This window comes from Bufo bufo, chromosome 4, assembly GCF_905171765.1.
Source record: "Bufo bufo chromosome 4, aBufBuf1.1, whole genome shotgun sequence".
NCBI classification, from domain to species: domain Eukaryota; kingdom Metazoa; phylum Chordata; class Amphibia; order Anura; family Bufonidae; genus Bufo; species Bufo bufo.
This window is the reverse complement of record NC_053392.1, coordinates 27,770,538-27,914,716: the sequence shown is the minus strand read 5'-3', so window position 1 is coordinate 27,914,716 and position 144,179 is coordinate 27,770,538. Positions and strand designations below refer to the sequence as shown.

The 144,179-nt window shown below is 43.3% G+C and overlaps 1 protein-coding gene across 1 annotated transcript; it reads left to right on the top strand.

Annotated features, from left to right (window-relative positions):
* The first annotated feature begins 31,895 nt into the window (after positions 1-31,895).
* LOC120998924 (vomeronasal type-2 receptor 26-like) lies at positions 31,896-138,706 on the top strand. Its single transcript, XM_040429803.1, has 5 exons — positions 31,896-32,387; positions 40,036-40,260; positions 64,107-64,230; positions 129,459-130,319; positions 138,615-138,706. The coding sequence occupies exons 1-5, from the start codon at positions 31,896-31,898 to the stop codon at positions 138,704-138,706; spliced, it is 1,794 nt and encodes a 597-aa protein (XP_040285737.1).
* Positions 138,707-144,179: the final 5,473 nt, after the last annotated feature.

Sequence of the window (144,179 nt, the reverse complement as noted above, 5' to 3'; positions counted from 1 at the left end):
CCTGAGTAAAACTCGCCTTAAGAGTTTCAAAGGCAGACACAGCCTCAGGACCCCAGTGGAGAACATCAGCCCCCTTCCTGGTCAAATCCGTCAACGGTTTGGCAATGACCGAAAAATTTGTAATAAATTTCCAATAATTAGCAAAGCCCAGGAACCCTTGAAGGGCTTTAAGCGAAGTCAGCCTGGCCCAAAATGGCACACACCTTACCGGGGCCATACAAAATTTTTGTGGAGAAATAATGTAGCCAAGGAAAGAGACTTCTCTAACTCCAAACTCGCATTTACTCAACTTAGTGAACAAATTATAGTCCCTAAGCTTTTAAAGTACCTTCCTCACATAAAGTACATGAGACGACCAATCAGGGGAGAATACCAGTATGTCATCTAAATACACCACCACAAGCTGGAAGAGAAACTCCCGATGGTACTTAACTCCTGTTGTGTGATAAACCCCTGAAACAATCACGGATTCCACTTGTAGTTAAGTACCATCCATGGACCTAGAGATTGAGAGGGATAGTAAATAAACACTGGCATGTGGTATCAAAATCTTATCCTCAAGTCGTAGAATTTCAACAACCACCCATGATGTGTTTTAAAAGGGCAAACAATATACGTGACAGGATAGTGCGGGCAGATATTGGCAGTAATAAAACTGGACCCATACAAAGAGTATTGGCTACCCCCATAATGGGAACTTTCCCTTGTTTAAATTGTGTACATTGTTCCAGTGTAATTAGGGGTACACATTTCACACACCCACAATCGGGTGAACGCATACCAATTAGAGGCCTTTTCACATGTGATAGCCAGTTTGTTGTCTATATTTTGAAGTGCACTTGTGGTTTATTGTACGTGGGAGAAACCTCTACAAGCATGAAAGATAGATTGAGTAATCACAAATCCACTATTAGAAAACAAAATTTATTATTTCCCGTACCATTTCATTTCCACGAGCACAGACACACAACTACGTTATCAAATCATTGAGAGTGTACCCCTACCTCGGCGAGGTGGTGATAGAAATAAATTATTACTTAAAAAGGAGGCTTATTGGATACACCGATTACAAACTATTGAGCCCCGCGGACTCAATCGTGAATATAATGTACAGAGCTTCCTATGATAGATTACCCTAATTAACATATTTGTGCTAAAGATTAAAATTGATTTTAAAAAAAATTATTTTTGAAAATATTTATTTTCTCTTATTTTTTTCATAGCGGAATTAAAGAAAAAGTAGAACACAATAAGGAAGGAAAATGAATAATGTTTTATTTATTGAACTTAAAAAGAATGCCGCAGCAAGGCTTGATTTTGTATTGTTTATATGTTTCGATTTATCACTGATTGGTGGGAGGGGTTATCTGTGTGATGTCATTTCCCTGTGTTTTGGCGGTCTATTTAAACATGCTTTATTCTTGTATGACAATAAGTCTGATGAAGGTGCAGTAGCACCGAAACGTGTCACTTATTTACTGTATATGTGACAAATAAAAGCAGCAAGATTTCACCTACAGCGAGTGCCGGTCTTTTCTGCAGTGTTTTATTGGGAACGCCATCCCACAGACACATGCACCGCGACTTCAGAAAGCAGTGCCGACCTGTGAACATTATATATGATTATACAGTATATACAGTATGTGACAATACAATGCAACAAGGGTACAGCACAAAACCACAAAATTTGTATCTACTCTCTTTATATTCTTAAAGTCATTGTACTTTCACACAATTTCATAAAATTTATTAGAGAATGGTGTAAATAGCAAATTTCTAAAGATGGCTCACAGGAAATTGTGGCATGTCAGAGCTAGCTAAGATCATGAGCTTGATAAAAGAAGTGCTGCTACACTGCTTCTGAACATCACAGGAAACTCCTATGTGTCTGTAAGGCCTCATGCACACGACCATATTTTTTCACGGTCCGCAAAACGGGGTTCCGTTGGTCCGTGATCCGTGACCGTTTTTTCGTCCGTGGGTCTTCCTTGATTTTTGGAGGATCCACGGACATGAAAAAAAAGTAGTTTTGGTGTCCGCCTGGCCGTGCGGAGCCAAACGGATCCGTCCTGAATTACAATGCAAGTCAATGGGGACGGATCCGTTTGACGTTGACACAATATGGTGCAATTTCAAACGGATCCGTCCCCCATTGACTTTCAATGTAAAGTCAGGAGTTAATATACCATAGGATCGGAGTTTTCTCTAATCCGATGGTATATTTTAACTTGAAGCGTCCCCATCACCATGGGAATGCCTCTATGTTAGAATATACTGTCAGATATGAGTTACATCGTGAAACTCATATCCCACAGTATATTCTAACACAGAGGCGTTCCCATAGTGATGGGGACGCTTCTAGTTAGAATATACTACAAACTGTGTACATGACTGCCCCCTGCTGCCTGGCAGCACCCGATCTTTTACAGGGGGCTGTGATCAGCACAATTAACCCCTCAGGTGCCGCACCTGAAGGGGTTAATTGTGCGTATCATAGCCCCCTGTAAGAGATCAGGGGCGGCCAGGCAGCAGGGGGCAGACCCCCCTCCCTCCCCAGTTTGAATATCATTGGTGGCCAGTGTGCACCCCCCCCCCCCCCCCCCCTCTATTGTAATATCATTGGTGGCCAGTGTGTGGCCCCCCGCCCCCCTCTATTGTAATTTCAGTAGTGGCCAGTGTGCGGCCTCCGTCGGCCCCCCTCCCCCCCTCTATTGTAATTTCATTGGTGGCCAGTGTGCGGCCTCCCTCGGCCCCCCTCCCCCCTCTATTGTAATTTCATTGGTGGCCAGTGTGCGGCCTCTGTCGGCCCCCCCCTCCCTGTATTGTATTATCATTGGTGGCCAGTGTGCGCCCCCCCCCCCCGCTCCCCATCTATTGTATTAATATCATTGGTGGCCAGTGTGCGGCCTCCCCTCTCTCCCCCCAATCATTGGTGGCAGCGGAGATTCCGATCGGAGTCCCAGTTTAATCGCTCTGGGGCTCCGATCGGTAACCATGGCAACCAGGACGCTACTGCATGCCTGGTTGCCATGGTTACTTAGCAATATTACAATATTAGAAGCATCATACTTACCTGCTGGCTGCTGCGCTGTCTGTGTCCGGCCGGGAGCTCCTCCTACTGGTAAGTGACAGATCATTAAGCAATGCGCCGCACAGACCTGTCACTTACCAGTAGGAGGAGCTCCCGGCCGGACACAGACAGCGCAGCAGCCAGCAGGTAAGTATGATGCTTCTAATATTGTAATATTTACAATATATTGTAATAAACTGCAGTAGCGTCCTGGTTGCCATGGTTACCGACCGGAGCCCCAGAGCGATTAAACTGGGACTCCGATCGGAATCTCCGCTGACACCAATGATCGGGGTGGGGGGGGGGGGAGGCCGCACACTGGCCACCAATGATATTAATACAATAGAGGGGGGCCGGGGGGGGCGGGGGGGCCGCACACTGGCCACCAATGATATTAATACAATAGAGGGGGGGGGCCGGGGGGGCCGCACACTGGCCACCAATGATATTACAATAGAGGGAGGGGGGGCGGAGGAGGCCGCACACTGGCCACCAATGATATTACAATAGGGGGGGGCGGGGGGGCGCACACTGGCCACCAATGATATTACAATAGAGGGAGGGGGGGGACCGGGGGAGGCCGCACACTGGCCACCAATGATATTACAATGGGGGGGGGCGCCGCACACTGGCCACCAATGATATTCAAACTGGGGAGGGAGGGGGGTCTGCCCCCTCCTGCCTGGCAGCCCCTGATCTCTTATAGGGTGCTATAATATGCACAATTAACCCCTCAGGTGCAGCACCTGAGGGGTCAATTGTGCTGATCACAGCCCCCTGTAAGAGATCGGGTGCTGCCAGGCAGCAGGGGGCAGTCATGTACACAGTTCTCAGTATATTCTAACTAGAAGCGTCCCCATCACTATGGGAACGCCTCTGTGTTAGAATATACTGTCGGATTTGAGTTTTCACGAAGTGAAAACTCATCTCTGAAAAAGCTTTTATGCAGACGGATCTTCGGATCCGTCTGCATGAAAGTAACCTACGGCCACGGATCACGGACGCGGATGCCAATCTTGTGTGCATCCGTGTTCTTTCACGGACCCATTGACTTGAATGGGTCCGTGAACCGTTGTCTGTCAAAAAAATAGGACAGGTCATATTTTTTTGACGGACAGGAAACACGGATCATGGATGCGGCTGCAAAACGGTGCATTTTCCGATTTTTCCACGGACCCATTGAAAGTCAATGGGTCCGCGAAAAAAAACGGAAAACGGCACAACGGCCACAGATGCACACAACGGTCGTGTGCATGAGGCCTAAGTGTGATATATTCCTCCTTATCTGTTCTATGAGCTTTAATGCGGAAAACAAACAGAGTGGAAAGTAAGAGAAAGGACGTCACAGCAGTATAGTACTGGCAGAAGAGAGATGCCCCTGCTTCTGGGAGTAATGCATCAAGCTGTGCCACTGAAGAAGGGAATAATATGGCTGTAGAGGAAAGTCAGGTGGGCGTATATATAGATATATATATGTATCTGCCCCTTCATTGATATGTGTATATATGTATATATGGGCCCCATTATATGGCCAATAGGGATACATATTCCCTGTATGGCCGTGTATATATTGGCCCTGTATGGCAAGTGGGGACATATATACAGGGAGTGCAGAATTATTAGGCAAGTTGTATTTTTGAGGATTAATTTTATTATTGAACAACAACCATGTTCTCAATGAACCCAAAAAACTCATTAATATCAAAGCTGAATATTTTTGGAAGTAGTTTTTAGTTTGTTTTTAGTTTTAGCTATTTTAGGGGGATATCTGTGTGTGCAGGTGACTATTACTGTGCATAATTATTAGGTAACTTAACAAAAAACAAATATATACCCATTTCAATTATTTATTTTTACCAGTGAAACCAATATAACATCTCAACATTCACAAATATACATTTCTGACATTCAAAAACAAAACAAAAACAAATCAGTGACCAATATAGCCACCTTTCTTTGCATGGACACTCAAAAGCCTGCCATCCATGGATTCTGTCAGTGTTTTGATCTGTTCACCATCAACATTGCGTGCAGCAGCAACCACAGCCTCCCAGACACTGTTCAGAGAGGTGTACTGTTTTCCCTCCTTGTAAATCTCACATTTGATGATGGACCACAGGTTCTCAATGGGGTTCAGAGCAGGTGAACAAGGAGGCCATGTCATTAGATTTTCTTCTTTTATACCCTTTCTTGCCAGCCACGCTGGGGAGTACTTGGAGGCGTCCTGCATGGAGCATTGTCCTGCATGAAAATCATGTTTTTCTTGAAGGATGCAGACTTCTTCCTGTACCACTGCTTGAAGAAGGTGTCTTCCAGAAACTGGCAGTAGGACTGGGAGTTGAGCTTGACTCCATCCTCAACCCGAAAAGGCCCCACAAGCTCATCTTTGATGATACCAGCCCAAACCAGTACTCCACCTCCACCTTGCTGGCGTCTGAGTCGGACTGGAGCTTTCTGCCCTTTACCAATCCAGCCACGGGCCCATCCATCTGGCCCATCAAGAATCACTCTCATTTCATCAGTCCATAAAACCTTAGAAAAATCAGTCTTGAGATATTTCTTGGCCCAGTCTTGACGTTTCAGCTTGTGTGTCTTGTTCAGTGGTGGTCGTCTTTCAGCCTTTCTTACCTTGGCCATGTCTCTGAGTATTGCACACCTTGTGCTTTTGGGCACTCCAGTGATGTTGCAGCTCTGAAATATGGCCAAACTGGTGGCAAGTGACATCTTGGCAGCTGCACGCTTGACTTTTCTCAGTTCATGGGCAGTTATTTTGCGCCTTGGTTTTTCCACACGCTTCTTGTGACCCTGTTGATTATTTTGAATGAAACGCTTGATTGTTCGATGATCACGCTTCAGAAGCTTTGCAATTTTAAGAGTGCTGCATCCCTCTGCAAGATATCTCACTATTTTTGACTTTTCTGAGCCTGTCAAGTCCTTCTTTTGACCCATTTTGCCAAAGGAAAGGAAGTTGCCTAATAATTATGCACACCTAATATAGGGTGTTGATGTCATTAGACCACACCCCTTCTCATTACAGAGATGCACATCACCTAATATGCTTAATTGGTAGTAGGCTTTCGAGCCTATACAGCTTGGAGTAAGACAACATGCATAAAGAGGATGATGTGGTCAAAATACTCATTTGCCTAATAATTCTGCACGCAGTGTATGTCCCCTGTATGTGATGCCGCAGATTTCTGTGAGTATGTATATTTAGCTGTGTGTATGCCCATGTATTTGCACACATGTCTATATATACACTTATGTTATGTGAGCTTATTGCTGCCCATTTGTGCCCCAGGTTTGTAATATACAGTCGTGGCCAAAAGTTTTGAGAATTACATAAATATTGGAAATTGGAAAAGTTGCAGCTTAAGTTTTATAATAGCAATTTGCATATACTCCAGAATGTTATGAAGAGTGATCAGATGAATTGCATAGTCCTTCTTTTTCATGAAAATTAACTTAATCCCAAAAAAAACTTTCCACTGCATTTCATTGCTGTCATTAAAGGACCTGCTGAGATCATTTCAGTAATCGTCTTGTTAACTCAGGTGAGAATGTTGACGAGCACAAGGCTGGAGATCATTATGTCAGGCTGATTGGGTTAAAATGGCAGACTTGACATGTTAAAAGGAGGGTGATGCTTGAAATCATTGTTCTTCCATTGTTAACCATGGTGACCTGCAAAGAAACGCGTGCAGCCATCATTGCGTTGCATAAAAATGGCTTCACAGGCAAGGATATTGTGGCTACTAAGATTGCACCTCAATCAACAATTTATAGGATCATCAAGAACTTCAAGGAAAGAGGTTCAATTCTTGTTAAGAAGGCTTCAGGGCGTCCAAGAAAGTCCAGCAAGTGCCAGGATCATCTCCTAAAGAGGATTCAGCTGCGGGATCGGAGTGCCACCAGTGCAGAGCTTTCTCAGGAATGGCAGCAGGCAGGTGTGAGCGCATCTGCACGCACAGTGAGGCGAAGACTTTTGGAAGATGGCCTGGTGTCAAGAAGGGCAGCAAAGAAGCCACTTCTCTCCAAAAAAACCATCATCAGGGACAGATTGATCTTCTGCAGAAAGTATGGTGAATGGACTGCTGAGGACTGGGGCAAAGTCATATTCTCCGATGAAGCCTCTTTCCGATTGTTTGGGGCATCTGGAAAAAGGCTTGTCCGGAGAAGAAAAGGTGAGCGCTACCATCAGTCCTGTGTCATGCCAACAGTAAAGCATCCTGAGACCATTCATGTGTGGGGTTGCTTCTCATCCAAGGGAGTGGGCTCACTCACAATTTTGCCCAAAAACACAGCCATGAATAAAGAATGGTACCAAAACACCCTCCAACAGCAACTTCTTCCAACAATCCAACAACAGTTTGGTGAAGAACAATGCATTTTCCAGCACGATGGAGCACCGTGCCATAAGGCAAAAGTGATAACTAAGTGGCTCGGGGACCAAAACGTTGACATTTTGGGTCCATGGCCTGGAAACTCCCCAGATCTTAATCCCATTGAGAACTTGTGGTCAATCCTCAAGAGGCGGGTGGACAAACAAAAACCCACTAATTCTGACAAACTCCAAGAAGTGATTATAAAAGAATGGGTTGCTATCAGTCAGGAATTGGCCCAGAAGTTGATTGAGAGCATGCCCAGTCGAATTGCAGAGGTCCTAAAAAAGAAGGGCCAACACTGCAAATACTGACTCTTTGCATAAATGTCATGTAATTGTCGATAAAAGCCTTTGAAACGTATGAAGTGCGTGTAATTATATTTCACTACATCACAGAAACAACTGAAACAAAGATCTAAAAGTTTAGCAGCAAACTTTGTGAAAACTAATATTTTTGTCATTCTCAAAACTTTTGGCCACGACTGTATATATGTATATATATATATATATATATTGTGGTAAGGTGAACAGAAAAGTGTATGGTAAAGTCCTGGAACGGGTGTATATCCCACCCAGCTTCCTCAACTGGGTGAGGTAAATAAAATCCAGAAGGTTAAAATGGTCTCAGCAATGTGTAGTTTGCTGAGACAGTTTTGTTAAGTTTATGGGCTGGATTTTATTGGACTGGGAGAAGTTAGGCTTGGTAGAGGGACCTCCCCAGTCCACCCCATTCCGGGGCAGGTTTTCCCCTAACCTGAGGGATCCCCAGCTGAAGCCAGCTGGGATCGTTAAGGGGAAATAAAGCACAGTCCAGGCTGTCAGTCTAGGGAGAGTAATGCCTGGAGAAAGTCTGGGAAGATGGCTGCGCTGCTGGCTAGAGAAGCCGAATTCTCTGTGTTCAATAGGTGAGCTAGGATCTTCACTGTATTAGCCAGAGCCCAGACGGGCAGGTGTTTATTTTGGTTTGGTTTATGTTTTGTGATGCTGGACCTTCACCTTACCCAGTGAGCTATAACTGGGGTGCCTGTATTGCCGGAGTGTTATAAAAGAATAAAGCAACGTTTGGACTTTAACCCTGTCGTCTGCATGAGAATCTGTCATCGCTGCCCTGCTTGAGAGTGTAACCCCTTATAATTGGTGGAGGATGCGGGCAATAGCAAGTTGCTAAGGGCAACTACGTGACAGTTGATGATTTAATGTCCTGGATGAAAGCTGCTTCAGCATTACAAAGTTAATTAGATACCATGGAGGAAATCATGATGTTTTTGAAGGCCAGTCTGGAGGATAGAAAGAGACACGAAAAAGTCTTATGTGTCCAACAACAGGCCATGGCACAGCAGCAGGAAACAAATTGTTTACTGCTAGAGCAGATTGCTGTATTGAGGGAGAAACTGTTGTAGCTCCAACCCTGCGTGTGGAGGTAAGCCCCCCAGAGACGTTGAATGTGAGGAGGGCTGTGCAGCGGGCCTTGCAAAAACTGACACCCGATGATGATATCGAGGCCTACTTGACTGTATTTTAGAAGGTGGCAGAGAGAGAAAGGCTGCCAGTAGCAGAGTGGGCAGAGGTCCTTGCGCCCTTTTTGTCCGGCGAACCACAAAAGGCCTATCATGACCTAGGATGTCCAGGACTATGCCAAATTAAAAATGGAGATCCTGGCTCATTTGGGTGTCACACCATCTGTTTGTGACCGGAGGGTCCACACATGGAGCGATACCATGGACAAGCCGGCCCGATCCCAGATGTTTGACTACCTCCATCTTGTACGGAAGTGGATGGAACCTGCGTCTTCTACACCGGACCAGATCGTGTAGAAAGTAGTGGTGGATCATTACTTCAGAGCCCTCCCGGCGGAGTTGCAATGGTGGGTCGGACATGGAGACTCCAAAACTGCGGATCAGCTCATAAACCTGGTGGAAAGGTTCCTGGTGACTGAGGACTACCTCCGTGATGTCCCTGCCGCACCAACACCTACCCGGAGTACCCGATCCGTGTCATCCGTGGGTAAGATAATTCTGGCTGTTGCGGTGTGTGGAAGGGTGCAAGAGGGAGTAATGCTCTAGAGGTTGGGCTTGGGCATAAGTCTGAGTCTGGGCAGTTTGGACCTGGAGAGGTCTTCTCACCTAGGAGACCCGGGGCGCCCCAATGCTGAAAGTGCCATGAGTGGGTACACATTGCTGCCTATTGCCCTCTGACCTCAGAGCCCATGGAGTGTGCAGGTAGCCGGAGACAGTCGCTGTATATGATGCCAGTGTGTGCGGCCTAGAGGACTAGAGACTAGAGACTGAGCCGCAGATATGTACCCTGGTGATAAATGACTGCTCAGTCAGGGCTCTGTTGGACTCCGGTAGTCTGGTCACCTTAGTGCAGTGCTTCTCAATTATTTTCTGTCATGCCCCCCCTAGGAAGAAGAAAACATTTCACGCCCCCCGCGCGACTGTAAATAGTATCATTTGTCTATAAAATTGTTATAAGTACACTTCTGCATAACACTGTATCCTTATTAACGTATAAGAGAATAAAAAAAGAAAGAAATGTGAATCGGACACACACTTATGGGGGGATCTGTGGATGACAGACACTTATGGGGGGATCTGTGGATGACGGACACTTATTGGGGGATCTGTGGATGACGGACACTTATGGGGGGGGATCTGTGGCTGGCACTGTTACAGGGGGATCTGCAGCACGCCAGACCTGCAGGGAATTGCGAAGTGAGGTCACGGTTATGGGCAATCGAGGGTTACTCACTATTTAGAGGAGAACCCTGGGCAGGCATGCGGCAGTGAAGGAGAGGTAGACACAAGTTCCTCTGGGGCACACTCTGTATGTAGAGACCTGGCCTGATGTTGTGTGAGGTGCCCTGGATGTTGCAGGTGTTTAGAGTGCCTGAAGCAAGGTCCCTTTTTCGTGACTCCAGTGCCTGTAACGGTGGCACACCGATTTGTAGGAGTAGTAACTGAGCACACAGTTGGTAAAATAAAACGTTGCTTTACTTGGTGAAAACGGTCCAACTTTGTACATGCAGTTACAATTGTTAATGATTATAATGCAGTCCCTTGAACAATACTTTACAAGCATGTTGACTGTCAATAGTGGCAGGTATTAATTATGCAAGATACTTGGAGGGCAAACAGTTAATGCTTTGCAGTGCAATGCTGCTCTATCCCCTTCAGCTATTCTAGCTGGCTGGATCCCAAGGCCCGGATGCCTAATTGCTGGCTTAAATCCTTGGTATATATAATCTTCCTCCAGTATTGGCGCTTGCTTTACTTTATAGAACCTCTGCCCATCAGGTTACTTATCTGACCTGGTATTATCCTTGCTTGGTAGGGAAGCTGCAGGTTTCTCCCAGGAGGTCCATTCCTACTACTGGGGTATCTTCTGAGCTAACTAAGGCTCACTTGACCTTCAGGCAGGCTAGAGTTCTTCACTAGCCTCCTGGTTGTAGCTAGCAGCCAGGGCTATCAAGCTGCATGTCAGGAGGAGGCCCTCAGCATATCTCTGGCTGGTGCCTTCTCACTTCTGTCTCCACAGACTCCTGACTATGAACCAACCCCTCCCTGTCTGGGCCTGGACATTTATACTAGGGGCTCCCTATCTCCCTCTAGTGTCTAGGATGTCTAACTACACCCTAATAGGCCTGCTATACATAATGCAGGGGAAACATTGCATGTAAAAACACATAGAAAATACATTAAAGTGCACAGTTAAATATAAGATCACTGTCCCTTGTGAGTAGAAGTTACACGCAAACCAATTGACCCTTATGTAGTGCCCACGCCTACCTAGTGGGACACTACAGATCTGTGGCTGGCACTGTTATATATGTGCCATCCACAGTGCCCCCCCCAGCCCATAACAGTGCCATCCACAGACCCCCACCCCTTAACTGTGCCATCCACAGATTCCGTGTCCCCGCCGCCGCTGTTTAAAGTTATTAAACATACCCCCCTCACTCCTAATAGTACCGTATATCCGAATTTCTTCTGTATAATGCCGGCAGGCAGGCCGGGCGGCCGGCGCGTCCCTCAGTGACGTCACTTGTCTGCGCCGCCTGCTTCATTCATAAAGCAGGCGGCGCAGGCACGTGACATCACTGAGGGACGCGCCGGCCGCCCGGCCTGCCTGCCGGCATTATACAGAAGAAATTCGGATATACGGTACTATTAGGAGTGAGGGGGGGCATGTTTAATAACTTTTAATTCAATAATACATTTTATATTAGTATACCGGAGGGAGCGGTGGGGCGGGGCTATAGTACAGTGACCGCACCGCCCCCCCCGCTATTGCCGGCCCCCAGCTCCTCATCCCAGTCCCTCCCCCGGCCCCCGCTCCGTTCATCGCGTCCAGCGCCTGCGCCGGCCTCTGATCAGACGGGAGATGAGCGCTTCCACAATGGAAGCGCTCATCTCCCTGCCGCATATTACACTGCGAGCTGTTGGCCGCCCGGCGCCCCTGTTGCTATGGCGCCCTGTGCGGCCGCACAGCCCGCACACCCCAAAGGCCGGCCCTGAACGAGCCCCCCTTTACGGAGCCTGGCGCCCCCCTGGGGGGCGCGCCCCACTATTTGAGAAGCACTGCCTTAGTGCATGCCAGCTTTGTGGCTGGAAATTATGTGCCGGACAAAAGGGTAAATGTGCTGTTAATCCATTTTGTTAAGCTGGAGACTCCGGCTGGGACCGTATCCTATGAAGTCGGGGTCGTAAAAAGACTTATGGATGATATGATATTGGGCCGGGACTTCCCCTTGTTTTGGAAATTGTGGGAGAATAAAAACACTCCTGCAGAATCTGTGCCTTCTCCTTTAAATAATCATTGCTATGAGTGGCCCATTGAATCCAATGGTTTAAAGGAAGAAACCATTGAAAACAATGGTGCCGATAAGGTGCAAAATGAAGATGTCATGTTAACTAAAATGTCTGGTAAAAATATGGGGTTATGTGATGTACCTGATAATGACAATTTTCCATTGCAGGTGTTAGCTGGCGAAGATGAAGCTTCCCCAACTGGGGATAATGTGTTGGACTTAGGGGTGTCTCAGGGTAACTTTGGTACAGAGCAATTGAGAGACCCCACTCTCATGAGTGCTCACTGAATTGTTACCGTGAGAGATGGTGTACCACAGGTACCAGAAGCTGACCAGAAATTTCCGCATTTTGCCATGAATGGAAACCTGTTGCATCAAGTTAACAAATGCAACACTGAAATTGTGGAGCAGCTTCTGGTGCCAAAACCCTATAGACGTATGGTACTAGATCTCACACATAACCACGTACTTGGGGGTCATTTGGGTGTTAGCAAAACACAGGAGAGGGTATTACAAAGATTTTTCTGGCCTGGAGTGTACAAGGAAGTGGAATTATACTGCGAATCCTGCCCCACCTGCCAGATAAGTGCCCCAACCTCACATTTCCGGAGTTCTTGGTGCCTCTTCCCATCATTAAGGTACCATTTGAAAGAATTGCCATGGACTTGGTGGGTCCCATTGTTAAGTCAGCTTCGGTACACCAGTATATCTTGGTTGTGTTGGACTATGCCACACGATACCTGGAAGCGGTACCCTTACGAAACATGGCGTCCAAGAATATTGCCCGGGAATTAATTTTCATGTTCTCCTGCACGGGCATCCCTACAAAAATTCTCATGGACCAGGGTACCCCTGTTATGTCGAAGGTCATGAAAGAGTTGTGCAAGTTGTTCAAAATCACCCAGATACGTACCTTGGTGTATCACCCACAGACAGATGGGTTGGTCGAGAGGTTTAACAAGACCCTGAAACAGATGTTTAAAAAAGTGGTAGAAAAGGATGGTCAGGATTGGGACTGCCTCCTACCATACCTTATGTTCTCTATTAGGAAGGTGCCTCAGGCTTCTACAGGGTTCTCACAATTTGAGTTACTATATGGCCGTCACCCGAGTGGTTTACTCGATGTAGCTAAAGAAACCTGGAAGGCTGAGGCTACTCCCTATAAGAGCGTCATCGAACATGTGGCTGACATGCAAGACAGGATAGCAACCGTGATGCCCATTGTTAAAGAACATCTGCAAAGAGCTCAGGTGGCTCAAAGCAGAATTTATAACAGGTCTGCCAAGGTAAGGGACTTTAATCCTGGGGACAGGGTCCTGATTCTAGTTCCCACTGTAGAAAGTAAGTTTCTGGCAAAGTGGCAGGGTCCATACGAGGTTGTGGAAAAAGTGGGCGAGGTGAACTATAAGGTGCACCAACCAGGAAGGAGAAGACCCTTCCAGGGGTTTATGTTTTGTGGTTCTGGACCTTCAACTTACCCAGTGAGTTATAACTGGGGTGCCTGTATTGCCGGAGAATAAGAATAAAGAATAAAGAATAAAGCAACGTTTGGACTTTAACCCTGTCATCTGCAAGAGAATCTGTCATTGCCGCCCTGCCTCAGAGTGTAACCCCTTACAATATATATATATATACAGTCTTGATCAAAAGTTTAAGACCACTTGAAAAATGGCAAAAAAATCATATTTAGCATGGCTGGATCTTAACCACTTAAGGACCACAGGTTTATACCCCCCTAAAGACCAGGCCCTTTTTTACAAATCGGCACTACACTACTTTCACCGTTTATTGCTCGGTCATGCAACTTACCACCCAAATGAATTTTACCTCCTTTTCTTCTCACTAATAGAGCTTTCATTTGGTGGTATTTCATTGCTGCTGACATTTTTACTTTTTTTGTTATTAATCGAAATTTAACGATTTTTTTGCAAAAAAATGACATTTTTCACTTTCACTTGTAAAATTTTGCAAAAAAAAACGACATCCATATATAAATTTTGCTCTAAATTTATTGTTCTACATGTCTTTGATAAAAAAAAAATGTTTGGGTAAAAAAAAAATGGTTTGGGTAAAAGTTATAGCGTTTACAAACTATGGTACAAAAATGTGAATTTCCGCTTTTTGAAGCAGCTCTGACTTTCTGAGCACCTGTCATGTTTCCTGAGGTTCTACAATGGCCAGACAGTACAAACACCCCACAAATGACCCCATTTCGGAAAGTACACACCCTAAGGTATTCGCTGATGGGCATAGTGAGTTCATAGAACTTTTTATTTTTTGTCACAAGTTAGCGGAAAATGATGATTTTATTTTTATTTATTTTTCTTACAAAGTCTCATATTCCACTAACTTGACAAAAAATAAAAACTTCTATGAACTCACTATGCCCATCACGAAATACCTTGGGGTCTCTTCTTTCCAAAATGGGGTCACTTGTGGGGTAGTTATACTGCCCTGGCATTCTAGGGGCCCAAATGTGTGGTAAGGAGTTTGAAATCAAATTCTGTAAAAAATGACCTGTGAAATCCGAAAGGTGCTCTTTGGAATATGGGCCCCTTTGCCCACCTAGGCTGCAAAAAAGTGTCACACATCTGGTATCTCTGTATTCAGGAGAAGTTGAGGAATGTGTTTTGGGGTGTCTTTTCACATATACCCATGCTGGGTGAGATAAATATCTTGGTCAAATGCCAACTTTGTATAAAAAAATGGGAAAAGTTGTCTTTTGCCAAGATATTTCTCTCACCCAGCAGGGGTATATGTAAAATGACACCCCAAAACACATTCCCCACCTTCTCCTGAGTACGGAGATACCAGATGTGTGACACTTTTTTGCAGCCTAGATGCGCAAAGGGGCCCAAATTCCTTTTAGGAGGGCATTTTTAGACATTTGGATACCAGACTTCTTCTCACGCTTTGGGGCCCCTAGAATGCCAGGGCAGTATAAATACCCCACATGTGACCCCATTTTGGAAAGAAGAGACCCCAAGGTATTCGCTGATGGGCATAGTGAGTTCATGGAAGTTTTTATTTTTTGTCACAAGTTAGTGGAATATGAGACTTTGTATGAAAAAAAAATAAAAATAATAAATCAGCATTTTCCACTAACTTGTGACAAAAAATAAAAAATTCTAGGAACTCGCCATGCCCCTCACGGAATACCTTGGGGTGTCTTCTTTCCAAAATGGGGTCACTTGTGGGGTAGTTAAACTGCCCTGGCATTTTCCAGGGGCCCTAATGTGTGGTAAGTAGGTAAATGACCTGTGAAATCCTAAAGGTGCTCTTTGGAATATGGGCCCCTTTGCCCACCTAGGCTGCAAAAAAGTGTCACACATGTGGTATCGCCGTATTCAGGAGAAGTTGGGGAATGTGTTTTGGGGTGTCATTTTACATATACCCTTGCTGGGTGAGAGAAATATCTTGGCAAAAGACAACTTTTCCCATTTTTTTATACAAAGTTGGCATTTGACCAAGATATTTCTCTCACCCAGCATGGGTATATGTAAAATGACACCCCAAAACACATTCCCCAACTTCTCCTGAGTACGGCGATACCAGATGTGTGCCACTTTTTTGCAGCCTAGATGCGCAAAGGGGCCCAAATTCCTTTTAGGAGGGCATTTTTAGACATTTGGATACCAGACTTCTTCTCACGCTTTGGGGCCCCTAGAATGCCAGGGCAGTATAAATACCCCACATGTGACCCCATTTTGGAAAGAAGACACCCCAAGGTATTCAATGAGGGGCATGGCGAGTTCTTAGAATTTTTTTTTTTTTGGCACAAGTTAGCGGAAATTGATATTTTTAATTTTTTTCTCACAAAGTCTCCCGTTCCGCTAACTTGGGACAAAAATTTCAATCTTTCATGGACTCAATATGCCGCTCACGGAATACCTAGGGGTGTCTTCTTTCCGAAATGGGGTCACATGTGGGGTATTTATACTGCCCTGGCATTCTAGGGGCCCTAAAGCGTGAGAAGAAGTCTGGAATATAAATGTCTAAAAAATTTTACGCATTTGGTTTCCGTGAGGGGTATGGTGAGTTCATGTGAGATTTAATTTTTTGACACAAGTTAGTGGAATATGAGACTTTGTAAGAAAAAAAAATAATAATAATTCCGCTAACTTGGGCCAAAAAAATGTCTGAATGGAGCCTTACAGAGGGGTGATCAATGACAGGGGGGTGATCAATGACAGGGTGGTGATCAATGACAGGGGGGGTGATCAATGACAGGGGGGTGATCAATGACGGGGGGGTGATCAGGGAGTCTATATGGGGTGATAACCACAGTCATTGATCACGCCCCTGTAAGGCTTCATTCAGACGTCCGTATGCGTTTTGCGGATCCGATCCATCTATCAGTGGATCCGTAAAAATCATGCAGACGTCTGAATGGAGCTTTACAGGGGGGTAATCAATGACAGGGGGGTAATCAATGACAGGGGGGTGATCAGGGAGTCTATATGGGGTGATCACCACAGTCATTGATCATGCCCCTGTAAGGCTTCATTCAGACGTCCGTATGCGTTTTGCGGATCCGATCCATCTATCAGTGCATCCGTAAAAATCCTGCGGACGTCTGAATGGAGCTTTACAGGGGGTTGATCAATGACAGGGGGGTAATCAATGACAGGGGGGTGATCAGGGAGTCTATATGGGGTGATCACCACAGTCATTGATCACGCCCCTGTAAGGCTTCATTCAGACGTCCGGATGCGTTTTGCGGATCCGATCCATCTATCAGTGCATCCGTAAAAATCCTGCGGACATCTGAATGGAGCTTTACAGGGGGGTAATCAATGACAGGGGGGTGATCAGGGAGTCTATATGGGGTGATCACCACAGTCATTGATCATGCCCCTGTAAGGCTTCATTCAGACGTCCGGATGCGTTTTGCGGATCCGATCCATCTATCAGTGCATCCGTAAAAATCATGCGGACATCTGAATGGAGCTTTACAGGGGGGTAATCAATGACAGGGGGGTGATCAGGGAGTCTATATGGGGTGATCACCACAGTCATTGATCATGCCCCTGTAAGGCTTCATTCAGACGTCCGGATGCGTTTTGCAGATCCGATCCATCTATCAGTGGATCCGTAAAAATCATGCGGACGTCTGAATGGAGCTTTACAGGGGGTTGATCAATGACAGGGGGGTAATCAATGACAGGGGGGTGATCAGGGAGTCTATATGGGGTGATCACCACAGTCATTGATCATGCCCCTGTAAGGCTTCATTCAGACGTCCGGATGCGTTTTGCGGATCCGATCCATCTATCAGTGGATCCGTAAAAATCATGCGGACGTCTGAATGGAGCTTTACAGGGGGGTAATCAATGACAGGGGGGTAATCAATGACAGGGGGGTGATCAGGGAGTCTATATGGGGTGATCACCACAGTCATTGATCACGCCCCTGTAAGGCTTCATTCAGACGTCCGGATGCGTTTTGCGGATCCGATCCATCTATCAGTGCATCCGTAAAAATCATGCGGACATCTGAATGGAGCTTTACAGGGGGGTAATCAATGACAGGGGGGTGATCACCACAGTCATTGATCATGCCCCTGTAAGGCTTCATTCAGACGTCCGGATGCGTTTTGCGGATCCGATCCATCTATCAGTGCATCCGTAAAAATCCTGCGGACATCTGAATGGAGCTTTACAGGGGGGTAATCAATGACAGGGGGGTGATCAGGGAGTCTATATGGGGTGATCACCACAGTCATTGATCATGCCCCTGTAAGGCTTCATTCAGACGTCCGGATGCGTTTTGCGGATCCGATCCATCTATCAGTGCATCCGTAAAAATCATGCGGACATCTGAATGGAGCTTTACAGGGGGGTAATCAATGACAGGGGGGTGATCAGGGAGTCTATATGGGGTGATAACCACAGTCATTGATCATGCCCCTGTAAGGCTTCATTCAGACGTCCGGATGCGTTTTGCGGATCCGATCCATCTATCAGTGCATCCGTAAAAATCATGCGGACATCTGAATGGAGCTTTACAGGGGGGTAATCAATGACAGGGGGGTAATCAATGACAGGGGGGTGATCAGGGAGTCTATATGGGGTGATCACCACAGTCATTGATCATGCCCCTGTAAGGCTCCATTCAGACGTCCGTATGCGTTTTGCGGATCCGATCCATCTATCAGTGGATCCGTAAAAATCATGCGGACGTCTGAATGGAGCTTTACAGGGGGGTAATCAATGACAGGGGGGTAATCAATGACAGGGGGGTGATCAGGGAGTCTATATGGGGTGATCACCACAGTCATTGATCATGCCCCTGTAAGGCTTCATTCAGACGTCCGGATGCGTTTTGCGGATCCGATCCATCTATCAGTGGATCCGTAAAAATCATGCGGACGTCTGAATGGAGCTTTACAGGGGGGTGATCAATGACAGGGGGGTAATCAATGACAGGGGGGTGATCAGGGAGTCTATATGGGGTGATCAGGGGCTAATAAGGGGTTAATAAGTGACGGGGGGGGGGTGTAGTGTAGTGGTGCTTGGTGCTACTTTACTGAGCTACCTGTGTCCTCTGGTGGTCGATCCAAACAAAGGGGACCACCAGAGGACCAGGTAGCAGGTATATTAGACGCTGTTATCAAAACAGCGTCTAATATACCTGTTAGGGGTTAAAAAAACCACATCTCCAGCCTGCCAGCGAACTATCGCCGCTGGCAGGCTGGAGATCAACTCTCTTACCTTCCGTTCCTGTGAGCGCGCGCGCCTGTGTGCTCGCGTTCACAGGAAATCTCGGCTCACGCGAGATGACGCCTATTGGCGTTAGTGTGACCTGGGAGCGCCGCAGAAATGACGCCTTTCGGCGTTAGCGTGGCGGCAAGCGGTTAACAAGGTTCCAAGTAGAGCTTCAACGTGCAACAAGAAGAAATGGGAGTGAGACAAAACATTTTTTGAGCATTCAATTTAATGAAAACAACGAATAAACTGAAACAGGCTGTTTTTCAGCTGATCAAAAGTTTAGGACCAGATCTCCAAAAAAAAACTAAACCCCCCCAAAACAGAAATCAAACTTCCAAACATGAACTCAGTAATGAGTAGCTCCGCCGTTATTGTTGTTCACTTCAAAAATTTGTTTCGGCATGCTTGATGCAAGCGTTTCCATGAGGTGAGTGGGAACATTTCTCCAAGTGGTGAAAACGGCCGCATGAAGGCCATCTACTGTCTGGAACTGTTGTCAATTTTTGTAAACTTCCCTTGCCATCCATCCCCAAAGGTTCTCAATTGGATTTAGATCAGAGGAACACGCAGGATGGGCCAAAAGAGTGATGTTATTCTCCTGGAAGAAGTCCCTTGTCCTGCGGGCATTGTGTACTGCAGTGTTGTCCTGTTGAAAAACCCAGTCGTTACCACACAGACGAGGGGCCTCAGTCACGAGGAATACTCTCTGCCACATCTGGACATAGCCAGCGGCCGTTTGATGCCCCTGCACTTCCTGAAGCTCCATTGTTCCACTGAAGTAAAAAGCACCCCAGACCATTATGGCGCCCCCTCCACTGTGGCACGTAGAAAACATCTCAGGTGGGATCTGCTTGTCATGCCAGTAACGTTGGAAACCATCAGGACCATCAAGGTTAAATTTTTTCTCATCAGAGAATAAAACTTTCTTCCACCTTTGAATGTCCCATGTTTGGTGCTCTCTTGCAAAGTCCAAACGAGCAGTTCTGTGGCGTTCAAGGAGATGAGGTCTTTGAAGAAGTTTTTTGTTATTGAAGCCATTCAGTCTCAGATGCCGCCTGATGATTATGGGGCTGCAGTCAGCACCAGTAAAGGCCTTCATTTGGGTCGAGGATCGTACGGTGTCTTGACGGACAGCCAATTGGATCCTCCGGCTCAGTGCTGGTGACATTTTTTTGGGTCCTCCACTTGACTTTTTTGTCTTACTGCGTCCCACCTCAGCAGAGATGGCGCGCTGTGAGAGACCCTGCTTAGGCAGTTCAACAACCCGACCACGTTCAAAAAGGGAGAGTTTTTTTGCCTTTGCCATCACAACGTGTGACTACCTGACAGAAAATGACAATGAATCCACATCTTTGCACAGATTTGGCCTTTTAACGGCTTGTGGTCCTAAAATTTTGATCAGCTGAAAAACAGCCTGTTTCAGTTTAATCGTTATTTTCAATTAATTGAATGCCCAAAAAATGTTTTGTCTCACTCTTATTTCTTCTTGTTGCATGTTGAAGCTTTACTTGGAACCTTGTTAAGATCCAACAATGTAAAATAAGATTTTTTGCCATTTTTCAAGTGGTCTTAAACTTTTGATCAGGACTGTATATATGTGTGCCTCAAGCATCTATATGGATATATATATATATATACAGTACAGACCAAAAGTTTGGACACACCTTCTCATTCAAAGAGTTTTCTTTATTTTCATGACTATGAAGGCATCAAAACTATGAATTAACACATGTGGAATTATATACATAACAAACAAGTGTGAAACAACTGAAAATATGTAATATTCTAGGTTCTTCAAAGTAGCCACCTTTTGCTTTGATTACTGCTTTGCACACTCTTGGCATTCTCTTGATGAGCTTCAAGAGGTAGTCCCCTGAAATGGTCTTCCAACAGTCTTGAAGGAGTTCCCAGAGATGCTTAGCACTTGTTGGCCCTTTTGCCTTCACTCTGCGGTCCAGCTCACCCCAAACCATCTCGATTGGGTTCAGGTCCGGTGATTGTGGAGGCCAGGTCATCTGGCGCAGCACCCCATCACTCTCCTTCATGGTCAAATAGCCCTTACTTTCAAAGTTTTCCCAATTTTTTGGCTGACTGACTGACCTTCATTTCTTAAAGTAATGATGGCCACTTGTTTTTCTTTACTTAGCTGATTTTTTCTTGCCATAATACAAATTCTAACAGTCTATTCAGTAGGACTATCAGCTGTGTATCCACCTGACTTCTCCTCAACGCAACTGATGGTCCCAACCCCATTTATAAGGCAAGAAATCCCACTTATTAAACCTGAAAGGGCACACCTGTGAAGTGAAAACCATTTCAGGGGACTACCTCTTGAAGCTCATCAAGAGAATGCCAAGAGTGTGCAAAGCAGTAATCAAAGCAAAAGGTGGCTACTTTGAACAACCTAGAATGACATATTTTCAGTTGTTTCACACTTGTTTGTTATGTATATAATCCACATGTGTTAATTCATAGTTTTGATGCCTTCAGTGTGAATCTGCAATTTTCATAGTCATGAAAATAAAGAAAACTCTTTGAATGAGAAGGTGTGTCCAAACTTTTGGTCTGTACTATATATACTTATAAAGTGGCCAGCATATTCCCCCCAGTTCCGGGTGCCCCCCCAGCTGAGGAGAGGCCGACAACTGGACAATTATGTCCAGTTTCAGTCACTTCAAAGGACAGAGGATCAATAAAGATCCTCTGCCCTTTAAAAACATCTCCAGCAGCGTCGGAGATGTTATGCATAACAAGAATAGGAGAACAAAGAGCTTCCCTGCCCCTGTATGCCGCGTACCTCAGGCGCTGTAATTACAGCGCTGGAGGTATGCGATATCTCCACAGGCGGGAGGATCAAAGAATCCCCCCACCTGGGAGCACACGCCAGGATGCGCGGGCTGCTGTGGTGACGTCATGCCTGCAGCGCGGGAAACGGGAGCGAGCACCGCAGGGTTTAAATACCCCAGCGGCACTGCGCTCAATAGAGTCTACCCCCGCACCCCCTACAAGAGGAGACCGCAGGCAGCCATACACCGGGCTGCGCTGTGCTACAAGAGCTCATCTCCCCCCAGCAGCCCCAGTAGGAGAGTGCGGCCAGTGCTTAGAGGAGCAGAGCGTATGCAGCTCTCAAGGGAGAGAGGAGGGGACCCGATCGGTCAGGAGATAGCAGGCAGCGCTCAAGAGAAGAGAACGCCCCCCCCAATGGAAGGCATCCCCCAGGAGAACGAGCATTTGGCTGTGTATACCAACCCCCTGCTATACCACCAACACTTTCCCTGCATTAACCCCTGCTATTCCCTACAGTCATTAACCCCTGCAGCCCTGGATCCCACAGTCCTGCAATTCCCTGCTGCCCATACTCTCTGCCCTGCATTTCCCTGTCCCTGCAGAGCATTAACCCCTGATGTCCCAGAACCCTGGGTTAACCCTTGCATCGCTGTACTCCACTCAGGTGGTAACCCTTTCCTGGGTTAACCCTTCCCATGCCATTTTCTACATTCTACTACTCTAGCAGCGACCTCTTTACTGCTGCACTGTAGATTGTATTTTACCCCTTGTACCCCGTAGGGACAGTGAGTAGCCAGGTGGATGGGTTGCTGGTATTTATATGTGTGTGAGTGTAATGTATAGATAGTGTGTGGGGTGGAATTGGGAATTGAATTGTGTAGTGTAGTTAGGTTTGTATTGGGTGGTGTGTGTGTCTATATGTATATATATTTATATCCATTGATATATAAATATACAGTGGGATGCGAAAGTTTGGGCAACCTTGTTAATCGTCATGATTTTCCTGTATAAATCGTTAGTTGTTACGATAAAAAATGTCAGTTAAATATATCATATAGGAGACACACACAGTGATATTTGAGAAGTGAAATGAAGTTTATTGGATTTCCAGAAAGTGTGCTATAATTGTTTAAACAAAATTAGGCAGGTGCATAAATTTGGGCACTGTTGTCATTTTATTGATTCCAAAACCTTTAGAACTAATTATTGGAACTCAAATTGGCTTGGTAAGCTCAGTGACCCCTGACCTACATACACAGGTGAATCCAATTATGAGAGTATTTAAGGGGGTCAATTGGAAGTTTCCCTCCTCTTTTAATTTTCTCTGAAGAGTAGCAACATGGGGTCTCAAAACAACTCTCAAATGACCTGAAGACAAAGATTGTTCACCATCATGGTTTAGGGGAAGGATACAGAAAGCTGTCTCAGAGATTTCAGCTGTCTGTTTCCACAGTTAGGAACATATTGAGGAAATGGAAGACCACAGGCTCAGTTCAAGTTAAGGCTCGAAGTGGCAGACCAAGAAAAATCTCGGATAGACAGAAGCGACGAATGGTGAGAACAGTCAGAGTCAACCCACAGACCAGCACCAAAGACCTACAACATCATCTTGCTGCAGATGGAGTCACTGTGCATCGTTCAACCATTCGGCGCACTTTACACAAGGAGATGCTGTATGCGAGAGTGATGCAGAGGAAGCCTTTTCTCCGCTTGAGGTGGGCTAAAGCACATTTGGACAAGCCAGCTTCATTTTGGAATAAGGTGCTATGGACTGATGAAACTAAAATTGAGTTATTTGGCCATAACAAGGGGCGTTATGCATGGAGGAAAAAGAACACAGCAATCCAAGAAAAACACCTGCTACCTACAGTACAATATGGTGGTGGTTCCATCATGCTGTGGGGCTGTGTGGCCAGTGCAGGGACTGGGAATCCTGTCAAAGTTGAGGGACGCATAGATTCCACTCAGTATCAGCAGATTCTGGAGACCAATGTCCAGAAATCAGTGACAAAGCTGAAGCTACGCCGAGGCTGGATCTTTCAACAAGACAACGACCCTAAACACTGCTCAAAATCCACTAAGGCATTTATGCAGAGGAACAAGTACAACGTTCTGGAATGGCCATCTCAGTCCCCAGACCTGAATATAATTGAAAATCTGTGGTGTGACTTAAAGAGAGCTGTCCATGCTCGGAAGCCATCAAACCTGAATGAACTAAAGATGTTTTGTAAAGAGGAAAGGTCCAAAATACCTTCAACCAGAATCCAGACTCTCATTGGAACCTACAGGAAGCGTTTAGAGGCTGTAATTTCTGCAAAAGGAGGATCTACTAAATATTGATTTTGATTCTTTTTTGTGGTGCCCAAATTTATGCACCTGCCGAATTTAGTTTAAACAATTATAGCACACTTTCTGTAAATCTAATAAACTTCATTTCACTTCTCAAATATCACTGTTAGAGTTGAGCGAACACCTGGATGTTCGGGTTCGACGAGTTCGGCCGAACTTTCGAAAAATGTTCGGGTTCGGGATCCGAACTCGACCCGAACTTCATCCCGAACCCGAACCCCATAGAAGTCAATGGGGACCCGAACTTTTGGGCACTAAAAAGGCTGTAAAACACACCCGGAAAGGGCTAGAGGGCTGCAAAAGGCAGCAAAATGTAGTTAAATCCCCTGCAAACAAATGTAGATAGGGAAATGATGAGTTAACATAAAATAAATAAAAATTAAACAATATTAATTGGAGTGAGGTCCCATAGCACAGAATCAGGCTTCAAGTAACCCACCAATGGAGAAGGTCACTTACTATTATTTTGACCACAGCACCCAGACAAAGGAGAGAGGTCCCACAGCAGAGAACCAGGCATCATATCACCCACCACAGGAGTAGGCCACCATTTAGTTACTTTGACCCCTACACCCAGACGGAGGAGAGAGGTTACACAGCAGAGAATCAGGCATTTAGATCACCCACCACAGGAGTAGGCCCCCATTGAATCAGACCCTGGCAACCATGTCAGATGGCACAACCATCAGCTTTATATCAATCAGCACAGGAGAAGGCGACTTTGAAAGACTTTGACCCCTACACCCAGATGGAGGAGAGAGGTTTCACAGCAGAGAATCAGGCATCATATCAACCACCACAGGAGAAGCCACCATTTAGTTACTTTGACCCCTGCACCCAGGAAGAGGAGAGAGGCACCACAGCACATATTCTGGCATCATATCAGCCACCACAGGAGAAGCCACCATTGAGTTACTTTGACCCCCGCACCCAGGAAGAGGAGAGAGGCACCACAGCACATATTCTGGCATCATATCAGCCACCACAGGAGAAGCCACCATTGAGTTACTTTGACCCCTGCACCCAGGAAGAGGAGAGAGGCCCCACAGCACATATTCTGGCATCATATCAGCCTCCACAGGAGAAGCCACCATTTAGTTACTTTGACCCCTGCACCCAGGAAGAGGAGAGAGGCCCCACAGCACATATTCTGGCATCATACTAACCACCACAGGAGAAGCCACCATTGAGTTACTTTGACCCCTGCACCCAGGAAGAGGAGAGAGGCACCACAGCACATATTCTGGCATCATATCAGCCACCACAGGAGAAGCCACCATTTAGTTACTTTGACCCCTTCACCCAAACAGAGGAGAGAGGTTCCACATCAGAGAATCAGGCATCATATCAACCACCACAGGAGTAGGCCACAATTTAATGGGACCCCGGCAACCATGTCAGATGGCACAACCATCAGCTTCATATCAATCAGCACAGGAGAAGGCGACTTTGAAAGACTTTGACCCCTACACCCAGACGGAGGAGAGAGGTTTCACAGCAGAGAATCAGGCATTTAGATCACCCACCACAGGAGTAGGCCCCCATTGAATCAGACCCTGGCAACCATGTCAGATGGCACAACCATCAGCTTTATATCAATCAGCACAGGAGAAGCCACCATTGAGTTACTTTGACCCCTGCACCCAGGAAGAGGAGAGAGGCCCCACAGCACATATTCTGGCATCATACTAACCACCACAGGAGAAGCCACCATTGAGTTACTTTGACCCCTGCACCCAGGAAGAGGAGAGAGGCACCACAGCACATATTCTGGCATCATACTAACCACCACAGGAGAAGCCACCATTGAGTTACTTTGACCCCTGCACCCAGGAAGAGGAGAGAGGCACCACAGCACATATTCTGGCATCATATCAGCCACCACAGGAGAAGCCACCATTTAGTTACTTTGACCCCTGCACCCAGGAAGAGGAGAGAGGCACCACAGCACATATTCTGGCATCATATCAGCCACCACAGGAGAAGCCACCATTTAGTTACTTTGACCCCTGCACCCAGGAAGAGGAGAGAGGCCCCACAGCACATATTCTGGCATCATATCAGCCACCACAGGAGAAGCCACCATTTAGTTACTTTGACCCCTTCACCCAAACAGAGGAGAGAGGTTCCACATCAGAGAATCAGGCATCATATCAACCACCACAGGAGTAGGCCACAATTTAATGGGACCCCGGCAACCATGTCAGATGGCACAACCATCAGCTTCATATCAATCAGCACAGGAGAAGGCGACTTTGAAAGACTTTGACCCCTACACCCAGACGGAGGAGAGAGGTTTCACAGCAGAGAATCAGGCATTTAGATCACCCACCACAGGAGTAGGCCCCCATTGAATCAGACCCTGGCAACCATGTCAGATGGCACAACCATCAGCTTTATATCAATCAGCACAGGAGAAGCCACCATTGAGTTACTTTGACCCCCGCACCCAGGAAGAGGAGAGAGGCCCCACAGCACATATTCTGGCATCATATCAGCCACCACAGGAGAAGCCACCATTGAGTTTCTTTGACCCCCGCACCCAGGAAGAGGAGAGAGGCACCACAGCACATATTCTGGCATCATACTAACCACCACAGGAGAAGCCACCATTGAGTTACTTTGACCCCTGCACCCAGGAAGAGGAGAGAGGCCCCACAGCACATATTCTGGCATCATATCAGCCACCACAGGAGAAGCCACCATTGAGTTACTTTGACCCCTGCACCCAGGAAGAGGAGAGAGGCCCCACAGCACATATTCTGGCATCATATCAGCCACCACAGGAGAAGCCACCATTTAGTTACTTTGACCCCTTCACCCAAACAGAGGAGAGAGGTTCCACATCAGAGAATCAGGCATCATATCAACCACCACAGGAGTAGGCCACAATTTAATGGGACCCCGGCAACCATGTCAGATGGCACAACCATCAGCTTCATATCAATCAGCACAGGAGAAGGCGACTTTGAAAGACTTTGACCCCTACACCCAGACAGAGGAGAGAGGTTTCACAGCAGAGAATCAGGCATTTAGATCACCCACCACAGGAGTAGGCCCCCATTGAATCAGACCCTGGCAACCATGTCAGATGGCACAACCATCAGCTTTATATCAATCAGCACAGGAGAAGCCACCATTGAGTTACTTTGACCCCTGCACCCAGGAAGAGGAGAGAGGCCCCACAGCACATATTCTGGCATCATACTAACCACCACAGGAGAAGCCACCATTGAGTTACTTTGACCCCTGCACCCAGGAAGAGGAGAGAGGCACCACAGCACATATTCTGGCATCATACTAACCACCACAGGAGAAGCCACCATTGAGTTACTTTGACCCCTGCACCCAGGAAGAGGAGAGAGGCACCACAGCACATATTCTGGCATCATATCAGCCACCACAGGAGAAGCCACCATTTAGTTACTTTGACCCCTGCACCCAGGAAGAGGAGAGAGGCACCACAGCACATATTCTGGCATCATATCAGCCACCACAGGAGAAGCCACCATTTAGTTACTTTGACCCCTGCACCCAGGAAGAGGAGAGAGGCACCACAGCACATATTCTGGCATCATATCAGCCACCACAGGAGAAGCCACCATTTAGTTACTTTGACCCCTGCACCCAGGAAGAGGAGAGAGGCCCCACAGCACATATTCTGGCATCATATCAGCCACCACAGGAGAAGCCACCATTTAGTTACTTTGACCCCTTCACCCAAACAGAGGAGAGAGGTTCCACATCAGAGAATCAGGCATCATATCAACCACCACAGGAGTAGGCCACAATTTAGTTTATTTGACCCCTGCACCCAGGAAGAGGAGAGAGGCCCCACAGCACATATTCTGGCATCATATCACACACCACAGGAGAAGGCCTCTTTCAGTGATTTAGGCCTTTGGACCCAGACAGAGGAGAGAGGTCAGAGATTAGCTTCATATCCCCCAGCACAGCAGAAGACCGCTTTATTTGACTTAGGCCTCAGCACCCAGACAGAAGACAGAGGTAGCATGGCAGAGGTTATGGCTTCATGTCACCCGTTAGTTTAACCGGCCACTTTCATCTGGTTAGGCCCCGGCGCCCAGACAGAGAAGAGTTTCATTCAACTGTGGGTTTCATAAAATTTGTATGAAATAAAGAAGTGGCCCGTAGCACAACAAGACATGTTTTAGGCAGTTAATAAGGACTACTCTGCACAAGGGAGGGACAGGTCCTGTGGGATCCATGCCTGGTTCATCTTTATGAAGGTCAGCTTGTCCACGTTGGCTGTGGACAGGCGGCTGCGCTTGTCAGTAATGACGCCCCCTGCCGTGCTGAATACGCGTTCAGATAAAACGCTGGCCGCCGGGCAGGAAAGCACCTCCAAGGCATAACATGCTAACTCTGGCCACGTGGACAATTTCGAAACCCAGTAGTTGAATGGGGCCGAACCATCCGTCAGGATGTGGAGGGGTGTGCAGACATACTGTTCAACCATGTTAGTGAAATGCTGCCTCCTGCTAACACGTTCCGTATCAGGTGTCGGTGCAGATAGCTGTGGCGTGGAGACAAAACTTTTCCACATTTTTGCCATGCTAACCCTGCCCTCAGATGAGCTGGCCGTGACACAGCTGCGTTGGCGACCTCTTGCCACTCCTCTGCCTTCACCTTCCACCTGTTCCCCTGTGACATGTGGGAATGCTCTCAAGAGCGCCTCTATCAGCGTGCGCTTGTACTCGCGCATCTTACGGTCGCGCTCCAGTTCAGGAATTAAAGTGGGCACATTGTCTTTATACCGGGGATCCAGCAGGGTGGCCACCCAGTAGTCTGCACACGTTAAAACGTGGGCAACTCTGCTGTCGTTGCGCAGGCATTGGAGCATATATTCGCTCATGTGGGCCAGGCTACCCATGGGTAAGGACAAGCTGTCCTCTGTGGGAGGCGTATCGTCATCGTCCACCGTATCCCCCCAGCCACGCACCAGTGATGGGCCTGGGCTGCCACCCCGCTGTGAACTTGCGTCATCCTCGTCCCCCTCCACCTCCTCCTCCTCATCCTCCTCGTCCTCCAGTACAGTGCCTTGGCTGGCGACTTGTGAACCTGTCCTCTGCTGCTTAAACAAACCTCCCTCTGAGCCACTTCGAACAGACTGGCCCGAAAGTGTTAGAAACGAGCCCTCATCCTCCTCCTCCTCCTCCACCTGGGCCACCTCGTCTAACATCATTGCCCTAAGTGTTTTCTCAAGGAGACATAGAAGTGGTATTGTAACGCTGATAACAGTGTCATCGCCACTGGCCATGTTGGTGGAGTACTCGAAACAGCGCAGCAGGGCACACAGGTCTCGCATGGAGGCCCAATCATTGGTGGTGAAGTGGTGCTGTTCGGCAGTACGACTGACGCGAGCGTGCTGCAGCTGAAACTCCACTATGGCCTGCTGCTGCTCGCACAGTCTCTCCAGCATGTGCAAGGTGGAGTTCCACCGGGTGGGCACGTCGCATATGAGGCGGTGAGCGGGAAGGCCGAAGTTCCGCTGTAGCGCAGACAGGCGAGCAGCGGCAGGATGTGAATGGCGGAAGCGCGCACAGACGGCCCGCACTTTATGCAGCAGCTCTGACATGTTGGGGTAGTGGTGAATGAACCTCTGCACCACCAAGTTCAGCACATGCGCCAGGCAAGGGATGTGCGTCAAACCGGCTAGTCCCAGAGCTGCCACGAGATTTCGCCCATTATCGCATACCACCAGGCCTGGCTTGAGGCCCACCGGCAGAAACCACTCGTCGGTCTGTTGTTCAATACCCCGCCACAACTCCTGTGCGGTGTGGGGCCTGTCCCCCAAACATATGAGTTTCAGAATGGCCTGCTGACGTTTACCCCGGGCTGTGCTGAAGTTGGTGGTGAAGGTGTGTGGCTGACCGGATGAGCTGGTGGAAGCAGTGGAGGAGGAAGCCGAGTAGGAGGAGGAGGCTACAGGAGGCAGAGAATGATGCCCTGCGATCCTAGGGGGCGGAAGGACGTGCGCCAAGGAACTGTCAGCCGGGGGCCCAGCCGCCACTACATTCATCCAGTGTGCAGTTAGTGAGATATAGCGTCCCTGGCCGTGCTTACTGGTCCACGTATCTGTGGTTAGGTGGACCTTGCCACAAATGGCGTTGCGCAGTGCACACTTGATTTTATCGGACACTTGCATGTGCAGGGAAGGCACGGCTGTCTTGGAGAAGTAGTGGCGGCTGGGAACCACATACTGCGGGACAGCCATGGCCATCAGCTTTTTGAAGCTGTCTGTGTCCACCAGCCGGAATGACAGCATTTCAAAGGCCAGCAGTTTAGAAATGCTGGCGTTCAGGCCAAGGGCTCGAGGGTGACTCGGGGGGAATTTGCGCTTCCTCTCTAAGGTTTGAGATATTGAGAGCTGAACGCTGCTGTGTGATATAGTGGAGACGCTAGTTGACGGTGGCGGTGGTGGTGGTGTCGGTGGTACATCCTCTGTTTGCTGCTCGGCAGGTGGCAACATTCCTCTCGAGGCGGAAGCCGAGGCAGCAGCGGTAGAGGGAGCAGGGGGAGCCTCAGCGAGTGCCTGGTTTTTAAGGTGTGTACCCCACTGCAGTTCATGCTTTGCATGTAGATGCCTGGTTATGCAGGTTGTGCTGAGGTTCAGAACGTTAATGCCTCGCCTCAGGCTCTGATGGCAGAGCGTGCAAGTCACTCGGGTCTTGTCGGTAGGACATTGTTTAAAGAAGTTATATAGGATAAACCAGGCACTCAAGTATGGAGTATATTGATAAGGGTATTTATTCCCACAATAGAATATAACAATAAAATTCACCAATAAAATACTATAAAATATTAAAAAACACTTTAAACCATATTAGCAGCAATAATATACATATACACCAAAAGTCAATGCGTTAATTGGATAGCAGCGGCATCAGTACATAAATTAGCAGCAGCAATGGACATATGCACTAGTTAATAAATAGCGGCATTGCACATATGCGGTTTGGAGATGCTGAAGTCATTGGGTTCAGAAGACAAGGAAAACGCAGGAAAACCGCAGTTGATAGCAAAGTCTTATAAGCGCTTTTTCGGTTTTGGTAATATTGAATTGCACAGCGGTGGCGTCCCACCGATTTGAGCAACTGTGTTGCTTAGTTTTACCTGGCCAGTATGTCTTTGTCCTACAAGGGCGGTGCGATAGTAATCCTAAATACTGACGACTACAATAGAGAATGTCAGAGACAACTGTTGGATACAAATGTGTATACCAAATTAAGGGCCGATCCTACTAATGATTTTTATCCGCAATTGAGGCAATTATGTGAAAAAGGTATAAGGGGAAATATTTTATTAGAAAGTGAGGCCAATTTTATATTAAGCACACAGTGTAGACTTCCTGTATTTTATCATCTGCCGAAGATACACAAAAGCCTCACAAATCCCCCTGGCCGCCCTATAATTTCGGGGATTAATTCCCTCACGGCCAACCTCTCCCAATATGTGGATCACCAACTGCAACCGGTAGTTAAAAAAACAAAATTCTACCTAAAAGATACCACACAGGTAGTAAAAATATTGGAGGAATTAATGGTAGAAGAGAATTGGACATTGGGGACTCTCGATGTCCGATCCCTTTATACATCTATTAGGCATGATCAGGGACTTGCGGCATTGAGATCTCAACTTGACAAGAGCGGTCTTTTTAAAGTAGCACAAATAGAATATATTTTAGAAGCAGTGAATTTTATATTGAAGCACAACTATTTTGCTTTTAATACAGAATTCTTTTTACAGGAATCTGGTACCGCGATGGGCACCAGGTTCGCACCAAGTTACGCAAATCTTTTTATGGCGAATTGGGAGGATGAATATATTCAGCCAATACTGGGTGCGGATCTGGTGCTCTGGAAGCGGTACATAGATGACGTGATTTTTATCTGGAGAGGCACGGATTTGGCGTTGGGTTCCTTCCTGTCTAACATCAATCTAAATGATCAGAACCTTCAGTTTACAGCTAACCTAAGTAAAACAGGCATTGAATTTCTAGATCTAAAGATTGATGTTGATAGGGACAAACTCAGCTGCAGTACCTATTATAAACCTACAGCTAGGAACAATTTTATTTTACATTCAAGCTGCCACCTTCCCAGGTGGCTGCTGAATGTACCAACAAGCCAATTCAGACGCCTCAAGAGGAATTGTACGAAGAACGAGACATTTGAGAATGAGGCCGAAATACTGAGGCAGCAGTTCGTTGAAAAAGATTACCCTAATGACTGCATCGAAAAAGCCTTGAATAAAGTAAGAAATCTAGACCGACAGGATTTTTTTACAGAGAAACCAGTTGCATTAAATAGTGATGGTATGACATGTGGGGAGTTACAGGTGATCTTACCCTTTAACACTCAGTATAAAAAGATTGAAACCATCATTGTTAAACACTGGTCATTTCTGCAGAAAGATAAAATCATAGGACCATTGATGCCGATAAAACCAAAAATAATTTACACTCGTGCCAACAACTTAGGTTTAAAAATTGCACCCACGATAAAAACAACTAAAAATAACCCCCAAAAAAAGGACAATCAATGGCTATGCTTTGAAGGCTTCTTCAGATGCAGAACTTGTTCAAACTGCAAAATAACAAATTTTCAAAGAAAGACAGTCAAAGTTTCCTCAACCAGTAATGAATATGTGTATGAAATCAAAACCTTTCTGACATGTAACAGTAAAAATATAATATATCTGTTAACCTGTCCGTGCAGGAAGCAATATATTGGTCGCACAAAAAGGTGCCTTAAGACAAGGATTTCAGAACATATAGCAAATATTCGTAAAGGCTATGAAAATCATACTGTCTCAAGGCACTTTAAGCTATGTCATAATAGCGATCCAACAGGTCTCACCTATACAGCTTTAACGATGGTGACACCAGAGTGGAGGGGGGGAGATTTGATAAAAAAGATGTCAAGGGTGGAATCCAAGTTTATATTTGACTTTGGTTCCCTAGTCCCACAAGGACTGAATGCTGATTGGGAACTTTTTGGTTTCTTGTGATTCCATGACCCTTGAACTTTTTTCTCCCCCCTTCAAAACATTGTCTAATAAGAATAAAAATAAAGAGACTGATGTGGTTGTGTTTTATATATATATATATGCATTTTTATATATATATATATGCATATTTTTATATATTTATATATTTTTAAATATATTTTAAGTATTATATTGTAACTGAAATTATGTGGCATATGATCTACTCTGCATTTAAATAGCAGTGGAGCATAAAACGCAACTTACCTAAAAAACGCAGCGAAAATCAGAGCACAGGAATCGCATAAGGAAAAACGCATTTAATGAATATATTGGATAATTCCAGTCTTCCATGTTTTGGCACGATGAGATCCTGTCCGGATCTTGTTTCTTTCCAAGATTTTATATAAAAGGATGTGGGGAAGCACTTCAGGGTTACTACTGAGGAAGGGGTCATTCAGAGAACCCCGAAACGCGTATGGTTTAATACCCTGTACCGGCATGCTGGAAAAATAGCTCCCCTGGACTTCCAAGAATTGACTAGCTGTGACTGAGAGCGACGAACACCGGAGGAATCCTAACAAAGCCACAGACATTGCTTTCGTGAGCAGGATATCCAGGTGACACCGCGCCCACAGCAAATTTCTACAGATCCGGATGTAGGACAAAGACATACTGGCCAGGTAAAACTAAGCAACACAGTTGCTCAAATCGGTGGGACGCCACCGCTGTGCAATTCAATATTACCAAAACCGAAAAAGCGCTTATAAGACTTTGCTATCAACTGCGGTTTTCCTGCGTTTTCCTTGTCTTCTGAACCCAATGACTTCAGCATCTCCAAACCGCATATGTGCAATGCCGCTATTTATTAACTAGTGCATATGTCCATTGCTGCTGCTAATTTATGTACTGATGCCGCTGCTATCCAATTAACGCATTGACTTTTGGTGTATATGTATATTATTGCTGCTAATATGGTTTAAAGTGTTTTTTAATATTTTATAGTATTTTATTGGTGAATTTTATTGTTATATTCTATTGTGGGAATAAATACCCTTATCAATATACTCCATACTTGAGTGCCTGGTTTATCCTATATAACTTTGTATTTCTCTTTGTGACTGGGTGGGTCACATAAACCAAGAGCACCTTAAATCCATTACTCAGCTGTAGTGATCCACAGATACCGCACCTTGATTGTTTAAAGAAGTGCCATGCCAGGGAACTCTTTGAAGCTGCCTTTGTGGGGCTGGGTCCCTGTTGGCGATGTCCAGTAGCAGGCGAACTCTGGGGGCGGCGGCTCGTCTGCTTTGGCCCCCTGCTCCCTCTTTGGCTTCGCTGTTGTCTCGGTCTCACCACTACCTCTTCCTCTGAACTGTGAAAGTCATCGCCACGACCTTCAGTCCATGTGGGGTCTAAGACCTCATCGTCCTCTGCATCGTCTTCCACCCAGTCTCCCTCCCTGACCTCCTCCTGTTCAGTCTGCACACTGCAAAAAGACGCGGCAGTGGGCACCTGTGTTTCGTCATCATCAGAGAGTCGGTGACTCTGCTGTGGTGGTATTCCCATGTCCTCTTCATCTGGAGACATAAGTGGTTGTGCGTCAGTGCATGGTATGTCTTCCTCCACTGGGGAAGGGCTAGGTGGACGCCCCTGGGAAACCCTGGAAGCAGAGTCTTCAAACAGAAGAAGAGACTGCTGCATAACTTGTGGCTCAGACCGTTTCCCTGATATGCTTGGGGGTGATGTGACAGACTGATGGGCTTGGTTTTCAGGTTCACCTGTGCGCTTTCCGCAGAAGACTGGGTGGAAGACCATGTGGTGAACGTGCTGGAAGCACTGTCGGCCACCCAATCGATTAATGCCTGTACCTGCTCAGGCCTTACCATCCTAAGAGCGGCATTGTGCCCCACGAGATATTGCGGTACATTCTGCCGGCTAGTTGAGGGAGTTCGTTCCCTACTGTGTGCGCCTGGGGCCGAACGGCCACGTCCTCTACCAGCAACAGAGGCTCCACGGACACCACCACGACCGCGTCCTCGTCCCTTAATAGTATTTTTCTTCATTGTTGCGATTCAACTCGCACCACAATGAAATATATTATTTTTTATAAGCAAAATCCCCTCACTGGAATACTTTCAGTCTTTTGACTGTATGGATTACAGATGGAATGACTGTTATATGTGAGTACCGCTTTCTTTGACAGATTCTAGTATGGGTACATATATGTTTTCCCAACCCCAGCACATTAGTTTGCTAATTCCAGATGTATGAAACGCAGGCCTAACTGTATCTAGTATATTGAACGCCAGATAAACTAACTTGGCCTTTTTTAAATAAAAAAAATTCCCTCACTGGAATACTTTCAGTCTTTTGACTGTATGGATTACAGATGGAATGACTGTTATATGTGAGTACCGCTTTCTTTGACAGATTCTAGTATGGGTACATATATGTTTTCCCAACCCCAGCACATTAGTTTGCTAATTCCAGATGTATGAAACGCAGGCCTAACTGTATCTAGTATATTGAACGCCAGATAAACTAACTTGGCCTTTTTTAAATAAAAAAAATCCCCTCACTGGAATACTTTCAGTCTTTTGACTGTATGGATTACAGATGGAATGACTGTTATATGTGAGTACCGCTTTCTTTGACAGATTCTAGTATGGGTACATATATGTTTTCCCAACCCCAGCACATTAGTTTGCTAATTCCAGATGTATGAAACGCAGGCCTAACTGTATCTAGTATATTGAACGCCAGATAAACTAACTTGGCCTTTTTTAAATAAAATAAAAATTCCCTCACTGGAATACTTTCAGTCTTTTGACTGTATGGATTACAGATGGAATGACTGTTATATGTGAGTACCGCTTTCTTTGACAGATTCTAGTATGGGTACATATATGTTTTCCCAACCCCAGCAAATTAGTTTGCTAATTCCAGATGTATGAAACGCAGGCCTAACTGTATCTAGTATATTGAACGCCAGATAAACTAACTTGGCCTTTTTTAAATAAAAAAAATTCCCTCACTGGAATACTTTCAGTCTTTTGACTGTATGGATTACAGATGGAATGACTGTTATATGTGAGTACCGCTTTCTTTGACAGATTCTAGTATGGGTACATATATGTTTTCCCAACCCCAGCACATTAGTTTGCTAATTCCAGATGTATGAAACGCAGGCCTAACTGTATCTAGTATATTGAACGCCAGATAAACTAACTTGGCCTTTTTTAAATAAAAAAAATTCCCTCACTGGAATACTTTCAGTCTTTTGACTGTATGGATTACAGATGGAATGACTGTTATATGTGAGTACCGCTTTCTTTGACAGATTCTAGTATGGGTACATATATGTTTTCCCAACCCCAGCACATTAGTTTGCTAATTCCAGATGTATGAAACGCAGGCCTAACTGTATCTAGTATATTGAACGCCAGATAAACTAACTTGGCCTTTTTTAAATAAAAAAAATCCCCTCACTGGAATACTTTCAGTCTTTTGACTGTATGGATTACAGATGGAATGACTGTTATATGTGAGTACCGCTTTCTTTGACAGATTCTAGTATGGGTACATATATGTTTTCCCAACCCCAGCACATTAGTTTGCTAATTCCAGATGTATGAAACGCAGGCCTAACTGTATCTAGTATATTGAACGCCAGATAAACTAACTTGGCCTTTTTTAAATAAAAAAAAATTCCCTCACTGGAATACTTTATGGCTTTTCACTGTATGGATTACAGGTGGACTGGTATTAGTAGGGGTGACACAAGCACACCCAAGTCCCTGATGTAGGATTTCTATGGCACAGACCACTATTACAAGTGATTAATGGACGTTGGGAGAGATTGTGCTGCAGCACTAGTCCCAAGATGGCCGCCGCCTATCAGCCCAGTAACATGTGCCACAAAATGGTCTGCACAACCTTTAAAAAAAATAGCCTTGGACTGTGCTGCTAAATCGCTATTGGTCTGAATCCCAGGTGTAGATGTCTGACTTGTTTGGAACTTTGGAATGCACACTGTGGCAGCTTCTGCTGCAGCACTACAAGTCGCAAAATGGCGGCCGGCGGTCAGCCCAGGTACATGTGGATGGAAAAATCACTCTGGCCACTCTAAAAATAGCCAATCCCTATCAAAAAAGCAGCTCAGCTGCAGTTGTTCAGGTGAATCACAGGTGGAGGAGAGAAATTTGCTTCCAGTTATTCAATTATCCCTGCCTATTCTCGCCCTAGCATCAGCTGCGTCTATCCCTGTTCTATTCACATCGGGAGTGAGCACGTCCCGACGTGCGCACAAGCTTATAAGAGGCTGAGTCACATGCTGCACTTGGCCAATCACAGCCTTGCCAATAGTAGGCATGGCTGCGATGGCATCTTAGGGCAAGTAGTATGATGCATGTTGATTGGCTGCTTTGCAGCCTTTCAAAATGCGCCAAAATACATGCCGAATGACGAACCCGAACCCGAACTTTTACGAAAAAGTTCGGGTTCGGGTCCGTGTCACGAACACCCCAAAATTCGGTACGGACCCGAACTATGCTCGAACTGTTCGCTCAACACTAATCACTGTGTGTGTCTCCTATATGATATATTTAACTGACATTTTTTATCGTAACAACCAACGATTTATACAGGAAAATCATGACGATTAACAAGGTTGCCCAAACTTTCACATCCCACTGTATATAGATATAGTGTAATGTATTTGTATTGTGCAATAAATATTTATTTATTCATAACATGCAGTGTATAGTCTTTTGTTGTAGCCGCCATAATAGTAGTAGTGTGTCACAGGTAGTTCAGTAATAGAATAAGGCAACAGAGGTAGTTAGTTAGTTAGACAATTAGCTAATTAGAGAGTTAATTCCTTTTATATTATAAATAGGCAGAGTCATCACTAGATGACTCACGCTTATTTATGAATATTAATTATTGAGATTACCCTAAATTTCAATAATGAATATTTCCCTTAACATGGCTTAAACAATTAGTAAAGCCAAAACAAAACAGTTCCTTCACAATTATGATTTTATAAAGAAGCATAGCCATTATGCAATCTTCTTATTTTTTTTTATACTCAGATACATATTAAAGGGATTCTGTCACCTCGTTTTAGCCTATAGTGTTGTTGACATGCACGGCTAGATCGCTGCTAGTATGTCCGCAATATACCGGTCCTATAGGGCTGTGTGCTTTTAATTTGTTAATTTTTTTTTTTATATATATGTAAATGAGTCTTATAAAGTGCCCAAGGAGCTGTACGAACCTTCCTGGTGCCCAGCCATGCCCCCCTGTGAAGGAGCCTAGCACCGCCTATGTCCTCTAAATCTCCTTCTTTTCGACACAGTTAGATTGCCGTAATCTCGCGATGCGCGAGCTAGCGCATGCACAGTGCCAGTATAGTGTTCCTTCCCTGTGCTGGCATCAGCCTTAGCGAAGGAACTGCGCATGTGCGAGCTCGCGCATCGCGAGATTAAGGCAATCTGTGTCGAAAGGAAAATATTAGGAGGACGCAGGCGGTGGGTGCTGGGCTCCTTCACAGAGGGGCGTGGCTGGGCACCAGGAAGGTTAGTGCAGTCCCTTGGGCTCCTTACAAAGCTCATTTACATATCTCTAAAATCATTTTTTAAACAAAATAAAAGCACACAGCCCTATACCGGTATATTGCAGACATGCTAGCGGCGATCTAGCCGTGCATGTCTGCAGCTCTATAACCGAAAACGAGGTGACAGAATCCCTTTAAGTCATTGATTCTATGCATTTTAAATTTAGAAATCCAAAATATTAAAAAAGTAAGTCTATAAATATCCATGGGAGCAATCTTTTTCTTCCTCTAACACTTTCAGCTCATAACATATAGAGAACAGATAGTGGGGAAGGACAGAGGCTCCATTGTCTCTGCTGGGGGCAGCTTTCTTTAGTAAAAATACACTGTCTACAATGAAAACAAAGTTAAGGAGAGCTTATCTGAAATCTAAACATTTTACAGAATTTTATCCGAGATTATGATGGAGAGAAGCACAAATTAGAGACACATAATACTCTGTCTGTACATTTCCGATACCGGCAGAATGATAAAGAGCCAGGGTAAATATCAAGTGTCCTTTAAAGAACAAAACTTACAAAAGTAACGCCTGGATTGGTTTCTAAGGGTTGAAGCAGTTTTCTAATTGAAATTGAGATCAAGGGGCAGGAAAAGTTTCATAGTTAAAACTTAGGAACAACTGCCAACATTTAATAATATTATATGCCAACATTTGGTGCAAACTGGAACGGTTTGAGAAGAGAGTCTGACTTGATGGAAAAAGGGTATGGGTTAGTGGAGAAGGGCATGGCCTGAGGTGCAAAATTTTACACCAAAATTTTATCACAAAATCGTAAAAGTAAGGCCTCATGCACACGGCCGTTGTTTGGGTCCGCATCTGAGCCGCCGTTTTGGTGGCTCGGATGCGGACCCTTTCACTTCAATGGGGCCGGAAAAGAGGCATCCGTGGCTCCGTTCCGCGGCCCCGCTAAAAAAATATAACATGTCCTATTCTTGTCCGCGCTTTGCGGACAAGAATAGGCATTTATATTGCCGGCGCCCGTTCCGTTCTGCAAATTGCGGAAGGCAATACGGGCGGCTTCCATTTTTTGCGGATCAGCAGTTTGCGGACCGCAAAAAACAGAACGGTCGTGTGCATGAGGCCTAAGACAAATGTAAGCCAATCAATTGAAGTCTGACACGTTTGGCTAAGGCCCAGTTATACAGTATAATAAATTGTAACACAATGAGCTCTGATAAATCCACAAGCTCCTCAGGCTGCTTCTCTAAGTTTCCATTAGCAACTCTGGCCCAATATGTGCAAAACTAATTTCAACCATTGATTTCCTGTCAGTCCTCTTTACTTTTTCTTTCTAGCTCAATCAATATATAAGAAGAGTTCGCTTTACAACTTCTACTGGAGATTCCATTCACCTTGATGAGAAAGGAAACTTTCCGGCAAGATTTGATCTGGTGAATTATGATGTATATGCTAACAGTACTGTGGAGAGACAAACAGTGGGACATTTCCATGAAGACAATGGTCACTATCAGTTTCCTATAAATGACAGTTTCATCTTTTGGGATAAAAGATTTCCCCAGGTAATTGTAACAGATAATATATCTATAGAAACCTCAATAGATCATACACTACTCACAAAAAGTTAGGGATATTTGGATTGTGGGTGAAATTTTAGGATAACACTAAGATGCACTCTAACCTTTACAGGTGAACTTAATGTGACTTTCTTTAAACCTCTGAATGCACTTGTCCAACAGTTCAATGTTTTAGTACTTTTGGCACAACTTGCTGTTCTCTAACAAGGAGCTTAACAGCAAAATTCACAGATGTTTGATACAGGAATCACCCAATACATTTCCTGGTTCAATTAGAATTGGTATTTAAACAGTCCTCCTCATCATGCTGTTCACATATTGACATCATGAAACCAAGACGACACCTAACAATTGATCAACAGTACCTCGCCATTGCAAGGTTTTAAGCAGGATGTTCTCAGACGGAAGTGGCCACTGAGCTTAGAGTGTCACAGAGTGTCATCAGCATGTTGCAACAGCGATACAGAAAGACTGGAAGATTCAATGAAAGGCATAGAAGTGGACGTCCTTTGGTCACATCCCACACGGATGACCGCTACATTCTGAACAATGCCTTGCATAACTGGATGATGAACACCACAGAACTCCAGGCACATTTAACCCCTTATGGACCGGGTTCATTTTCACCTTAAGGACCAGGACATTTTTTTCAAATCTGACCAGTGTCACTGATAACTTTAAAACGCTTTGACTTTTTTGGAATCTGGTTTGTAAACTGTCAGATGAAATGCAGAATATAAAAGTAAATTCCCCATTAAAAGTGCCCTGTCTGACCCAGGAAGAAGTACAGTGGCGTCTTAAAAAGATTAAAATAGAAAAATCGCCAGGACCGAATGGCACACACCCCTGTATCCTAAGAGAATTAAGTAATGTCATAGCCAGACCCTTATTTCTGATATTTAACCCCTTAAGGACTCAGCCCTATTTCACCTTAAGGACTTGGCCATTTTTTGCAAATCTGACCAATGTCATTTTAAGTGCTGATAACTTTAAAACGATTTGACTTATCCAGGCCATTCTGAGATTGTTTTTTCGTCACATATTGTACTTCATGACACTGGTAAAATCAAGTCAAAAAAATTAATTTTTATTTATAAAAAAAATACGAAATTTACCCAAAAATTTTAAAAAATTGCAAATTTCCAAGTTTCAATTTCTCTACTTCTATAATACATAGTAATACCTCCAAAAATAGTTATTACTTTACATTCCCCATAAGTCTACTTCATGTTTGGATCATTTTGGGAATGATATTTTATTTTTTGGGGATGTTACAAGGCTTAGAAGTTTAGAAGTAAATCTTGACATTTTTCAGAAATTTTCAAAAACCCAATTTTTAGGGACCAGTTCAGGTCTGAAGTCACTTTGCGAGGCTTACATAATAGAAACCACCCAAAAATGACCCCATTCTAGAAACTACACCCCTCAAGGTATTCAAAACTGATTTTTACAAACGTTGTTAACCCTTTAGGTGTTCCACAAGAATTAATGGAAAATAGAGATACAATTTCAAAATTTCACTTTTTTGGCAGATTTTCCATTTTAATAATTTTTTTACGGTTACAAATCAAGGGTTAACAGCCAAACCAAACTCAATATTTATGGCCCTGATTCAGTAGTTTACAGAAACACCCCATATGTGGTCGTAAACCGCTGTACGGGCACACGGCAGGGCGCAGAAGGAAAGGAATGCCATACGGTTTTTGTAAGGCAGATTTTGCTGGACTGGTTTTTTGACACAATGTCCCATTTGAAGCCCCCCTGATGCACCCCTAGAGTAGAAACTCCAAAAAGTGGCCCCATTCTAGAAATTACACCCCTCAAGGTATTCAAAACTGATTTTACTAACTTTGCAAACCCTTTAGGTGTTCCACAAGAATTAATGGAAAATAGAGTAGAGAAGAAACTCAAAAAAAGTAATCCCATTTTAGAAACTACGGGATAAGGTGGCAGTTTGGTTGGTACTATTTTAGGGTACATACCGTATGATTTTTGGTTGCTCTATATTACACTTTTTGTGAGGCAAGGTAACAAGAAATAGCTGTTTTGGCACCGTTTTTATTTTTTGTTATTTACAACATTCATCTGACAGGTTAGATCATTGGGTATTTTTATAGACCAGGTTGTCACGGACACGGCAATACCTAATATGTTAACTTTTTTATTTTTATATAAGTTTTGAAACAAAAAAAATCATGTTTTAGTGTTTCCATAGTCTGAGAGCCATAATTTTTTCAGTTTTTGGGCGATTATCTTCGGTAGGGTATGACTTTTGTGGGATGAGATGACGGTTTGATTGGCACTATTTTGGGGTGCGTGTGACATTTTGATCGCTTGCTATTACACTTTTTGTAATGTAAGGTGACAAAAAATGGCTTTTTTTTACACCGATTTTATTTTTATTTTTTTACGGTATTCATCTGAGGGGTTAGGTCATGTGATATTTTTATAGATCAAGTTATCACGGACGCTGCAATACCTAATATGTATACTTTTTTTATGTAAGTTTTACACAATGATTTCATTTTTGAAGCAAAAAAAAATCATGTTTTAGTGTTTCCATAGTCTGAGAGCCATAATTTTTTCAGTTTTTGGGCGATTATCTTGGGTAGGGTATTATTTTTGCGGGATGAGATGACGGTTTGATTGGCACTATTTTGGGGTGCGTGTGACTTTTTGATCGCTTGCTATTACATTTTTTGTAATGTAAGGTGACAAAAAATGGTTTATTTAGCACAGTTTACCTCATGTGTCCTTAAGTACCGGGACAACATGCCGTACCGGTACGTCATGTGTCTGGAAGAGGTTAAAGGGCGGTGACAGGCACCCAAGTGTCAGGTCAGACCATTCAAAACCGATTCCATTAGCCTGGTCTGCGTGCTAGATGACTTGCAAGGGTACGTGATCACAAAACCAGGCACAGGCATCAATGTCTTGCATTGGCCAGGGAACATCTTCGCTGGATGAGTGCCAAGTGGGCCTCAGTGCTGTTATGAAAGTCAATTCATGCTGAGCAAAAATTTTGGCTGCCAATGATGTTGGAGACGTCAAGGAGAGTGCTATGCAGCAGCCACTGTTGTCACCAGACAAGTCTTTGGTGGTGGTGGTATTACATAGTGTTGAGCAAGCATGCTCGGCTGTACTGCTGTTCCGCTCGAGCATCGCTATGCTCGGCACATGGCGGTAATCGGCCGAGTACCTCATGTGCTCGAGCACCATGCTCGAGTCTCCCTCGCACACATTTCGCGGCTGCTATGCAGCCAATAAACGTGCAGGCAAGTACAAGTTGGCTACTGGCATTACAGTGATTGGCTGAACGAAACACTTCATTGGGTGCTATATAGCACCTGATGACGCATGTTCGGCTCATATGTAGTCAGGGAGAACTGCGCTTCGGAAGGGACAGATAGTGTAGGGAGTCTGATCGGAATCAATTCAGTAGAAAAACGTTTCAAAGACCAAAAAGTCCTTTTAAGGACTATTGTGTGTGGTGGCAGGCTGGCAGTATTTTATAGCTACAGTACCAATTTTCTTTCCCCAGCATTTTCAATACTTGACTGGTGACATCTGTATTATACCTTCTGTGTGTCAGGGCCAGAGATTGGAGAAATATAACTGAAAATCACTATATTTTTTCTATCATTTTCAATACTTTTTATATAGAGGGTGTCTGCAGTGACTTCTGACATCTGTCCAATAGCTTCTGTGTGTCAGGGCCAGAAATTGGAGAAATATAACTGAAAATTAATATATTTTTTCCATCATTTTCAGTACTTTTTATATAGAGGGTGTCTGCAGTGACTAGAGACATCTGTCCAATACCTTCTGTGTGTTAGGGCCAGAGATAGGAAAAATATAAGTGAAATCTATTTTTCTTTTGCCATACTTTTCCGTACTTTTTCCGTATACTGTGCTTGCTGTGAACTATGACATCTGTGCCACATCTTGTGTGTCAAGCGTGCATATAACATTTAATATGCGCAAGGCGAGCAGTAAGGAACGGGGAAGTGGCAGTGATGCTGATGGTTCATGCAGAGGCCATGGCCCTGGGCTTGTTGAAACTGTGCCAGCTGCCAGAGCACAAGAAAAACAATCATCCACGATACCTAGCTTCATGTCCCAGTTTGCAGGGCGTCGCAGGACAAAACCCTTGAAGTCAGACCAGTGCGACCAGGTGGTCAATTGGATTGCAGCAGATAATGCTTCCAGTCGGGTAAGGATACTTTCACACTTGCGGCATTGCGGCACAGTGATCCGGCAAGCAGTTCTGTTGCCGGAACTGCCTGCCAGATCCGTCAAAACGTATGCCAACTGATGACATTAGTAAGACTGATCAGGTACCTGATCAGTCTTAAAAATGCCTGATCAGTAAAAAAAATGTATTGAAATGCCGGATCCGTCTTTCCGGTGTCATCCGGCAAAACGGATCCGGCATTTACTTTTTTCACCTTTTTTTCGGTCTGCGCATGCGCAGACCAGAAGGACGGATCCGGCATTCCGGTATTTTGTATGCCGGATCCGGCACTAATACATTCCTATGGAAAAAATCTTTAGTTTTTTTCGCTGTAGATAAAACCGTAGCATGATACAGTTTTATCTTTTGCCTGATCAGTCAAAATTACTGAACTGAAGACATCCTGATGCATCCTGAACGGATTACTCTCCATTCAGAATGCATGGGGATATACCTGATCAGTAGGTTGAGCGAACCCGAACTGTAAACTTCGGGTTCGTACCGAACTTTAGGATTTTTGGACCCCGGACCCGAACCTTTCATTAAAAGTTCGGGTTCGGGGTTCTGCGATTTCTTGGCGCTTTTTGAAAGGCATGGCTGTGATTGGTCAGTGCAGCATGTGACCCAGCCTCTATATAAGCTGCAGTCACATAGCGCTGCACGTCACTCTGCTGTTACTAGTGTAGGGAGAGGATGCTGCTGCTGTGAGGGAGAGAATAGGACAGAATCTTTAATCAGAACTCCAATTGTACTCAGCGATCTACATAGATTTAGTTGTGTGGGTGCAGTGCACAATATTTTTACCCTGCCCTGAGCCCAGTGACAGAGAAAAATTACTTTTATCCGTCTGTTAGTTAGGTGGGCGCTGGTGGCGGCGGCCATTTTATGCAAGCTCAGTGCACCAGCACTGCATATGTGCTATTGTGACATTCAAATCCAAGCTTGAAATACTGCACTAATAATCTGGTTTTAAAAAAACACCCTTTTTTGGCAATATCCTACATCTGGTGCCTTTGCAGCATTAGTCAGTGTGCAATTTAAGCTAGAAATACAGCCATAATTTTCTGGGTTTTTAAAAACACCCTTTTTGGGCAAAATACACAAATTTACAGCCCTTGCTGCATCAGCACTTGTGAAATTCAAGCGTTATATACAGCTTTCATATTCTGTTAGTAAAAAAAAACACCCTTTTTGGGCAAAATACTTAATATTGCAGCCCTTGCTGCATCTGTTTTTGTTAAAAACAAGTTTGAAATACTTCAATAATTTTCTGGCTTTGAAAAAACACCCATTTTTGGCAATAACCTTCATTTTGGGCCTCTGCCGCATTAGTCAGTGTGCAATTTAAGCTAGAAATACAACTATAATTTTCTGGGTTTTAAAAAACACCCTTTTTGTGCAAAATACACAATTTTACAGCCCTTGCTGCATCTGCACGTGTGAAATTCAAGCGTTATATACTGCTGTCATATTCTGTTATTAAAAAAAAAAAAACATTTTGGACCAAAAACTTAATTTTGAAGCCCTTGCTGCATCTGTGATTGTTAAAATCAAAGTTTGAAATATTTGAAGAATTTTCTGGCTTTGAAAAAAACACCCATTTTGGGCAAAAAACTTAATTTTGCAGCCTTTGCTGCATATGTCATTGTGAGATACACCCTTTAGATATTGTGGTTCTATTCTGTTATTTGAAAAACAGCCATTTTGGACCAAAAACTTAATTTTGCAGCCTTTGCTGCATTTGTCATTGTGGGATATACCCTTTACATACTGTGGTTTTATTCTACTATTAATAAAACACCCTTTTTGGGCAAAAATCTTTAATTGCGGCCTAGTCTACATCTGTACGTGTGATATACACACTTTCGATACTGTGGTTCCATTCTGTTATTTCAAAAACAGCCTTTTTGGGCAAAAATCTTTAATTGCGGCCTAGTCTGGATCTGTACGTGTGAGATACACCCTTTAGATACTGTGGTTCTATTCTGCTATTAGAAAAACACTAATTTTAGGCAAAAATCTTTAATTGGGGCCTAGTTTGGATCTGTACGTTTGAGATACACCCTTTACATAATGTCGTTTTTTTCTGCTATTATTAAAACACCCATTTTGGGCTAAAATCTTTAATTGCGGCTTAGTCTGGATCTGTACATGTGAGATACATCCTTTACATACTGTGGTTCTAATCTGCTATTAGCAAAGCACCCATTTTGGGCAAAAATCTTTCATTGCGCCTAGTTTGCATCTGTATGTGTGAGATACACACTTTAGATACTGTGGTTCTATTATGTCATTTGAAAAACAGCCATTTTGGGCAAAAAACTTAAATTGCGGCCTAGTCTGGATCTGTACGTGTGAGATACAACTTTACATACTGTGGTTCTATTCTGCTATTAATAAAACACCCATTTTTGGCAAAAATCTTTAATTGCTGCCTAGTTTGCATCTGTATGTGTGAGATAACCCCTTTACATACTGTGGTTCTATTCTGCTATTAATAAAACAACCAATTTGGGCGAAAATCTTTAATTGCGGCCTAGTCTGGATCTGTGCATGTGAGATACACACTTTAGATACTGTGGTTCTATTCTACTATTAGAAAAACACTCATTTTGGGCAAAAATCTTACTTGTGGCAGAATAGAACCACATTCTGGCCTAGTCTACACCTGTACGTGTGAGATACACACTTTAGATACTGTGGTTCTATTCTGTTATTTGAAAAACAGCCATTTTGGGCAAAAATCTTTAATTGCGGCCTAGTCTGGATCTGTACGTGTGAGATACACCCTTTAGATACTGTGGTTCTATTCTGCTATTAGAAAAACACTAATTTTATGCAAAAATCTTTAATTTTGGGGCCTAGTCTGGATCTGTACGTGTGAGATACACCCTTTAAATAATGTCGTTTTTTTCTCCTATTAATAAAACACCCATTTTGGGCTAAAATCTTTAATTGCGGCCTAGTCTGGATCTGTACGTGTGAGATACATCCTTTACATACTGTGGTTCTATTCTGCTATTAGCAAAACACCCATTTTGAGCAAAAATCTTTCATTGCGGCCTAGACTGGATCTATACGTGTGAGATACACCCCTTACATACTGTGGTTATATTATGCTATTATTAAAGCACCCATTTTGGATAAAAATCTTTAATTGCGGCCTAGTCTGCATCTTTACGTGAGATACACCCTTTACATACTGTCGTTCTATTCTGCTAATAATAAAACACCCATTTAGGGCAAGATCCTAAATTTGAGAAATATGAGGAGAGAGTCAAATAAGGGACGTGGCCCAGGTCGTGGTGCTGCTGGTGTAGCTCCTGTTGCAGGGAGAGGACGTGGTCGATCTGTGCCAGCTACACGCACAAGTGAAACCCCTTCCTATTTGGTCGGGCCTAATGTGGCTCAACGAATGATGAGGCCAGAACAAGTACAGGAGATAGTAGATTGGGTTGCTGACAATGACTTCAATTCCTTCACATTGTCTCCCACCCAGTCTCCTGCTGAAAAATCAGAGTTGGCACCTGCAGCTGATGTCCATCAGTCTTTCACCTCACCCCCTTGCAAATCAGCCAAGCAGTCTGAGCCCCAAGTCATGCAGCAGTCTCTTCTGCTTTTTGATGACTCTGTTTGCAGGGTTTCCCAGGTCAATCCACCTAGCCCTGCCCCAGAAGTGGAAGAGATTGAGTGCACTGATGCCCAACCACTTATGTTTCAAGATGAGTACATGGGAGGACCATCGCAGCATGTCTCGGATGATGACGGAACACAGGTGCGAACTGCTGGGGCTTTTGAAAGTGTGCAGACTGACAAGGAGAGCAGAGTTGAAGACTGGGTGGAAGATGATGTGGAGGACGATGAGGTCCTCGCCCCCACATGGAATCAAGGTCATGCGAGTGACCTGTGTAGTTCGGAGGAAGTTGTGGGGGTCGCACAGAGCCACCAGCACAGCAGAAGAGGGAGCAGGGTGCAAAAGCGGAGCAGCCGTCCCCTAGACAGTACGCTACTGCCCACCGCAGCAAGGGACCGAGCACACCAAAGCCAGCTCCAAGGAGTTCCCTGGCGTGGCAGTTCTTCAGACAATGTGCTGACAACAAGACACGAGTGGTTTGCACTCTGTGCAATCAGAGCATGAAGCGAGGCATAGACGTTCTCAACCTGAGCACAACCTGCATGACCAGGCATCTAAGTGCAAAGCACAAGATGCAGTGGAGTAGACACCTCAAAAACCAAGAAATGTCTCTGGCTCCTCCTGCTTCCTCTTCTGCTGCAGTCTCGGCCTCTTCATCCACCTCTGGAGAGACAGTGCCACATGCCACTTCGCTAAAAGATGATCTGCCAGCAACACCACCACCTGGCTCACCATGCATCTCCACAATGTCCCACGGAAGCGTTCAGCTCTCCATCTCCCAAACACTGCAGCGGAAGAAGAAGTACCCCCCTACCCACCCGAGATCCCTGGCCCTGAATGCCAGCATTTTAAAATTACTGGCCTTTGAAATGCTGTCATTCCATCTGGTGGAGACAGAGAGTTTTAAAAGCCTTATGGCAGTGACTGTCCCACAGTACGTCGTGCCCATCCGCCACTATATTTCCAGGCGTGCCATCTCTTCCCTGCACAACCAAGTGGGGGACAAAATCAGGTGTGCACTCCGCAACGCCATCTGTGGCAAGGTGCACCTCACTACGGATACGTGAACCAGTAAGCACGGTCAGGGCCGTTATATGTCCATAACAGCCCACTGGGTGAATGCAGTGGCAGCTGGGCCTGAGGCGGATAGCAGTTTGGCGCATGTCCTTCCACCACCGAGGATTGCAGGGTGCTTCAGTTTTCCTCCTGTTTCTTTTTCCTCCTACTCCGCTTCCTCATCCTCTACCGCCTCCTCATCCAGTCAGCGTAACACCTTCACCACCAACTTCAGCACAGCCAGGGGTAAACGACAGCAGGCAGTTTTAAAACGTATCTGTTTGGGGGACAAACCCCAAACCGCGCAGTAGCTGTGGACGTGCCTTGAACAACAGACCGATGAGTGATTTGTGCCAGTGAGCCTCAAGCCCGGCCTGGTGGTGTGCGATAATGGGCAAAATCTCGTAGCAGCTTTGGGACTAGCCGGTTTGACGCACATCCCTGTCCTGGCACATGTGCTGAATTTGGTGGTGCAGAGATTCCTTAAAAATTACCCTGATATGTCAGAGCTGCTGCATAAAGTGCGGGCCGTCTGTGCGCGCTTTCGGCGTTCTCACCCTGCTGCTGCTCGCCTGTCAGCGCTGCAGCGTAACTTCGGCCTTCCCGCTCACCGCCTAATATGCGAAGTGCCCACAAGGTGGAACTCCACCTTGCACATGCTGGCCAGACTGTGCGAGTGCAGCAGGCGATAGTGGAGTTTCAGCTGCAGCACGCATGGGTGAGTCTCTCTGCGGAACAGCACCACTTCACCACCAATGACTGGGCCTCCATGCAAGACCTGTGTTCCTTGTTGCGCTGTTTCGAGTACTCCACCATCATGGCCAGTGCCGATAGCACAGTTCTCAGCGTTACAATCCCACTTCTATGCCTCATTGAAAAAATGCTGCTGGCGATGATGGAAGAAGATGTGGCACAGGAGGAGGAGGAGGAAGAGGGATCATTTTGTAGGGTTTCTGGCCAGTCATTCACAAGTGGCTCCGAGGGTGGGTTCCTGCACCCACAAACGCCAGGTACACAATTGTCCAGCCAGGGCACAGTTCTGGAGGATGACGAGGTGGAGGATGAGGAGGAGAAGATGAAGGATGAGGAACCTTGTTCACAGCAGCGTGGCACCCGGACCAGCTCATGGTCATTACTGGTGCGTGGCTGGGGCGATACAGAGGACACAGACGATACACCTCCCACAGAGGACAGCTTTTCATTGCCTCTGGGCAGCCTGGCACACATGAGCGATTACATGCTGCAGTGTCTCCGCAACAACCGCCGAGTTGCCCACATTCTAACTTGTGCTGATTACTGGGTGGCCACGCTGCTGGATCCCCATTACAAGGACAACGTACTGTCCTTAATTCTGTCACTGGAGCGTGATCGTAAGATGCGCGAGTACAAGCGCACGCTGGTAGATGGGCTGCTGGTGGCATTCCCACCTGACAGCGGGTTCACAGTGGAAGCACAAGGTGAAGGCAGAGGAAGAGGTCGCCAACGCAGCTGGGGCACCACCAGCACCTCAGAAGGCAGGGTTAGCATGGCCGAAATGTGGAAAAGTTTTGTCAGCACGCCACAACAACCAGCACCACCAGCTGATATGGAACGTCTTATCAGGAGGCAGCATTTCACCAACATGGTGGAGCAGTATGTGTGCACACGCCTACACGTACTGAATGACGGGTCTGCCCCCTTCAACTTCTGAGTCTCCAAATTGGGCACATGGCCTGAGCTTACCCTTTACACCTTGGAGGTGCTGGCCTGCCCTGCAGCCAGTGTATTATCTGAACGTGTGTTTAGCATGGCAGGGGGCGTTATCACAGACAAGCGCAGCCGCCTTTCCACAGCCAATGTGGACAAGCTCACGTTCATTAAAATGAACCAGGCATGGATCCTACAGGACTTGTCCGTACCTTGTGTAGAATAGACATGTATACCGGCCTTAAGCAGCCATTGTTATACTACAGAGCAATTGCTCATTCTTGTATTTTGGATATTTCACACTCTTTTGGAGTGTACCCTAATAAAAAAACAAAAAAAAACAGTGTTGTCTTCCTCGTCCTCCTCCACCGCTGCTTTCACCTACACTGCTACGTCCGCCGCCTCCTCAAACTCCTACTCCATATGGACCTCCACCTCATAAATCAATATTTTTTTTTTTTATTTGTACGTATTTTATTTTATGTCATTTCATTAATTTGTCAAATTTTCAGGTGACATTCACCCATTTTTGGGTGTGATATACCACTGCTCTACCTAGTAGATAGGTTAAAAAATCCAATCATTTGTCTGTTACATTTTCGGGTGAAATTCACCAATTTTTGGGTGTGATATACCACTGCTCTACCTAGTAGACAGGTTAAAAAAAATTCACAAATTTGTCTGTTACATTTTCGGGTGAAATTCACAAATTTTTGGGTGTGATATACCACTGCTATACCTAGTACTGCTCTACCTAGTAGACAGGTTAAAAAAAAAATCACTAATTTATCTGTTACATTTTCAGGTGAAATTAACCAATTTTTGGCTGTGATAGACCCCTGCTCTACCTATTAGACAGGTTAATAAATTTCACAAATTTTTCTGTTACATTCTTGGGTTGACATTTTACAATTTTTGACGTTAATAAACCCCTGTTCTGCATAGGTGACAGGGACCAAATTTTTTTAAAATAATCTGCTCCATTGGTGGGTGACACTAACCCATTTCTGGCGATGAAAAACCCCTACTCTGCATAGATGACAGGGTCTTAAATTTCTAAAATTCATCTTTAATTGGCCCTTTCCTTCGATACTTCTGCTTTAATAACTTTTCCCATATTTCCGCTAGATCAAAATTAAATTTCATCCATTTATCTCCCTTTGAACCCTGATTCGCCGATAACTGTGATTAACATGCTAGGCTCAGAAAAGAACATTGAAAGTTGATAGAGAAGATATCCAAATAGATGGTGGACATCACGTCTGTTACATTGTCAGGTGACATTTTACCAATTTTGCCGGATATAAACCCCTGCTCTGCATAGGTGACAGGGACTTAAATTTCTAAAATCCGTCTTTAATTGGCCCTTTCATTCGATCCTTCTGCTTTAATAATATGTCCCACATTTCCGCTTCATCCCATTGCAGCCATTGACCTCCCTCGGATGATGTCTCTCTTTCTCACGCTCCCTCTCTAGAGTGGAACCCTGATTCGCCGATAACTGTGATTAACATGGTAGGCTCAGAAAAGAACATCGAAAGTTGATAGAGAAGATATCCAAATGGATTGTGGACGTAACGGGGGCACCTCTGCATAGGTGACAGGAACATAAATTTCAAAAAATCGTCTGTTACATTGTCAGGTAACATTTTACACATTTTGCTGGATAGAAACCCCTGTTCTGCATAGGTGACAGGGAATTAAATTTCAGAAATTCTTCTTTAATTCATGCGCGCCACCTCCTTTCATTCAATGCTTAAACTTTAACAAGTTGTCCCACATTTCCGCTTCAATAGTTTGTCCCACATTTCCGCTTTATCATATTTAATTTGAAACAATTAACTTCCCTTAGATGTGGTCTCTCTTTTTCATGCTCCCTCTCCGGTGTGGAACCCTGATTCGCCGATAACCGTGATCAACATGGTAGGCTCAGAAAAGAACATGGAAAGTAGATAGAGAAGATATCCAAATGGATGGTGGACGTCACAAGTATATGCGATCAGGCAGAAGTTATCTAGAGTCAACAAAGCGGCAGCAGGGCCTCTCCTGTCTAACGTTTCCTAATCCAAAATACCGCAGTGACATTCCCTGTAATTTTTAATTAATCATTCAAATAACAGGGCATCTTAAGAGTCCTGTATTGTTATTTATCGTCACTACCTCCCCGAGTCGGGAGTGGGTAATTGCCACGCGCCCCCTCCTTTCCTTCAATTCTTCCGTTTTAATAGCTTCTCCCACAATAAAATTTCATACATTGATCTCCCTTGGATGTGGTCTCTCTTTCTCAAGCTCCCTCTCCGGGGTGGAACCCTGATTCGGCGCTAACCGTGATCAACATGGTAGGTGCAGAAAAGAACATCGAAAGTTGATAGAGCAGATATCCAATTGGATCGTGATCATCACAGGGATGTGCGACATGGTGGGGCAGTATGTTTGCACATGCCTACATGAACTGACTGATGGTTCTGCCCCCTGCAACTTCTGGGTCTCCAAATTGGGCACATGGCTGAGCTTGCCCTTTACGCCTTGGAGGTGCTGGCCTGCCCTGCAGCCAGTGTATTGTCTGAACATGTGTTTAGCACGACTGCAGGGGGTTATCACAGGTTATATTTCCCAATGTTTTGGGGTATACCCTAATTTAAAAAATAAAATAAAAATTTAAAACCAAAAACCAGTGTAGGCTACCTCCTCCTCATCCAACGTCGCTTCCACCTACACCGCCACATCCACCGCCTCCTCAACCTCCTACTCCATATGGACCTCGTCCTCCTAGATCAAGATTATTATTTTTTATTTTTACGTATTATAAGTCATTTCCCTATCCACTTTTGTATGCAGAGCACTTGCCATGCTCTTAACCACATTTTGCTGGCATTTGCAGCCCTCTAGCCCTTTTCATGACATTTTTACAGCCATTTTAGTGCTCAAAAGTTCAGGTCCCCATTGACTTTAATCGGATTCGGTTTCGGGGTCAAGTTCTGGTCAAGTTCGGGTTCCGAACTCAAACTTTTTTGTGAAGTTCGGCCGAACCTGTCGAACCTGAACATCCAGGTGTCCGCTCAACTCTACCTGTAACTTCTCTACTATTGACGTTGATGGGGTTACCTTAATCCTGCGAGACCTCTCATGCTACACCTTGGCCCAGAGGAGAGGCCTTAAACCCCTGTGAGATCTCCTCAGAGCAAACAACATCCCCTATACGTGGGGCTTTCCATTCCAGCTAGTAGTTACTAAGAAAGGTCAACGTATTGAGCTGTGAGGCCCAGACGATCTGTCAGCATTCATCGCAGCGTTGGATCTCCCTATGATTCAGCAACCACATTGGCATACCATACCTCCACTGCCTTCTCGATCCCTCATGCGGAGACCTAGGAGAAACCTTTAGCGACACAGTAGCGCTACCCAACCAACCTGAAACTGATGGAGGACTTCAGGAAAAGTATATTCTGGTTTTCCAGATGGCACAGAAAGTACTCTACTTATTAGGTAGAGACATTCGCCGTTTAACATTATGAGGGCTCCTAACCTTTCACAGCTAAGCTCCATATTTGATTTCTTTTTTGTCTTTTGGTGTATCCTTCACCTACAGTTCCCTGTGATACCATAGTAATGTATGTCTTTGCCTTATTGTCTTATTGCCACTTTGGTGGCTCTGGTTGTGAGGTGGCAACATCCTGCTTGTTAATGATCTGTTTTGTTATCCAGTTTCTCAGCCTCAGGGCGGCTCCTCTGCTGTGTCGTTGGAAGCCCGTCTCCTATTTAGGAACTTGTCTTTACCCAGTTAGAGATGGTAAACTCCTCTCCACAGAGGATTTTCTTTTTGTTTTTTGTTTTTTCTTGGCAGGTTAGATACTGCACAGTTCCAGTGATATGTCCTTGTCACTATATTTTGAGGTATCTTATCCAAATTGGACTCCTTTGCTGAAGGGGTCATAGTACTAGGGGGCGACTTTAACATGACCTAGAAAACTGGTAGACGTATGGTGCATCTTACATCCTAAGGAGAGAGATTACACTTATTTTTCCCCAGCTCATCAATCCTACAGTAGGTAAGATATGTTCCTGATTTCTCATCATGCCCTGACCTTCCATCCACAAACATCTATAGGGACTTCCATTTGGTCTGACTACTCCCCAGTATTCCTATCTTTAGAATTGCTGGGAATGGTGACTAGAGAATGGACTTGGCGCCTAAATGAGGCTCTTCTTTGTGATAGTGTATGTCTGCACTCTAAAGTCAACCATTAAGGGTTTTATAACTGATCACCCATTTGATCCTACGGCTCTTCCTCTGCAATGGGAAGCATTAAAATGCGTACTATGTAGGGTATTCATCCAACATGCGGAAGTTAGCTCCACAAATGGAGGAGGAATTTTCGGAAATGGAGATTAAAGAGGTATTGACCTCTCTGAAAGGTAGGAAGAGTGCTGGTCCAGATAGGTTTACTGCACCTTTTTTCCAGAAGTTTTGCAACCTCCTTATGCCTTTCCTCTTGAAGGTATTCAATAGTCTCTCCCCTTCCTGCTCTTTTCCAAAACAAGCCTTAGAAGCTCATATAGTCGTGATCCCGTAACCTAACAAAGATGTGACTACCTGCAATAATTATCGACCCATCTCGTTAATTAATTGTGACATCAAAATGTATTCTAAACTGTTAGCAAATCGACTCAGTAGAGTGCTCCTGGATGTTATCCACAGAGATCAAGTGGGCTTCATGCCAGGCAGAGAAGCTAGGGATAACACCATACGTACTATCAATCTTATTTCCGGGGTGCATTGTCATCAGGTCCCATGCTGAAAAAGCATTGAATAGGGTATATTGGAGAATTCATAATAGCCTCTCTGAAAAAAATAGGCTTAGGCCCTAGTTTTATAGCTAGGGTTTGTGCCCTGTACACCAACCCCACGGCCCGAGTCCAAGCTAATGATATACTAGCACTCTCTTTTAATATTAGAAACGGGACTCGACAAGGATGCCCCCTCTAGCCCCTTTTGTACGTTTTGGTTATAGAATATCTAGCCATTGCGCTGCAAAGGAATCCAGACATTTTTGAAATACAGGTTGGAGATTTTCCACACAAACTAGCACTTTATGCGGAAGATCTCCTCCTTTATGTCTCGAGGCCTCATACCTCCCTCCCATCTATTCTTAGCGAATTTAATCGGTTTGGTCATCTCAGAAATTTCAAGATAAATCTAACCAAAAGTGAAATGCTGAATATATCACTGCCCTCGACTGATGTGCTCCTTGTACAAAGCAACTTCTCTTTTCATTGGCAGACTCAGAGCCTTAACTACTTGGGGGTTACAGATCCCGACTCATTTACACCTCCTGTATCCGCTCAATTATTTACCATTGCAGAGGAAGACCCTATAAGATTTACAGAGATATTCTTTGATAGCTCTGTCATTGAGTGTAGTTCAAATGGATATTCTACCGAGATGTTTCTATCTCTTTCAAACAATACCCACTTGTAAACCAGGTGGCTTTTTCTCGACTTTACAAAAAGCAATCACACGCTTTGTATGGGGTACTAGCAAACCCAGACTTAATATGAAGGTATTAACCAAACCCAGAAGTAAGGGGGAGTTGGGCTACTTGATCTTAGGCTGTACAATACTTTGGAGATCCTAATTCGGATCTTAGACTGGTCTGATAAGTCATCTCTGAACTTTGGGACCAGTTAGAACAAGAACTCTCCCCAATGGATCTAATGGTTGCTCCATGGAAGATCCAGAACAAAAGACCACTATTAGAGGAGTGGCCCTTTCTAGTTCATCATGCTCTTACTCAATGGGATACCTGGGTATTCAAAGAGACTGGGTCCTATGATGCCTCTTTTAGGCAATCCTGCATTCGTCCCTGGACTAAGGGTGGACAAGTTTATAATATGGAATAAATATTCGTGCCCACTGGTCTGAGATGCAATGAGAAATGCAAAAGTAGTGCCTATTGAGTCCCTTAATATTGATGACAGTATTAGAGGTTCTTTATGGCTTACATACGCCCAGTTGAGATCCTTCCTAGATAGCTTACTCAGCCAGGGGCATTGTCATGACTTAACTGACTTCGACACTCTCTTTTTACATCCCAAAACTCACTTCAAATTGTTGTCACAGATGTACAGAATCCTGTTGGATCAGAGCAATGCAGACATAGCTCCTTATTTTTGAAAATGGAAAGCAGACCTGCAGCTCACTTTTAGACCACAGAGCATTCTTAAGATGTGTACGTTCTCTGATGGATTATCTCTGGAGGCCCACGCAAAAGAGAAAAACGATAAGATTCTCTCCAGGTGGTATTACAGTCCAACGACCCTCCACCACATGTTCCCTACTGTATCGAGCTTATGTCGGAGATGTGAACAAGAGGAGGGAACCGTGCTACATGTCTGGTGGTCTTGCCCTACCATAAGCAAATTTTGGGACTGGTGATTCAGGTTTAGAATAAATTCTCAGGGAAAAAAGTGCCCAATCTGCTCAAAGTGACTCTTCCTTCACTTGTACCAAGGACTTTAGCTCAAATGAAGAAAAATGCCAGAGGTTCCTTCTGACGAGTTATATACGAACATCGGCCGCGACGGTTCGCGAACGCGATCGAGCGAACGTAATCAAATGTTCGCGAACCGCAAGTTCACGGCGGGCCCCATTCACTTTAATTGCAAGCGAACCTGAAAAACCTTCAGCTCATATTTGCAGCCACCAAATACTTAGTAGAAGTGTAGAAATAGTCCCACAACATGGACAGTGACATACTAGAGGGGGATCAATGACAAAAATTCCACCAAAAAATATGTACCTTAATCAGGGGACATTTTTATGCATCTTAAAGGGAAATTCTCAGAAATGTGCCCTGTTGGAGCCTAGAAAATTTTTATTTTAGGCCACGGGAGTACGGGCCTTAAAAATTAGGCATTCACCTGACATAAAAGAAATTCTGATTATGTGGCTCGAGGTACATTATGCGGTCATTGGATAAAAATTTTACTGTAGGCCACTGGACTACAGACCCCAAACATTAGGCATTCACCGGACAGAAAAGGTCAATTGATTATGTGGCCGGAGGTATATTACACGGTCAATGGATATCAATTTTACTGCAGGCCAGTACAAATACAGGTCAAATACATATGTTTAAAAGAACTAAAAATATAAAATTGGGTTAAAAAAAATGGCTAACGAAATCCCCCCTCTTGAAAAAAACCCTAATGATAATAGTTGAAAATCGATAACATGTGGTCGTCACTGGTGTTGAAATCCACCGAGGCCGCAACAATTATGCATTCAGCGTACATAACAGAACAAGTAAGTATGTGGCTGGAGGTAGATTACACGGTCATTGGATATCAATTTTCCAGCAGGCCAGTGTACTACAGGCCCCAAGAATTATGCATTCAGCGTACATAAAAGAACAAGTAAGTATGTGCCTTGAGGTAGATTACACGGTCATTGGATATCAATTTTCCAGCAGGCCAGTGTACTACAGGCCCCAAAAATGATGCATTCAGCGTACATAAAAGAACAAGTAAGTATGTGGCTGGAGGTAGATTACCCGGTCATTGGATATCAATTTTCCAGCAGGCCAGTGTACTACAGGCCCCAAAAATGATGCATTCAGCATGCATAAAAGAACAAGTAAGTAGATTACAAAGTCATTGGATATCAATTTTCCAGCAGGCCAGTGTACTACAGGCCCCAAAAATTATGCATTCAGCGTACATAAAAGAATAAGTATGTGGCTGGACGTACAATACACGGTCATTGGATATAAATTTTCCAGCAGACCAGTGTACTACAGGCCACAAAATTTATGCATTCAGCGTACATAAAAGAACAAGTAAGTATGTGGCTGCAGGTCTATTAGACGTATAAATTTTACTAAAGGCCAGTACAAATAGAGGTCAAATACATATGTTTAAAAGAACTAAAAATATAAAATTGGAATAAAAACATAGCTAACAATATCCCCCCTCTTGAAAAAAAACCCTAATAATAATAGTTGAAACACGTGGCCGTCACAGGTGTTAAATTTCTCAGAGGCCCAAAACATTAGGCATTCAACGGACAGAAAAGGCCTTTTATGCCGCTGTATTTACCTAAGACAGTGACGGATATTTGTTCTGAGCGGTGGCGGATATTTGTGGGCTGGCATGAGGAAATTCAATTAAACGTGGTCATCACAGATGTTGAATTCCTCCGAGATCCATGCCTCATAATTTTTTAGAAATGTGAGGTAGTCCACACTGTCGTGAGCTAGGCGACTGCGCTTATTGGTCATGGTCCCCCCTGCTGCGCTGAACGTCCTTTCGGACAGGACACTGAACCAGTGGCAAGGCAACAGTTCCATGGCAAATTGTGCCAGCTCTGGCCACAGGTCAAGTCTGCACACCCAGTAGTCCAGGGGTTCCTTTCTTCTCAGAGCGTCCACATCGGCCGTTAACCTGATGTAGTCAGACATCTGTCCGTCTAGGCTTTCCCTGAGGCTGGATCCGGAGGGCGGCTGTGGATGGGTTGGCTGCAAGAATGATCTCATATCTCAAGTGACCAACACATCTTCAAACCGCCCTCTTCTTGCATGCACTGTTGAATTGGTACCCACAACTGTTTCTCTGTGAGTGGAAATTCCTCTGCCAGCGCCCGCAAAAGCAGAATGCAGCATTTCTTGAAGCAAGGCCTGGAAGTGCTGCATTCTGACAGCCCTCTGTGATGCTGGTAACATGTCTACTATTTTGTGTTTGTATTGGGGTCTAAGTACATTGCCACCCAGTACTGGTCCTTGCCCTTTATGCTTTTTATACGGGGGTCCCTCTTTAAACACTGGAGCATGAATGCCCCCATTTGCACTAAACTGGAAGTGGTGGAGTGGCCTGGCTCCTGCTCATCATCCAGGATAATGTCGTCCTCGGTCTCCTCCCCACCGCCACAGACAACACCAAGGATCACAGAAACGTTTAAAGCATGCTCTTCTTGCTCCTCCTCCGCCCCGGCACCATCCTCATCTGACTCCTCTTCAGACTCCTGTTGACTTGTCTCAGATTGAGTAGCCTCCCCTGGGAATTCATCCAGCATTGCGACTTCCTCATCTTCCTGCTCCTCGATGGCTTGATCAATGACACGATGCAATGCACGCTCCAGAAAGAAGGCATAAGGTATGATGTCACCGATGGTGACCTGGCTGCAACTGACCAGTTTGGTCATCTCATCAAATGGCTGCAGAAGTCTGCATGCATTGGGCATGAGCAGCCACTGTCGCAGTGAAAAAAAAACAAGGTTCCCCGAAACTTTCCTGCCACTGAGTTCGTACAGAAACATAGAAACATAGAATGTGTCGGCAGATAAGAAACATTTGGCCCATCTAGTCTGCCCAATATACTGAATACTATGAATAGCCCCCGGCCCTATCTTATATGAAGGATGGCCTTATGCCTATCCCATGCATGCTTAAACTCCTTCACTGTATTTGCAGCTACCACTTCTGCAGGAAGGCTATTCCATGCATCCACTACTCTCTCAGTAAAGTAATACTTCCTGATATTACTTTTAAACCTTTGGTCTCCAGTACTGCGCACAATACTCCAAATTAGGTCTCACTAGTGCTCTGTAGAGCGGCATGAGCACCTCCCTCTGTCTACTGGTAATGCCTCTCCATATACACCCAAGCATTCTGCTAGCATCTCCTGCTGCTCTATGACATTGTCTGCCTACCTTTAAAGGGAGTCTGTCACCAGCATTTCACTTTTTTAACCCTTCCCATAGCTCCCTAGCATGCTTACAGTTAATAAAAACGTTACCTCTGGCATCAATCCTGGACTTATAGAACCATCAAAAACGATATTTATAACTTATGCAAATGAGGGCTCGCAAGTGCCCAGGGGCGGCGTTACACTCGTAGGTGCCCTGCTTGCTCAGCCTTTTCATTGCGTCCCCCCTCCCCTTCCTAGCCTCCGCCCGCCCATCCTTTCCCTCTGACCGCCTTTCTACTAACTTGTTATTCCGTCGAGATCCCGCGCCTGTGCATCAGTCCGTCGGCCGGTGCATGCGCACTGCGATGCCCATTCCTTGTACGGCATCACAGTAACTATTGCGCATGCGCCGGCTAACGGCGCGAAGGTGGCGCATGCGCATTAATTACTGTGATGCCATACAAGGAATGGGCATCGCAGTGCGCATGCGCCGGCCGACGGACTGACTGCGCAGGCGCGGGATCTCGGCGGAATAACAAGTTAGTAGAAAGGCGGTCAGAGGGAAAGGATGGGCGGATGGGCGGGCGGAGGGTAGGAAGGGGCGGGGGGACGCAATGAAAAGGCTGAGCAAGCAGGACACCTACGAGTGTAACACAATCCTCTCCTTAAGTATGGTTTCCATTAATTTCCCCACTATTGATGTCAGTTTTACTGGCCTATAGTTGCCCGATTCCCCCGATTTGTTATATCAGAGATACATTCACTTGCCGCTGAACGTGGCCATATTGCTCTGGGACTCCCTTCTGGGAGAAATATTTCCTTCCGCGGACCTTCCATTGCGGTATGCCAATGGCCACAATTTTTCTAAAGGCCTCCGAGTCCACCAATTTATATGGCAGTAGTTGGCCGGCTAGCAGTTCTGACAAGCCAGCGGTCAGCTGTTGGGCAAGAGGGTTATCCAGCCTCATCATCTTTTTTAGCTCGAAGATTTGTGGCACGGAAGCCTGCCTTATGCCAGATGAACACGACGACGGCACTGTGGAAGGTGGAGTGGAGGACAAAAGGGAAGAGAGAGGAGAAGGAGAAGAGGCAGGACGTGGAGCACCAGGAGTGTGGCTTTGTGGGTTCTGACGGTGTTGCTCCTCCCATTGGGCTCGGTGATGGGAGGCAAGGTGCCTTCTTAAGGCAGTCGTCCCTAGGTGAGTGTTGGGCTTACCGTAACTTATGCGTTGACAGCACAGACTGCAAATGGCAACACTATTTTCAGCAGCGGACACGTTAAAAAAAGCCCACACTGCGGAGCCATGTGCCGGCGTCCTGGGAGCGCCAGTTGTGACCGTGCATGGTGGATGTCTTGTTTCATATACATTAGCAGTCTGCTTTTTGCCTCCAGTGAACTGTAAGTTCTGTCTGCTTCTCCTCCTTCTCCTCCCTATCTGCTGCTCCGTCTCTCCCTCTGAACCCCCTCCTCTTCCTCTCTTGTGGGCACCCACGTGACGTCCATAGACACGTCATCATCGTCCCCTTCACCGCCACTGACATTAGAGATCTCGGAGTAGGCAGCAACAGCGGGGACCACCCTCCTTGTGCTGATCTGGGTACTGTCGTCAGACCGCTGGGTGGCGGCCGTTGCTACCTCCTCTTCCTGATCCGATGCCAAGAATGGCTGCATATCAGTAAGGTCTTGTAATGGATGGGAAAATAATTCCTCTGACTCGAGCGGAGGGGATATGGTGGTGGTTGTGGTGTCTTTGGGGGTGCACACAGCAGAGAGTGAAGAGGGTGCAGATACAGAGGATGAGGAGGGTGCAGAAGCGGAAGGCTGAGTGAGCCACTCAACCAAGTCTGGTGCTTCCTTTGAAATAATCGCACGGACCTTCTGCAACTTACCACTTAGGCTCCGGTCTGGTGCACCTGCCCGACCCCTACTACCCCTGCGGAATGGCCTGCCTCTTCCTCTGCCTGTCATTTTCAAAATGACCCTGTGACAAAAGTCCCTATAGAAGAGCAGTATTTGTAGAAGACGGTATATCACATCCTATCACATGCTTCAATCAGTTTTTTGGGGGGGCAACTGGTATATGACACCAGTAGAAATTATTTGTTTCAATAGCGTTTGTCACTCTGTGTAGCTGCGGTAACACAGCAAAACTGCAAACAAATGCTACACTACCCAAATGCACTATATAGAAAGTATATAATTGATATATAACACCCCTGCTTCAATCAGTTTTTTGGGGGGTCAACTGGTATATTGCACCAGTAGAAATTATTTGTTCCAATAGCGTTTGTCCCTCTATGTAGCTGCAGTATCGCAGCAGAACCGCACACAACTGCTGCACAATACAATTGCACTATAATATACTTTCTATGTTAGAAAGTATATTATAAGTATATCACACCCCTCAGTAAGCCACACCTATAGATAGCACACCTATACCAGTCCTTAAAATGATTTTTGTGGCCCTATTAGCTAGCGTTTGGTGTCCCTAACAGTCTGTCCCTGATCCACACAGCAACCTCTCCATACATTGGCAAAAGATTGAATGTAAAATGGCGGCCAGATCAGGTTTATTTATAAGGTAGGGGGTGTGTCTATGTGCTGACACGTCTCAATTGGCTATCCTGTACCACCTGATGGATGTGTCATGGGTCAAAGTTCTTCACAATGTAAAAGAATATGGCACTGGCGGACATCGCCATATGAGCCCGTTGGGCGAACCGCGAACGAGCAAAGTTTGCCGTGAAACGACCGCTGGCGAACTGCAAGGCCATTTCTATTTCTCACAGTGGCACGATTGGTGATTCAGAGGCATTGGAAATCTAGGGTTCCACCCTCTCTCTGTGAATGGGCTGCTGAGCTCCGACACCTACTTAAAATGGATTGATGAATGAACTGATTGCACACTCCCATGACCAGGGAGACATGTTCTACCTTTGGTGGAGATCTGTTTCTCTGTTCCTATACTCTACAGAGTTCTCCAGCCTCATGGGAGAGCTCTCCAAGTGACGCCAAGCTGCTGAAACAGTGGCTTTATCATGTATTGCTGTGGTCGAGACAGGTCTAATCTCTATTCATCAGAACGAGGCGCTGGAACATGTGATGTGGCCCCTAACAACCCCCCCCCCCCCCCCCCCCCCCCCGGTTATTCCTTATTTCTATTCCTCTCTATACCCCCTGCATTCTTTTTGTTTTTCAGTTTTTTTTGTTTGTTTATCTTTCTTTTCTTATTTCTTATATGGTTGTTTTATTTTGCTTCAGATTTGATTATTGCTGATGGCATTCATAGGATTATGGAGTATATTTTCATTGCCTGAAATGCTTCTTCACAGGAAGACTGAGATCTAGCCAATGCCGTTGGCAACAGATTGTATTAGTCTGCTATCATAATGATGTCTGATTTGTTTTATTTGAACATGTGTCAGCTTATTTGACGCTATTGCAATTGGCTATTATCGTTATTCAATAAAATGAGAGTAAACCTAAAAAAATACCTAATAGTGACACCATGCCATGTATTTCTTCTTTTATCCTAGATACCGCGCTCCGCTTGTAGTGAGAGTTGTCTCCCCGGATACAGAAAGGTCCCACTGGAAGGAAAACAGAAATGCTGCTACTATTGCGTCTCCTGTGCAGAAGGCGAGGTCTCCCACCAGACTGGTGCGAGATGGATTATGTTCATATAAATCACATGTAAATTATACACTGCCTGTTCAAAAAAAAAGTCGCCGCCTGGATTTAACTAAGCAAATAGTTATCCTATTGGATAATTACTGCATGGGCGATTTTCTTTCCGCTAGCAATAAGTTATTTAACCCCAACTGGTGCAATGAGTTGCTTCTCATTTCTTAAACAACCATGTCGAAAGACACATCTCGTGGTCGTGGAAAAGATGTTAGTCTGTTTGAGAAGGGTCAAATTATTGGCATGCATCAAGCAGAGAAAACATCTAAGGAGATTGCAGAAACTACTAAAATTGGGTTGGAAGGATAATGGGGACCCATCGTATTCGAGGAGGAAATGTGGCGATCACTTAAACTTTTGGTGAAATCAAATTGAAGAAAAATAACAGTAAAACTCAGGGCTATGTTTAATAGTGAAAGTAAGAGCATTTCCACATGCACAATGCAAAGGGAACTCAAGGGATTGGGACTGAACAGATGTGTAGCCATAAGAAATCCACTAATCAGTGAGGCAAACCAGAAAAAAAGGCTTAAATTTTCTAGGGAGCATAAAGATTGGACTCTGGAGCAATGGAAGAAGGTCATGTGGTCTGATGGTTCAAGATTTACCCTGTTCCAGAGTGATTTCAGGGTAAGAAGAGGGGCAGATGAAGTGATGCACCCATCATGCCTAGTGCCTATTGTACAAGCCTGTGGGGGGCATTGCAATGATCTGAGGTTTCTGCAGTTAGTCAGGTCTAGGTTCAGCAACAGTATGTGCTCCAAAAATGACCACGTTATTCCATTAATGGATTTGTTCTTCCCTGATGGCACGGGCATATTCCAAGATGACAATGCCAGGATTCATCGGGTTCAAATTGTGAAAGAGTGGTTCAGGGAGCCTGAGACATCATTTTCACACATGGATTGGCCACCACAGAGTCCAGACCTTAACCCCATTGAGAATCTTTGGGATGTGCTGGAGAAGGCTTTGCGCTGCAGTCAGACTCTACCCTCATCAATGCAAGATCTTGATGAAAAATTAATGCAGCACTGGATGGAAATAAATCTTGTGACATTGCAGAAGCTTATCGAAACAATGCAACAGTGAATACGTGCCATAATCAAAGCTAAAGGCGGTCCAATGAAATATTTTTGGTGGCGACTTTTTTTTTGGACAGGCAGTGTATGAAACAAATAGCTTTCTAAAGGGTGTTAGTAATTAATTAGAGTAATTACTATCATACTTTCCATGAATTCCTCTGATGCCTGCTGGAACAAGGAGAGGAGTCAATATAGAGTAGGGTCCACTGCTATCTAAGAAAGAACACCTCGCTATAGTGGACTTACTCCAGGGGCCACAAATTCCAGTCTGTCACTGGATCTGGACTTTCTTGGAACACACAGACACCATCCAACATTTTTGTTTTGCTCATTAAGCTCACAGACAGCGTACTCATCATCCTAGGAGCAAGGCTAGTACCAATAGGTACAGAACCCATCTGGCTGACCCCCTACTAACCACATTAGTTTCACAAGATACTAGCAAGGCAACCTCATTCTCTGAGCTGTCATCAGTCACCATACACTTATTACATATAACACTCTTACTTTTATCAACTATGTCCTCTAGAGGTGCAATTGAGCACTTAACCATTTTGTCAGTTACTAATTTTACTACGTCATAGTTTTGTCAACAGTCAGAGTTTGCAGTCAGAGTTCTCCTGAACTGACTCTGTGTTATACCCAAAATGAATGACCTCAGGTTTTAGAAGGACCTCTTCTTCAGTTTATGCATCAATACCCTGCAATACAGGCATATTATATATATACACTCACCTAAAGAATTATTAGAAACACCATACTAATACGGTGTTGGACCCCCTTTTGCCTTCAGAACTGCCTTAATTCTACGTGGCATTGATTCCACAAGGTGCTGATAGCATTCTTTAGAAATGTTGGCCCATATTGATAGGATAGCATCTTGCAGTTGATGGAGATTTGAGGGATGCACATCCAGGGCACGAAGCTCCCGTTCCACCACATCCCAAAGATGCTCTATTGGGTTGAGATCTGGTGACTGTGGGGGCCATTTTAGTACAGTGAACTCATTGTCATGTTCAAGAAACCAATTTGAAATGATTCGAGCTTTGTGACATGGTGCATTATCCTGCTGGAAGTAGCCATCAGAGGATGGATACATGTTCTCATTCTGTTTACGCCAAATTCGGACTCTACCATTTGAATGTCTCAACAGAAATCGAGACTCATCAGACCAGGCAACATTTTTCCAGTCTTCAACAGTCCAATTTTGGTGAGCTCGTGCAAATTGTAGCCTCTTTTTCCTATTTGTAGTGGAGATGAGTGGTACCCGGTGGGGTCTTCTGCTGTTGTAGCCCATCCGCCTCAAGGTTGTGCGTGTTGTGGCTTCACAAATGCTTTGCTGCATACCTCGGTTGTAACGAGTGGTTATTTCAGTCAACGTTGCTCTTCTATCAGCTTGAATCAGTCGGCCCATTCTCCTCTGACCTCTTGCATCCACAAGGCATTTTTGCCCACAGGACTGCCGCATACTGGATGTTTTTCCCTTTTTACACCATTCTTTGTAAACCCTAGAAATGGTTGTGCGTGAAAATCCCAGTAACTGAGCAGATTGTGAAATACTCAGACCGGCCCGTCTGGCACCAACACCCATGCCACGCTCAAAATTGCTTAAATCACCTTTCTTTCCCATTATGACATTCAGTTTTGAGTTCAGGAGATTGTCTTGACCAGGACCACCCCCCTAAATGCATTGAAGCAACTGCCATATGATTGGTTGACTAGATAATTGCATTAATGAGAAATAGAACAGGTGTTCCTAATAATACTTGAGTGTACACTGACCACAAGAATCTGACATATCTACAGTCTGCACAGCGTCTAAATCCACGTCAGGCTCGATGGGCACTTTTCTTTGCGAGATTCAATATTCTTCTGCATTTCCGACCGGCTGATAAAAATGTAAAGGCTGATGCACTTTCCCGTTCTTTCGACCCAGCGGATCAGATTGAAGAACCTCAACATATTATAGAACCGTCTCGTCTGATTTCTGTGGCGCCAGTCACGTGTGAGAGATATTCCTCCGGGGAAGATCTTCGTTCCACAGGCCAAGAGGAGGAAAATTCTTTCTTGGGGACATTGCTCCAAGTATGCTGGTCACCCTGGGGTGCATAAGACCCTTGTTTGGCTCTCCAGTCACTATCGGTGGCCGACCCTACCCAAAGATGTCCAGGAGTTTGTGTCTGCCTGTACTTCCTGTATCCGCAACAAGGCTTCCCGAACCAAACCCATGGAATTGCTACTACCGTTACCCATTCCTGAAGTCCCCTGGTAGCACATCGCTATGGACTTTATCACAGACCTCCCGTCCTCTGCTGGCTGTTCCGTATTCTGGGTAGTGGTAGACAGATTTTCCAAGATGGCACATTTTATTCCGCTTCCTGGATTGCCTTCTGCTAATTGATTAGCCTGTCTGTTTATAGAACATATCTTTTGCCTTCATGGTCTACCTCTGCACATTGTGTCTGATCGCGGGGTACAATTCACTTCCAAATTCTGGTGAGCGCGCTGTGGGCTACTTGAGGTCAAGTTGGATTTCTCTTCTGGTTATCATCCTCAGTCTAATGGGCAAGTTGAACGAATTAACCAGATCTTGGAGAACTACCTACGTCACTTTGTCTCTGCTCAGCATGATGACAGGGTTCGGCTCCTGCCTTGGGCAGAATTCTCTTACAACAGCCATTCCGGAGAATCTACGGGCTCTTCTTCCTTCTATATAGTGTATAGACTTCATCCCCATGCTCCTTTACCCCTGTCTGCATCTTCTGAGGTAACAGCTGTTAATTCTTTGTTCAGAGACTTCCTCAGCATCCAGACGTAAACCACCTCCTCAATTCTCTCCTGGTGACAAAGTCTGGCTTTCCTCCCGGAACAGCTGCATGAAGGTACCCTGTTACAAATTTGCTCCCCGGTTTCTGGGCCTGTTTGAGATCCTAGAGCGCATCAACCCTGTTTCCTACAAACTCCGGTTGCCTCCTACCCTCCGGATTCCAAACTCCTTCCATGTATCTCTCTTGAAACCATTGGTCCTCAGCTCCTTTTCCAGAACCCCCTCCACCACTACTTCTGTTCCTACCGGTGAAGAATCAGAATTTAAAGTACATAACATCCTCAATTTCAAGGTAGTTGGTGGCAAGAGGTACTTCCTTGTAGACTGAAAGAATTATGGTCCTGAGGAAAGTTCCTGGGAGCCTGAGGAAAATGTACATGCTCCGAATATTCTCAAAAGATTTTTTCAGCACATCAGGACCAAGAAGAAGGGGCGTGAGAGGAGGGATACTGTAACAATGGCAGCTGGTAGCCGCCAGTGTGCAGCACATCCTGCTATGTACCTCAGTTGAACTGCACACAAGGCTTCTCTTCTCCGCTGCAGGCTCCGGACCAGCTTTTCTGCACTGTCGCGGGCGGCGACAGCTTCAGTTGCACCTGGTAAGAGCCGCATGCGTCCTGTTTCTTTAAGGGTTCATGCATGCCCCTGATTCCGCCTTCTCTCCAATCCCGGCCAGGAACCACCTTTATAAGGGTGCTTCCCCCTTCCTGTGATGCCTGAGCAATATTGTAGTTTTCTACAGCGAAGGTTCCAGCTTGTTGTTCCTGTGTTGATATCCTGCTTCCGAACTTAGCCTGTATCCTGACCTCATCTCTGCCTGATCTGATCCTCTTGTACCTCGCTGCTCTCAAGTGTATGATTCAGATTGTCGACTACTCCTCTGTCTGCTGTTCAGCTTGTTACACCTGCTGCACCTGAGCTATTCAGCTCTGCTATTCTAACAGCTCCAGCACTGCTAAATCACTAACTCAGCTCTGCTTCATCTGACTCTGCTGCTGCGCTCCTTCCATCCAGTGACAGCTCACTCCACCTACCTGTATCCCCAGTGCTTGCACTGGGGCGTTCTGGCCTGCTTGGCCAGCTGCCACTTAACCGGGACCACTCTTGCGGTAGAGACCTGGTATCTCCGCTGCAGCTAAGACTAGCTTCTGCATCTTGGAGCGGGATAAAGGGTGAAAACCAGGGGAACACTTAGATTCCGCTCCCAAGTTTGGCCCAAAGCCAAACAGGTAAGTGGCACAGCGGGTCCACACCCGTTGGAGCGTTACAACAAGTCTCCTTTAAGACAGACATTTGTTCCAGCAACCTTCAGATCACAGTATACTGCTCTTCAGAATAAGGTCAGAGCTTTCCTTTTATTACTTATCATTGCATATAGGCTTTGGCATAAAGAGACATTTTTTGTGTTCAGAAATAAGAGACTTTAAATAAAAACAAAGGACAGTTTGTATTACACGGACTCTATTGCATTTAAAGTGAAAGTCATTTATTGCCTGCATTTATCGCTGTTATATTTAACGTGAAAGTCATTTATTTCTGCATTTGTCAGTATTGCATTTAAAGTAAAATGTCTGAGCATAGTATTACCATGCCACTGTTAGAGGATGCAAAGATAGATAGAGTAGAAATTGAAGAGCAAGGGAACCTGTCTGAGGTAGTAGACTCTGATGCAGCATTAGTCTTGCCTCAAATAAATATAGCCCAAACAGATGAACTAAGACACTCTTTGCATGCCAGAAAACCACCCCAAAGATGCTGGAAAATTTGGAGCAAGAAGCAGCATAAAAAGGAAAAAAGTTCACCATGATGTATGAGAAGTGAAAATCATACATTAAAGACATTCGTAGAAAGCTAAAGCAAGAAAGTATAAAAAGGAACTTGAGTGATATGGTAGAGACAGTAGAAGAATCTGAATCAGAGCTTATGGCAGCATATGTCAACCTGCGGTCACTTACGACACCTTCCCAGGATATTGTAAGGAACATAGACACATGCAGTGCGGTCACTAAAGATTTAGTAAAGCTAATGAGAGAACTATCATCTTGCGCAAACTATGATGAAGTTAAAGCAAGAAGTAGAATGAACAAGCTTTTTATGAGAGACTATGCTAGGTCCTTAGGGGGAACCACAATCTCAAGTGTGACTTCCTTGGCTAGTAGAAGTGCCACCCACATTTCAGAGTCCTCAAATACTTCAGCCAAAAGAAGGAATTAGCTGAACAACTCGCTGTCAAGAAAGCAGAAATTGAGATGGAAGCTGCCATCGAGGCGCAGCGTCAACTGATGGCTGAAAAGAAAGCTGAAAAGGATGCACAACGCCATCAGATGGAAGCTGAAATGGATGCACAATGCCATCAGATGGAAGCTGAAATGGAGGCACAGCGCCATCAAATGGAAGCTGAAATGGAGGCACAGTGCCATCAAATGGAAGCTGAATTGAAAAGTCTGGAAAGGCAGAATGAAGTTAAGATCATAAAAGCCAGACTTAGAGTACATGAGGAGGATATGAGTCAGAGTAGTCATAGGTTCAAATCTGTACTAAGTGAAGAAAAAGACTTTGTGAATTTACCCTATATCTCTACCTGAAAAGATGAAGAAAAGGACTCGCCTAATTCAGAACTAAGTAAGGAAATAGAACCGGATGATTCTATTCCGAGATGCCACGGCAATGCTCAGGAGAATGTTACAACCATTGTCCCAGCAAGACCACAGAGAACAGTCCTAGCTAAACTTCCCGTTCCGGAACCTACTGTATTTTCAAGGGACGTACTGAAGTTCATAAAGTGGAAGGCAAATTTTGAAATGATCATTGAGCATCATTGCTTCAGTCCAGTTGACAAGTTATTCTACCTTCAGAGATATGTTGGTGGGGAAGCAAAGAAAGTTCTTGGAGGTAACTTCTATAGAAAAGACGGAGAAGCCTACAAGCAAGCTTGGGAAAAATTAAATGCAAGATATGGTCATCCTTTCTTAGTACAAAGAACTTTTAGAGAGAAATTGATTAACTGGCCTAAAATAGGTCCTAAAGAACACTTCAGACTCCAAGAATACGGTGACTTACTGCAAGCATGCAGCACTGCCATCCTACACGTTCATGGACTGGAAGTACTGAACAACTATCTAGAAAACCACAGAATGCTAACTAAGCTACCTGAAGAAGTGTATTTTAGATGGAATCGCTATGTGACTGAACAGTTAGATCTAGGCAAGAACTTCCCAAGTTTTAAAGAGTTCTCTGAGTTTGTCAATAAGGAAGCACGGATAGCATGTAATCCGGTAACATCATTTTACGTCTTAAAATCCTTAGAAGAAAGGGCTGCAAGAGAGATAAGACCTGCAAGAGCAACTAGCTTTGCAACCAACACAGCATCTAAAGGTCCAGATACCTACGAGAGTAAGTTCAAAGTCACTACTGGAATCAGTAGAGAGACAGAACCGACAAATCTTCAGACTACCTTCAAGTGTACAGTATGTTGTGTGGAGAGAACCACTCCATATATAAGTGCCAAAAATTAAAGGAAAAATCCCTAGAAGAAAAGAAAAAATTTCTGCTGGATAACCAACTGTGTTTCGGATGACTAAGAAAAGGCCATGTTACTAAGTTGTGTAAGAAAAAGGCCACATGCAGCCTTTGCAAAGGACGTCATCCTACACCACTACATGAAGAAAGTCCAAAGAAAGATAAATCCTCAATACCTAAAGATACTGAGGAAGAAAGAAAGTATCGGTATTCTCTTGCAGAGTGAGGGAAGGAGAAAGCAATGGCATATCAATGGTTGTACCAGTGTGCATATTAAATCCTAAAAAGAAGTAACAAGAAGGTATATGCCTATGCACTACTGGATGCCCAGAGTGATGTCACCTTCATTGATCAAGAAATCTGCAAGAAATTACAAGTGGCTACAGAACCAGTGACGCTCAAACTCACCACAATGAGGGGGAGAGACACATTAGTGAACAGTCAAAGGGTCAAAGGACTGAGAGTTAGAGGACTTCATTCAAACTGCACATTAGATCTACCTCCAGCCTTTACAAAATACGATATACCTCTAGATCGAGATTGCATACCAACCTGTGAAACAGCCAATGAATGGGAGCACCTATCTGTCATATCTCATGAAATGTCCCTAATGAAGGAGTTTGGTGTTGGACTTTTGATAGGCTACAATTGTCCCAAAGCCTTGGTACCACGTAAGGTAATCACAGGAGGAAAGGGTGAACCCTATGCTGTTCAAACTTATCTAGGATGGGGTGTTGTTGGTGGAAAACAGCAGATCGCAAACTCAAGACAGGTGACAGGATTGTGTCATCGAATATCTGTCTAAGAGTTACCAACTGTAAGTCCAGCAAAAGTAATCAAGATCCTTGAATCCGACTTTGTAGACATAAGTTCTAAAGAAAAGAGTGTATCTCAAGAAGACATAAAGTTCGTACACACTCTAGAAGAAAGTATTTAGCAGAATCAACAAGGTCATCTTGAAATGCCCTTACCTTTTAGAGAACGACCCCTCTGCCAAATAACAGAAATCTTGCCCTAGCAAGATTGAAATGTTTGAAGAAAAAGATGGGAAGAGATTCCAAATTCAAGCAGGATTATTTGAAATTCATGGAAGGGATCCTCGAAGAAGGACATGCAGAGAAAGTTAATAACCAACCTAAAGAAGGAGAAGTGTGGTACATCCCACATCAAGCTGTTTACCACTCAAAGAAACCAAATAAGATTAGAGTAGTATTTGATTGCTCAGCAAAGTACAATGGTGTTGCATTGAACGATCATCGACTAAAAGGACCAGATCTTACAAACACTCTGCCTGGAGTACTCTGTAGATTCAGAAAGTATCCCGTAGTGGTCATGTGTGACGTTGAAAAGATGCTCCACCAGTTTCATGTGAAGAATGGAGATAGAGACTTCCTGATGTTTCTATGGTGGGAGGATGGAGATACAGATACAGAGCCAGCAGAATACAGAATGAAAGTACAGTCGTGGCCAAAGGTTTTGAGAGTGACGCAAATATTAGTTTTCACAAAGTTTGCTGCTAAACTGCTTTTAGATCTTTGTTTCAGTTGTTTCTGTGATGTAGTGAAATATAATTACACGCACTTTATACGTTTCAAAGGCTTTTATCGACAATTACATGACATTTATGCAAAGAGTCAGTATTTGCAGTGTTGGCCCTTCTTTTTCAGGACCTCTGCTATTCAACTGGGCATGCTCTCAATCAACTTCTGGGCCAATTCCTGACTGATAGCAACCCATTCTTTCATAATCACTTCTTAGAGTTTGTCAGAATTAGTGGGTTTTTGTTTGTCCACCCACCTCTTGAGGATTGACCACAAGTTCTCAATGGGATTAAGATCTGGGGAGTTTCCAGGCCATGGACCCAAAATGTCAACGTTTTGGTCCCCCAGCCACTTAGTTATCACTTTTGCTTTATGGCACGGTGCTCCATCGTGCTGGAAAATGCATTGTTCTTCACCAAACTGTTGTTGGATTGTTGGAAGAAGTTGCTGTTGGAGGGTGTTTTGGTACCATTCTTTATTTATGCCTTTGTTTTTGGGCAAAATTGTGAGTGAGCCCACTCCCTTGGATGAGAAGCAACCCCACACATGAATGGTCTCAGGATGCTTTACTGTTGGCATGACACAGGACTGATGGTAGCGCTCACCTTTTCTTCTCCGGAAAAGCCTTTTTCCAGATGCCCCAAACAATCGGAAAGAGGCTTCATAAGAGAATATGACTTTTCCCCAGTCCTCAGCAGTCCATTCACCATACTTTCTGCAGAAGATCAATCTGTCCCTGATGTTTTTTTTGGGAGAGAAGTGGCTTCTTTGCTGCCCTTTTTGACACCAGGCCATCTTCCAAAAGTCTTCGCCTCACTGTGCGTGCAGATGTGCTCACACCTGCCTGCTGCCATTCCTGAGCAAGCTCTGCACTGGTGGCACTCCGATCCCGCAGCTGAATCCTCTTTAGGAGACGATCCTGGCGCTTGCTGGACTTTCTTGGACGCCCTGAAGCCTTCCTAACAAGAATTGAACCTTTTTCCTTGAAGTTCTTGATGATCCTATAAATTGTTGATTGAGGTGCAATCTTAGTAGCCACAATATCCTTGCCTGTGAAGCCATTTTTATGCAACGCAATGATGGCTGCACACGTTTCTTTGCAGGTCACCATGGTTAACAATGGAAGAACAATGATTTCAAGCATCACCCTCCTTTTAAAATGTCAAGTCTGCCATTTTAACCCAATCAGCCTGACATAATGATCTCCAGCCTTGTGCTCGTCAACATTCTCACCTGAGTTAACAAGACGATTACTGAAATGATCTCAGCAGGTCCTTTAATGGCAGCAATGAAATGCAGTGGAAAGTTTTTTTGGGGATTAAGTTAATTTTCATGGCAAAGAAGGACTATGCAATTCATCTAATCACTCTTCATAACCTTCTGGAGTATATGCAAATTGTTATTATAAAAACTTAAGCAGCAACTTTTCCAATTTCCAATATTTATGTAATTCTCAAAACTTTTGGAGCAGCATTATCTCCAGGTTGCGCCAATTATGGTATGAAGTACCTGGCTAATCAGAATCAAAAGGATTACCCATCAGCTGCAAATTTTCTGAAGAAAAACTTTTATGTAGATGATGGTCTTATAAGTCTAGAGTCCACAGTATCTGCAATCAAACTAGTGAAAGAAAGCCAAGAGTTATACGCAAAAGGAAACCTGCGCTTTCACAAATTCATCTCAAACAACAGAGAGGTACTGGAATCCATCAGTGACTCTTAACGTGCAGCAACAATGAAGAATGTAGATCTCAATTATGATCACCTTCCAGTTCAGAATGTACTTGGATTGTGATGGAATGTAGAGAATGACAAGTTCTTCTTTGAAGTATCTATTGAAGAGAAAGTTGCAACTAGACAAACCATTCTTTACGCAGTGGCTTCTATATTTGATCCATTGGGATTCTTGGCCCCAGTAATCCTCAGAGCAAAATAATTACTGCAAGAATTATGCAGACAGAAGCTGGGATGAGCCCATACCTGAAAATTTGAGGCCAAGGTGGGAGAGTTGAATAAGAGACTTGCAAAACTTGATTGAAGTTCGGATACCCAGATGTTTTTTACCTCTTGATTTCGGAAAGTACAAGAAAATAGAACTTCATCACTTTTCAGATGCTAGTAGTTATGGTTATGGTCAGTGCACCTACATCAGAGTAATAGGAGAATAAAAGATATGATACACTGTTCCCTGGTTATGGGGAAGGCCAGAGTTGCAGCCAACCAATATTCATACAATACCAAGACTTGAACTGACAGCAGGCGTAGTTTCAGCATCAGTAAGCATGTTTCTGAGAGAAGAATTGGAATTGAAAATAGATGAAGAATATTTTTGGACAGACTCACAAGTTGTCCTAGGATACATAAACAACGAAGCTCAAAGATTCCATATCTTTGTCACCAACAGAGTTGAGAAAGTTCAGGAAATAACAAATCCGGACCATTGGCATCATAATGACACAAAGCATAACCCAGCAGATCATGCTTCAAGAAGCCTAAATGTAACAGAATTGAAAAATTCTAACTGGTTCACAGGCCCAGAGTTCCTTTGGGAAAAGGAAATCACGCCCAGTAAAGGTTACACAGAATTGTCTATGGGTGATCCAGAAGTAAAAGTTGTACAAACATTGAGCACTGCTGCCAAGTGTCAAGATGACATACTTGAAAGACTAGCCAGATGTTCAAATTGGAATACGGTCATAAACGTAGTAGCTCAAATTCAATGTTAGGCAAATGGAAATAAGAAAGAAGGAATTGTTGAATGTAGAAGAACGAATGAAAGCTGAAGAAACAGTCATAAGACTCAGTCAACAGAGATTCTACAGTGAAGAGTTGAAGAGACTTAGTCAAGAACCTAAAAGGCTTCCAAACAACCACACATTGTACAAGCTTAATCTTGTTCTGCAGGATGGTATACTGAAGGTGGGAGGGAGACTGGAATATGCATTGTTACCTAGCAGAGTGAAGCATCCAGCAATTCTACCCAAAAACTCCTTCACAAGATTGATTATTGATCACTACCACAACAAATCTTGCATCAAGGAAGAAGCTTTACCCAAAGCTGTCTGAGAGAAGGTGGTTACTGGATTGTGAAAGGAAGCAAAGTTATAGCAAAGTATATAAGTAAATGTGTAGTCTGCAGAAAGGCACGTAGACCTGCAGAAGAACAAAGAATGACAGATTTACCGTCAGATCGCGTAAACCCATCACCACCATTTCTATATAGCGGAATGGATTGTTTTGGCCCATTCATCACCAAACAGAACCGCAAGGAGTATAAGAGATATGGACTAATATTTACATGTCTGAGCTCCAGAGCAATTCACCTGGAAATGTTAGAAGATATGTCAACTGACGCATTCATCAACGCCTTGAGATATTTCATAGCCATTAGAGGTACCGTCAGAAAGTTTAGATCTGACCAAGGATTTAATTTTGTCGGAGCAAAGAATGAACTAAAGAAAGCTCTAAAAGAGATCGATAAAGAAAAAGTAACTATTTGTTAGAGAAACAGTGTGATTTTCATATGAATGCTCCACATGAAAGCCATACAGGAGGAGTTTGGGAAAGACAAATCAGAACTGTGAGAAATGTGTTGAAGTATAACTGTCGTATATATATATTTTTTTGGGAGTATTGGATTGTGGTGATTAATATCACCTTGGTGGCCCTATTTCAACTTTTCACTGTGTATTCAATTACCCCTTAATTCCACATTTTTGTTCCCTGTACTGCCTACTTTTACCTGTGGTTAAAATAGTGTTGCTAGGCACGGTCCGTCCTTCATAGAAGGACGGAGGACGCTGCGTGCAAGGTCAGATTACTGATAGCCAGGGACTGTAAGTAAATGATTAAAGCCAGGTCACCCCAGCAGCTGATAACAGTGCCTGGGCTGTGTGCACTTCTCCCTGTCCCTGCGCTTGGCAGACGCTCCCTCACTCAGCAGAGCTGGAGAAGTAGAGTCGAAGCAGTGCAGAGCAGGGAAGGGAGATCTGCCATCTGCTCAGTGTATAAATGAAAGCAACATGTGGTAAGAGGACCCCTTTGTGCTGCAGGAGATTAACCCTTTAGGGGGGAGGGCTCTGGTTACTGACACTTTTGGGGGGCTATTGTTACTGGCTAGTGAGGGCAGGCGGGATTAGCCTCAGGGTGAGGGCAGTGGCGGCCATCTTAACTGAATAGTGAAACTTCAGTTTTATGCAGACTGGTTGCTAAGGGCTGAATCTTATTAAATATGGGGTAAGTCAGTCTAATAGTAACTGATTCTGGAATATCATGTTATTAGTAACTACATATATGAAAATTGAAATTAGGGTCTAAGTGTGACAGTTATCCTTTAAGTTCAGTGTTGAAAAAGAATGCCGGAAGAATAGATGAATAGGACCCTATTCTATGAAGTAAGTGTCTATTGTTAACAGTCGTCTACTTACAGTTGATAACATCAACGATCCAACAGGTTTGGAGCCTTTAACTCCCAACCATCTACTTCACCTTAAGTCGGATTACATACAGCCACCGCCTGGCAAGTTCTCCAAAGAGGATTTATATGCTAAAAGGAGATGGTGAAGAGTTTAATATCTATCAGAACAGTTTTGGAATAGATGGAGATAAGCGTGCTTAGCCAATCTTATGCTAAGAAGTAAATGACAAACACCCAGAAGAAATGTCCAAGTTAGTGACATAGTGTTAGTGAAAGAAGAATATTTACCTAGAAGTCAATGGGAATTGGCCAAAGTTCTAGAAGTTCAAAAGGATGAAGACAAACTAGTAAGAAGAGTGTTGTTACAAATAGGAGACTCAAAACTTGACAAAAAAGAAAAAAGTCTCACTACTCCACTCAAGTTGGAACGTCCTATACAGAATTTAGTTGTTCTACTTGAGAATGATGGCCAGCTAAGACCTGTCCTAGGTTGCTAATATAGCTTATATGTGTATATAGCCAAACCTGCTAATAACCTTAATACAGTTCCTATGTTTATGTGTTAACCCGTAGAGGACCCACGCGTACATGTATGGCGCAGTGCCCAGGGCAACCAGGTGCTATAAATTGACCCACTTACACTCTTCAGAGCCTGCTCTTTCTGAGGCTTGCTCTACTAAGTGGCTTCTTATTAAGTGGAGTTAAAAAACAAGGAGTTTAAGAAAAGGAGTTTGGAAACTAAGGTTGGATATAATTTCCTTGTGTGTTGTTGGCTTAATTTTACGTGGTCCTTCGACTACAGCAGACAGGGTCTAAATCTAAATCATTTATACTGTTTTACTTTTTTACTGTTGTAATCCCCATTTAGTAGGTGTTGCACAATTTACAACGCAGTCCAGTGCACATCTTGCATGATGTATGCAGTCCTGGAACAGGAGTTCAAGGGTGTATATCTTTGTTCTAGATGTGAGCAAATTACCCGTTTGGAATCGCAGATCGAGTCTCTAAATGGGCAAGTTGCAACACTGAGAGGCATTGATAATTTGCAAAAGAGTTTGCTTCTCACCGAGCAAGCACTCTTTGGGGTAGATGAGGGGGAGGGTGACAGAGAGGAGGCTGAGGAAAGTGAGGTAGCTAGCTGGGTAAAAGTTAGAAAGCGGGGTAGAGGGAAGAGTGCCAGGGAGGCTAGCCCTGATCTGACACACCCCAACAAGTTTGCACGTTTGGCAGATGAGGGGGATGTCAGTCCGGGGACGGCACTGCTGCAGCCAGACACTTCCTCTGCCAGTCAGGGGAATGTCAGCTCCAGTAAGCAGGGAACCAGGAGAGCAGGGCAGGCCAGACAGGTGCTGGTAGTGGGAGACTCCATTATTAGGGGAACAGATAGGGAAATCTGTCACAAAGACCGTGATCGCCGAACAGTGTGCTGTCTTCCTGGCGCTAGAGTTCGACACATCGCGGATCGGGTTGACAGATTACTGGGAGGGGCTGGAGACGATCCAGCGGTCATGGTCCATATCGGAACCAATGACAAAGTTAGAGGTAGGTGGAGAGTCCTTAAAAATGATTTCAGGGATTTAGGTCAAAAGCTGAGGGCAAGGACCTCAAAGGTAGTATTTTCCGAAATACTGCCTGTACCACGAGCCACACAAGAAAGGCAATGGGAGATTAGGGAGATTAACAAGTGGCTCAAGAACTGGTGTAGGAAGGAGGGGTTTGGGTTCCTGGAGAACTGGGCAGATTTTTCTATCTGCTACAGGCTCTATCGTAGGGACGGGCTGCACCTCAATGGGGAAGGGGCAGCTGTGCTGGGGAGAAAGATGGCTAGAAGGTTGGAGGAGTGTTTAAACTAGGGACTGGGGGGGAGGGTAATTACGTTATAGGAGGGGAAGATAGTGCAGATAGAGACCGGGGGCAAGGTAATAAGAATGGGGGAGGAATGGAAGGAGGGACTAGAACAGTTCAGAAGGAAAGGTGTAGGGTAAAAAATATACATAAACCTCTCAAATGTATGTATACTAATGCCAGAAGCCTGACTAATAAAACTGGTGAACTGGAATTAGTGATGTGTGAGGAGGACTATGACATAGTGGGAATAACTGAGACATGGCTGGATGATAGCTATGACTGGGCAGTTAATGTACAAGGTTACAGTCTGTTTAGAAAGGATCGTCAAAACCGGAGAGGGGGAGGGGTCTGCCTTAATATAAAGTCCTGTCTAAAGCCCACAGTCCGAGAAGATATAAGTGAGGGACATGAACATGTGGAGTCACTGTGGGTAGAGATACATGGAGCTAAAAACAACAATAAATTACTAATAGGAGTTTACTATAAACCACCTAATATACCAGAGTCCACAGAAAATCTACTACTAAACGAGATAGACGAGGCGGCAAATCATAATGAGGTGGTTATTATGGGGGACTTCAACTACCCAGATATAGACTGGGAAACTGAAACTTGTATATCTCATAAGGGAAACAGGTTCATGGCAATAACCAAAGACAATTACCTCTCCCAACTGGTTCAGGACCCGACTAGAGGGACGGCCATACTGGACTTAGTATTAACCAATAGACCTGACAGAACAACAGACGTGCAGGTCGGGGGACACCTGGGAAATAGTGACCATAAAGTAATAACCTTCTAATTATCATTCAAAAGAGCGTTTCTACAGGGAGGAACAAAAATACCAAACTTCAAAAAAGCTAAATTTAGCCAACTAAGAGAGGCCATAGGCCAAACTAACTGGGACAAAGTCCTCACAAATACAGACACAAAATGGGATATCTTTAAAAACATCCTAAAAAGTCATTGTGAGAGGTACATACTGTATGGTAATAAAAGGTTAAGGAACAAAAAGAAACCAATGTGGATAAATAGAACTGTAAAGAAAGCAATAAATGACAAAAAGAAAGCATATAAAACACTAAAACAGGAGGGTAGCACGGAAGCACTGAAAAACTATAAGGAAAAAAATAGAACATGTAAAAAACAAATAAAAGCGGCCAAACTAGAGACCGAGAGATTAATTGCCAAAGAGAGTAAAACTAACCCTAAAATGTTCTTCAATTATATAAATGTTAAAAAGTATAAATCTGAAGGTGTTGGCCCTTTAAAGAGTAATGAGGGGGGAGTCGCAGAGAGCGACGAGGAGAAAGCAAAGCTGTTAAACATTTTTTTCTCCAATGTATTCACTGAGGAAAATAAATTCACTAAAGGAATTAAGTAATGTCATAGCCAGACCCTTATTTCTGATATTTGCGGACTCTATACTGACAGGGAATGTCCCACAGGATTGGCGCGTGGCATATGTGGTGCCAATATTCAAAAAGGGGCCAAAAACAGAGCCTGGAAACTATAGGCCGGTAAGTTTAACATCTGTAGTGGGTAAACTGTTTGAAAGTTTTCTGAGAGATGCTATATTAGAGCATCTCAACGGAAATAAGCAAATAACGCCATATGAGCATGGCTTCGTGAGGGATCGGTCATGTCAGACTAATTTAATCAGTTTCTATGAGGAGGTAAATTCTAGACTTGACAGCGGCGAATCAATGGATGTTGTATATCTGGACTTCTCCAAAGCATTTGACACTGTACCACATAAAAGTTTAGTATATAAAATGAGAATGCTCGGACTGGGAGAAAACATCTGTATGTGGGTAAGTAACTGGCTGAGTGATAGAAAACAGAGGGTGGTTATTAACGGTACATACTCAGATTGGGTCACTGTCACTAGTGGAGTACCTCAGGGGTCAGTATTGGGCCCTATTCTCTTCAATATATTTATTAATGATCTTGTAGAAGGCTTGCATAGTAAAGTATCAATTTTCGCAGATGACACTAAACTGTGTAAAGTAATTTACACTGATGAGGACAGTATACTGCTACAGAGGGATCTGGATAGATTGGAGGCTTGGGCAGATAAGTGGCAGATGAGGTTTAACACTGATAAATGTAAAGTTATGCACATGGGAAGGAAAAATGCAAGTCACCCGTACATACTAAATGGGAAACTGAAACTTGTATATCTCATAAGGGAAACAGGTTCATGGCAATAACCAAAGACAATTACCTCTCCCAACTGGTTCAGGACCCGACTAGAGGGACGGCCATACTGGACTTAGTATTAACCAATAGACCTGACAGAACAACAGACGTGCAGGTTGGGGGACACCTGGGAAATAGTGACCATAAAGTAATAACCTTCCAATTATCATTCAAAAGAGCGTTTCTACAGGGAGGAACAAAAATACCAAACTTCAAAAAAGCTAAATTTAGCCAACTAAGAGAGGCCATAGGCCAAACTAACTGGGACAAAGTCCTCACAAATACAGACACAAAATGGGATATCTTTAAAAACATCCTAAAAAGTCATTGTGAGAGGTACATACTGTATGGTAATAAAAGGTTAAGGAACAAAAAGAAACCAATGTGGATAAATAGAACTGTAAAGAAAGCAATAAATGACAAAAAGAAAGCATATAAAACACTAAAACAGGAGGGTAGCACGGAAGCACTGAAAAACTATAAGGAAAAAAATAGAACATGTAAAAAACATAATGATGGCCAGCTAAGACCTGTCCTAGGTTGCTAATATAGCTTATATGTGTATATAGCCAAACCTGCTAATAACCTTAATACAGTTCCTATGTTTATGTGTTAACCCGTAGAGGACCCACGCGTACATGTATGGCGCAGTGCCCAGGGCAACCAGGTGCTATAAATTGACCCACTTACACTCTTCAGAGCCTGCTCTTTCTGAGGCTTGCTCTACTAAGTGGCTTCTTATTAAGTGGAGTTAAAAAACAAGGAGTTTAAGAAAAGGAGTTTGGAAACTAAGGTTGGATATAATTTCCTTGTGTGTTGTTGGCTTAATTTTACGTGGTCCTTCGACTACAGCAGACAGGGTCTAAATCTAAATCATTTATACTGTTTTACTTTTTTACTGTTGTAATCCCCATTTAGTAGGTGTTGCACAATTTACAACGCAGTCCAGTGCACATCTTGCATGATGTATGCAGTCCTGGAACAGGAGTTCAAGGGTGTATATCTTTGTTCTAGATGTGAGCAAATTACCCGTTTGGAATCGCAGATCGAGTCTCTAAATGGGCAAGTTGCAACACTGAGAGGCATTGATAATTTGCAAAAGAGTTTGCTTCTCACCGAGCAAGCACTCTTTGGGGTAGATGAGGGGGAGGGTGACAGAGAGGAGGCTGAGGAAAGTGAGGTAGCTAGCTGGGTAAAAGTTAGAAAGCGGGGTAGAGGGAAGAGTGCCAGGGAGGCTAGCCCTGATCTGACACACCCCAACAAGTTTGCACGTTTGGCAGATGAGGGGGATGTCAGTCCGGGGACGGCACTGCTGCAGCCAGACACTTCCTCTGCCAGTCAGGGGAATGTCAGCTCCAGTAAGCAGGGAACCAGGAGAGCAGGGCAGGCCAGACAGGTGCTGGTAGTGGGAGACTCCATTATTAGGGGAACAGATAGGGAAATCTGTCACAAAGACCGTGATCGCCGAACAGTGTGCTGTCTTCCTGGCGCTAGAGTTCGACACATCGCGGATCGGGTTGACAGATTACTGGGAGGGGCTGGAGACGATCCAGCGGTCATGGTCCATATCGGAACCAATGACAAAGTTAGAGGTAGGTGGAGAGTCCTTAAAAATGATTTCAGGGATTTAGGTCAAAAGCTGAGGGCAAGGACCTCAAAGGTAGTATTTTCCGAAATACTGCCTGTACCACGAGCCACACAAGAAAGGCAATGGGAGATTAGGGAGATTAACAAGTGGCTCAAGAACTGGTGTAGGAAGGAGGGGTTTGGGTTCCTGGAGAACTGGGCAGATTTTTCTATCTGCTACAGGCTCTATCGTAGGGACGGGCTGCACCTCAATGGGGAAGGGGCAGCTGTGCTGGGGAGAAAGATGGCTAGAAGGTTGGAGGAGTGTTTAAACTAGGGACTGGGGGGGAGGGTAATTACGTTATAGGAGGGGAAGATAGTGCAGATAGAGACCGGGGGCAAGGTAATAAGAATGGGGGAGGAATGGAAGGAGGGACTAGAACAGTTCAGAAGGAAAGGTGTAGGGTAAAAAAATATACATAAACCTCTCAAATGTATGTATACTAATGCCAGAAGCCTGACTAATAAAACTGGTGAACTGGAATTAGTGATGTGTGAGGAGGACTATGACATAGTGGGAATAACTGAGACATGGCTGGATGATAGCTATGACTGGGCAGTTAATGTACAAGGTTACAGTCTGTTTAGAAAGGATCGTCAAAACCGGAGAGGGGGAGGGGTCTGCCTTAATATAAAGTCCTGTCTAAAGCCCACAGTCCGAGAAGATATAAGTGAGGGACATGAACATGTGGAGTCACTGTGGGTAGAGATACATGGAGCTAAAAACAACAATAAATTACTAATAGGAGTTTACTATAAACCACCTAATATACCAGAGTCCACAGAAAATCTACTACTAAACGAGATAGACGAGGCGGCAAATCATAATGAGGTGGTTATTATGGGGGACTTCAACTACCCAGATATAGACTGGGAAACTGAAACTTGTATATCTCATAAGGGAAACAGGTTCATGGCAATAACCAAAGACAATTACCTCTCCCAACTGGTTCAGGACCCGACTAGAGGGACGGCCATACTGGACTTAGTATTAACCAATAGACCTGACAGAACAACAGACGTGCAGGTCGGGGGACACCTGGGAAATAGTGACCATAAAGTAATAACCTTCTAATTATCATTCAAAAGAGCGTTTCTACAGGGAGGAACAAAAATACCAAACTTCAAAAAAGCTAAATTTAGCCAACTAAGAGAGGCCATAGGCCAAACTAACTGGGACAAAGTCCTCACAAATACAGACACAAAATGGGATATCTTTAAAAACATCCTAAAAAGTCATTGTGAGAGGTACATACTGTATGGTAATAAAAGGTTAAGGAACAAAAAGAAACCAATGTGGATAAATAGAACTGTAAAGAAAGCAATAAATGACAAAAAGAAAGCATATAAAACACTAAAACAGGAGGGTAGCACGGAAGCACTGAAAAACTATAAGGAAAAAAATAGAACATGTAAAAAACAAATAAAAGCGGCCAAACTAGAGACCGAGAGATTAATTGCCAAAGAGAGTAAAACTAACCCTAAAATGTTCTTCAATTATATAAATGTTAAAAAGTATAAATCTGAAGGTGTTGGCCCTTTAAAGAGTAATGAGGGGGGAGTCGCAGAGAGCGACGAGGAGAAAGCAAAGCTGTTAAACATTTTTTTCTCCAATGTATTCACTGAGGAAAATAAATTCACTAAAGGAATTAAGTAATGTCATAGCCAGACCCTTATTTCTGATATTTGCGGACTCTATACTGACAGGGAATGTCCCACAGGATTGGCGCGTGGCATATGTGGTGCCAATATTCAAAAAGGGGCCAAAAACAGAGCCTGGAAACTATAGGCCGGTAAGTTTAACATCTGTAGTGGGTAAACTGTTTGAAAGTTTTCTGAGAGATGCTATATTAGAGCATCTCAACGGAAATAAGCAAATAACGCCATATGAGCATGGCTTCGTGAGGGATCGGTCATGTCAGACTAATTTAATCAGTTTCTATGAGGAGGTAAATTCTAGACTTGACAGCGGCGAATCAATGGATGTTGTATATCTGGACTTCTCCAAAGCATTTGACACTGTACCACATAAAAGTTTAGTATATAAAATGAGAATGCTCGGACTGGGAGAAAACATCTGTATGTGGGTAAGTAACTGGCTGAGTGATAGAAAACAGAGGGTGGTTATTAACGGTACATACTCAGATTGGGTCACTGTCACTAGTGGAGTACCTCAGGGGTCAGTATTGGGCCCTATTCTCTTCAATATATTTATTAATGATCTTGTAGAAGGCTTGCATAGTAAAGTATCAATTTTCGCAGATGACACTAAACTGTGTAAAGTAATTTACACTGATGAGGACAGTATACTGCTACAGAGGGATCTGGATAGATTGGAGGCTTGGGCAGATAAGTGGCAGATGAGGTTTAACACTGATAAATGTAAAGTTATGCACATGGGAAGGAAAAATGCAAGTCACCCGTACATACTAAATGGGAAACTGAAACTTGTATATCTCATAAGGGAAACAGGTTCATGGCAATAACCAAAGACAATTACCTCTCCCAACTGGTTCAGGACCCGACTAGAGGGACGGCCATACTGGACTTAGTATTAACCAATAGACCTGACAGAACAACAGACGTGCAGGTTGGGGGACACCTGGGAAATAGTGACCATAAAGTAATAACCTTCCAATTATCATTCAAAAGAGCGTTTCTACAGGGAGGAACAAAAATACCAAACTTCAAAAAAGCTAAATTTAGCCAACTAAGAGAGGCCATAGGCCAAACTAACTGGGACAAAGTCCTCACAAATACAGACACAAAATGGGATATCTTTAAAAACATCCTAAAAAGTCATTGTGAGAGGTACATACTGTATGGTAATAAAAGGTTAAGGAACAAAAAGAAACCAATGTGGATAAATAGAACTGTAAAGAAAGCAATAAATGACAAAAAGAAAGCATATAAAACACTAAAACAGGAGGGTAGCACGGAAGCACTGAAAAACTATAAGGAAAAAAATAGAACATGTAAAAAACATAATGATGGCCAGCTAAGACCTGTCCTAGGTTGCTAATATAGCTTATATGTGTATATAGCCAAACCTGCTAATAACCTTAATACAGTTCCTATGTTTATGTGTTAACCCGTAGAGGACCCACGCGTACATGTATGGCGCAGTGCCCAGGGCAACCAGGTGCTATAAATTGACCCACTTACACTCTTCAGAGCCTGCTCTTTCTGAGGCTTGCTCTACTAAGTGGCTTCTTATTAAGTGGAGTTAAAAAACAAGGAGTTTAAGAAAAGGAGTTTGGAAACTAAGGTTGGATATAATTTCCTTGTGTGTTGTTGGCTTAATTTTACGTGGTCCTTCGACTACAGCAGACAGGGTCTAAATCTAAATCATTTATACTGTTTTACTTTTTTACTGTTGTAATCCCCATTTAGTAGGTGTTGCACAATTTACAACGCAGTCCAGTGCACATCTTGCATGATGTATGCAGTCCTGGAACAGGAGTTCAAGGGTGTATATCTTTGTTCTAGATGTGAGCAAATTACCCGTTTGGAATCGCAGATCGAGTCTCTAAATGGGCAAGTTGCAACACTGAGAGGCATTGATAATTTGCAAAAGAGTTTGCTTCTCACCGAGCAAGCACTCTTTGGGGTAGATGAGGGGGAGGGTGACAGAGAGGAGGCTGAGGAAAGTGAGGTAGCTAGCTGGGTAAAAGTTAGAAAGCGGGGTAGAGGGAAGAGTGCCAGGGAGGCTAGCCCTGATCTGACACACCCCAACAAGTTTGCACGTTTGGCAGATGAGGGGGATGTCAGTCCGGGGACGGCACTGCTGCAGCCAGACACTTCCTCTGCCAGTCAGGGGAATGTCAGCTCCAGTAAGCAGGGAACCAGGAGAGCAGGGCAGGCCAGACAGGTGCTGGTAGTGGGAGACTCCATTATTAGGGGAACAGATAGGGAAATCTGTCACAAAGACCGTGATCGCCGAACAGTGTGCTGTCTTCCTGGCGCTAGAGTTCGACACATCGCGGATCGGGTTGACAGATTACTGGGAGGGGCTGGAGATGATCCAGCGGTCATGGTCCATATCGGAACCAATGACAAAGTTAGAGGTAGGTGGAGAGTCCTTAAAAATGATTTCAGGGATTTAGGTCAAAAGCTGAGGGCAAGGACCTCAAAGGTAGTATTTTCCGAAATACTGCCTGTACCACGAGCCACACAAGAAAGGCAATGGGAGATTAGGGAGATTAACAAGTGGCTCAAGAACTGGTGTAGGAAGGAGGGGTTTGGGTTCCTGGAGAACTGGGCAGATTTTTCTATCTGCTACAGGCTCTATCGTAGGGACGGGCTGCACCTCAATGGGGAAGGGGCAGCTGTGCTGGGGAGAAAGATGGCTAGAAGGTTGGAGGAGTGTTTAAACTAGGGACTGGGGGGGAGGGTAATTACGTTATAGGAGGGGAAGATAGTGCAGATAGAGACCGGGGGCAAGGTAATAAGAATGGGGGAGGAATGGAAGGAGGGACTAGAACAGTTCAGAAGGAAAGGTGTAGGGTAAAAAATATACATAAACCTCTCAAATGTATGTATACTAATGCCAGAAGCCTGACTAATAAAACTGGTGAACTGGAATTAGTGATGTGTGAGGAGGACTATGACATAGTGGGAATAACTGAGACATGGCTGGATGATAGCTATGACTGGGCAGTTAATGTACAAGGTTACAGTCTGTTTAGAAAGGATCGTCAAAACCGGAGAGGGGGAGGGGTCTGCCTTTATATAAAGTCCTGTCTAAAGCCCACAGTCCGAGAAGATATAAGTGAGGGACATGAACATGTGGAGTCACTGTGGGTAGAGATACATGGAGCTAAAAACAACAATAAATTACTAATAGGAGTTTACTATAAACCACCTAATATACCAGAGTCCACAGAAAATCTACTACTAAACGAGATAGACGAGGCGGCAAATCATAATGAGGTGGTTATTATGGGGGACTTCAACTACCCAGATATAGACTGGGAAACTGAAACTTGTATATCTCATAAGGGAAACAGGTTCATGGCAATAACCAAAGACAATTACCTCTCCCAACTGGTTCAGGACCCGACTAGAGGGACGGCCATACTGGACTTAGTATTAACCAATAGACCTGACAGAACAACAGACGTGCAGGTTGGGGGACACCTGGGAAATAGTGACCATAAAGTAATAACCTTCCAATTATCATTCAAAAGAGGGTTTCTACAGGGAGGAACAAAAATACCAAACTTCAAAAAAGCTAAATTTAGCCAACTAAGAGAGGCCATAGGCCAAACTAACTGGGACAAAGTCCTCACAAATACAGACACAAAATGGGATATCTTTAAAAACATCCTAAAAAGTCATTGTGAGAGGTACATACTGTATGGTAATAAAAGGTTAAGGAACAAAAAGAAACCAATGTGGATAAATAGAACTGTAAAGAAAGCAATAAATGACAAAAAGAAAGCATATAAAACACTAAAACAGGAGGGTAGCACGGAAGCACTGAAAAACTATAAGGAAAAAAATAGAACATGTAAAAAACAAATAAAAGCGGCCAAACTAGAGACCGAGAGATTAATTGCCAAAGAGAGTAAAACTAACCCTAAAATGTTCTTCAATTATATAAATGTTAAAAAGTATAAATCTGAAGGTGTTGGCCCTTTAAAGAGTAATGAGGGGGGAGTCGCAGAGAGCGACGAGGAGAAAGCAAAGCTGTTAAACATTTTTTTCTCCAATGTATTCACTGAGGAAAATAAATTCACTAAAGGAATTAAGTAATGTCATAGCCAGACCCTTATTTCTGATATTTGCGGACTCTATACTGACAGGGAATGTCCCACAGGATTGGCGCGTGGCATATGTGGTGCCAATATTCAAAAAGGGGCCAAAAACAGAGCCTGGAAACTATAGGCCGGTAAGTTTAACATCTGTAGTGGGTAAACTGTTTGAAGGTTTTCTGAGAGATGCTATATTAGAGCATCTCAACGGAAATAAGCAAATAACGCCATATCAGCATGGCTTCGTGAGGGATCGGTCATGTCAGACTAATTTAATCAGTTTCTATGAGGAGGTAAGTTCTAGACTTGACAGCGGCGAATCAATGGATGTTGTATATCTGGACTTCTCCAAAGCATTTGACACTGTACCACATAAAAGTTTAGTATATAAAATGAGAATGCTCGGACTGGGAGAAAACATCTGTATGTGGGTAAGTAACTGGCTGAGTGATAGAAAACAGAGGGTGGTTATTAACGGTACATACTCAGATTGGGTCACTGTCACTAGTGGAGTACCTCAGGGGTCAGTATTGGGCCCTATTCTCTTCAATATATTTATTAATGATCTTGTAGAAGGCTTGCATAGTAAAGTATCAATTTTCGCAGATGACACTAAACTGTGTAAAGTAATTTACACTGATGAGGACAGTATACTGCTACAGAGGGATCTGGATAGATTGGAGGCTTGGGCAGATAAGTGGCAGATGAGGTTTAACACTGATAAATGTAAAGTTATGCACATGGGAAGGAAAAATGCAAGTCACCCGTACATACTAAATGGGAAACTGAAACTTGTATATCTCATAAGGGAAACAGGTTCATGGCAATAACCAAAGACAATTACCTCTCCCAACTGGTTCAGGACCCGACTAGAGGGACGGCCATACTGGACTTAGTATTAACCAATAGACCTGACAGAACAACAGACGTGCAGGTTGGGGGACACCTGGGAAATAGTGACCATAAAGTAATAACCTTCCAATTATCATTCAAAAGAGCGTTTCTACAGGGAGGAACAAAAATACCAAACTTCAAAAAAGCTAAATTTAGCCAACTAAGAGAGGCCATAGGCCAAACTAACTGGGACAAAGTCCTCACAAATACAGACACAAAATGGGATATCTTTAAAAACATCCTAAAAAGTCATTGTGAGAGGTACATACTGTATGGTAATAAAAGGTTAAGGAACAAAAAGAAACCAATGTGGATAAATAGAACTGTAAAGAAAGCAATAAATGACAAAAAGAAAGCATATAAAACACTAAAACAGGAGGGTAGCACGGAAGCACTGAAAAACTATAAGGAAAAAAATAGAACATGTAAAAAACATAATGATGGCCAGCTAAGACCTGTCCTAGGTTGCTAATATAGCTTATATGTGTATATAGCCAAACCTGCTAATAACCTTAATACAGTTCCTATGTTTATGTGTTAACCCGTAGAGGACCCACGCGTACATGTATGGCGCAGTGCCCAGGGCAACCAGGTGCTATAAATTGACCCACTTACACTCTTCAGAGCCTGCTCTTTCTGAGGCTTGCTCTACTAAGTGGCTTCTTATTAAGTGGAGTTAAAAAACAAGGAGTTTAAGAAAAGGAGTTTGGAAACTAAGGTTGGATATAATTTCCTTGTGTGTTGTTGGCTTAATTTTACGTGGTCCTTCGACTACAGCAGACAGGGTCTAAATCTAAATCATTTATACTGTTTTACTTTTTTACTGTTGTAATCCCCATTTAGTAGGTGTTGCACAATTTACAACGCAGTCCAGTGCACATCTTGCATGATGTATGCAGTCCTGGAACAGGAGTTCAAGGGTGTATATCTTTGTTCTAGATGTGAGCAAATTACCCGTTTGGAATCGCAGATCGAGTCTCTAAATGGGCAAGTTGCAACACTGAGAGGCATTGATAATTTGCAAAAGAGTTTGCTTCTCACCGAGCAAGCACTCTTTGGGGTAGATGAGGGGGAGGGTGACAGAGAGGAGGCTGAGGAAAGTGAGGTAGCTAGCTGGGTAAAAGTTAGAAAGCGGGGTAGAGGGAAGAGTGCCAGGGAGGCTAGCCCTGATCTGACACACCCCAACAAGTTTGCACGTTTGGCAGATGAGGGGGATGTCAGTCCGGGGACGGCACTGCTGCAGCCAGACACTTCCTCTGCCAGTCAGGGGAATGTCAGCTCCAGTAAGCAGGGAACCAGGAGAGCAGGGCAGGCCAGACAGGTGCTGGTAGTGGGAGACTCCATTATTAGGGGAACAGATAGGGAAATCTGTCACAAAGACCGTGATCGCCGAACAGTGTGCTGTCTTCCTGGCGCTAGAGTTCGACACATCGCGGATCGGGTTGACAGATTACTGGGAGGGGCTGGAGACGATCCAGCGGTCATGGTCCATATCGGAACCAATGACAAAGTTAGAGGTAGGTGGAGAGTCCTTAAAAATGATTTCAGGGATTTAGGTCAAAAGCTGAGGGCAAGGACCTCAAAGGTAGTATTTTCCGAAATACTGCCTGTACCACGAGCCACACAAGAAAGGCAATGGGAGATTAGGGAGATTAACAAGTGGCTCAAGAACTGGTGTAGGAAGGAGGGGTTTGGGTTCCTGGAGAACTGGGCAGATTTTTCTATCTGCTACAGGCTCTATCGTAGGGACGGGCTGCACCTCAATGGGGAAGGGGCAGCTGTGCTGGGGAGAAAGATGGCTAGAAGGTTGGAGGAGTGTTTAAACTAGGGACTGGGGGGGAGGGTAATTACGTTATAGGAGGGGAAGATAGTGCAGATAGAGACCGGGGGCAAGGTAATAAGAATGGGGGAGGAATAGAAGGAGGGACTAGAACAGTTCAGAAGGAAAGGTGTAGGGTAAAAAATATACATAAACCTCTCAAATGTATGTATACTAATGCCAGAAGCCTGACTAATAAAACTGGTGAACTGGAATTAGTGATGTGTGAGGAGGACTATGACATAGTGGGAATAACTGAGACATGGCTGGATGATAGCTATGACTGGGCAGTTAATGTACAAGGTTACAGTCTGTTTAGAAAGGATCGTCAAAACCGGAGAGGGGGAGGGGTCTGCCTTTATATAAAGTCCTGTCTAAAGCCCACAGTCCGAGAAGATATAAGTGAGGGACATGAACATGTGGAGTCACTGTGGGTAGAGATACATGGAGCTAAAAACAACAATAAATTACTAATAGGAGTTTACTATAAACCACCTAATATACCAGAGTCCACAGAAAATCTACTACTAAACGAGATAGACGAGGCGGCAAATCATAATGAGGTGGTTATTATGGGGGACTTCAACTACCCAGATATAGACTGGGAAACTGAAACTTGTATATCTCATAAGGGAAACAGGTTCATGGCAATAACCAAAGACAATTACCTCTCCCAACTGGTTCAGGACCCGACTAGAGGGACGGCCATACTGGACTTAGTATTAACCAATAGACCTGACAGAACAACAGACGTGCAGGTTGGGGGACACCTGGGAAATAGTGACCATAAAGTAATAACCTTCCAATTATCATTCAAAAGAGGGTTTCTACAGGGAGGAACAAAAATACCAAACTTCAAAAAAGCTAAATTTAGCCAACTAAGAGAGGCCATAGGCCAAACTAACTGGGACAAAGTCCTCACAAATACAGACACAAAATGGGATATCTTTAAAAACATCCTAAAAAGTCATTGTGAGAGGTACATACTGTATGGTAATAAAAGGTTAAGGAACAAAAAGAAACCAATGTGGATAAATAGAACTGTAAAGAAAGCAATAAATGACAAAAAGAAAGCATATAAAACACTAAAACAGGAGGGTAGCACGGAAGCACTGAAAAACTATAAGGAAAAAAATAGAACATGTAAAAAACAAATAAAAGCGGCCAAACTAGAGACCGAGAGATTAATTGCCAAAGAGAGTAAAACTAACCCTAAAATGTTCTTCAATTATATAAATGTTAAAAAGTATAAATCTGAAGGTGTTGGCCCTTTAAAGAGTAATGAGGGGGGAGTCGCAGAGAGCGACGAGGAGAAAGCAAAGCTGTTAAACATTTTTTTCTCCAATGTATTCACTGAGGAAAATAAATTCACTAAAGGAATTAAGTAATGTCATAGCCAGACCCTTATTTCTGATATTTGCGGACTCTATACTGACAGGGAATGTCCCACAGGATTGGCGCGTGGCATATGTGGTGCCAATATTCAAAAAGGGGCCAAAAACAGAGCCTGGAAACTATAGGCCGGTAAGTTTAACATCTGTAGTGGGTAAACTGTTTGAAGGTTTTCTGAGAGATGCTATATTAGAGCATCTCAACGGAAATAAGCAAATAACGCCATATCAGCATGGCTTCGTGAGGGATCGGTCATGTCAGACTAATTTAATCAGTTTCTATGAGGAGGTAAGTTCTAGAATTGACAGCGGCGAATCAATGGATGTCGTATATCTGGACTTCTCCAAAGCATTTGACACTGTACCACATAAAAGTTTAGTATATAAAATGAGAATGCTCGGACTGGGAGAAAACATCTGTATGTGGGTAAGTAACTGGCTGAGTGATAGAAAACAGAGGGTGGTTATTAACGGTACATACTCAGATTGGGTCACTATCACTAGTGGAGTACCTCAGGGGTCAGTATTGGGCCCTATTCTCTTCAATATATTTATTAATGATCTTGTAGAAGGCTTGCATAGTAAAGTATCAATTTTCGCAGATGACACTAAACTGTGTAAAGTAATTTACACTGATGAGGACAGTATACTGCTACAGAGGGATCTGGATAGATTGGAGGCTTGGGCAGATAAGTGGCAGATGAGGTTTAACACTGATAAATGTAAAGTTATGCACATGGGAAGGAAAAATGCAAGTCACCCGTACATACTAAATGGGAAACTGAAACTTGTATATCTCATAAGGGAAACAGGTTCATGGCAATAACCAAAGACAATTACCTCTCCCAACTGGTTCAGGACCCGACTAGAGGGACGGCCATACTGGACTTAGTATTAACCAATAGACCTGACAGAACAACAGACGTGCAGGTTGGGGGACACCTGGGAAATAGTGACCATAAAGTAATAACCTTCCAATTATCATTCAAAAGAGCGTTTCTACAGGGAGGAACAAAAATACCAAACTTCAAAAAAGCTAAATTTAGCCAACTAAGAGAGGCCATAGGCCAAACTAACTGGGACAAAGTCCTCACAAATACAGACACAAAATGGGATATCTTTAAAAACATCCTAAAAAGTCATTGTGAGAGGTACATACTGTATGGTAATAAAAGGTTAAGGAACAAAAAGAAACCAATGTGGATAAATAGAACTGTAAAGAAAGCAATAAATGACAAAAAGAAAGCATATAAAACACTAAAACAGGAGGGTAGCACGGAAGCACTGAAAAACTATAAGGAAAAAAATAGAACATGTAAAAAACATAATGATGGCCAGCTAAGACCTGTCCTAGGTTGCTAATATAGCTTATATGTGTATATAGCCAAACCTGCTAATAACCTTAATACAGTTCCTATGTTTATGTGTTAACCCGTAGAGGACCCACGCGTACATGTATGGCGCAGTGCCCAGGGCAACCAGGTGCTATAAATTGACCCACTTACACTCTTCAGAGCCTGCTCTTTCTGAGGCTTGCTCTACTAAGTGGCTTCTTATTAAGTGGAGTTAAAAAACAAGGAGTTTAAGAAAAGGAGTTTGGAAACTAAGGTTGGATATAATTTCCTTGTGTGTTGTTGGCTTAATTTTACGTGGTCCTTCGACTACAGCAGACAGGGTCTAAATCTAAATCATTTATACTGTTTTACTTTTTTACTGTTGTAATCCCCATTTAGTAGGTGTTGCACAATTTACAACGCAGTCCAGTGCACATCTTGCATGATGTATGCAGTCCTGGAACAGGAGTTCAGGGGTGTATATCTTTGTTCTAGATGTGAGCAAATTACCCGTTTGGAATCGCAGATCGAGTCTCTAAATGGGCAAGTTGCAACACTGAGAGGCATTGATAATTTGCAAAAGAGTTTGCTTCTCACCGAGCAAGCACTCTTTGGGGTAGATGAGGGGGAGGGTGACAGAGAGGAGGCTGAGGAAAGTGAGGTAGCTAGCTGGGTAAAAGTTAGAAAGCGGGGTAGAGGGAAGAGTGCCAGGGAGGCTAGCCCTGATCTGACACACCCCAACAAGTTTGCACGTTTGGCAGATGAGGGGATGTCAGTCCGGGGACGGCACTGCTGCAGCCAGACACTTCCTCTGCCAGTCAGGGGAATGTCAGCTCCAGTAAGCAGGGAACCAGGAGAGCAGGGCAGGCCAGACAGGTGCTGGTAGTGGGAGACTCCATTATTAGGGGAACAGATAGGGAAATCTGTCACAAAGACCGTGATCGCCGAACAGTGTGCTGTCTTCCTGGCGCTAGAGTTCGACACATCGCGGATCGGGTTGACAGATTACTGGGAGGGGCTGGAGACGATCCAGCGGTCATGGTCCATATCGGAACCAATGACAAAGTTAGAGGTAGGTGGAGAGTCCTTAAAAATGATTTCAGGGATTTAGGTCAAAAGCTGAGGGCAAGGACCTCAAAGGTAGTATTTTCCGAAATACTGCCTGTACCACGAGCCACACAAGAAAGGCAATGGGAGATTAGGGAGATTAACAAGTGGCTCAAGAACTGGTGTAGGAAGGAGGGGTTTAGGTTCCTGGAGAACTGGGCAGATTTTTCTATCTGCTACAGGCTCTATCGTAGGGACGGGCTGCACCTCAATGGGGAAGGGGCAGCTGTGCTGGGGAGAAAGATGGCTAGAAGGTTGGAGGAGTGTTTAAACTAGGGACTGGGGGGGAGGGTAATTACGTTATAGGAGGGGAAGATAGTGCAGATAGAGACCGGGGGCAAGGTAATAAGAATGGGGGAGGAATGGAAGGAGGGACTAGAACAGTTCAGAAGGAAAGGTGTAGGGTAAAAAATATACATAAACCTCTCAAATGTATGTATACTAATGCCAGAAGCCTGACTAATAAAACTGGTGAACTGGAATTAGTGATGTGTGAGGAGGACTATGACATAGTGGGAATAACTGAGACATGGCTGGATGATAGCTATGACTGGGCAGTTAATGTACAAGGTTACAGTCTGTTTAGAAAGGATCGTCAAAACCGGAGAGGGGGAGGGGTCTGCCTTTATATAAAGTCCTGTCTAAAGCCCACAGTCCGAGAAGATATAAGTGAGGGACATGAACATGTGGAGTCACTGTGGGTAGAGATACATGGAGCTAAAAACAACAATAAATTACTAATAGGAGTTTACTATAAACCACCTAATATACCAGAGTCCACAGAAAATCTACTACTAAACGAGATAGACGAGGCGGCAAATCATAATGAGGTGGTTATTATGGGGGACTTCAACTACCCAGATATAGACTGGGAAACTGAAACTTGTATATCTCATAAGGGAAACAGGTTCATGGCAATAACCAAAGACAATTACCTCTCCCAACTGGTTCAGGACCCGACTAGAGGGACGGCCATACTGGACTTAGTATTAACCAATAGACCTGACAGAACAACAGACGTGCAGGTCGGGGGACACCTGGGAAATAGTGACCATAAAGTAATAACCTTCTAATTATCATTCAAAAGAGCGTTTCTACAGGGAGGAACAAAAATACCAAACTTCAAAAAAGCTAAATTTAGCCAACTAAGAGAGGCCATAGGCCAAACTAACTGGGACAAAGTCCTCACAAATACAGACACAAAATGGGATATCTTTAAAAACATCCTAAAAAGTCATTGTGAGAGGTACATACTGTATGGTAATAAAAGGTTAAGGAACAAAAAGAAACCAATGTGGATAAATAGAACTGTAAAGAAAGCAATAAATGACAAAAAGAAAGCATATAAAACACTAAAACAGGAGGGTAGCACGGAAGCACTGAAAAACTATAAGGAAAAAAATAGAACATGTAAAAAACAAATAAAAGCGGCCAAACTAGAGACCGAGAGATTAATTGCCAAAGAGAGTAAAACTAACCCTAAAATGTTCTTCAATTATATAAATGTTAAAAAGTATAAATCTGAAGGTGTTGGCCCTTTAAAGAGTAATGAGGGGGGAGTCGCAGAGAGCGACGAGGAGAAAGCAAAGCTGTTAAACATTTTTTTCTCCAATGTATTCACTGAGGAAAATAAATTGTCAGATGACATGCAGAATGCAAAAATAAATTCCCCATTAAAAGTGTCCTGTCTGACCCAGGAAGAAGTACATCAGCGACTTAAAAAGATTAAAATAGACAAATCGCCAGGACCGGATGGCATACACCCCCGTATCCTAAGGGAATTAAGTAATGTCATAGCCAGACCCTTATTTCTGATATTTGCGGACTCTATACTGACAGGGAATGTCCCACAGGATTGGCGCGTGGCATATGTGGTGCCAATATTCAAAAAGGGGCCAAAAACAGAGCCTGGAAACTATAGGCCGGTAAGTTTAACATCTGTAGTGGGTAAACTGTTTGAAGGTTTTCTGAGAGATGCTATATTAGAGCATCTCAACGGAAATAAGCAAATAACGCCATATCAGCATGGCTTCGTGAGGGATCGGTCATGTCAGACTAATTTAATCAGTTTCTATGAGGAGGTAAGTTCTAGACTTGACAGCGGCGAATCAATGGATGTCGTATATCTGGACTTCTCCAAAGCATTTGACACTGTACCGCATAAAAGTTTAGTATATAAAATGAGAATGCTCGGACTGGGAGAAAACATCTGTATGTGGGTAAGTAACTGGCTCAATGATAGAAAACAGAGGGTGGTTATTAACGGTACATACTCAGATTGGGTCACTGTCACTAGTGGAGTACCTCAGGGGTCAGTATTGGGCCCTATTCTCTTCAATATATTTATTAATGATCTTGTAGAAGGCTTGCATAGTAAAGTATCAATTTTCGCAGATGACACTAAACTGTGTAAAGTAATTTACACTGATGAGGACAGTATACTGCTACAGAGGGATCTGGATAGATTGGAGGCTTGGGCAGATAAGTGGCAGATGAGGTTTAACACTGATAAATGTAAGGTTATGCACATGGGAAGGAAAAATGCAAGTCACCCGTACATACTAAATGGTAAAACACTCGGTAACACTGACATGGAAAAGGATCTAGGAATTTTAATAAACAGCAAACTAAGCAGCAAAAACCAGTGTCAGGCAGCTGCTGCCAAGGCCAACAAGATAATGGGTTGCATCAGAAGGGGCATAGATTCCCTTGATATGAACATAGTCCTACCACTTTACAAATCGCTAGTCAGACCACACATGGAGTACTGTGTACAGTTCTGGGCTCCTGTAAACAAGGCAGTCATAGCAGAGCTAGAGAGGGTTCAGAGGAGGGCAACTAAAGTAATAACTGGAATGGGGCAACTACAGTACCCTGAAAGATTATCAAAATTAGGGTTATTCACTTTAGAAATAAGACGACTGAGGGGAGATCTAATTACTATGTATAAATATATCAGGGGTCAGTACAGAGACCTATCCCATCAGCTATTTATCCCCAGGACTGTGACTGTGACGAGGGGACATCCTCTGCGTCTGGAGGAAAGAAGGTTTGTACACAAACATAGAAGAGGATTCTTTACGGTAAGAGCAGTGAGACTATGGAACTCTCTGCCTGAGGAGGTGGTGATGGTGAGTACAATAAAGGAATTCAAGAGGGGCCTGGATGTGTTTCTGGAGTGTAATAATATTACAGGCTATGGCTACTAGAGAGGGGTCGTTGATCCAGGGAGTTATTCTGATTGCCTGATTGGAGTTGGGAAGGAATTTTTTATTCCCCTAAAGTGGAGAAAATTGGCTTCTACCTCACAGGGTTTTTTTGCCTTCCTCTGGATCAACTTGCAGGATAACAGGCCGAACTGGATGGACAAATGTCTTTTTTTGGCCTTATGTACTATGTTACTATGTTAGATGTCCATGACTTTAGGACCAGCGCCGTACAGGAGATGCGCCCGCCCGATCTGCTGCAGGGGTCTGGCAGTCAATGATAGCCCGACCCCTGCTGCACATGGCAGCATCTGTGAACTCACCGATGCCGGCGCATTAACTCTTGATGTGCAGCGGTCAGCGCTGACCGCAGCACATGCGATGTCCTCGCGGGTATCCAAGCTGCCATCGGGTCGACTTGCTGCTGTGACGTGGACTCGATGGCAAGGAAGGCAGCGCGATGCCTTCCTTAGGCATCGTGGCTGCCTTCCGGTGGAGAGTCTGTGAGATCCAGCCCCCTGGATCTCACAGGCAGGAAGCTGTATGTGTAATACACATGGTATTACATATACAGCCAATGCATTCCAATACAGAAGAATTGGAATGCATTGTAAAGAGGAACAGACCCCCAAAAGTTGAAGTCCCAGAGTGGGACAAAAACAAAGTGAAAAAAAAGTTTAAAAAAAAGTTTCAAGTAAAAAATGTTATAAAAATATCCTTTGCCAAAATAAAGGGAAAAGAATAGTAAAAAATAGGGCAAAAAAGAAAAGTACACATATTAGGTATCGCTGCGTCTGTATCGACCGACTTAATAAAAGTAACACATGAACTAACACCTCAGATGAACACCGTCAAAAAAATAAAATAAAAACTGTCCTAAATAAACAATTTTTTGGTCACCTTACATCACTAAAAGTGCAATACCAAGCGATCAAAAAGGCGTATACCCCCAAAATAGTACCAATCTAACAGTCATCTCATCCCGCAAAAAATAAGCCCCTACCTAAAACAATCGCCCAAAAAGAAAAAAAAATATGGCTCAGAATATGGAGACACTAAAACATCATTTTTTGGTTTAAAAAATGCTGTTATTGTGTAAAACGTAAGTAAATAAAAAAAGTATACATATTAGGTATTGCCGCGTCTTTAACGACCTGCTCTATAAAATTACCACATGAACTAACCCCTCAGATGAGCACCGTAAAAAATAAAAACGTGTCAAAAAAAATTCTTGTGTCACCTTACATCATAAAAAGTGTAATAGCAAGCAAACAAAAAGTCATATGCACCCCAAAATAGCTCCAATCAAACCGTCATCTCCTCCCGCAAAAATCATACCATAGTAATAAAAATAGAATGGGCACTCATATACCTGGTTCACTAGGTAGGCAATGCGACTCAAACAGTGTAGTAATAATATATTAATTTATTGATAGCGATTGTATGCAAGTATATATCAATATACAATAGGTAACCTAATAATTATACCCTCTAAATAAACCTGAATGGTTAAAATTCACATAAAGCTAGTTGATAAAATAAGCATAAATCTATCCACTGTTATAGCTAATGGAAAGTCGGTCCAGCGTTAATAGAAGGCACACACTAATAAATCTTCCGTTATCTACAACAGTGGCTAACAGCAAATATGACTTCAGGGATAAATATGTGAAAATAAAAATATAAAATATAAAAATATATAAATAAATAAGTGAAAATTCAACAGTGAAATTGCGTGATATAAGACAGTAACTTGAAATGTCCAATAGATAAAATGTAGCAATTTGTGACACATAAAATCTAATGGATCAGCATAATAAAGTGTAAATAGATAATAAAATAGTGAATATATATAAATGTATAAGTGAATAGATATCTCTAAAAAATCAATAAAATCGCTGTCTCCCACTGGTAGTTCTGTTCCTAAAATAGTCCTTCTTAATACTAAAACGTGTGACCTGGGTTACGGATTCATCCACACATTTGTCCGCAGGTAAGCTCAGTTTGAGCTGATAGGCTGTATATTTAAACAACCGCGACAGACGCGGCAAGATACTTGAACAGTAGTATAGAAGTGTCCAATGATGTTGCAATGCGATAAAGCAACAATGCCAATGTAGCAAACAGTGTATCAGAATAGTTTGCTACATTGGCATTGTCTGTCGCGGTTGTCGCGGTTGTCGCGGTTGTTTAAATATACAGCCTATCAGCTCAAACTGAGCTTACCTGCGGACAAATGTGTGGATGAATCCGTAACCCAGGTCACACGTTTTAGTATTAAGAAGGACTATTTTAGGAACAGAACTACCAGTGGGAGACAGCGATTTTATTGATTTTTCAGAGATATCTATTCACTTATACATTTATATATATTCACTATTTTATTATCTATTTACACTTTATTATGCTGATCCATTAGATTTTATGTGTCACAAATTGCTACATTTTATCTATTGGACATTTCAAGTTACTGTCTTATATCACGCAATTTCACTGTTGAATTTTCACTTATTTATTTATATATTTTTATATTTTATATTTTTATTTTCACATATTTATCCCTGAAGTCATATTTGCTGTTAGCCACTGTTGTAGATAACGGAAGATTTATTAGTGTGTGCCTTCTATTAACGCTGGACCGACTTTCCATTAGCTATAACAGTGGATAGATTTATGCTCATTTTATCAACTAGTTTTATGTGAATTTTAACCATTCAGGTTTATTTAGAGGGTATAATTATTAGGTTACCTATTGTATATTGATATATACTTGCATACAATCGCTATCAATAAATTAATATATTATTACTACACTGTTTGAGTCGCATTGCCTACCTAGTGAACCAGGTATATGAGTGCCCATTCTATTTTTATTACTATTGTTTTCTGGTGATTGGGTACAACATCTGTTTGGTGCACCGTGCCATCTTAAAACCAGAGGTGAGCCGTCCCTTACCCTTGTTTTCTTAAAAATCATACCATACCTAAGACAATCGTCCAAAAACTGAAAAAACTATGGCTCCAAGACTATGGAGACACTAAAACATGATTTTATTTGTTTCAAAAATGAAATCATTGTGTAAAACTTACATAAATAAAAAAGTAGACATATTAGGTATCACCGTGTCCGTAATAACCTGCTCTATAAAAATATCACATGACCTAACCCCTCAGGTAAATGCCGTAAAAAAAATAAAAATAAAAACAATGTAAAAAAAGCCTTACATCACAAAAAGTGTAATAGCATGAGATTTAAAAGTCATATGCAACCTATAATAGTACCAATCAAACAGTCATCTCATCGCCTAAAAAATGAGCCCCTACACAAGACCGTAACCCAAAAAATAAATAAAACTACGGCTTTCAGAATGTGGAGACACTAAAAAATCTTTTTTTTGTTTTTTTTAAATGCATTGATATATTAAACTGAAACAAACAACCCAAAAAAGTAGTCATGTTTGGTATTGTCGCGTCCATAAAAACCTGCTCTATAAAAATACCACATGATCTAACCTGTCAGATAAATGCTGTAAATAACTAAAAATAAAAACGGTGCCAAAACAGCTATTTCTTGTTACCTTGCCTCACAAAAAGTGTAATATAGAGCAACAAAAAATTATTTGTACCCTAATATAGTACCAACAAAACTGCCACCTTATCCCGTAGTTTCCAAAATTGGGTCACTTTTTTGGATTTTCTACTCTAGGAGTGCATTAGAGGGGTTTCAAATGGTACATGGTGTCAAAAAACCAGTCCAGCAAAATCTGCCTTCCAAAAACCGTATGGCGTTCCTTTCCTTCTGCGCAATGCTGTGTGCCCATACAGCAGTTTATGATCACATATGGGGTGTTTCCGTAACCTACAGAATTAGAGCCATCAATTTTGAGTTTTGTTTGGCTGTTAACCCTTGCTTTGTAAATGGAAAAAATGGATTGAAATGGAAAATCTGCCAAAAAGTGAAATTCTGAAATTTCATCTCTATTTTCAATCAATTCTTGTGGAACACCTAAAGCGTTAACAAAGTTTATAAAATCAGTTATGTATATCTTGAAGGGTCTAGTTTCTAAAATGGGGTCACTTTCTTTGAGTTTCTAACCTAGGGGTGTATCAGGGGGTCTTCAAATGTGACAAGGCAGCTTAAAATTATCCCAGTGAAATCTGCTTTCCAAAAACAATATGGCGTTCCTTTCCTTCTGAGCAATACCGTGTGCCCGTACAGCAGTTTACAACCACATCTGGGGTGTTTCTGTAAATTACAGAATCAGAACCATAAATATTGAGTTTTGTTTGGCTGTTAAGCCTTGCTTTGTAACTGGAAAAAGTGGATTAAAATGGAAAATCTGCCAAAAAGTGAAACTTTGAAATTGTATCTCTATTTTCCATTAATTCTTGTGGAACACCTAAAGGGTTAACAAAGTTTATAAAATCAGTTTTGAATACCTTGAAGGGTGTAGTTTCTAAAATGGCATCATTTTTGGGTGGTTTCTATTATGTAAGCCTCACAAAGTGACTTCAGACCTGAAAGTGGGTTTTGGAAATTTGCTTCTAAACTTCTAAGCCTTCTAATGACCCCAAAAAATAAAATGACATTCACAAAATGATCCAAACATAAAGTAGACATATGGGGAATGTAAAGTAATAACTATTTTTGGAGGTATTACTATCTTTTATAAAAGTAATGAAATAAAAATTGTGAAATTTGCTAGTTTTTCAAAATTTTTGGTAAATTTAGCATTTTATTTATAAATAAAAATATATTTTTTTTACTCAATTTTACCACTGTCATGAAGCACAATATGTGACGAGAAAACAATCTCAGAATGGCTTGGATAAGTAAAAGCATTTTAACCCTTTCAGGACCAAGACATTTTTCACCTTAAGGACCAGGCTATTTTTTGCAAATCTGACCAGTGTCAGTTTATGTGCGAATAACTTTAAAACGCTTTTACTTATCCAGGCCGTTCTGAGATTGTTTTTTCGTCACATATTGTACTTCATGACACTGGTAAAATGGAGTAAAAAAATTTCATATTTTTTTATAAAAAAATACCAAATTTACCAAAAATTTGGAAATATTTGAAAATTTCCAAGTTTCAATTTCTCTACTTCTATAATACATAGTAATACCTCCAAAAATAGTTATTACTTTACATTCCCCATATGTCTACTTCATGTTTGGATCATTTTGGGAATGACATTTTATTTTTTGGGGACATTACAAGGCTTAGAAGTTTAGAAGCATTTTTCAGAGAATTTCCAAAACTCATTTTTTAAGGACCAGTTCAGGTCTGAAGTCACTTTGTGAGGCTTACATAATTGAAACCACCCAAAAAAGACCCCATTTTGGAAACTGCACCCCTCAAGGTATTCAAAACTGTTTTTACAAACTTTGTTAACTATTTATGTGTTCCACAAGAGTTATTTGCAAATGGAGATGAAATTTCAGAATTTCAATTTTTTTGCAAATTTACCATTTTAATCCATTTTTTCCAGTAACAAAGCAAGGGTTAACAGCCAAACAAAGCTCATTATTTATGGCCCTGATTCTGTAGTTTACAGAAACACCCCATAAGTGGTCGTAAACTGCTGTACGGGCACACGGCAGGGCGCAGAAGGAAAGGAATGCCATACGGTTTTTGGAAGGCAGATTTTGCAGGACTGGTTTTTTTGACACCATGTCCCATTTAAAGCCACCCTGATGCACCCCTAGAGTAGAAACTCCATAAAAGTGACCCCCTCTAAGAAACTACACCCCTCAAGGTATTCAAAACTGATTTTACAAACGTTGTTAACCCTTTAGGTGTTCCACAAGAATTAATGGAAAATAGAGATACAATTTCAAAATTTCACTTTATCGGCAGATTTTCCATTTTAATATTTTTTTCCAGTAACAAAGCAAGGGTTAACAGCCAAACAAAACTCATTATTTATGGCCCTGATTCTGTAGTTTACAGAAACACCCCATATGTGGTCGTAAACTGCTGTACGGGCACACGGCAGGGCGCAGAAGGAAAGGTGCGCCATATGGTTTCTGGAAGGCAGATTTTGCTGGATTGTTTTTAGACACCATGTCCCATTTAAAGCCCCCTGATGCACCCCTAGGTTAGAAACTCCAAAAAAGTGGCCCCATTTTGGAAACTACGGGATAAGGTGGCAGTTTTGTTGGTACTATTTTAGGGTACATATGATTTTTGATTGCTATATATTACACTTTTTGTGAGGCAAAGTAACAAAAAATAGAAATTCAGAAATTTCATCTCCATTTGCCATTAACTCTTGTGGAACACTTAAAGGGTTAACGAAGTTTGTAAAATCAGTTTTGAATACCTTGAGGGGTGTAGTTTCCAAAATGGGGTCATTTTTTGGAGTTTATACTCTAGGGTTGCATCAGGGGGGCTTCAAATGGGACATGGTGTCAAAAAACCAGTCCAGCAAAAACTGCCTTCCAAAAACCATATGGCGCTCCTTTCCTTCTGCGCCCTGCCGTGTGGCCATACAGCAGTTTACAACCACATATGGGGCATTTCTAAAAACTACAGAATAAGGGCAATAAATATTGAGTTTTGTTTGGCTGTTAACCCTTGCTTTGTTATGGGAAAAAATGGATTAAAATGGAAAATTTGCCAAAAAATAGCTGTTTTGGCAATGTTTTTATTTTTTATTATTTACAACGTTCATCTGACAGGTTAGATCATGTGCTATTTTTATAGAGCAGGTTCTTACGGACGTGACGATACCTAATATGTATACTTTTTTATTTATTTAGGTTTTACACAATAATATCATTTTTGACACAAAAAAAAAACATGTTTTAGTGTCTCCATAGTCTGAGAGCCATAGTTTTTTCAGTTTTTTGGCGATTGTCTCAGGTTGGGTATAATTTTTGCGGGATGAGATGACGGTTAGATTGGCACTATTTTGGGGTGCATATGACTTTTTGATCGCTTGCTATTATACTTTTTGTGATGTAAGGTAACAAAAAAATAGCTTTTTTGACACCGTTTTTTTTTTTTTTTTTTTTTACAGTGTTCACCTGAGGGGTTAGGTCATGTGGTATTTTTATAGATCAGGTTCTTACGGACATGGCAATACCTAATATGTCTACCTTTTTATAATTTATCAGGGTTTTACACAATAATGTTTTAGTGTCTCCATAGTCTGAGACCCATAGTTTTTTTATTTTTTGGAACATTGTCTCATGTAGGGGCTCATTTTTTGCGGGATGAGGTGACGGTTTGATTGGTACTTTTTTTGGCGTACATGCAACTATTTTGATCACTTTTATTACCTTTTTTGGGAAGTAAGGTGGGAAAAATTGTAATTTCCTCATAGTTTTTATTTTTTTATTTTTATGGCGTTCACTGTGCGGGGAAAGTAACATGACCGTTTTATAGATCAGGACGCGCGATACCTAATATGTGTAGTGTATTTTTTATTTTATTTTTTATTCAGTGATAAATGTGTTTTTTTTAAACTTTACTTTTTTCACTTTTTTTTTGACCCAGACCCACTTGGTTCTTGAAGATCCAGTGGGTCTGATGTCTGTATAATACAGTACAGTACAATATATATTGTACTGCACTGTATTTTACTTACACTGAACAAATCTATGCCTTTTAGCACAGATCTGTTCAGCACCATGGACAGCAGGATGCCTGAGAGGCGTCCTGTTGCCATGGGAACCTTCCCCGTCTGCTCAGTACTGGTCAGAACTGCGCAGACGGGGAAGGGTGAGCACGGGGCTGTCGGGGGGCTGTCTGGGGGCTCTCTCCCTCTCCCATCGGGGGGCTGCAAAGGCACAGCAGCCCCCCGATGGGAGAGGGAGGGAGCTTCCTGAGCTGTTAACCTTTTCCATACAGCTGTCCGTACGGACCGCTGTATGGAAAGGGTTAAACGGCTGACATCGCATTGCAGATGTCAGCCGTTTATACCAGGGTGTCAGCAATGTGCTGACACCCTGGTATACCAACTAGACGTCAACGATCATTCAAGGGGAGGCGGGCGGGGGATCGCGATCCCGCCTGCCGCACCGCCCGCCTCCCGCACCTCCCGCACCGCCTGCGACACCCCCGCCCGCCTCCCGTCACAGGACCCCCCTCGGCATTGACCCAAGGTGCCTGGCTGTGTGTAACAGCCGGGATCTCAGCGCTGTCACCATGTCTGCAGACATGGTGACAGTTGAATGTCATGACGTGTATACTCATCATGGCGCGCTAAGTAGCAGTGCTCCATGACGAGTATACTCATCATAGGTCGGGAAGATTTTCACACTATCTCCTTCTCTGATCGCTTCCCTGACAGGAATTGGGGCGATCAGAGAAGGAAAAGCACATAGTCCCTCCCTAACCCCCCCTTACCTGCCCCGATGCGCTGCGATTGGTCCCTCTGCAGTAATGGACCAATCACAGCGATCGCGGGCGGGTCAGAGCTCCGATACAGTTCCTGTCGGCTTCTCTGGTTGCCTAGCAACCCCAGCACGCCGGCTTCACTGAACCTTCAGCGCTTCGTTTCGCTGGCCCTTAAGGTTAAAAATGGCAGGGTCCTGAAAGGGTTAAAGACAAAAGCAGAGTTATTTACTGTGACATCATGTTTTGGATGTCATATAACTGTTATATATTTTGTGTTCACAGAAGCAAAAAAGCATAGTATGCCTTTAAGATTCATTTTATAATGAAAGGTAAGCTCAGTGACACAGCAGAAACAACAGAAAGCATAGTGTTAATCTGTTGTTGCTGGGCAGAAGTCTAGACCAGTCACAGCCAGCTTCTCACTCAGCAAATGTTTTCACCAATCATAGCCAGCCTCACACTCAGCCTATCTGGGAATTCCCCCAGCTCCTGCTGCTAGAATCATTATTCACCAGAGACCGGAGCTGAAGAGACATTCACTCCACTGAGAGCTGAGTTTTATGGGAACAAGAGGCCAATATAGGTATTTAAAAACAGTTATATAATGTTCGTATTGTTAGTATTGTATTTAGAACTATATACTGAACTAGATATATATGTGTTTACTTACAGTTCCATCAATTGCAACCATACAATTGCAAATACAAATTGCAAGCATACAAACCAGATTCCATACAAATTGCATACAAACTGAGCAAGCAGAACTATTAGTTAGACCTCATATATACCTCTCAGAGAGACCTTAAAGTGCTTAAATAACTTAAAGTGAGAGTACAGATACTCAAGAGAGAAATATATCCACCATTTTATGTTGAATGACAAGATTGAACAGTTGAACCAACATCTTATGCATACTGCCATTTTGTGATATCTTTTCAACACGTGTTTTGTACATGGACTATCTGCTGCGGAGGCGGCAGTGTTATATATGAAGAAAAGTTAAAGTTAATAAAGAAGTTATTTGAAGCATTTTGTGTGCTCTTTAAACCTACTGTTTCGATAGAACGGCGCTAGAGGAATTACAGAGTAATAGACAGTCTGGTTAGACTAAAAGTCAGGGATACCAAAATTCTTATAATGCCACAGCGCAAAAGGCACTTTATAGTGCTGCCCCTTCCACAGAAAGACCTTTGAAGATATCATCATGTGACCAGCGCAGAGGACTGGTGAAAGACCTATGGGATGTCACTGTAAGGGGTCATGGCTTCTGTGTGGGGCCTTCAGTAGAGGTTGGTGGTGTCCTGGTATTAGAGATGGCCTTGCGGTTCGCCCGGCGGTAGTTTCGCAGCGAACTTTGCGTGTTCGCGATTCGCCGAACATGCGGACATATGGAGAAATTCGTACCCGCCATATTCTTTTACATTGTGAAGAACTTTGACCCATGACACATCCATCAGGTGGTACAGGACAGCCAATTGAGACATTTCAGCACATGGACGTACCCCCTACCTTATAAATAAACCTGATCTGGCCGCCATTTTTCATTCAGTGTTTTGCCAGTGTAGGGAAAGGTTGCTGTGTGGAGCAGGGACAGGCTGTTAGGGACACCAAACACTAGCTAATAAGGCCACAAAAGTCATTTTAAGCACTAGTATAGGTGTGCTATCGATATGTGTGATACACAGAGGGGTGCGATATACTTATAATATACTTTTATAATGACTCAAAAACACATAGATCTATATATTGATCACCTGGAAGTCAAGGGCCTAGGGGCTAGGGGCTTACTAGGGCCATTTTTATATAAGGTAAGGTTCCGGACGGGGTCGCTCTTATCAGGGCAGGTGGTCTATGGTTAAGCTATCAGGGCCAGAATAGCACCCCCCTGTAGGGCAATATCAGGGACAGTTCTTTGCTCACACTGTCCTTCAATACCACATCATCATCTAGCCCAGGAATGGATTTTTTTTGCTTTCCGTCCTGGATTCATCGATGTGGTAGGACATATGGTTTCTGATTTGGTGCCACCGAGCACATGTTATTGCCTACCACATCTATGCTTTTTGGTTAACTTTAATAATTTCATTTATTTTCATTTTGAGGGATATCTTTTCCATTCACATGTCCTCAAAAAGGGTCCGCATCCGTTCCGCAATTTTGCGGAACGGGTGCAGATCCATTCATTTTCAATGGGGCCGGAATGTGCTGTCCGCATCCTCGGATCCGCGCTTCCGCATCTGTGCTTCCCTTTCCGCAAATTGCAGACAAGATTAGGCATTTTCTATTATAGTGCCGGCGATGTGTGGTCCACGAATTGCGGAATGCACATTGCCGTTGTCCGTGTTTTGCGGATCCGCAAAACACTTACGGACGTGTGAATGGACCCTCATAGTAAAATTATTAAAGGTTACCTTTTATCTTAATGTATATTGTAATGGATTGCCTTCCTTGTACAATGTTATAATATTCTGTCTATGTTAGAAAGTATATTATAGTGCATTTGTATTGTGCGGCGGTTGAGTGCGGTTCTGCTGCGATACTGCAGGTATATAGAGGGACAAGCGTTATTGGAACAAATAATTTCTACTGGTGTGATATACCGGTCGTCCCCCAAAAAAACTGATTGAAGCGGGGTGTTATATACCAATATACTTTCTTTAGAGCGCATTTGGGTACTGTATAGTGCATTTGTGCATGCGCGTACGCAAAAATGATATTGCCGATATTTTGCATTGAAAACAAAAATGAATGGAGATCGCAAATTCGAATAATACATCTGGTATGTCACTGTCCATGTTGTGGGACTATTTGTGCACTTCTAGTAATTATTTATTTGCTGAAAATGAGAGCTTAAGGTTTTTCTGGTTCGCCTGCCATTAAAATGAATGGGACCCGCCGCGAACTTGAGGTTCGCGAACATTTGATCGCGTTCGCGAACTTCCCCGGCAGATGTTCGTCCATCACTACCTGGGATAACCTACATAACATCCTAGGAAAGCTGGGAGTTGTAGTTCTGTCCTATTATATCCCTCTCCACGTAATTTCAATTTATGCCCTACTACAGTCTGGTAATGCTGGGAGTTGTAATTCTGTCCTATTATATCCCTCTCCATGTAATTTCAATGTATGCCCTACTACAGTCTGGTAATGCTGGGAGTTGTAGTTCTCCCCTCTTATACCCCCTCTCTGTAATGTATACTGATGCCACATAATAAGTCTGACCATACTGGGGGTTATAGCTATTTCCCTTTAAAGCTCTCACCTAGTACAACTGGATGATGCACTATAATAATCTAAGCATACTGGGAGTTGTAGTTCTCTCTTCTTAGGCTAGGTTCACATCACCGTTTAGTTTTCTGTTTTGAGTGCAGGACTTTAGCCTGAAACGGATGCAGAATGTGCAGAACTGATGCTTGAAATGCAAGATCAGTTTTTTTCTAGTTTTTTTCTGTTCTTCTGATGGATCAGACGCACGGAAAACTAAACGGTGACGTTTATCTGGCCTTATATTCTCTATGTGTAATATCCACTTGTATCCAATAATAACAGCCTGGATATGCTGGGAGTTGTAGTTCTCTCCATTTTACCTCTCCCTGTGTTGCACCCTAATTTCCAATACTAACAATCTGGTGATGATGAGACTTGTAGTTTCCTTGTCACAATTATAATGTTCTGCAGCAGCTGTGGTGTGTATTAGGAGGTTCTGCAGCAGCTGAGGTGTGTATTAGGAGGTTATGCATCAGCTGAGGTGTATATTAGGAGGTTCTGCATCAGCTAAGGTGTGTATTATGAGGTCCTGCAGCATCTATGGTGTGTATTATGATGTTCTGCAGCATTTGAGGTGTGTATTATGAGGTTCTGCAGCAGCTGAGGTGTGTATTATGAAGTTCTGCAGCAGCTTAGGTGTATATTAGGAGGTTCTGCAGCAACTGAGGTGTGTATTATGAGGTTCTGCAGCAGCTACTGTGTGCATTATGAAGTTCTGCAGCAGATGATTTGTGTATTATGAAGTTCTGCATCAGCTTAGGTGTGTATTAGGAGGTTATACAGCAGCTGAGGTGTGTATTAGGAGGTTCTGCAGCAGTCAAAAAAACATCAGTTGTGACTGGATTAAATCCTTTAGTTTTCGGTGTCTGCACTTTGTAAAATGTCCCTGTCCTGTTCCTCTGCAAGCAGGCGTCACACTGTGACCTGATTGACCAGTCCAGACCCGACCTGATCCAACAGCGTCACCAGTCCAGCTCGGTAAAGTTTTTCCCCAGGCCCTGACTGCGCTCTGCATTGGGGAGGAGGTGAAGCAGGAGCAGGCACAGTCCATGGGGGAAGGATGACATACTATATAAGAAGTAGCAGCAGCAGGCACAGTTCATCGGGTAAGGCTAGGTACTCACTTGCGATCAGATTTTGGTATTCTGTTCCAGCATTCCAGCAGAATTCCAGAATTGCCAGATCCAGCACATGCCAAACACTGCTGACACCTGCTGGATCCCATTCACAATCATCGGGTCATTCGAGATCCCACATGCAGCGGTGTTTTGTCCTTTGTTTTTGCCAGAATCTGAAATGGAGGCTTCTGCTGGAACCTCTGCAGTAGATGTGCACGTAGCCTAAGGGGTGCAATGGGTCACTCACAAGGGGGCCAAATTCAGATTCTTGCCATGGGGCCCAGTGTTTTCTATGTACGCCCCTGGATGTGAGCAAAGCCTAATACACACCTCAGCTGCTGCAGAACCTCCTAATACACACCTCAGCTGCTACAGAACCTCCTAATACACACCTCAACTGCTGCAGAACCTCCTAATACACACCTCAGCTGCTGCAGAACATTATAATTGTGACAAGGGAACTACAAGTCTCATCACCAGATTGTTAGTATTGGAAATTAGGGTGCAACACAGGGAGAGGTAAAATGGAGAGAACTACAACTCCCAGCATGTCCAAGCTGTTATTATTGGATACAAGTGGATATTACACAGAGAGTATAGGGCTGGGTTCACATCACCATTTAGTTTTCCATAAGTCTGATCCGTCAAAAGAACAAAAAAAAAGATAAAAACTGATCTTGCATTTCAAGCATCAGTTCTGCACATTCTGCATGCGTTTCAGCCATTTCTGCCTGAGATCCATTATTTTAGATGGAAAAAAGTCCTGCATGCAAAACAGAAAACTAAACAGTGATGTGAACCCAGCCTAAGAAGAGAAAACTACAACTCCCAGCATGCGTAGATTATTATAGGGCATCATTTATTTGTACTAGGTGAGAGCTTTAAAAGGAAATAACTATAACCCCCAGTATGGCCAGATTGATTATGGGGCATCAGTATACATTACAGAGAGAGGGTATAAGAGGAGAGAACTGCAACTCCCAACATTACCAGCTTGCTGCATTAGCTTGCTGCATTTTTCCAAGTGCTGCTTTTTATAAGTGCATTGGAGATATTCAGGAGACTAACTTAGACTAACTCAGAGCTTTTCCACTGTAGCAGAACTTCAGCAGTGTTTCTGATGGATACTCAGACACAGTTTTTTCAAAACAGCAGAACTTCAGCTGTGTTTCTGGTGGATACTCAGACACTGTGTTTCAAAACAGCAGAACTTCAGCGGTGTTTCTGGTGGATACTCAGACAGTGTTTCAAAACAGCAGAACTTCAGCTGTGTTTCTGGTGGATACTCAGACACTGTGTTTCAAAACAGGTAAGGAATTTGTTAGACAGGTTATCACTATTGTCTGATTGCAAATGAGCATAGGTGATTAAGGTGTTAAATTTGTTGTTGGGGGAGGAGCTTTTGTGGGAGTGTGTGTATATATAGCCACATAATCTTAGCTTGCCTAATTATAGCTTGCTGCATTTTCCAAGTGCTGCTTTTTATAAGTGCATTGGAGATATTCAGGAGGTAATCTGGAGGTGGATACAATCTAAAAAAGTAAGATTTGTTTGTTTAAATTCTTTCCCCTCTTTAAAATGGCAGACCTGGTTCTGTGCAGGAATTGTTGTGCTTTTATTTCAGGTTCCACTCTTCAGAGGTTTGGTTGCTGTCTGATCTGTAGACATCTCTCCGTAATGCAGCAGGAAATAGCATTTTTGAAATCTGAGATTTGTAAATTAAACGTTAAACAAACTAAGGCTGAGAACGTTGCAATGCCACTGCCACAGAGGGCCCCCTAGAAATGGAAGATGGGTTACTGCAGGTTCTGGTATACTGAGTGTTGTTGATAGAAGACATGTCCCACAATCTGTGGCTCTCCATAATTTATTTGCAGCACTTTCAGAGTGCAAGAGCAACATGGAGGATGGCTCAAGCACAGTGGGTGAGAAACAATCATCTCCCATGCCTAAAGTATGCAGCACTGCAGCCAAAGACAAAAAGGAGAAGGTGAGGACTGATAGTAAGCAGCTGTTGGTGGGCGATTCCATCATAAGAGGTGTGAAGTTTGCGGAAAATTGTTTTGTGAGATGTCTCCCTGGTGCTACCGCTAGCAAGGATAGACGACGTATCTTTAATATTGTTAGGCAAGCAAAGCAGGAAAGGGAGGTGGATGTTATTGTCCATCTTGGGACAAATTATCTGGCTTGCAATGAGGTTTCAAAGGTGAAGCAAGCTTTTCACACACTTGGAAATGATATACGGGAGGTTGCATCAACTGTTTCATTCTCTGCAGTTTTGCCTGTGCATAACCTTCAGCATAACAGGAAGATGCTCATTAAGGAATTCAATGTATGGCTTGGTGAATGGTGTCTGAACCAAGGTTTTGGCTTTGTGTCTCATGTTAGCTCTCGTTGGAATGGAAAAGAACTGTACAAGAAAGATGGTTTACATCTTTCTCTCAAGGGAACGAATGTCCTCAGTGAACAGTTCAAAGTATTTGCTAAAAAGCATTTAAACTAGGAAAGGGGGGCGAAAGAGTGATAATCCAGCAGTCCGACTGCCCCTCGGAACAATGCCAGAAGATGCCAGTAGCACAAGGGTTAAGAAATGACAAGCTGATTATTGTCAGCCAGCATGGAGTGAGGAAGCAGGATTGCAGTGCTCCTACAAAATCCTGTGAAATCTCCTTTATACACCTGGCATAATCGGGGTTTCTTGAGCTCATTCATCATATGTTGGATCCCTTCATACTTGGGGACACTCTGCCCGGTGCTGGATTGCTGAGTTTTGGCTGTGGCGCTGTGGATGCCGACGGATTGAGGGAGAGGAGAGGAGGGACGCAAACTGAGGAGAGTGTGGAGTGAGGTCGGGGCACGATCCGCCGCAAGGTACACAGCACAGGTACGGCTTGCCGAAAGTTGCTAACAACTTACCTTGGACTGCTGCCGATACCTGCTGGAGTCTTGAGCCCGGCGACCGAGGCGGGAAGAAGCCGCGCGGTGGGCGCCATCTTGCCGTTAAGTGTATGTGCAGCGGCGCTCCTCTCTGCCCCAGCAAACGGAGTGGATCTGCGAAACGCTCTGCATCTCCCTACTTCCACTATTATCCTGAAGTCCTGCAGTGGTAATCCTCTTGGGAGCCCTTATGTATGAAAGCTGCAGAGTTCACCGCAGTTTATATGAAAGTTTAGTGGTGGTGCTGGTGCTGGTGTACTTATCCCCCTCCCCCCTGAGGAATGTAAAGATAACTGGCAGTCTACTTGGCTGTGTGGCAGGACTTGCTGAATTTAACAAAGCCTTATCTTGTTTTGCTGCATGAGTGACAAACCCCAGCAGATCTTTAAAGTGTCTGTGGACTATTTCTATGGGCCGCAAAACTTCTTCTGTGGCTCCATCATCTGTTAAACGATTCATGGACGCCATGAGTCAAACTGAACAGGAAAGTGAGGGGTCTCCTGTCCCTGGTTCCTCTGCTGAAGCCTCTCAAATTATGAAAGCTATAGCTGATTGTCAAGCTGCTCTTACATCAAAGATAGACCATTTACAGTCTGACCTTAGCTGTTTGCGACACGATTTTGACAAAATACGTGAAAGAACATCTGCAGTGGAGCAAAGAGTGAGTGATGTGGAAGATGCGTCCAGAGCAGCTGGAAATGACACCAGGCAGCTGCTGCAACAGGTACAGATGCTGCAAGCCAGGGCGGAGGACGCTGAGAACCGCAATAGACGTATCAACGTCCGTGTCCTGGGCTTACCGGAGCGAGCAGAAGGGTCTACCCCAGAAATTTTTGCGGAACAGCTCATAAAAGAAGTGTTACATCCCATCTCACTTTCCAGTTGCTTTGTTATAGAAAGGGCGCATCAGATTCCAACCAGGCCCTTACCGCCGGGATCCCCTGCTAGACCTTTCATCATGAAGATCCTGAACTACAGGGACAGAGACGCTATTTTGCTAGCTGCTCGACAGAAGGGGAATGTCAGCTATGAGAATGTCCGTTTGTCCTTTTACCCGGACTTTACCGCAGAGGTCCAGAAGAAAAGGAAGCAGTTTACTGAGGTCCGAGCGCGGCTAAGGGACAAAAATGTGAAATATGCCATGATCTACCCTTCTCGCTTGAGGGTGCAAGATGGTGAAACAGTCCGTTTTTTTAGTACTCCTGAAGAGGCTACTGAATGGATTGAGAGAAATCTAAATGCAAGGCCTCACCGCTGATGGTTTATACTATAGTGTTGACAGCTGGAGCAAATAATACATGATTAAATGTTAAATTGTTTTGCTGACAAGATGGTTGGGGGAGGGGGGGAGTATCTGGTTTAAATGCACCATTATTACTCCTGTTAGAATCCCTGTTCTTTGACTTTGTCTATTGATCAGATGTTTAACCCCATATAGGTATGCTGGGTGGCAACACCCTGTACGACTATGCACTGTTATGGGTAGACTTATATACTTGCTTCCTATCACCAACGTATCTATATGGTATATATGTTCTTATGAGTTAGGGTAGGTTACTGTACCCAGGAGTTGCTAGTTTGGGGTGTCAGGCTCAACCATGTTAGGAAGGTTTGGGCAGGGTGGGTTAGGGAGGTTGGGAATGGGTGGGTTGGAGAGGGTTTCTCTGTTGAGGGGTTCTTTGATGTGGATTGTATGTGTGCGTGAATGTGCCTTCATTGGTCGGCGATTATGGAGATGTTATCTTTGGAAGAATAAATGGCGGTAATTAAGCTACTTTCGTGGAATGTTCGGGGTCTGAACGATAAGATTAAACGGTCTTTAGTGTTCAATTATCTGAAGAGGAATAACCCTGACATAATGTTATTGCAAGAAACGCACCTGCAGGGCCAGAAAGTACTAGCTTTGCGGCGCCCATGGATAGGCCCCACATATCATGCGGTTTACTCAAATCACGCTAGAGGCGTGTCTATTTTAATTGCTAAAAGTCTTCCGTTTCAAATACTGTCTGTACAGCTGGACCCTTATGGTAGGTATGTGATTTTACATGCTTGTGTCAGAGGCCTGCAGTACCTATTTGTGGGATTATATATTCCTCCGCCATTCCGCAGAGAGGTCCTAGACTTAATTACAGCTAAAATAGCAGGATTTCCAGCAATGCCTTATATTATTATGGGTGACTATAATGCCACTTTAGATCCTATACGGGACAGAAGGGTTCCCCAGGCCTCACACAACAATGTCCTATCACATTGGGCTAATACTTATGATTTAGTAGAGACGTGGCGCTATTTCCACCCCACAGATGCACAATTCTCTTGCTATTCAGCTTCTACTGGCTCACTCTCTTGTATAGATCTGGCCTTTGTCAGCAGAGATTTATCCCCCTATATCAAGTCTAGTGATTATCTACCGAGAGGGGTTTCAGACCATGCCCCCCTCCTTCTGATACTGTCACAGCCGCTGGCTTCGACTGATAAGCAGTGGCGGTTAAACCCTATGTGGCTCGAGGTATTACCTGTGGTGAGTGAGAGTCTAGATGCAATGGGGAATTACTGGGCAGAAAATGAAGGGTCTACGAATCCTCTGGTAGAATGGGATGCTCTCAAGTCAGTAATGAGGGGGGCATTGATTGCTGCTATTGCAACTCATAGAAAGGAACTGAATATCAAACGGATAAAACTAGAGACTGAACTAGCTGATAAGGAGAGGTTATATATACTAGATCCGTGCCCTGAGAAAAGAGACTTTGTGGCTTGAGGCGCAGCGTAGGTTTACTTTGCATTTAACTGAATATACTGAGAAGAAACTTTTAAATCAGAGGCAAACTATTTTTTCAGATGGTGATAAGTGTGGTAGGGCCTTGGCGTACTTGACTAGATCTGAGACTCAACAAACGGTGGTGGCGGGAATTCTGAATGATCAGGTGCTCTTATTGAGGGAGCCCAGAGATGTCTGCCGACAGTTTGCCTCCTATTATGAGACATTGTATGCCCCCAAGATCACGTGTACTTCGGAGGAAATTGTCAATTTCTTAGCAGGTATTAATATTCCTTCTTTGGACAGAGATGACAGGGGAGCCCTGGCGGCAGACATATCTGACCTGGAGATTGAAACGGCCATTAGTTCCTTAGCAACCAAGAAAACCCCGGGACCCGATGGATTTCCTGCTGAATGGTATAAGCGATTTTCTAAAGACCTGGTTAGTAGATTTGGGAAGCTGTTGAGGTATGCACTGGAAAGTGGTTCGTTGCCACCGTCCTTTCTGGAGGCAACGATAGTAGTGATTCACAAGTCGGGGAAGCCATCTGACCAGTGTAGCTCTTATCGACCTATCTCACTTCTGAATCTTGACGTCAAAATCTTTGCGATGGTACTGGCGTTAAGATTGCGGGGGGTAATTCTCTCCTTGGTTGGGGTAGATCAATCGGGTTTTATGCCAGGGAAAACCACAGATATTAATTTAAGGCGATTGTTCACTAATCTTCAGGTCAAACATGATAACAGAGGTATGAGGGCTCTTGCGTCCTTAGACAATGAAAAAGCATTTGATTCAGTAGAATGGGAGTTTATGTGGGCAGTGCTGACTCAAATGGGCTTTCCGGAGAATTTTTTGTTCTGGTTACAAATGCTTTATAGATCCCCTTCGGCGAGAGTCAGGGTGAATGGGTACACATCGGACTCCTTCCCCTTGGGTAGAGGCACTAGACAGGGCTGCCCTCTCTCCCCCCTGTTATTTGCATTAATCATGGAACCTTTGTCGATACTCATATCCTCTAATTCAGGTATAGAAGGCTGGGAAATAGCTGGAATATCAGAGAAGCTTTCATTATATGCTGATGACATGTTGGTATACCTGGCTGATTCAGGGAAGTCCTTGGATACCCTTTTAGGTGTTGTTGATCGATTTGGGGGTTTCTCGGGTCTCCGTGTGAACTGGGCTAAGTCTAGTCTATGTCTGGTTGATGATGTTGACCCAGCTCGCATTTCGGTGAACAATAAGCTTCAGATTGTGGAGCAATTTACATATTTGGGGATTGTTGTTCATAGAGATGTGGCAAAATTTTATGATTTGAATGTTGCTCCTACAATGCAATCCATTACTCGAAAGCTAGAGGCTTGGGAAAACCTTCCTTTAACTCTGGTTGGGCGTATCAATGTGGTAAAAATGATTCTTCTCCCAAAATTGCTATACTTATATAGGGCTGCCCCAGTGTTACTCCCCAAGAGACATTTTGCTACTTTGGATAGGATAATCGCTCCCTTTCTATGGAATAAGTCTTCTCCCAGAATAGCGAGATCCACCCTCCAGGCGTCTTACCTGCGGGGGGGTCTTGCCTTGCCAAACCTGTACATGTACTATGTAGCGGTGCAGCTGAGCTATGTGGCTTGGTAGGTACGGGCTGACTCAGGTAACCCGGCGGTAGTGTTGGAGGCAGCTTTATTGGGGTCCTATGAGGCACTTACGAACTTGGCATATAGGAGGGGGGCTAGGTCTACAGTACACTACACCCAATCGATGGCTGCTGCAGTACAGATGTGGGTCAAATGGGGTCAGAAATGTAACCCTGATGAGAATGATATTACTTGGTCGCCATATTTGCCTTTGTGGAGAAACAGAGTGCTTCCGGAGCTGTTCTCATTACTGGAGTTTGAATTTTGGCCTCAGAGGGGGGTGCGCTACCTTACCCAACTATATGATAAAGGCCTATTTAGAACCTTTAATAGTTTGAAACAGGAATTTAATTTGCCCCAGCGTTGTTTGTATAGATATCTTCAACTCAGGCATGCCTGTCAGGCTCAGTTTGGTAGAGAACCTTTAAAACTGGAGTGTGGTACAGTTGAGGCAGTGATTAGGAGGGTTCCGTTGGTCAAACCAGTGTCGACCCTGTATGCGTCGTTGATGGCGTTGCAGGACTCCCCCCTGGACAGGGCATTTGTTAGGTGGAAAAGGGACATTGAAGGTTTGGAAGATGTTCATGTTAAAGAATCTAGCTGTACATGGAGATCTACAGTGGTAAGTGCTAGGGATCAGTTGATTCAAGTTAAATGGCTTCATAGAATTTATTATACTCCTGTGAGGCTATTTAAAATGGGTAAATTGCCGAACCCTCATTGCACAAGATGTGGACATGAAAACGGTTGTCTTATACACATGGTTTGGCAGTGTCCGATTATTCATGGCTTCTGGGAAGAAATCCATAAATATCTTAATGACAAACTAGGCTTTCCTAACGTCTGTACTGAGCTCACTAGTCTGTTGGGAGTAGCCAACGAGATTGTTCCAACCAAATTTGGCAGGAAGCTGTATAGAATACTCTTATACTATGCTAGGAAAACTATCCTTCTCAACTGGAAACCTCCTAAGAATCCTACTGTGCAACAATGGGTACATCTAGTTAATGCTGATCTTGAATTATACAAGTTTGTGTTTGAGAGAAGAGGGACCCCTGATCGCTTCATGAAGATATGGGACCCCTGGATTGGAGCCCAGACTCTAGTACCATAGATGACTGAAAGACTGTTCTGACCAATGAAGGCGTGTGTGAATGTGTGTGCGTGTGTGCAGTACTTTGAATCTTCCTTAGGATTGATATCTTGGGTACTGTTCATCCTGAAAGTGATATCTTTTTCTTCTGTCCCAAACTTGGGTCATGAGGAACTGTTATGATGGATCCCATGTATTTGATTTGTACTGGACTCAATTGATGATTGTCTGTATTTGATGTGTTCGTTATGCTTTTTGCTAAATTAATAAATAAAAAGATACTATTAAAAAAAAAGAAATGACAAGCTCAGAGTCTTGTCTACAAATGCTCGCAGTTTAGGGAATAAGATCAATAAACTTGAGGCTATAATGGCATCTGAGAATATAGATTTAGTGGCTGTTACTGAAATGTGGTTCAATGGTAGTAATGACTGGGATATAACAATACCAGGGTTCTCTCTATATAGAAAAGACAGAGAAGGCAAGAAGGGGGGAAGGGTGGCCCTGTATGTGAAAAATAGCATAAAATCTAATTTAATTCAAGTTAGCGAGACCAATTTAGAGTCAGTTTGGGTTACCTTGCAGCTTGATAATCATAGGGTAACTCGTGTCGGTGTGATATATAGAGACCACCTAGCCAAGTCAAAGAATTAGATGATCTACTAGTTGAGGAAATAGCTAAAATCACATTGAAGGGGGTAGTTATCATTATGGGAGACTTTAATCTTCCTGATGTAAACTGGAAAACCAAAATAGCTAGTTCTGCCAGGAGTACAGATATTCTAAATTCCCTACTGGGATTATCTCTACAGCAAGTAGTTGAGGAGCCAACCCGGAAGGAGGCCATTTTAGATTTAGTATTCACAAATGGGAATTTGTTATCTGATATTACTGTAGGGGAAAGCTTGGGATCTAGTGATCACCAGTCAGTGTGGTTTACTTTAAGTACAGTGACTGATTCACACCACACAAAAACAAAAGTTTTAGATTTTAGAAAAACAGACTTTTCTAAAATTAGATTAGTGGTATATGAGTCCCTATCAGATTGGAACAGTTTCAATGGAGTCCAGGAGAAATGGGACTACTTAAAAGTGGCACTAATGAAGGCAACAGAAAATTGCATTAGGCTTGTCAGTAAAAGCAAAAAAAGGAAGAGACCACTGTGGTACTCAGCAGAAGTGGCCAAAATCATTAAAAACAAAAAGATAGCATTTAGTAATTATAAAAAAATTAAAAAAAACGAGAATGACAGGCAAATTTATAAGATTAGGCAGAGAGAGAGGCCAAACAAGTTATAAGAGCTTCTAAAGCACAGGCAGAGGAGAAATTAGCTTAGTCAGTGAAAAAAGACGATAAAACATTCTTCAGATACATAAATGAAAAAAGGAAACTAAAACAAGGAATTACAAAATTAAAAACAAAAGAAGGAAGGTATATGGAAGAAGATAAAGAACTAGCTGACTGCCTCAATGAATACTTCTGTTCAGTTTTTACAAAGGAAAATGAAGGAAAAGGACCTCAGTTAGGAAGGAAGACTAATTAATCGTTTGATGCATGTGTCTTTACAGAGGAAGAGGTTCTATGTCAGCTGTCTAAAATTAATGCAAATAAGTCACAGGGGCCTGATGGGATACACCCAAAGCTATTAAAAGAGCTTAGCGGTGAACTAGCAAAACCATTAACAGATTTATTTAACCAATCACTGGCAACAGGAGTCGTCCCAGAAGATTGGAAATTAGCAAATGTTGTGCCCATTCACAAGAAAGGTAGTAGGGAGGAATCGGGCAACTATAGGCCAGTAAGCCTGACATCAATAGTGGGGAAATTAATGGAAACCATACTTAAGGAGAGGATTGTGGAACATCTAAAATCCCATGGATTGAAAGATGAAAAACAGCATGAGTTTACTTCAGGGAGATCATGCCAAACTAATCTTATTGATTTTTTTGATTGGGTGACTAAAATAATAGATGGCGGAGGTGCAGTAGACATCGCTTATCTAGACTTTAGTAAGGCTTTTGATACTGTCCCACATAGAAGGCTTATCAATAAATTGCAGTCTTTGGGCTTGGACTCCCATATTGTTGAATGGATTAGGCAGTGGCTGAGGGCCAGACAACAGAGGGTTGTAGTCAATGGAGTATATTCAGACCATGGTCTTGTTACCAGTGGGGTACCGCAGGGATCTGTTCTGGGACCCATATTGTTTAATATCTTTATCAGCGAAATTGCAGAAGGCCTCGATGTAAGGTGTGTCTTTTTGCTGATGACACAAAGATTTGTAACAGGGTTGATGTTCCTGGAGGGATGCACCAAATGGAAAAGGATTTAGGATAATTAGAGGAATGGTCAAAAATCTGGCAACTAAAATTTTATGTTGATAAGTGCAAGATAATGCACCTGGGGCATAAAAACCCAAGAGCAGAATATAAAATCTGTGATACAGTCCTAACCTCAGTATCTGAGGAAAGGGATTTAGGGGTCATTATTTCAGAAAACTTAAAGGTAGGCAGACAATGTCATAGAGCAGCAGGAAATGCTAGCAGACTGCTTGGGTGTATAGGGAGAGGCATTACCAGTAGACAGAGGGAGGTGCTCATGCCGCTCTACAGAGCACTAGTGAGACCTCATTTGGAGTATTGTGCGCAGTACTGGAGACCATATCTCCAGAAGGATATTGATACTTTGGAGAGAGTTCAGAGAAGAGCTACTAAACTGGTACATGGATTGCAGGATAAAACTTACCAGGAAAGATTAAAGGACCTTAACATGTATAGCTTGGAAGAAAGACGAGACAGAGGGGATATGAGAGAAACTGCTAAATACATAAAGGAAATCAACAAGGTAAAAGTGGAGAGAATATTTAAGCCTTTTAGGTTCTTGACTAAGTCTCTTCAACTCTTCACTGTAGAATCTCTGTTGACTGAGTCTTATAACTGTTTCTTCAGCTTTCATTCGTTCTTCTACATTCAACAATTCCTTCTTTCTTATTTCCATTTGCCTAACATGTATAGCTTGGAAGAAAGAGGAGACAGAGGGGATATGATAGAAACTTTTAAATACATAAAGGGAATCAACAAGGTAAAAGAGGAGAGAATATTTAAAAGAAGAAAAACTTCTTCAAGAGGACATAGTTTTAAATTAGAGGGGCAAAGGTTTAAAAGTAATATCAGGAAGTATTACTTTACTGAGAGAGTAGTGGATGCATGGAATAGCCTTCCTGCAGAAGTGGTAGCTGCAAATACAGTGAAGGAGTTTAAGCATGCATGGGATAGGCATAAGGCCATCCTTCATATAAGATAGGGCCAGTGGCTATTCATAGTATTCAGTATATTGGGCAGACTAGATGGGCCAAATGGTTCTTATCTGCCGACACATTCTATGTTTCTATGTTTCAATGTTTCTATTACCAGACTGTAGTAGGGCATACATTTAAATTACATGGAGAGGGATATAATAGGACAGAACTACAACTCCCAGCTTTCCTAAGATGTTATGTAGGTTATCTCAGGACACCACCAACCTCACAGTGACATCCCATAGGTCCTTCACCAGTCCTTTATGCTGGTCACATTATGATGACATCACCAAAGGTCCTCCAGACTTCTTCTGCTCTGCCCTTCTATTCATTGGCTTCCTGCACTGGTCACATGGTGGTCTTTCTTCAGATCTTACATTCTCTTTTCACACAGGTAGCTATAAATATAAAACTGTAATTAGTGTGCGGGGCCTATCCTCCACTGTGGGCCCCCTTCCCTCAGGGGCCCTATAGCAGCTGCGTGGTCTGCTTCTATTGGAGGTATGCCACTGACCAAGATGCAAATGAGCATCCCTTTCTTCCCAGAATTCCAGATGAGCATGTATGACCTATAAGTCTCCTCACGCAGATTAAGATGATCTCTCCCCAAGATTGTACCCCCCAAAATCTGGACATGGGATAGCACAGCAGATGCAGTAGTAGGAGTAGCAGAAGAGTGACAGTGGCCTGTATACATTTTCTGGTATTTATCTAGTGCTCTTGGGCTTGAGGCTAAGCTACAGGCACCACCATACAATGGCAAGTGGGAATTATTCCATTCACAAGTGCTGCTACATTTTGACTTTTTTGTATCTTTCATGCAGTAGCGTCAGGGAGGTGTCTGGCTCCAAATTTATTCTGCAACAGGGTAACAATCCCAAACATACAGTAAATATCACTAATAGTTATCTTCAGAGTAAAGCCTCATTCACACGTCCATGCTGAAATCCGTAAGCAGGTGGTCAGTGATGCATCCTTGAAGCTGTCCCTGAAGGGTTAGTGTGTCAGTTTTTTGTTGTCCGTGTTGCATCCGTGTTTCACTGACACTGAGCAACTGAAAAATAATTTTCAAAGAATCTCTTCTTAATGATCCATGAAACACTGATGCAACACGGATGGCATTGGTGGTTTTCATGGAAACATAGACTAAAATGGGCGTGATGGATCCGTGAACACAGACAAAATAGAGCATGCATCCGCGCTAAAAACACGGACCCACGGACCGTGCTAAAACACTGATGTGTGAATACACACATTAAAATGAACGGGGACGTGTGCTGTCCGTCAAGAACACGTACAGCACATGTCCGTTAAAACACTAACGTGTGAATGAGGCTTAAAGAAGAGGAGTCCTGAAGGTGATGATATGGCCCCCATCCTGATCTCAACATTATCCAGTTTGTCTGGGATTTTGCGAAGAAACAAAAGGCGTTAAGGAAGCCTACATCCATAGAAGATCTGTGATTAGTCCTCCTTGCTGATTTCCTTCAAAAACTATGTGTGAGTGTACGTAGAAGAATTAATGCTGAAGGCAAAGGGCGGTTACACCAAATATTGATTGGATTTAGATTTCTCTAAAAATTAAACTATTAACACTTCTTTTTTAAACAATTTTTACTTTGCGACAGTTTTTCCATACATGATATATATATATACGGTATATATATTGTTACTCTCAGTGGGTGTGAAATCACTGTGTCAACCAACTGGCAGCCACCAGACCACTACTTCCTGGAGAAGTCACAGTGTGGTTGACAGTTGACCCACATACAGTTGTGTTCAAAATAATAGCAGTGTGTTTAAAATAAAGTAAATAAAGCTCAAAATCCTTCTAATAGCTCTTATTTCAATACACACAAATGCATTGGGAACACTACACATTCTATTCCAAATCAAAACATGAAGAAAAATATATCAAATTGGTGTTGTTCCTCTAAAAAAAATTGAAGAAAAGTGCCAAAAAATAGCAGTTTGTATTCTTCTTTACAAACCCAAACATTCACTATATGAACTGAGAAATGTTTGAAGATTTTGCTTTCCTTTGAATCACTTCCCTAATATTTAGTTGTATAACCGCTGTTTCTGAGAACTGCTGTAGATCTGTGATGCTCGGAGTCACCACCTTCTGGCCCCTGTGACCAGGTATTCCAGCCCAGGATGATTGGACTACATTCCATAGTTCTTCTGTATTTCTTGGTTTTGCCTCAGAAACTGCATTTTTGATGTCAACAAGTTTTCTATTGGATTAAGATCTGGGGATTGGGCTGTCCACTCCATAACATCAATCTTGTTGGTCTGGAACCAAGATCTTGCACGTTTACTGGTGTGTTTGGGGTCGTTGTCTTGTTGGAACACCCATTTCAAGGGCATTTCCTCTTCAGCATAAGGCAGCATGACCTCTTCAAGTATTCTGATATATTAAGACAAATCTATGATCCCTGGTATGCGATAAATAGGCCCAACACTGGAGAAACATCCCCATATCATAATGCTTGTCCACCATGCTTCTCTGTCTTCACAGTGTACTGTGGCTTGAATTCAGTGTTTGGGGGTCGTCTGACAAACTGTCTCCGGCCACTAGACCCAAAAAGAACAATCTAACTTTCATCAGTCCACAAAATGTCTCTTTAGGCCGGTCAATGTGCTCTTTGGCAAATCGCAACCTCTTTAGCACATGACTTTTTTTAACAGTGTGACTTTGCAGGGGCTTCTTGCAGATAGTTTGGCTTCACATAGGCGTCTTCTAATTGTAACAGGACTCACAGGTAGCTTTAGACCTTCTTTGATCTTCCTGGAGCTGATTGTTGGCTGAGTCCTTGCCATTTTGGCTATTCTTCTATCCATTCGAATTGCAGTTTTTCGCTTTCTTCCACATCTTTCAGGTTTTGGTTGCCATATTAAAGCTTTTGCGATCATTTTAGCTGAGCAGCCTATCATTTTCTACACTTCTTTATATGTTTTCCCCTCTCAAATCAACTTTTGAATCAAGGTACGCTGTTCTTCTAAACAATGTCTGGAACGCCCCATTTTTCTCAGAATTTCAGAGAGAAATGCACTGTAACCAGCATGTACAACATTTGCTGCCTTCCTTTCTTAAATAAGGGCAATAATTGCCACCTGTTTTTCAAAGAATGAATGACCTCACTCATTGAACTCCACACTGCTATAATTTTGAACATGCCCCTTTCACTAAGTGATTGAATTTCACAGAATCAGCAGCATGCATGGCATGACTGTTGGGTCTGTTGGATTTCTATTACTCTACTACTAATTCTAGTACATTTTTTGCCATGTAGAAATATCATTTCTACCAAAAAAAAGTGATTGATCAAGTTAGTGATGTCTGACTGCTATTATTTTGAACACAACTGTAGGTCAGAGACACCAAAGGATCAATCAATTCTTTTAGTCAGTAACAGGCCAAGCTTGGGGCAGGCAGAGTTTGTGCAAATCCAAAGGTCAGGACAGGCAGCACAGGGTCAGTACGGTGATCAGGCATGGGTCAGGTCATGCTGCAAAGGGTCAGAATCCGTCAGAGGTTTGGGCAGAAGTCAGTACATGGCAGACAAGAAGGTTATAGCACCTTTTCAGGTTGTAGCAAGCTAGTGAATCTATTGTTCAGGCAGAGTATGAGATAAGCAGTACAGCATATGTAGACATTAGAAACAGCCTAGCAGCTGAGCACAGAACCAAAGGAAGGTTTGCAATAATAATTCTTGCAATACTGCAGAATAAAGTTAGGTTCAATGAAGAATATACCCAATAAACGCATAGTACACCAATGCCTGGGCCTACTGCCTTAGTGCTGGACCTGCAAAAGACACAGTGTGAGTGGAGCGGTGCCCGTACCAACCCAAAGTAGTGGGCAGTGGCTGGCACAGGCTGCCGATGTAACATATATGCAGCCGTCTAAAGAGGGATTGAGATTTTTATTGTGCTTGGGATCTTTACCTATATACAGTACATTGTAAAAAGCCTTTAAGAAAATGCAAAACCTGCTTATCCTGTTATTTGCCATTACTTTATATTTTCTATATAGATTTAACTATTTCAGTTAAAGAGAATCTGTCACCACGATTCTGGACTATTATCTGCAGTAATACATAAGTGGTAGAAGTGGTAGAAGAAGTCCAGATAACTATTTTTTATTTTAGTACTGCCCCCGATTACCCCACTGTCAGCAATCAAATCTATGCAGAAATACACAAACCGGACTGCTGTGCTAAAATAGAGGACTGTAGGAACATAAAAAACTAAGTTTCATCCTATTGTTAGGACAGCTGCCTATGGCCGCCACTGCCCTGCTCGCTGTGGGCATGGACGCTGCACTACTGACCATGTTGCAGCTAAAATATAGATTTGTCTCTTTCTTACATTTCCTATTGGCCCAACGTATGATGCGTGGCAAACAATGACCAGACCGGGGATTTGTAATTGAAAGCAACAGTTTTGACTAAAGAGCAACTATAATAACTATAATCACTAACCTGATCAATCACTTTTTTTGGTAAAAATGATATTTCTACACTGCAAATAATTTACTAGCAGGTGTAGTAGAGTAATAGAAATCCAACAGACCCAACAGTCATGACATGCATGCTGCTTATTCTCTGTAATTCATTCACTTATTGAAAGGGGCATGTTCAAAATAATAGCAGTGTGGAGTTCAATGAGTGAGGTCATTCATTCTTTGAAAAACAGGTGGCAATTATTGCCCTTATTTAAGGAAGGAAGGCAGCAAATGTTGTACATGCTGGTTACAGTGCATTTCTCTCTGAAATTCTGAGGAAAATGGGTCATTCAAGACATTGTTCAGAAGAACAGCGTACCTTGATAAAAAAGTTGATTGGAGAGGGGAAAACATATAAAGAAGTGCAGAAAATAATAGGCTGCTCAGCTAAAACTATCGCAAATGCTTTAAAATGGCAACCAAAACCTGAAAGATGTGGAAGAAAGCAAAAAACTACCATTCAGATGGATAAAAGAATAGCCAAAATGGCAAGGACTCAGCCAACAATCAGCTGCAGGAAGATCAAAGAAGGTCTAAAGTTACCTGTGAGTACTGTTACATTTAGAAGACGCCTATGTGAAGCCAAGCTATCTGCAAGAAGCCCCCTCAAAGTCCCCATGTGCTGAAGAGGTTACAATTTGCCAAAGAACACATTGACCGGCCTAAAGAGACATTTTGTGGACTGATGAAAGTAAGATTGATCTTTTTGGGTCTAGTGGCCGGAGACAGTTTGTCAGACGACCCCCAAACACTGAATTCAAGCCACAGTAGACTGTGAAGACAGTGAAGCATGGTGGCACAATCATTATGATATGGGGATGTGTCTCATACTACAGTGTTGGGCCTATTTATCGCACACCAGGGATCATGGATCAGTTTGAATACATCAGAATACATGAAGAGGTCATGCTGCCTTATGCTGAAGAGGAAGTGCGCTTGAAATGGGTGTTCAAACAAGACAATGACCCCAAACACACCAGTAAATGTGCAACATCTTGGTTCCAGACCAACAAGATTGACGTTATAGAGCGGTCAGCCCAATCCCCGGATCTTAATCCAATAGAAAACTTGTGGGGTGACATCAAAAATGCAGTTTCTGAGGCAAAACCAAGAAATAGAGAAGAACTATGGAATGTAGTCCGATCATCCTGGGCTGGAATACCTGTCCACAGGGGCCAGAAGTTGGTTGACTCCATGCAACACAGATCTACAGCAGATTTTAGAAACAGTGGTTATACAACTAAATATTAGTGAAGTGATTCAAAATCTTCAAACATTATCAGTTTCTATAGTGAATGTTTGCGTTTGTAAAGAAGAATACAAACACTGCTATTTTTTTGAACAGTCTAATATTCAGTTCTCTTCAATTTTTTTTAGAGGAACAACACAAATTTGATATATTTTTCTTCATGTTTTAATTTGGAATAGAATGTGTAGTGTTCCCAATGCATTTGTGTGTATGGAAATAAAAGCTATTAGAAGGATGTTGAGCTTTATTCACTTTTTTTTAAACATACTGCTATTATTTTGAACACAACTGTAAAGATATAATGAGCTGGAACATGGTGGTGTTCTCCAGAGAAACCTATTAACTAAGTTCTGTATTAACTGAATAAAAGGTTCTTATTTATTCTTGTATTGAGTTATGACATAAATTACATATTTTTTATAGATATGGAAGGATGCTTGAGGTGTCCTGAAGACCAGTGGTCTAATGAGAGAAGAGACACCTGTATCCCGCGATTACTTGACTTCCTCTCATATGAAGATACATTGGGATTATCTCTCATTATTATCAATCTCTTCTTCTGTTCTGTGACGGTCGTTGTGTTGGGGATATTTATAAAGCACAAGAACACTTTAATTGTGAAAGCCAATAACCAGAACCTGAGCTATATCCTGCTCCTGTCTCTGCTCTTCTCATTCCTATGTCCTCTCTTATTCATTGGACGTCCCACAAGGATGTCATGTCTGCTCCGACAAGTAGCTTTTGGAAACATTTTCAGTCTTGCAGTTTCTTCCATTTTAGCTAAAACAGTCACTGTAGTCTTGGCTTTTCGTGCCATCCAACCAGGCAGGACACTGAGGCAGTGGTTGGGGAGACGTCTGGCCACATCATTACTCATTACTGGTACAATAGGAGAGGTTGTGATCTGTGTCTTCTGGTTGTCTTTCTCTCCACCATTCCCAGATTATAACACTGAGATAGAGGTTGGAAAGATAATATTACAGTGTAATGAGGGATCTGCCATTGCTTTCTACTTGGTCATCGGCTACATTGGATTTCTGGCCATGTTGAGCTTTATTGTAGCCTTCTTGGCCAGGAAACTTCCAGACACCTTCAATGAGGCTCAGTACATCACCTTCAGCATGCTGGTGTTCTGCAGTGTGTGGATCTCCTTCATCCCAGCCTATCTCAGCACCAAGGGGAAGGACATGGTGGCTGTGGAAATTTTTGCCATCACATCCTCCAGTGCTGGACTTCTGGGCTGTATCTTCATTCCCAAATGTTACATTATTCTAATGAGACCAGAACTGAACGTAAAGTCCAATTTATGTTTTGGACAAGCAAAACTATAATGGAGAATTATAGTTTATAGTCCAGATTCTCTGTTCTTTCCATAGTCTTCTTTTCTACGTTCATAGTTACCTGTTTGCTTTTTATTGCTTCTGTCCGCTGGACTGTTTTGTGATTAATCGTAAACAAGTTCTTGTCTTAGTTCTTATAGTACCTTTAAATATAAGATATCTGTCTGTTTATCTATCTATCTCTATACTATCTAACTATCTATCCACAGTATTTATTAGTCTGTCTTTCTGTCTCATATCTATCTAATCTATCTGTCTATTTCTGTCCAATATTTAAACCAAATAAAAAACAATAATGAAAGTTACAGAAATGTTAACAAGAAATAAAATCTCCCATCCACAAAGACTTTTGAGTACCGATCTCTGATGCAAATTGAATATTTGAAGAATACAAATATGATGCATAACATTGGTCTGCCAGGAGAGACCCACCATTATATTGTCTAGTTGGCCTGAATTATTATCACCTACAGGGGTTGTCCAGTCTTGGAACCAACAACCCCTATGTTCCAGACCTATTCCCCAGAACATGAAAAAGCACACTCGCCTGCCCCCAATCCCGCCACTGCTCTGTTTCCGACCGCTTCCTGTTCCCATGGGATCAGGAAGCGGATTGGTCCCGTGACTGCTGTGGCCAATCACAGGCTTCAGTGGTCACAGTCGTTAATGTTATCTCATTGCTGTAAGGTGCTGTTCAAAGCCAATGTAACCATTGATGCCTGGGATTGGTTGAAGGGCCACAGAACCTAAAAGCCCAGAAGCAGAAAGGAATAGAGCAATAGCAGGACTGTTAGTAGGTGAGTGATTTTTTTTATGGACACAGGTCTGAACCTTAGGTGTTGGCAGTTCATAGGCAGGACGACCCTTTTATTGACCGGTCTGTAGATAAGTGGATTAATTTGGGCCATTATTCTTGGATCTATGTCATTCACCTGGGGAATATTCCTCCATCATGAAGGTTATTTCTGCGTTTATGGACTATTTGTGTAAGCTATTTTTATATAGGTTAACTTTATGAGGAAGCAATCCATTTAGTGAGGATCATAGGATCATTTGTGACATCTCATTAAGTCCCATAGGCACACAAGACCCCAATTTATTTTAATATGTACTAAAATTCTCCTTTTTTAAATGCATCAAATCTATTATTTAACCTAATACATAAATGTATTGTCCGACCCACATGAATGAATTGCTAGCTGGGTGTTACCAGTAGAGACTGCCTTGCGATTTGCCCGGCGGTCGTTTTGCGGCAAACTTTGCGCGGTCACGATTCACCGAACATATGGCAATGTTCGCCGGCGCCATATTCTTTTGCACTGCGCCGAACTTTGACCCATGACACATCCAATAGGTGGGACAGGACAGCTAATTGAGACATTTCAGCACATGGACACACCATCAACCTATAAAAGAACCCGATCTGGCAGCCATTTTACAGTGCCATGCAAAAGTATTCACCCCCCTTGACTTTTTTCGTATTTTGTTACTTAAGTTCAATGTTTTGTTAATCTGAATTTTATGTGATGGATCAGAACACAATAGTCTAAGTTGGTGAAGTGAAATAAGAAAAATATATAAATAAAACTATTGTTCAGAAATAGAAAACAGAAAATTGTCATGTGCGTATGTATTCACCCCCTTTGTTATGAAGACCATAAAAAGCTCTGATGCAACCAATTGCCTTCAGAAGTCACATAATTAGTGAAATGATGTCCACCTATGTGCAATCTAAGTGTCACATGATCTGTCATTACATATACACGCCTTTTTTGAAAGGCCCCAAAGGCTGCAACACCTAAGCAAGAAGCATCACTAACAAAACACTGCCATGAAGACCAAGGAACTCTCCAAACAAGTTAGGGACAATGTTGTTGAGAAGTACAAGTCAGGGTTAGGTTATAAAAAAATATCCAAATCTTTGATGATGCACAACAGCAAACCTGCCAAGAGACGGCCGCCCACCAAAAACTCATGGACCGGGCAAGGAGAGCATTAATCAGAGAGGCAGCACAGAGACCTAAGGTAACCCTGGAGGAGCTGCAGATTTCCGCAGCAAAGACTGGAGTATCTGTAAATAGGACGACAATAAGCCGTACGCTCCATAGAGTTGGGATTAATGGCAGATTGGCCAGACGAAAGCCATTACTTTCAGCTAAAAACAAAAAGGCACTTTGTGAGTTTGCAGAAAGGACTCCCAAAATGTATGGAGGAAGGTGCTCTGGTCTGATGAGACTTAAATTGAACTTTTCGGCCATCAAAGAAAACTCTATGTCTGCGCAAACCCAACACATCACATCACCAACATAACACCATCCCCACAGTAAAACATAGTGGTGGCAGCATCATTCTTGGCAGGGGGGGGGGGGGGGGGTTCAGCAGCTGGGACTGGGAAACTGGTCAGAGTTGAGGGAAAGATGGATGGTGCTAAATACAGGGATGTTCTGGAGCAAAACCTGTACCACTCTGTGCTTGATTTGAGGCTAGGACGGAGGTTCACCTTCCAGCAGGACAATGACCCCAAACACACTGCTAAAGCAACACTTGAGTGATTTAAGGGGAAACATGTAAATGTGTTGAAATGGCCGAGTCACAGCCCAGATCTCAATCCAATAGAAAATCTGTGGTCAGACTTAAAGATTGCTGTTCAAAAGCTCAACCCATCCAACTTGAAGGAGCTGGAGCAGTTTTGCAAGGAGGAATAGGCAAAAATACCAGTGGAAAGATGTGGCAACTGCTCATAGAGACTTATCCAAAGCGACTTGGAGCTGTGATTGCCGCAAAAGGTGGCCTTACAAAGTATTGACTTTAGGGGGGTGAATAGTTATGCACATAGATTTTTTCTGTTATTTTGTCCTATTTGTTGTTTGCTTGACAATAAAAAAAAAAAAACATCTTCAAAGTTGTGGGCATGTTCTGTAAATTAAATGATGCAAATCCTCAAACAATCCATGTTTTTATTTTATTTTTATATATATTTTTTTTCCTTTTTTTAAATGCAAAGTGAAAAACAACACACATTATAATAGAAAAGACAACAAATGCAAGATAGTCATTAAGGGGAATAGTAAACTACCCAATGAGAGAGAGCAAAATCCTGCATAAATTATGAATATCACAATAGATTCAGGATTAATATAGAAGAAATAAAACTATAACTTCCCCCCATCCTCCCTAATTGGCTGTCATCACTACAGCTCTATTAAATGCAGCTATAATTACGATAATAATTGTGTCTTAACAGTTCCACGTGCCGCTCTGTTTATTTTCCATATCCTCATAGATTTTAATTTGTCGAAGGTACTGGATCCATTCATTTAGCAAAGGTGGGGAGACAGACCCCCAGTATTTAATTAAGATAACTTTTGCCATCAAACCCCTCATCCAAATCTGTCTGACCCAGACCGGAATTACAGTGTCTGAAGCAAAATATCCCAACATTACCGTCAACATCCCGGGGTTATATGTCGAAGAGGACTCCTTTTGTAGGGCCACAAAAACCTGTTCCCAGTACCATTTTAATTTGCTGCAGTTCCAAAGTAAATGGCCAAAATCCGCATTCACACATCCACATTTAGGACAGCAGCAATCTCGGCCTTTATTTTGAGGAAATTTCGCTTGGGTTTTTGGCGTATAGTACAATCGGTGCAAGATCTTAAATTGAATTAATCTGTGAGCATTAGAAATTGTGGCCTTTCTTACATTTCTATAACTACTGGTCCATTGTAGTGGGGGGCAATGCAACTCTTGCTCCCATTTACTTGGGCTTTTAAATACAGTTATGGTTGCCAATGCCATTTGAAGTTTACAGTATAAGCTAGCTATCTTAACCCTCTCATATGTCTGGGCATAACAATAATCAAAAAATAAATTCTCCCGTGGAAAAATATAACCTTTATTGCTAGAGGCCTCATATACGTGTTTAAGACGTGCATACATAAACAAATCTAATGATGTACTATCAGTGAAATTAAATTCCAAAAAAGATTTAAAATGTCCTAAAGAAAAAAGATGACTCACATTGACAACCCCCTTACGGAGCCAATAAATAAAATCTGTGATTTTGAAAAATTCCACCAGATTCCTGTTCTCCCACAGAGGGGTGAAGGCAAAAGAATTGGAAACTTTAAGAATCCTCTTGAGCTTATTCCAAACCCACTGTAGGGTGCAGGGTATCAATAGGGACTTCCTCAATCCCAAATAACCAGATTCCATATATGTGAAAATATTCTCTATTGGTTTATCCATAACCTGAGTTAAATATTGTGCAAGTATCCTTGAAAAAAAGGAAGTGATAACCCGCCCTCCGATTCCGACATCCATAGATATCTTTGTTTTATACGCACCCTCTTCCTTCCCCATATTTGATCGTTAATAAGAGTCTCCAATCTATGGAAAAAGATATCATCGATCCAAACAGGGGAAGCACACATCGGGTACATCACCATAGGCAGAATGATCATTTTAACCAGTGCTATTCGATCAGTCTGTGCCAGTATCAATTTCTGCCAAGCGCATATTTTGGACTTAACTTTATTCAAAACTGGGGCCAAATAAGGTCATAGAACCTGTTTATGGGAACCCCAATCTTAACCCCCAAGTAGACCAAGGTTTCATTGGGGGCAAGAACCCGAACTCCACTCCCCTCATCTACGGTCTTGCGGTTCAGCGGTCCAATTAATCAAATAGCCTGATAATTTACCGAAATCCTCTATTGCTTCCATCACATGGGGAAGGATCTTCCATCCCTGATCCAGAAACAGAATAACATCATCGGCATAGAGGCTTATTTTATCGCTCACTCCTGCCACCCCAAAGCCGTCTATGCGGTTATCTGATCGGATCATACAGGCCAACTGTTCAATAAATAAGGCAAAAAGGAGGGGAGAAAGGGGGCATCCCTGTCTCATCCCTCGCCGCATCGTAACAGGAGAAGAACTAATGCCATTAATGTTAATACAAGCTGACGGCTGTTCATATAGCATTTGGGTCATTTCTATGAATGCATTCCCCAAACCGAAATGCGACATAGTGGACCACAAAAAAGACCACTCCATCCTGTCAAACGCCTTAGCGGCGTCTAGAGACAGGGCGGAGTGGTCTATACTACACCCAACAGAGAGATTCAGAAACACCCTATAAAAACTCATCTGTATCTGCCGGGCTGGAATGAATCCCATCTGGTTGGGATGTACCAGAGAGGCTATTACCCTCTTCAAGTGATTAGCTTGTGTTTAAGAGCGATATGGGGCTATATGACCCCATATCGCATATATCTTTATCCCTTTTCAATACCAAGGTGATCACTGCCTCTCTAAATGATGGAGGTAAAGAACCAGATAAACAGGATTCATTCAAGACCTGTACAAAAATTGGGAGGAGCGATTTGGCGTGGTACCTATAAAGTTCAAACGGGAGACCGTCAGGGAAAGGGGATGAATTGTATTTCAACATTGGAAGTATCGATCGCAACTCATCCAGAAGAATGGGGTGATCCAGCATTTCCCTATCCTGTGGGTCTAGCTGGGGGAGCCCCAATTGTTGTAGGTATTGATCCATGTCATCCCGACTAGGAATAGGGTCAGACTGATAAAGAGAGGACTAGTACTTCACAAATTCCTCTCTAATCATCTCTGGGGACCTCACCCAATTACCCTTTGAACCCCTAATCTCCCTTATGCTAGTAGCCTCTCTCTGATTGGAAACTAACCGTGCCAAAAACGTCCCCGTTTTGCCCGATTCACAGAAACGGTTTTGACCTTGAAAAAGGAGCTTGTGATGAGCTTTACTATACTGAAGTGTCTTAAGCTGTGAATTATCAAATGAAAGAAACAGGTCAGCACTTCACCTTGTATTGCACGCTGCACGGGAGAGGAGCAACCTCCAATATATAACAGGTAAAGAATCCCAGCTGCTGTGTCTTTGTGAATAAGCTTCTTTTTTATTTTTCCATGAAAGTAAAGAGTCCTACAACCAGGACGCGTTTCGGCATGCAAGCCTTTCTCAACAGGTACATCCAAAAAGAAAAATCAAGTCATATATAGCATGTAGTGCCGCCCATTTGGGGACGTCTCCACCCATACTAGTGGGTGGTGTTAAATCAATGATCAATCAACTAATCAAACAAAGTAAAACAACGTAACACATGGCAGAGTTTGTTTTCTACCTTATTGAAGAATCTAAATGTCCTTTTCGTCATAAGGCTGAGGTCTAAAGGAAATATATAAGAAATGTATTAAACATTTATCTGTTTACAAAAACTTACAAGTATGTGACCTCATAGTCCCTGTTTAGACCCCTTGGATGCAGTGTGCCAAGAGTATGTATCCAAAAGGCCTCTCTTCTAAGGAGAAGTCTTTTGACATCACCTCCTCTTCTAGGTCTCTTTACCTGTTCCAACACTTGAAACCGCAAATGTGCGATAGTATGTTTACATTTTTCAAAATTATATGGGACCGGTAACATAAGTTTTTTTGTCCTAATATCGGATTTATGCTTACTAATCCGATCCCTCACTGCCTGCATTGTCTCACCCACATATAACAGGCCACAAGGACATTTAATAAGATATATTACATTTGTTGAGTCGCAAGTAAAAAAAACTTTTACTCCAAAGCTTTTCCCAGTATGTGGATGATGAAATGAAGGGCCTTTAATTACATGGGAGCACTGTAGACAATGCAGGCAGGGCGAAGTACCCATCCGTGGCGTGGATATCCGTTGTTGTTTCAATGTAGCTTTAGTGCTGCCCAAATCCGCATGTACTATTTTGTCACGGTAATTTGGATTCCTTTTATTGCAGATAAGGGGAGGATATTTAAATTTATCTACATGCGGATATGATTTATTTAACAAGTGCCAATGTTTCTTGACCGTATTGTCAATACCCACGTTAAATGGATGAAATTTATGGATCAGTGCAATTCTGGACATCTTAACCCCATCTTTTAAGACCCTATCACCTTGTATCCCTTCCCTAGCTTCCTTCAGAACAGTTAGTGGATAACCACGTTCCTGAAATCTTTCTGTCATTTCTGCTATTCTTATGTTTTGTATGATTGGATCTGAGACTATTCGTTTAACTCTTTGATATTGGGACCTAGGGATCGCTTTCTTTAGGGACACAGGGTGGGCACTTTTAAAATGGAGTATGCTATTTCTATCAGTGTCCTTAAGGTGGATGTCTGTAAACAAATGACCACTAGGGTCCTTAACGACCCTGGTGTCCAGGAAACTCACCATATTGGTGTCACAAGTGATAGTAAATCGTAAACCATCAACAGCAGTATTAAGATGGTCCATGAAACCAGATAGGGTCTCACGGGGCCCCGCCCATATGCAAAAAATATCGTCGACAAACCTTTTCCAGATAATGACATTTTTACGGAATAATTCATTATTGTATACATTATTTTCTTCAAATCCACAGAGTGGGATCTCGGATCTGGGTGGAGATGTCCCCAAATGGGCGGCACTACATGCTATATAAGACTTGATTTTTCTTTTTAAGCTGTGAATTGGCCTCCTTCAACTGGGTTATATATTGCTCATTATAATGAGCAACTAATGCATCCTGTAAGCTCCTGATTGTCTCTGTAAGCTGTTGCTCCCTTCGTCATAATTCAAGTCTATACCTATTGATTTTAGTAAAATATACTCCCCTTATATGGGCCTTCAATGCATCCCACACATAGTGTATATGTGTAGAGCCTACATTAAAGCTCCAGAATTCCTGTATATCCAGATCAATTCAATGTTGCTCCCCTATCACATCAAACCAATGCAAATTCAGTTTAAAGATTTTACCTGGGGCTGGGAAGTCCACCTCTCTGAACGATATCAGAACTGGGGAATGATCTGAAATTCCATGGGGTTCATACTTCATTTTCACAATTTCATGACTAAAATCACGACTTGCAAAGGCCAGATCTATACGTAACATTGACCCATAGGACTGGCTAAAGCAAGAAAAGATTATCTTATTGCCATAGAGGTGGCGCCAGATATCAACCAGCGCCAGCTCCCGGCAAATAGTACTCAAAGGGGCACCAGTCCGACCTCGGTCAGAGGAGATAGAAAAACGATCCAGCTCAGGGTCAGGAACAGAGTTAAAGTCTTCCGCTACTAATAGTGGACATTGATTTTTTGTGGCTATATATTTAGATAATAGAGAAAAGACAGTTGATTTATATGGTGGGGGATTATAAATAAACGCAAATATAATCTCCTGCCCGTTCCAGAAACCATGCAAGAAAAAAAATCTTCCTTCCTTATCAATCATATTATCCACCGGTTGAAACTCCATCCCACGGTGAATATACACTCATCTAAAGAATTATTAGGAACACCTGTTCTATTTCTCATTAATGCAATTATCTAGTCAACCAATCACATGGCAGTTGCTTCAATGCATTTAGGGGTGTGGTCCTGGTCAAGAGAATCTCCTGAACTCCAAACTGAATGTCAGAATGGGAAAGAAAGGTGATTTAAGCAATTTTGAGCGTGGCATGGTTGTTGGTGCCAGACGGGCCGGTCTGAGTATTTCACAATCTGCTCAGTTACTGGGATTTTCACGCACAACCATTTCTAGGGTTTACAAAGAATGGTGTGAAAAGGGAAAAACATCCAGTATGCGGCCGTCCTGTGGGCCAAAAATGCCTTGTGGATGCTAGAGGTCAGAGGAGAATGGGCCGACTGATTCAAGCTGATAGAAGAGCAACGTTGACTGAAATAACCACTCGTTACAACCGAGGTATGCAGCAAAGCATTTGTGAAGACACAACACGCACAACCTTGAGGCGGATGGGCTACAACAGCAGAAGACCCCACCGGGTACCACTCATCTCCACTACAAATAGGAAAAAGAGGCTACAATTTGCACGAGCTCACCAAAATTGGACTGTTGAAGACTGGAAAAATGTTGCCTGATCTGATGAGTCTCGATTTCTGTTGAGACATTCAAATGGTAGAGTCCGAATTTGGCGTAAACAGAATGATAACATGTATCCATCCTCTGATGGCTACTTCCAGCAGGATAATGCACCATGTCACAAAGCTTGAATCATTTCAAATTGGTTTCTTGAACATGACAATGAGTTCACTGTACTAAAATGGCCCCCACAGTCACCAGATCTTAACCCAATAGAGCATCTTTGGGATGTGGTGGAACGGGAGCTTCGTGCCCTGGATGTGCATCCCTCAAATCTCCATCAACTGCAAGATGTATCTTATCAATATGGGCCAACATTTCTAAAGAATGCTATCAGCACCTTGTGGAATCAATGCCACGTAGAATTAAGGCAGTTCTGAAGGCAAAAGGGGGTCCAACACCGTATTAGTATGGTGTTCCTAATAATTCTTTAGGTGAGTGTATACGCTGACCCCTCTTGCATAAGAGGAGAAGTAAGCGTGATATTCAAGGGAAGCCCATTTTCTTTTCATTGTATAGAGCCTATCTACTGATGCATGAGTTTCTAATAATACCACAATAGCCGGCAAATGACGAGCTACAAGATCAAACACCACCGTCCTCTTAACTCTGTCTCCCAACCCTCTCACATTCCAGAATATAATATTACATAGCATAAGCAATGTATAGATAAGAATCCCAGTCCCCCATCTAGGAGAGAGACACGTGGACTTAAAGATCCAGTGACGACAGCCAATCCCTCCCTTATACCCACCCCCAAAAGACCCACTACATGGTTGATAAAGTATAACACATTACCCATCAACCCCTTCCAATCCACCAAACCTCCCCCCCACCCATTTCCCCCCTTAGCCTCCCTCATCCCCACATTTACATTCTCATTATCACCCCATCGAGTCCAGCCATTGAACAACATCCGCCTGTGCAGAAAAGAACCAAACAGAATCATTGTGTACCACCCTCAGTTTGGCTGGAAATAGCATCGAGTACTTAATATTGGCAGCAGCCAATCTTTTTTTAACATCAAGGAAAGATCTTCTTTTAATTTGGGTCTCTCGCGAAAAATCTGGGTTTATCGATATCAGATTACCATTAAAATAAGTGTCTAATACTTCTCTTTTACGTCTGAGTACTCAATCCCGGTCCTTCGAACATACCAGTTTCGCCAAAATTGACCTGGGGGGGCCCCTGGAGGAGGTTTTTTAAAGGGGATTCTATGGGCCCTTTCCACACAAAATGTAGATGCATCATGATCTGGCCCTTAATTTTTGACCAGCCATTTTTGGATAAAATTCGCATGATTATCCTGTTCTACCCCTTCTGGGAAACCCACCAGTCTCAGGTTGTATCTACGGGATCTATCCTCCAGATCTATCACTTTCCTTCTGAGCCAAAAGCGATCTTGATCTACCTCTTTTATTTTATTTTTTAATAGACTGTTCTCTGAAGTAACAGAGATAACTGCGGATTCTAACTGCTTCACCCTCAGTCTCAGTTTTGTCATTTCATCTCTAATTATCGTGACATCTCCTTTATAACCCCAACTGAGAGGGTGGAGGCCAACTCTGCAACTGAAGTGCTGGTGGAATTTACTACTCCCAATATATCTGAGAGTTTTTTGTTAATACTATCTAAACCTTCACTCTGGGGCGTACTAGATTTAACAGTACCCAATTCTGGCTGGCCCGTGTTAACCTCTCCCAACTCAGCCTGTGGGACAGATCTTTGCACACCTCCCCTAGTTTTGGGTGGTGGTGACTTCAAAAATCTGTCTAATCTAGCCTGGGGGCTACCCCCTGAACCACCTTTCGGCGAGGGCACCCCTCCAGATTTACGGTACTTAGGCAGCATATTTTTTTTTTTGGGAGACCTAATAGGTACACACTATACGTACAATTCCCAGGTACAGAGACTAATATTGGAGCCAGACAGTATAATATACCGATGGATTTCCAATACCAGATCCACTAATAGGCCGGACCGGTATGAGAAACACCCAGTATTAACTGTAAAGACCCAGACGGCCTATTCCGTGCTCATAGAAACATAGATATCCCCCACGCAGATATAACATATATATACAGTACAGACCAAAAGTTTGGACACACCTTCTCATTCAAAGAGCTTTCTTTATTTTCATGACTATGGAAATTGTAGATTCACACTGAAGGCATCAAAACTATGAATTAACACATGTGGAATTATATACATAACAAACAAGTGTGAAACAACTGAAAATATGTCATATTCTAGGTTCTTCAAAGTAGCCACCTTTTGCTTTGATTACTGCTTTGCACACTCTTGGCATTCTCTTGATGAGCTTCAAGAGGTAGTCCCCTGAAATGGTTTTCACTTCACAGGTGTGCCCTGTCAGGTTCAATAAGTGGGATTTATTGCCTTATAAATGGGGTTGGGACCATCAGTTGCGTTGAGGAGAAGTCAGGTGGATACACAGCTGATAGCCCTACTGAATAGACTGTTAGAATTTGTATTATGGCAAGAAAAAAGCAGCTAAGTAAAGAAAAATGAGTGGCCATCATTACTTTCCCGAAAAATTGGGAAAACTTTGAAAGTAAGGGCTATTTGACCATGAAGGAGAGTGATGGGGTGCTGCGCCAGATGACCTGGCCTCCACAGTCACCGGACCTGAACCCAATCGAGATGGTTTGGGGTGAGCTGGACCGCAGAGTGAAGGCAAAAGGGCCAACAAGTGCTAAGCATCTCTGGGAACTCCTTCAAGACTGTTGGAAGACCATTTCAGGGGACTACCTCTTGAAGCTCATCAAGAGAATGCCAAGAGTGTGCAAAGCAGTAATCAAAGCAAAAGGTGGCTACTTTGAAGATCCTAGAATATGACATATTTTCAGTTGTTTCACACTTGTTTGTTATGTATATAATTCCACATGTGTTAATTCATAGTTTTGATGCCTTCATAGTCATGAAAATAAAGAAAACTCTTTGAATGAGAAGGTGTGTCCAAACTTTTGGTCTGTATTGTATATATAAATACCGGTAACTAGAGAAGCTGGGTACATGTAGTAGGGGAACATAGAGGCTGGATGCCTATAAGCTGAGAACATATAGAACAAAGAGCGTGTCAAGCTGAATACAAAAACACTCCGGCGGCTATACAAGTTAAGGTTGAAGCATGCAGGCGGAGGTCTCTGAGAACATATCAGGGCAAACAGATGTATCAAACTTTAAGTTAGTTATTTCCTCTCAGGGGACAAAAATCTAGGAGAGGACTTGCCCTTTAACCCCAAATGACAATGTGGATCATCTTGCAAAAGATCATACAAGCTGGAGCCACTTTATATCCAGATATCTTGCTGGGTCATAGTTTGTCATATAGTTCCCATGCGGAAAAATAGGGTGCAAGCCTCTCTTTAGACCTCACGGTCTTGCCCTCAAAAGGGAGATGCCCAGAATGCCCAGTCCACCCAAACAACAAACTTATCAGACCACCCAACTGGATGCCCCCCAGCGCAAGATATTTTCCTGGGCACGAAACCATCCAGACACAGAATACAGGGAGGTAGAACAGGGCACCTGACAATCAGCGAGCTGCAATGGAGACCTCAACAAGTGATCATCTACAACCTCAGCCCCTCTCAAGCACGAAACAGAGGTCAGCAGGACCAGATCACCTAAGGCTCCACGGCATCCACAGAAGGCTCCGCCGGCGTCCACAGCAGCACACCGCAATCCCAGGGGTAATGGCACATCAGCACCTGCTGGTCAAGACAACGAGGCTTCCACCATTTCCTGCCACCGGCCGAAGGTGAGTTTCCGCCCAAGGCCACGAACTCTGCAGCGCACAGGACTCAGGCTCAATCCCAATCTCAGTCGCATACACCTTCGGCTGCTTCAATCCGTAGCCTGCCGACTCCCCCCTATCTTGATCCAGCCTAACAAGATGCAAGCTGAGACAGAGAGGGTAGCGTCTCAGAACACCACAGCCACAGCTACTCCGACTATCAGTTCGACTTTTCTACGATCCACAGAGCATGGCTGAACCTCGAATCGGGAGACAGGGAGGCAGGGAGAGAGGGGGGAAAGGACGGCAGCCCTGCGCACAGTCACGCATATATGCGTCATCTCGCGAGACGCGAGATTTCGCTCAAAGCCGGCCCGCGCATGCGCATCGCGGACCTGCAAAAGTTAAAGAAGTATTTCGTCACCAGCCTGCCAGCCAATGATCGTGGCTGGCAGGCTGGCGATTTTCAAAAAATCAAATCACAAGCCAGATAACACATTATATTTATAAATATAAGGTGTTAAATGGCTTCTCTGCTCCTCTGCTGGTCCTTTTCGTCGGTTGGTTCCAGCAGAGGAGCAGACATCACAGTGAGTAGCCACCAAACACTACACTTAGCCCCAGATCACCCCGCATCACCCCAATTAACCCCTTGATCACCCCTTGATCGCCCCTGTCAATCACCTAGTGAAAGGAAAAAAGTGATCAGTGTAAACTGTCACTTTTTTTTTCCACTGGTATTGACTGATAGGTTTTAGGATAGTTTAAGCCCCTTGGTTAGGTAGTTTAGCGTCAGTTAGCGCCCAGCCCACCGCACCGCAGTCACTGATTCGCTGATTAGCGTATCGCTAATCAGCATTTGTACTTTTATAGTATCTGTAAGTAATCAAAACTGATCACAGTCAGATCTATAATTGTATTAGTGTCACCTTAGCTCGCCCTCCACCCAAAACGCAGTGTTTGCCCGATCAGGCCTGATCAGTCGCCCACACGTGCGTTCACCCACGCCCGCCCCGCCGCAGTGACAAAAAATATATATATTTTTGATCACTGCACAATCACTTTCCAAGCGCTGCGGCGATAAAAAAAAAATCAGTTTTGATATTTTTTATCAATCG

Bases quoted from the DNA above. Each gene is read 5' to 3' on its own strand.
- LOC120998924 (XM_040429803.1), top strand. From the start codon at position 31,896: ATGGGCACCAGGTTCGCACCAAGTTACGCAAATCTTTTTATGGCGAAT. The intron at 32,388-40,035 runs GTAAGAAATCTA...TTTTCTTTCTAG, and splicing joins TCGAAAAAGCCTTGAATAAA to CTCAATCAATATATAAGAAG. The intron at 130,320-138,614 runs AACTGAACGTAA...CTGCCCGTTCCA, and splicing joins CATTATTCTAATGAGACCAG to GAAACCATGCAAGAAAAAAA.